At 43.1% G+C, this 125,785-nt stretch overlaps 4 protein-coding genes across 6 annotated transcripts; all 4 read right to left on the reverse strand.

The window, feature by feature from the left end:
• Positions 1–19,185: 19,185 nt before the first annotated feature.
• Positions 19,186–47,499, reverse strand: KNG1 (kininogen 1). Of its 3 annotated transcripts, none has more exons than XM_042903345.1 (11): positions 47,092–47,499; positions 42,227–42,337; positions 41,146–41,230; positions 37,064–37,236; positions 36,074–36,181; positions 29,134–29,218; positions 28,096–28,268; positions 23,203–23,310; positions 22,999–23,085; positions 21,501–21,578; positions 19,186–19,423 (listed from the first exon to the last, which is right to left on the reverse strand). In XM_042903345.1, the coding sequence occupies exons 1-11, from the start codon at positions 47,281–47,283 to the stop codon at positions 19,343–19,345; spliced, it is 1,281 nt and encodes a 426-aa protein (XP_042759279.1). In that variant the 5' UTR covers positions 47,284–47,499; the 3' UTR covers positions 19,186–19,342. The 3 variants fall into 3 exon arrangements, with proteins under 3 accessions (XP_042759279.1, XP_042759280.1, XP_042759281.1); XM_042903347.1 differs by lacking the exon at positions 19,186–19,423 and adding an exon at positions 19,430–21,250 and having other exon boundaries at positions 21,311–21,578; XM_042903346.1 differs by lacking the exon at positions 21,501–21,578.
• A 2,723-nt stretch (positions 47,500–50,222) lies between these two features.
• HRG (histidine rich glycoprotein) lies at positions 50,223–60,268 on the reverse strand. The gene is made up of 7 exons (XM_042902971.1): positions 60,077–60,268; positions 58,049–58,165; positions 57,113–57,200; positions 56,305–56,471; positions 55,093–55,176; positions 52,984–53,085; positions 50,223–51,174 (listed from the first exon to the last, which is right to left on the reverse strand). Exons 1-7 carry the CDS (start codon positions 60,266–60,268, stop codon positions 50,251–50,253), a joined length of 1,674 nt encoding a protein of 557 aa, XP_042758905.1. The 3' UTR covers positions 50,223–50,250.
• A 3,376-nt stretch (positions 60,269–63,644) lies between these two features.
• Positions 63,645–75,103, reverse strand: FETUB (fetuin B). Its single transcript, XM_042955814.1, has 7 exons — positions 74,864–75,103; positions 74,414–74,527; positions 72,539–72,626; positions 70,209–70,372; positions 69,357–69,458; positions 65,269–65,352; positions 63,645–64,123 (listed from the first exon to the last, which is right to left on the reverse strand). The coding sequence occupies exons 1-7, from the start codon at positions 75,086–75,088 to the stop codon at positions 63,743–63,745; spliced, it is 1,158 nt and encodes a 385-aa protein (XP_042811748.1). The 5' UTR covers positions 75,089–75,103; the 3' UTR covers positions 63,645–63,742.
• A 28,531-nt stretch (positions 75,104–103,634) lies between these two features.
• AHSG (alpha 2-HS glycoprotein) lies at positions 103,635–110,830 on the reverse strand. Its single transcript, XM_042955637.1, has 7 exons — positions 110,508–110,830; positions 108,176–108,286; positions 107,719–107,803; positions 107,184–107,347; positions 106,232–106,333; positions 105,016–105,099; positions 103,635–104,360 (listed from the first exon to the last, which is right to left on the reverse strand). Exons 1-7 carry the CDS (start codon positions 110,718–110,720, stop codon positions 104,034–104,036), a joined length of 1,086 nt encoding a protein of 361 aa, XP_042811571.1. The 5' UTR covers positions 110,721–110,830; the 3' UTR covers positions 103,635–104,033.
• Between the last annotated feature and the right edge of the window lie 14,955 nt (positions 110,831–125,785).

Below are 125,785 nucleotides of genomic sequence, written 5' to 3' on the forward strand. Positions count from 1 at the left end.
ATTTTTTTTAATTTTTTTAAATAAATAAAAAATAAAAATTATCTTTTGATTTTGGGCTAATTTTTAGGTCAGCAGAGAAGTCTCAGAGCTAGCACACAGAGTTCCTGTGCCTGTACCCCTTGCCTGGATTCCCCCATTGTTAAAATCTCCGGAGTCGAGCTCCTCAGAGAGGTTTGGAGTTTGAATTTCTTTCAACAATGAAGTCCCCCACACCCCAAATTGAGCCTTGAACATAAGAACCCGTCAAATGCAGTGACATCACAAGACTCTTGGCAGAATCAACCGAGAATGGATCTGCCAGGACTCTTTTTCACCCCGGGGCACAATGGGTTCTCTGGGGAAAAAGCAATCTCTGCTACAGATGAGCTCATAATCAAAACATGGACACACATGAAAACAATGTACCACACCCGAGAGTGTACTTAAAACAAGCAATTCAGTGGTCATGAACTTCAGATAATGGAAAGGCTATTTGAAAGAAAATGTGAAATAAGAACATGTAAAATGATTAATACATAGATGACTTGAGTCCCTAAGAAGAGAAGGAGACACTAGACAAGGGAGAACAATTCAGAAGGTGGGTGGAGAACAGGGCTCCTCTTTGCTCTTTGTCTCCCCTTCTCGCCCCCTCCCTTCCTTCCTTCTTTTAACCACCACAAATGCAGGAGGAGAGCCAAAAATCCTTTTCTAGCTTAACAAACAAACAAAAATCACAAGTATTTACATCTTTCAGAAAAAAAAAGAGACAATAATTTAAATATTACAACCAGACTAGTAAGTTGCTAAGAATAACAACCAGGAAGAAATCCAACTTTAGAGGATATAAGTAGCTTATACTAGGGGCCCCTGGGTGGCTCAGTCGGTTGAGTGACCAGTTCTTGATATCGGCTCAGGTAGTGATCTCGAAGTCCTGGGATCAAGCCCCGCATTGAGCTCTGCATGGAGCCTGCTTGGGATTCTCTCTCTCCCAATCTCTCTGCCCTTCCCCCCTCAGAATACAAAAAAATAAATAAACATTAAAAAGAGTAACTTACACAAGCCATGGCAATAGTCTCTGAACTATCATTTTCCAACTCATTATACAGTTTTTCAGCCCTAATTCCCTGAGTCTGCCAGTACATTTATACAGGTCCCAGCTCTCAGGGGAGTATTTAATTTGGCAGCTTACTTTTGCTTACAAGATTCTATCCTTCATGCTTTTAGTGTTATAAAACACCCCGGAGGGTCCTCTGATGCGAAGGGATTGCAAGTCTCACTTTCACTGGGACATCTTCATCCCTCGTGTCACATTGAGTTTTGTGTTTCTACCAGTGAGTTCCTCTTCACGAAATCCCCCGGCTGTATACCTGGAGTCTGGAGATGGGCAGATTCATCAACATTCTCCCATCAGTAACTTCTTTTTTTTTTTAATTTTTTTTTAACGTTTATTTATTTTAGAGAGAGAGAGAGAGAGATAGCATGAACAGGGAGGGTCAGAGAAAGAGGGAGACACAGAATCTGAAACAGGCTGCAGGCTCTGAGCTGTCAGCACAGAGCCTGACGCGGGGCTCGAACCCACGGACCGCGAGATCATGACCTGAGCCGAAGTCGGAGTCTTAACCGACTGAGCCACCCAGGTGCCCCAGCCCATCAGTAACTTCTAATCACACCCAATTTTTCTCCTAGTGACACCACTTTTCCTTTCTTAGCTGCACTTTCATCTGTGTTGGACAATTCTTTCTTTTCATCATCCATTTTTGTAAAACGTCATGTGGGTTTATCACTGGGAGACGCAGTGGCAACTCTGGTGTCTCCCAGTTGGATGGGGGGCCACCAAATGGGGGGCAATCCAATCCGGTGGAAGAAGGCAGCACGGGCAGTGAAAGAATTCACCCAAGACAGAACAAGGGAGATACAAGTTTCCTGAATACACCGCAAGGAAGCTGGGGGCCGGGAAGGGAGGAGGGGGCAGGGACAGCAAAGCACAGACTGCCGTGAGGTTGGGGGGAGCTGTGGTTAAGTGCGGAAGGTGAGGAAGTATGGAAACCAATGGAATCTTCCTTTTTTGGTACCTGCATCTGGGTGTAAGTAACCAATTGGTCAGCTAGGGCTTGTGGCTATTTTGAGGCGGGTCGCCTGATGGGCCTGTTTGTATTCAGCCCGGGGGTTGGGGGTCACTGTGCATCCTTCGACCTTACTCAGGTTTCCATTGTTCAAGTTGGTGCCTACAAGCAGCCTCTACAGCAACCACACACCTTGGCAGACTGCGTGAACTGAGTAACAGATGTGCTGTGTCGAACCATCAGCGGAGTCAACAGGAATCTATGAAATTGGCCACTAATCACGATGCACGTCTGTTATTTCCCTGGTGTTTGCAGAACCATGAAATTTGTACTATGTAATTACTCACAGGTAATATACCATGGTAACTGCAATTTGCACCGTATTGTTGAGGGACTGGTCTTAATTTAACTCAACTGCTGCTGCTGAAATTTGTGCCAAGTAATGATTGCCAGTACTCATTTCGTGTCCAGAATAGGATTGAATCGGTTTCTGGCAGAAGAGGTTATCGATACAGAAGTTCTAAGTTAATTACTTTGGAATTAGTTCACTCAGGTCAAAAGGTGGCTAAGGTCAAAGCCTGGTGCCTGGGGAAGTGTGTCAGTACTTAAGAGAAACCAAGTACACGGACGCTTGGCTGGCTCAGTCCGTTAGAGCAATGGGACTCTTGATCTCAGGGTCATGAGTTTGAACCCCACATTGGGCATGGAGATTACTTAAAAAATTAAAATAAAATAAAATTTGACTTAAAAGAGAGAGAGAGAGAGTATATACAATCTAATTTCTTAGAAAAAAAAGTTTGAACAAAGACCTTTCTATGAACGAACAGACAGGTTAAATGTCCCAGTGGGAATTTCTGTTTTAGTTTCTTCTTTCCCTCCCTCTTCTCCCTTTAGTCATCAAAACAATTCTTTTCATCAGAGTCTTTTAAAGTTTAACTGTCAGAATCACTCAGGGCTTTCTAAAACACAGATTGCTGGAAATCAGCATTCCTAACAAGTTCCCAGGTGGTGCCAACCTTCTGGTCTCGGGACTACACTTTGAGAATCACTGCTTTTGATGGTAGACTCAGGAATGGAACTGAAATTTTTTCAGTTAACTGGATAATTAACAGAATTGTTGACTAGTGAAATGTGATCAAGCAATGAAACAGAGAAGCAGCTCCCTCCGGCCATAATTTAAGCACTCCCTTAAGGCGAATCCACAATTCTGTAGCATCCTGCTTTTTCTCATTACAAACACAAATGTGCTTTCTAGTACATACATGTGAAAATTTAAACATCTTCAGAATACAGTCTAGCTATTTTGAACGTTTGCAAAAATATCTGTGACAAAAAGACCTGAGGACAAAAAAAAAAAAAAAAAACCCAAAACAAAAAAAAAAAACCCTAAAACAAAAACAAAAACAAATTTTTGCTGTGAACGGAAAGAAACAATATGTTCATGCTCCTACTAATGGCTTGCTTTTTGAATCAAGCAGGTTTTGAAACATCATTTAAAAGCTCACAGGAAATCAGAATAAAGTTAGTGTGGTCAGTAGTCTTATAACTATGTATTATATTGTGTTATAGTGTATGATGTCTACTATTTTATTATACTATACAGTGTTAATTTCCTAGTTTTGATAACTGCACTATGTAAGATGCTAACATTAGGGGAAACTGGGTGAAAGGTGGTATACGAGAGCTATCTTGTTATTTTTGCAACTCTTCTGTCAGTCTAAACTCATGTCACAATTTTAGAAGTTTGGAAAAGCTCATGGGAAGAAGGGCACTGTGATAGCTGGATATTCACACATTTAAAGAAGTATGTATCTATAAAAAACCACCTGAGTTTCCTCATTTATTGCTACAGAATAGCTCAATTCTTTCTACTTGGCACAATCTCAGGATCCATTCTGAGACAGTGTAGATGGACTTTATTGGGACACCAACTGAACTTTGGTGGAGTTGTAGAAATGCACACTGCTGAGCTTTTTTGAAATTGGTAATGTTTCACTATTATCTTCCTCTTCTAAAAATTTTGATTTTTATTTTGTGAATAGGTAACATATTTATGCGATTTACAGTTTATTTTTTATTTTTTTTTTAATGTTGATTCTCATGAGAGCGTGAGCAGGGGAGTGGCAGAGAGAGAAGGGGACAGAGCTTCTGAAGCCGGCTCTGTGTTGACAGCACAGCAAGGCTGATGTGGGGCCGGAACTCAGGAACCGTGAGACCATGACCTGAGCCTCACGCTCAACCCGCTGAGCCACCCAGGTGCCCCAAGATTTACAGTGTCTAAGATATACAAGTATATACAGTGAAGAGTCAGTCACCCTCTCACTCTTGTCTCACTGCCACCTAATTATTCTCTTCAAATCCAACCAATTATGTTAATTCCTTCTGTATCCTCTAGATATATTTGTTAACACACACGCAAGGAAATGCATATCTATTTTATGGAACATGAGAGATACTTTACTTTTTTGCATCTCTCTCTCTCTCTTTTATTACTTAATATATTTGGAGATACTATTTCCATATGCGTACATAATCTTGATCCTTCCTTCCGTCTGCATTCTACTGTATGGTCACACAGTTCATTTCACTGATCCCCTTCCACGGACACGTACACATTTCGCACCTGTTGCTGTTACACACAACGCTGCCCGAACAGCCCCGCACCATCATCATTTGCGCATGTGCAGATCTGTCCTTGAGAAGCCGGACTCAAGGGGCAGGTGTGTGAAATTGTCATTTAGAAGAGGGTTACTTTATTACATGCACTTTTGGAAGTAATAATACACCTTGTACAAAATGTCCAAAGAAAGGGTGAGTGGTTACAAAGTAGTCTTTCTCATACTCCATTCCCTTCCAGCTGCCCTCCCCCGAGGTAACCATTGCGACTTACCTCTTTGCTATGGGGCGATATTTCTGGCCATTTTAATCTTTTTTTTTTTTTTTTTTTTTTTTTTTTTTTATACAAGATCCTTGGCCAGTGGGACATCCTGTAAGTGCCCAGAGCTTCTGAGTTTGGGGTCAAATTGTAGAACTGGATGATATATAAAAAAATAGCCCTAAGGGGCTGCTCACTTGATAAAATAATAAAAAAGGTAACTGAAATTTTTGAATGGATATTTTATAACAGCCACTCGGAGGTTAACAGTAGACATATAACCCTTTTAGCACAAGGGACTTGTGCTGTTTTCACACTCATGTATGGTCATGAAGTACTGAAAAACATCGCAGGGATCAGGATAAATACTGGCACACTTGTGAGAAGTGAGAGTATACACCCAGAGGTGTGACAACTTTTGCTACCGTGTGGGGACACCGTTCAGGCAAAGAAGTTTTACCTGCTTCATGTTGACAGCAGATGACATACCCAGAGACCAATTCTTTTTCCAAACTGGAAGTCCTCTCTCCTCTTTTGTAAATAATTTTTAAAAATTCATTAACCTTGATATAGCTCTGATATGTACACATGCATACACTTAGATAGTCATATCAATGTAAATGACAATACTTAAAGCTTTAAAACTCTAGGTTTTAAATTTTTTTTTTTAACGTTTATTCATTTTTGAGACAGAGAGAGAGCATGAATGGGGGAGGGTCAGAGAGAGAGGGAGACACAGAATCCGAAACAGGCTCCAGGCTCCGAGCTGTCAGCACAGAGCCCGACGCGGGGGGACCGCGAGATCATGACCTGAGCCGAAGTTGGACGCCCAACAGACTCAGCCACCCAGGCGCCCCTAAAACTCTAGGTTTTAAAACAACTTTATCAAATACATAATTTGATGTTTATTTTGTCTTAATTGGGGATTCTGAAGGAAAAAATATTTATGCATAAATAAGAATACATCTATAAAAAACATGTTAGGTGTTATGTAGGAACTATACATTTTATATTTTATTTCTCTCTGTTCAGAGACAGGCCTCCCTGGGTTTCTCATAATTCTGCACATCTTAAGAGCGGAGGCAATGGCTAACTTAGGTCTGGAATATCTTTCAAGGATGTTTGTACAACGAACAGCCCTGGGAGTAGAGATTGTGTCTCCTTCCTGAGCAAAGGGCAATTTTATTTACTGGCCATTATAATAAAGATAATGTCTCCTTCCAGCACAAAGGTCAGGCGGGCTTACTGCTTATTATAAAATATTTGTCTTCTTAAAATTTGGGGGTCCTCTCCTGCTATGCAATCCACCGTGCGTGCAATGCGGCGATCAGCTGACCCCTTTTGTGTCACCCTGTTAACTGCAGGGGTGGCTTTGTGTAATATCGTCTCTGATCCAGGTGTCCTATACCTTCTGTCAGGATCATGGAACTATGGAGGCTAACGTGTTAGCTTGAAACTGGAGTGAAATGTGAGATTACTCCGTTCTTGGCGCTCTGAACTCTAACATTTTTTAAAGTCTCCAGGTGAAATGTTGAGTATTAGCTAAGTATCTCAATAGTGTAGTAGTTCAAGGTTCTAAAGACAATTGTGGATTAGAAAAAAATATTAAGTTGGCAGGAAAGTTCGCTATAATACTGTTTTTACACTTTTATCACAGAGATGTCATATCTTCTAAGTTTACACATGAAGGGTAAATAGAGGAACTCTGTAGTTCTCATAAATTGAAGTGCTGTCTGAGGTCTATGAGACTGGTTTCTGATTATACCTGTTATTCAAATAAACACGGAGAAACCCAGTTGCGTGCCCATGTTTATCTTTATACACTTTAAAATATTAGTGTAAGCATTATTTTATAAGCTGAGTGTTTGGAATCTTGAAACTTGCATTTAATTTGCCATTTTGTAAAATGCTAAACTTTTCGCATGAAATTACATGTTACGTTTTTTAATTTTTCTTTCTCAAATGGCAAAACCAGGAGAAAATATATAGCTATCACTCACATCCAGAATATATAAAAAGACAGGGGCACCTGGGTGGCTTAGTCAGTTAAGCATCTGACTCTCGGTTTCTGCTCAGGTCATGATTTTGCAGTTGGTGAGATCAAGCCCTGTGTCAGGCGCAGAGTCTGCTTGGGATCCTCCTTCTCGCTCTCTACCCCCCGCCCCTGCTCTCTTTCTCAAAATAAATGAATATTTTAAAACATGATTTATCCAAGTAGTTGAGTAGTATTACATAAACTTGGCTTATATTTACTTTTTATTCTTATACTTCATTTATTTAAAAAAAATTTTAACGTTTATTTTGAGAGACAGAGAGAGACAGATCATGAGCAGGGGAGGGGCAGAGAAAGGGAGACACAGAATCTGCAGCAGGCTCCAGGTTCTGAGCTGTCAGTACAGAGCCCAACGGGGGGCTCGAACCCACAAACCGTGAGATCATGACCTGAGCTGAAGTTGGACGCTTTACCGACTGAGCCACCCAGGCACCCCTATTCTTATATTTTAAAAGTAAAATGAAAACCCTATAAATCTTAGTCAAAAGGATTTCTTAGGGTCTTTTCAATTGGAAGCTGTGTCTATGATTAATATTTTACAAATGAAATGGGTCTCCTGAAAAGACAAATGAATTTGTCTTTTTCATTCCCTTTTCATAACTACCAATTGTTGGCTCAATGTAAATTTGCCTATCTCTATTTTTTATTTTATAATTGAAAGGGACACCAGGTCATTCAATGAAAGCTAAGTTTTCCTTTTTCTCATTTAAAAATGTTTTTGATTTTCATATTAGAAAACACTTGATATACTGTTTAAACTTTTATTAATACTTTAGTTATCTTAATACCATAATTTATGTTTTTTACCTTTATTTTAATCAGATATAATATTAATTCTCATCTAAACCTAAACTTATCCACTTGGAAGTCACCTTCTCCCAGAAAAAAAAAAAAATCCCTTTTAACTTGCTGTCTTCTGAAGACTAACTTTAACTTACTCGATGCATTTCTACAAGCCACACAGTGTAATTTTACTGCCGGGCACTGACAGAGTCACAGAAAAGCATTTATTTGCCTTCCCTCCCAGCCAGGAGAATTTTGTTCCTTCAGATTTAATGGGTCACTTTTCTTGAGAAACTTTAGGATCCTTTCTGCTAGATTCGTGTAAAGTCTTAGCAGTTTTTTGAGACCAATTGCAGGCACCCCGTTGAATAAGAGATATTTTACTGGAAATTATTTTCTAATTTCCTCCATGGTTGAGTTATCTTAGATAATTCTAAGGCTTCTGCCAATGGAGCCTCTTGTTCTCTGGTGTTTGTGGCATATCCACACCAGCCCTCCAGGAACGGATACCTTTTCCTGCCACAGGCTTCAGAAAGGCCTTGATGGCGCCTTGGCGGCTCAGCCAGTTAAGCTTCCGACTTTGGCTCAGGTCATGATCTCCGAGTTGGTGGGTTCGAGCCCCATGTTGGGCGCTGTGCTGACCGCTCAGAGCTCAGAGCTTGGAGCCTGCTTCGGATTATGTGTGTGTGTCTCTCTCTGCCCCTCTCCCACTTGCGCTCTCTCTCAAAAATAAATAAACATAAAAAAAAAAAAAAAAAAAAAAGGCTAGAGTCCCTTCCTGAGTCCCACATCCTCCTGGGTACATATGGACTTTCACATGGGGGAAGATCATAGCCAGATAACAAAAGGCATTAGGAAACTCTCAGGCAAGTGGAAATTGTACAGCAACCCGGTAAGAACAAGGAAAAAGGGGATAGAAATGTACTCACTGAGAAAGCCGCCTCCCAGCGGCCCGGGGTTTCCTAGAAGGACCTTCAGCCACGTGTTTGTCCTCTGGGGGGCAGCAGTTCCCTGTAAAGCAAGAAACATAACCTTGGAAAAAAGAGCTTGGGCCGTAGCTCTTCTTCACTCCGCTTCTCATTTCACTAGTGAGGGAAAACCTGCTTCCTGCCGAGGTTGGAATCTCACAAAGAATCCTCACTCACCAGAAAAAGCTGAATCACCTTTTAAGTGATCACCTTTTAAGCTGAATCACCTCTCAAGGGTTCAAAAAGTGAAGACTGTTGGTTCTCCTTCTGAGTCAAGGGACTAACAGAAGGGTCTCCACCCATTTTACGGGTCCATCTTTTTTACCATTATCCGCAGGTCAGTATGGTAACAGCAACAACAAATACCATACTTACTGGATGTTCTAACCCACTGCAAGTTTTGGGCAGTGTATTGCCATTAAAAGGTATTTATGTATTTCGGGTGCCTGGCTGGCTGGTGTGTGTAGGGGGGGAAACATGTGACTCTTGATTTCTGGGTTGGGAGTTTGAGCCCCATGTGGGTGTAGAGATTTCTTAAAAATAAAAACATCTTTAAAAGATGTGGAGGTGGGGGGCGCCTGGGTGGCCCAGTCAATTAAGTGTCTGACCTCCACTCAGGTCACGATCTCCCAATTCATGAGTTCAAGCCCCATGTCAGTCTCTGTGCTGACAGCTCAGAGCCTGAAGCCTGATTCGGATTCTGTGTCTTCCTCTCTCTGTGCCCCTCCCTGACTTGTACTCTTTCTCTTAAAAATAAACATTAAAAGGGGAGCCTGGGTGGCTCAGTTGGTTAAGCGTCTGACTTCGGCTCAGGTCATGATCTCACCATCCGTGAGTTTAAGCCCCTCATCGGGCCCTGTGCTGACAGCTCGGAGCCTGGAGCCCGCTTCGGATTCTGTGTCTCCCTCTTTCTCTGCCCCTCCCCTGTTCATGCTCCGTCTCTCTCTGTCTCAAAAATAAGTAAACACTAAAAAACAATTAAAAAAAATAAAAGAAAATAAACATTAAAAAATTTTTTAAATAAAAAATAAAAATGAAAGATATTCATATCTTTAGTATAATTAGGAAAGAATTTATGGGAATCAAATCTAATGACATAAAGAATGGTCATGATATATGTTGAGTAAAAAATAGAGATTATATACTACATTTACAGCATGATTCTGTTTTTGGAATACCCACACCTACAGACATTTGGAGACATTTCTAGAGAGTTATAACCGAAATTTCTACAGCAGTTTCATCTGGCTGGTGAGATTACAATAGTTTGTGTTTTCTGCTTTACATTATTCTGTATTTTCTTTTTTCTTTTTTTTTAAGTTTATTTATTTATTTTTGAGAGAGAGAGAGAGAGAGAGAGAGAGAGAGAGAGAATCCCAAGCAGGCTCTGCGCTGTCAATGCAGAGCCGGACACAAGGCTCAAATCCACCAACAGTGAGATTATCACCTGAGCTGAAATCAAGAGTCAGACACTTAACCGACTGAGCCACCCAGGCGCCCCTTTCATTCTGTATTTTCTAAATTTCCCACGTGAAACATTAAAGTACGATATACCACAAGATACATAAAAAGAAAGAAAACACATACCTGAGAGAGACGTTAATCGGGGATTTCAACCTTTAAATGAATATTTAAATATGAATGGCCTCAATCTTAGTCCTACGTTTTCCTGTCATACGTCCTGGCTTTTACTTATTAATATTGATGTGGCACATATTTGGAGCATCAAGTTGTTTGGGCGTGGATATGGTTTCAGAACTGAGTAGTAGTAGCCGTTCAAACTAGAGAGACTAAATACAGGACAGAGGCATCTGCTAAATATTCTTTTAGGGCAACTCTGAGCAAATTATCACTCATATCTTTCTCCTTCTCCTCTTGGTCCATCAGGTTCTAGATGGCTTCATCACATAACTCTTTTTTTTTTTTAAATATTTTTATTATTTTTGAGACAGAGAGAGACAGGGCATGAGCAGGGGAGGGGCAGAGAGAGAGGGGCACACAGAATCCGAAGCAGGCTCCAGGCTCTGAGCTGTCAGCACAGAGCCCGACGCGGGGCTCGAACTCACGAACCGTGAGATCATGACCTGGGCCGAAGTCGGACACTCAACCAACTAGCCACCCAGGCGCCCCCATCACATAACTCTAGACCCTTAGGGAGAATGGGCCACAGCTGTCATCTTGTCCCACCCTCCTGCCTGGCTAGAAATGCTTCTGGATACCTCTGACTTCCGGCCTCTACTTCAGCACCTCCAAAGATGTGGAGCTCAGTGCTCCTGCCTGAAATGCCCTTCCCCCTTTGTCTGCCTCAGAACTTCTACTCATCATCCAATATTCAAACCAGGTGCACTGTTTCTGTGAGGCTCATGTGACACGGTCATTGGTGGTTACGAGCGTGGACTCCGGGGTCAGAGAAACCTGGGTTCCGTCCTGCCTCCCCTCCTGACACTTGATCTGTGACCTTGGCCAGCGTCATCTCATCTCTTTGAGACTTGGTTTACTTACCTGCAAAATAGGATTCACTGATGTGATCCTGTGTATGCGATCTTCAGATGTTAGCCCGTAGCAGGCAGGTAATAAATGGTAACTACTCCCATATGGCACATCAGTGGTTTCAACCCTGACCTACAGGTTAAAATCACCTGCAGAGCTCTTTTTTTTTTTAATATTTATTTATTTTGAGAGAGAGAGCATGAATAGGGGAGAGGCAGAGAGAGAAAGGGAGAAAGAGGATCTCAAGCAGTCTCCATGCTCTCAGTGCAGAGCCCGATGCAGGGCTCGACCTCATGAGCCGTGAGATCATGACCTGAGCTGAAATCAAGAGTCAACCGACTGAGCCACCCAGGAGCCCCACGTGCAGAGCTCTTAAAACTTGACTTAACAGGTCTGAGAGGATGCTTGTAGCGAGGTATTTTTAAAAGTTGTCCAAGTGATTCTAATGTGTAGCCAGGCTGAGAACAGCAGCTCTGAAAGTGTGGTCCCTGGACTCTTCCGGAACCTGTTAGAAACTCGGCTCCAGGTCCCCGTCACAGAGCTGTGGGGTGAGAAACTCTGAAAATGGGCCCTAGCGATCTGGGTTTTAACAAGCTTCCCAGGAGATTCAGTTGCATGCTTACATTTGTGAACCACTGCGTTAGATTGTGAGCTAAAGGCATGAGCTGTGTTTGTCTTGCTCAGTGCCGTATTCACGGGCTTAATGCTGCGCCATATGCAAATTGAGTTCCGTTTAGTTCAAGTCAAATCAAGAGATGTTTCCTTTTTTTTTTGAAATTTTTTAAAAAGTTTATTTGTTTTGAAAGAGAGACAGCGTGAGCAAGGAGGTGCAGAGAGAGAGAGAGAGAGAGGGAGAGAGAGAGAGAGAGGGAGAGAGAGAGAGAGAGAGGGAGAGAGAGAGAGAGAGAGAGAGAGAATCCCAAGCAGGCTCCACACTGCCAGAACTCAAACCCATGAAACCATGAGATCATGACCTGAGCCAAAACCGAGAGTTGGACGCTTAACCGACTGAGCCACCCAGGCGCCCCAAGAAATGTTTCTGGGACCCTAATTTTCTGTTAAGGCACGATGCCTTGATCCTGGGAATATGATGCTGTACAAGTTGGGACCTTGCCCTACGGCTTGCTTACGGTCTCGGACTTGACTCTTTCTTCTGGATCTCACTCTCCTGAAAACACACCTCTACCTACCATTGTAATTTTTATGCTGATTGATATATATTCCTATATGTCTGTGTCCCCCCCCACTAACCTGATCCCCTTAGGGCAGGAACAGCCTGTACGCATTGTCTTAGGACATGCTCAAAAGCATTCACATTGCTGGGCCTGGGTCTGCATTCGGAAGCAATGGAATGTGTTCCCCCAATGCACGATGATAGAAGATAAAAGGTGGGTTTGTCTGTCAAGGGTTGATCAGGGAAACAGAACCACCATGAGTATTATGGTACAAGGGTTTTATCTCAGGGATTAGACCTTACACCCTAGCGGGAGAGACTAGGGAAATGAAGACCCAGGGAAAAGAAGCTGGAGGATGAGAGAAAAGTCACTGATCAGGCTTCCTCAGGCTCTGCGCTGTTGGACAAATCAGAGCTCTTAGGGAAAATCTGGACGAGCGCCTCCAGCCGCAGAGGGCCTGTGAAGGGGAGTCCGTGAAGAAATCTGGAGAAGGCCGTTGCTCTGCTGGCCTGATATGGCTGAAGGTCAACCTGTTCAGTGGTGGGAAGAGAGTTACAGGCAAAGCAGGAGGAGGGGAGGGGCAGGGAGGAGGAGGATGGCTGGAGCCCTGCAGCGCCCCTGTGTCCTCACTCATGCATCTTGCCCCATGGCGTCAGACAGACAGCTGTGGTTCACTCCACCTTCATCACACGCCCATTGCTCTTTTGAGCAATTCTAACCTAGAACCATATAAGGAAGGGGTTTCTCGGCAGCATAATTCCTGCGTAGCCGAGTTGACACGGTACTAAACCACCCAGCTCGTCAATAGTCCCTCCCTAAAAAGCTGGCACTTGCATTTTTCCCCAAGGGCTGCTATTTCATCCATTCCCCCCCCCCCCCCCCCAAACATTCAACTTTACTAATAATATTGTTCACCTCCATGTCCCCACTACCCTAGCTACCAAATATCAGTTAATAGTTGTCGTCTGTTTAGAGTAATAACAATTTTTAAAAACTGTTCATATAGGTGCCTTTCAGACAAAGATGGCCCATGCTAAATGCCTGGCAAGTTCCTTAAGGAAAAACCATGTGATGGGCATAAAGCTGAACACAGTCCGAGGTTGAGGAGTCTTATAAATGTAAGAATGAAAGCAAGAAGGTATGACTCATTCTGGAAGGAGAGCAAAGCCATAAATACTAGAATAAAAATTCCTCGTTGTCTATGCTGGGAAGTTTTGCCAGTTAACCGTATGCTTCCATTTAGTGAGAATCCTAAGTGTCAGAGACTTGAAGTCAAAACACAAAGGCAGTTATCGATTGATACTTTTTGTATGGCCACTTGGTCTCTAATATTTCTGCAACAAACAAACAAAAACCCTCAGCTAGATCCCTCCCTGAACCACCCCCCCCCCACCCCTGAAACATTATCTTGGGCAAGTTACACTCAGTTTCAGTGACCACACTGCTTCTACACTTGACTGCCACACCTTCTCCATATCTCCCATTAGGCATTACACGTATGCCCAGCTACTTACTAATAGTTCCGCCTGGTGTTTATAGGCATATCACAGATATAGGACCCAAGCCCTTAATCTACGGCGTGGGCTGCTTTTCCTTCAGGGCTTCCAAACTTTTCCTTTGTGTCATTCAAGTCTATGCTTAAGTCTCTTTTCTCTAGAAAACCCCATCCTACTCACCCCGTCAAACCTTCTCCCAACTGTACGTTCTCTAACTCTGCTACATTTCCCTTATTTGCCATCTCTCCTGCTAGAAAGTAAGGCTCATGAGGACATGCACTGCTATTGTTCTAGGACCTAGAGCAAAGCAACATAGCAGGCATTTGACGTTTTTGAACAATAAAATCAATCAATCAATCAATCAAACACTAACAAATAGTTATTTGAAATAAAGACACAAAATCTTAACAGATAGTCCCAGATGCTCTGAAGGGAAAAATAGTGGGGGGTGTTGTGTTTAAAGACAAAATGAGCATGGGGGCTGGTGAATAGGACTGTCAGAGAAAAGTCTCTCTGAAATTATAACTAAGACTTAAAGCATGGGAAGGCAGCTGCCTTGCTTAGAGCGGGGGAAACTCATGAAATCAAAAGGGACTAGGAAGTATAAAGGATCTAACATGTGAAAGAGTGTGTTCAATTCTGAGAATTGTTGGAAGACCTTTGTCACTAGAGCACTGTGAATGAAGAAGGGAGTGGCTTGAGATATGAGAGGTGGTTACAGGGGTTCTTGGAGACAACGATAATGGGGTTTTAGTATTATTTTTCGTAAACTGAAACTGGCGTAAAGTTTTAAGTGTGGGAGCGGCAGGATCTTGTTTTTTTTTTTAGTTTAGTTTTATTTTTTGATTAAATTTTTATTTCTTTAATATTTTTACTTTTTAAATTTTTTTTAGCTTTTTAAAAAACTATTTATTTTTGAGACAGAGAGAGACAGAGCAGGAGCAGGGAAGGGACTGAGAGAGAGGGAGACACAGAATCCGAAGCAGGCTCCAGGTTCTGAGCTGTCAGCACAGAGCCCGACACGGGGCTCGAACCCACGAAACCATGAGATCATGACCTGAGCCGAAGTCGGACGCTTAACCGACTGAGCCACCCAGGCGCCCCAATTTATTTTATTAAATTTTTAAATTTTAATTCCAGGATAGTTAGGATACAGTGTTATATTAGTTTCAGGTGATTCAACAATTCTACACCTTAGTGTTCATCATAAGTGTACCTATTTCATCGATTTTTTTTTGAAGTTTATTTATTTATTTTGAAAGAGAGAGAGAGTGCACACGCTTGAGCGGGGGGGTGGGGGGGGCGGGGGGCGTGCAGAGAGGGAGACAGAATCCCAAGCAGGCTCCACACGGTCAGCGCTGAAATCATGGATTTCACAAACCATGAAATCACGACCTGAGCCGAAATCAAGAGTCAGACGCTCAACCGACTGAGCCACCCAGGCGTCCCTTATCTATTTTTTAATAGCCATGATAAAATAGTGTGATTTCCACACACTCAATATGATACCATCCTCACATGCCAGATAAAAGACAGGAAAGCTGTTGTATCAAAGGGCTTTTGCTAGATTTGGGCTTCCGGTTCACTAGTAGAAATAGAAGCTAAGATTGCTTTCAGAGAATAATTTCTTTATTTCTTTTTGCTAGAAGGAGTCCTGTGATTACAGTCTCCACAAGCTTCATCCAGGAGTAGCTAATGATACTCCCCTGTGTATATGGCAGGGGCCACAGATATCAGAGTAAATGAGGTAATCTGAGGTGGGACTTAGTAGTGTTCTACATTCCACTTGTGTATTGATTTCATATCCTTTTTATTTTTTATTAAAAAAATTTTTTAACATTTACTCATCTTTGAGAGACAGAGACAGAGCATGAGTGGGGAAGGGGCAGAGAAAGGGAGACACAGAATCCCAAGCAGGCTCCAGGCTCCGAGCTGTCAGCACAGAGCCCGACGCGGGGCTTGAACTCACGAACAGTGAGATCATGACCTGAGCGGAAGTCAGACGCTCAACTGACTGAGCCACCCAGGCACCCCTTGATTTCATATCTTTATTCAGCGATTGAAATATCTTAAATTATGTGCCTTTTGGGTCAGTCCATTTCTTTGTGAGTTACTGGAAACCACAGACCAGTTCCCCATTTCCTTACTTCCCTCAGTGACATTACCATCCCCTTAGGCATGCTAGACTGGAAAACTTTTTGTCATTTTTAGTTATTCTTGTCCTTCATTCTTCATACTTAGTAAGTAATTTGTCAGTTTTTGAGATGCCACTTATACCCATCTTGAACTGTCTGTTCTTATTGTGACAATCCTAGTGTATATAATACTTACAGTCATCTATCAGTCCATCCATCCATCCATCCATCCCTTGTAGGTTTCATAACCCTCCTGTTTTCAAAAAGATTTAAAAGACTTAATAAAGTAGAACAATGTAAAACTGGATAATTAAGATTAAAAAGAGAACAGAGAGGGCCTAAATCAATTGTCCTTACCATTGGATGCATTACAATCAATGGAAAACTTATGAAAAATGGTGATACTCAGGAGATTTGGGCTTATATTGTCTAGAGCTCCCCAGGTGATTCTAACATGAAGCCAAGGTTCAGAACCTGGGGAATCTGACATGAAAGACTAGATATTACCAGGCACCTGATATGAGTCGATTACAACTTTGGCATCCTGGCTATGGCTCCAAAAGTAGAAAGGGATGTATGCTGTGTTCAACACCCCTCATTGTCTGACAAAACATTTTCCCCCATAGGGAAGCTCTAAAAATAATATATTGTGTATGCCCTAGTAATGCAATAATAGTTACCCTTTATTTTTATAGTAATCTCTGTACCCAACGTGGGTTTCAAACTCACAACCCTGAGATCAAGAGCAGCAGGCTCTGCCGACTGAGCCAGCCAGGTGCCCCTGAGAGCTGCCCATTATTGAGTGCTTGCCAAGTGCTGAGCATTATGCCAATTAAAGGAATGAGCTGCTTTAAGTCTCACCACACATCTATGATGTGCGGGTATTATTAACATCATATTTCAGATAAGGAAACTGGGGTCTTGAGAAATTGAATACATTGCAGCTTTTGGACTTAGGCCATCTAACTGCGTGACTCTGATCCTTAACCGCTTTGCATACTGTCTCCCATGTGAATACACTGGGCAATCCCTCCAGTTAAACTTTTGCAAAAGACAGAATGGTGCTCAAATGGAGATTCTTGGAAAATGAAGGCTGAAGGAAAATAACCTAACAGAAGGTGCTGACATACTATTTTGCTTTTGGAGGGACTTACTCCAGGGAAAGATACCGGGACTTTTCAAAGGGTGGGTTGGTATCATGTCTACTGGATCCTCTCACGTTTCCTCGCAGGGGCCTTGGGGAGGTCGGGCCTTCCCCACGAGGCGAGGGCACAGAGCAGCAGCACAGGGGCTGGAGCATGTGTGCAGGACATCCCGGGATGAGACCAGCCAGCCTTAAGTCTTTTGGAACGAGGCTGAGAAGCAGGAAATGGGCGATGGCGTAAAAAGCCAACAAGGGCATCCTGCCTGAGCTGCTAGGCCTAGACAACGTGCGGAAAGTGGACTGGGCAAGAGGAAGTTCCCACGCCAAAGAGCATGTGGTTCCAGAGCCGAAGTCAAAAACGTGGGTGTGCCTTTGGCTCAGGAGTGGGAGGAAGGCGCAGAAATTTCAAAAAGCATAAAAGGTCGGTGCTGGGTCACAGGAAACTCATGAATATTTTATCTTTAAAAACGTCCAAAGTGGACCTACTTGATGTTGCTGAGTAAAGTGAGAACTGTAGGCGTTACGTGACAGCCCCGAGTGGTCATTCTTGCATTACGGCATGGCGGACTAGAGATGGCTGGGGGACTGCCTTGAGTCCAGCTGGTCTCGCTCTCATCTGTGCACTCCAGAATCTTCCCAATAATGGGTCTTAAACACTCTTCGGCCCATGTCAGCTCAAGAGATGTAAAAGGCACTCCATGGCTGACCTCGCTGAAACTCCCACCCGGGCTTCATTTTCTCTGTCCACGTTGGCCTCTCCACCTCCGCACGGCTTCCTATCACATTAGTCAAGCTCCTGCCTTGCTCCCCAAGTTATCGTGGCTTGGATTAAATGTCTGTTCTACGTGCATTAGTCTTGACTGCCCAATGTGATTGTACGCTCTCTGAGGGAAAGGATTTGTCTTTTAAAACTTCTCTTCTTGGGACCTCATGATAAACATGTGGAAAACGGCCAAGGCCTGCCACCTGACTCCAAACAGCACCTGCCACAGTGAAGTAGTTAAAAAGGGGTTTGGAACTGAGATAGTGATCATCCTGGAATCAGCAGTTATCTTCGTGTGGTTTTTTATAATGACAATGTTGATAATAAGGCCTCCTGATAACATGGTGTAGCACGGTTCAAAAGCTCCGAGTTTGAATGCCAGTTCCATCACATATTGACTGTGTGACCCTGGGCAGGGCACTGAGAGCTACAGTTTCCTCCTTGTGAAAGAAAGGTGATCATGGGGACCTCAGAGTGGTCATGAGGATTAAGTCACACACCAAAAGGAAATGGTCTAGCACAGTAAATGGCTATAACAGGCATTCGATCCATTCAGTACGGAAAATTTAAAATCTCTATTGCTTTTTAAAAAGATGTTTATTTTGAGAGAGAGAGAGCATGCGCACATGAGTGGGGGAGGGGCAGGAAAGGGAGGGGAGAGAGAGGGAATCCCAAGCAGGCTCCTCAACGTCAATACAGAGCCCGATGCAGGTCTCGATCCCACAAACCATGAGATCGTGACCCGAGCCAAAATCAAGAGTCAGACGCGTAACCGACTGAGCCACCCAGGTGCCCCTTTATCACTTTTTATTCTACTGGCTTCCTATTTTCTCCTTTCCTCAGACCAAAATGATAATTTTACCTTTCTTCAAAAGGTGTTTGAAATTAGGTATTTTCTGATAAGAAGTTGGTAGCATATTAACAAAAGATTTTTCTTTCTTTTTTGATAATTATCTGGATCATAAAAACCAATAATAAAATGAAATTACCTTTAGGTTTAGGCTGGGAATCAGGAGGAGGAGGAAGGGAAGGCTGAGAGAGAGCCCTCAGATTGCTGGTAGAAACCTGACCCGCTAACCCTGTATTGAGCACCCATCAGGAGGTCTTGGTTAGCAAAGCCTCACTTAAAGGATTCCTGCCCTGGTTAGCAAGGACGCTCTAGAGTTGGGCTATGAGTTTCCATGGCAGAGCCGTAGCACTGGCTCTCCCACCCACTGGGTTTTGCTGAGGATGGTGTGGCCAAAAGAAGACCACCAGGAACGAGAGCATCAAGACTGAACTTTATTTCACCCAGCAACAGAACAGTAAAATGGCATTCTTCTCTGTAAATTGTATCCCATCTTCTTGTCCTTCCACGCAGGGCTGGTGATAGGGGTTGTTGGGGCTACTGGGCCAGGCGTGAAGGTTCTGCCCACTGGTCAAGAGACCTCACTCCCAGCTGCTGGCTCGGCCCCTGCCTCCCGAGGTCGGCCCATGTATTCGCAGGGCCTTAGGTGCCTCTGTAAGTATAGTAAAACTCTGTTAATCTGCTATCATTCGGTAAAAGAAAGGTGAAGCCACCAGTTGACAAGACGAAACTTTTTCCTGACATCATCGGTTCTTTATTTAAAAGTACAGATGATATTTGAAATGAAATAAGAACTTGGAGGTTCAAATGCATCCAATGAATCGAAGTAGCAGGGACACATTCATCCGCAGTAAGCGCAGCCATTTAAACCCCTATCTTGTCTCCCTAGGCAAAAGCATAGCAAGGCTTAGAAAATAAATGCCTCCTCGTGGTATAAGGCACTTGGAGACAATCACATTGATCATACTGTTCTCCTCTGCAAAAATCAGTACCTTCAATGTCACAGCAAAAAGATGATCTGATCATAAAGGGAGGCCAGACAGGAATTTCCTCATAAAATTTCTGAATGAAATTTGCATCACATCTTATGATATTCCCTTGTCAATGATTAAAAAAAGGTTTTCCTTGGCAAGCCTGCCTCTATATTCCTTCTTCTGCTTTCCATCCTTATCATTAAACTCAGAGCTGCTAAAAACTAAGGATTACTTGATGTGGTCTGGACAACAAATAAACAGGCAGAAAACTCCTATTTGAAAGCCTTGTTGCAAAGGCTCCTTAATGACTAAACGGAGATTATGGGCTTACAGGAAACACTGTCACCCAGAAAGAGACTTATCAGGACAGCTTTTTCATGTGGGAGTAGTGTAACTAGCCCTTTTGGAAACAGAAAATCAGTTCATCTACTTCCACCCTATCCTCTCTTTGGCCACGCTGGCTTTCTTTCTTGTCCCTCTTTATAACCTCTGGAGGTTTTATTATTTTTATTTTTTTCCCATTAAGAAATTCAGCATTCAGTCTCTTGACTTCCCTTATTTGCACTTGTGCTCAGGGATCAGATGCCACACTTTATTCAGAATGTCACAAATCTTTGTACGAAAATCGATGGCATGCATTTTAAGGTACACACTCGTCATCAGAAAAGCAAATTGCCACAGGCCATAAGGCACATCAGTTTGTCCATTTTCTGTGCTAGTTAAGAAAACTTCTGAGGAAGTCCCAGAGAGGATTTAGGGTTCTGCACACAGTTTTATGTCATCCAGAGATTGGCGGTGTCCCCACTGGGAGTCTCACCCCTTCTTTCTAGGCTGTTCTGAAGCTTCATGGCTCTCAGTGCATTGTATCAAGATATTTAGACAGTGGAGGGAAGGAATGCTGACATGCTAAAGAAAGACTCATGGCTGCATAAATTAATACAAAGCATCAGAGAGATCAAAATCATGAAATTCTTTGATTTCCACAGTTGGATTCATTCCATTAACTGGCTTCCAGGGGCGTCCGGGACATTTGGGGGAGGTTTTTTCTGGAAAGTCAGGTATCAGGTTAAATGAAAGGCTATTTTTTTCTATCTGGATGTCAGGGATCCAATCATCATCAATCTCTGTGGGAGTTGGTGGTGTGTTAGACATCACAGCTGCAATGAGATCTGAGTCCTGAAAGTCAGGCAAGGTAACTGCTATACCTGGCTGGGCTAGGGGAGGGAGGGGTGTTGGCCCTTCTGTCTTCTCTTGTGTCTGTGCAGAAGAGGTAGTACTATCTTCAGAAGAACTTGCCAAATGCTCTATTCTCCAACCATTGTCCTTTTCATTGTCTTTTCTTTTATTTTTATATTTTCCATGGCCATGACCATGCTCATGGGTATGTCCATGGGCTAGGCCACGTCCCCTTTGATGTCCATGGCCAAGGCCATGTCTCCCTTGGTGTTCAAGATCATAGTCAAGTTCCTGTTGATGTCCATGACCAAGGCCATGTTGCTGTTGATGTCCATGGGCAAAGCCATGTTGCTTTTGATGTCCATGGGCAAAGCCATGTTGTTTTTGATGTCCATGGCCAAGGCCACGTCCCCTATTGTGCCTATGGCCTTGGTCATGCTCATGTTTATGGCCATGGCCAAAGCCATGTTTTATTTGCTTTCCATGACCCCAGCCATGCCCACGAGTGGGTCCTTGTTCTTTTCCTGAATCCTGCTCTTCATCTTGTACAGATGCCATGGAAGTGTGGGGTGGACTTACAGTTGTTCCTTCTTTTGTTTTCTCCACTTGTACTGATCGGAAAGGTGAAAAACCTGGAGGCCTTTTCATCAATGTGGTCTAAACAGGAAATATTAAGATGAATGCATTACTGTGAAAACCATACTATCAATGAAGACAGAAGGGACTGAATCTCGGCAACGCTATCTTGGTTTACAATGGGGCAAGTCTACCAGACTTTAAACACTATATTAATATTGAAAAGAGGATGAAATGAGTATTTTTTCCTCTTTTGATTGATTTTATAATTTGTGGGTATTGTTCTTAATAATCTAAGCTGGAGAGTTTTTTCTTCATCTGGAAAAGTTGGTGGTTGAACTACATGATCTCTAGCGTACCTTCTAAGTCTATGATTATATACGCCACAACACATTATTTATTCATCGATACTGTTTCTTTTAGCACAATTACTGTCTTTATCCTAAAAGGTCCTATGTGGGCTTTTATGAGCTGAATATCTAGGGAGTGTATATCCACAATGACTTTGTTGGACTGAAACACATTAGGACATGTTCACAAGCTTGAAATGCAGTCTTTGTATAATGTTTGTGTTAGGCTATATACGTACATACACATGGCAAAAACCTAAGTCAGAAAAAGAGTGAGAAGAGGCCGAATGCATTGAAGATACGGACTTGTGGGTTATTTCTACCTACAATTTCACTACCTGTGAGAATGTGATGGTTGGAAGCAATGTCTGGCGGTGCAAAGAGCATGGTTTTGGGCGTCACACCAGTCAGACCCTACTAGTTATCAGCATGACAGTGAATAGGGTGGGTTCTTATTTGATCTAGATTTGAATCCAAGCATCGCTGGCTTCACTTCTCCCATCTGTAAATAGGATAATAATAGCACTTGCCTCATAGAGGTGTCAGGAGGAAAATATGTGTGAGTCTGGGACAGAGATGCACTTCATACTGTTATTATTCACCTTAGGACCTCAGCATCTTTGTAATATTTAGTATCATAACATTGACAATGGGGAAAGTCTCACTTACCTCCCAGGGATCTTTTACAAATTAAAAAAACGATGCAAACCAGTGCTTCCCAAACTTGAACATGGGTATGAATCCTATAGCGATCATGTTAAATGCAGATTTTGAGTCAGTAGATGTGGAGTGGGGCTGAGATCTGCATTTCTCCAGAGCTCCTTAGACATTAGCAGTGGGCACTGGAGAGCTGTGCCTCGTCTCAGGCTCTCCTCGAAGGTACACAGCTTGTGTCAACTCTCCCAGCAGGGTGTGCACTTTGCCAAGAGAGTACGCACTGACAATGGGATGCTGACAATGCGTGACAAGTAGTTAAGAGGGCTGCTGCTCTCATTTCTAGCCATAAAGAGATCAGCACAGAAATGTGAGAGTTCTCCCCAATTTAAGAAGATAGTTTCCCAATTCACTTAAATAATGGTTTATTTCCAACCCCCAAATAGGACTTCAGAATGAGCAACATTGACCCAAGCTGACTGTAATGAGAATCATACCTCTCCCCGTGATTGACAGTGGACAGTAGGGTAAATTTTCTTCTCCCAAGGTATCACATAAACTTCAGCTTTACAGTCTAGAATTTTCTATCCATGAAAACAGAAGTCAAAAGAGAGAACAGTGTTATTCATGAGATGCTTAAACAAGTATAACACATCAAAAAGGTTTCCAAGGAACAAGTATACAGTTGTGTTACTACTCACTCCAAATTTATTGGTATTGCAACTTTCTGTCAACTCTTCATTACTTTCCTTGGAGCACGTGGTTTCCCTGGCTGTGAACTCAATAGAAAATTTCTTTCCAGCCACCACCTGGAAGATTAGCACAAAGGAGGAGCCTGATTAATATTGTTTAATAAATCATATGTTTTTACCCTAAGGACTTTTAGGGAAGAATATTGCCATTTGAATTATATACTGACCAAATGAGAGTTGCACAGAAAAGTACAAATGTTTGACAACAAAACTTTCAATCTGTATGCATGTGAAAAATATTTGGCTAATGGCTAGTCTCATTTCCTTTTCTAATGGGGGGTGGAATCAAACTGTAATTTCTATTTTTATATTTTTCTGAGCTTTATTGTTCAACCGCTGCAAAATTCATGAATGACTCAAGGGTGCAAGTTGTAATGGAATCTAAGAAAAGTAGGAAGAAAAACTTAAACATTTTCTTTGAAAATACTGAGAAATACTGAGTTAGTACCAGCATAGAAATTATGGAATTAGAAAAATTATTTGCATTTTTGAGCTTCCTTCTCTTTCTTTTTGATATTAAGAATTTGGTTTTTTTTTTTTTTTGTTTATTTATTTATGTTGAGAGAGAGGCAGTGAAAGGGAGAGAGAGAGAATCCCAAGCAGGCTCCACGCTGTCAGTGTTGAGCCCAATGCAGGGCTTGAACCCACGAACCATGAGAACATGACCTGACCCAAAACCAAGAGACAGATGTTCAACCGCCTGAGGCCACCCAGGCACCCCCAAGAATTTGTTTTAATCTCTATCAACAGCATTAGTCATTACACAATGCTGTCTTCCATTAAGCAATTTATGGCCCCAATTTTTTTTCAGTCTAGGAGAAGCACAATTTATTTACAAAATAAAATCATGTTTTTAAACCACTCTGACTTTAACCAAGTCCCAAGTGTGGCTTTTTAAGTCATTTTAAAATGTCATATCCTATACTTATTCTATCCTTGAAAAATACACGGTATAAAAATGTTTTTATTAGGTATTGAAAAGTTGGTGTGGTTTCTAGACCAAGGTATTTGGTATTTAATTCTAGTATTTAAGTGTGTGTGTGTGTGTGTGTGTGTGTGAGAGAGAGAGAGAGAGAGAGAGAGAGAGAGAGAGAGAAAGAGATTATGTAGCCATTAAGAGAATACATCATGCATATCTGTTGACCTGGAGGGATGACCCTTAGTGAAAAAAATGAAGTTATGGAGTGATAGTAGAATCCAATTTTTATAAAAGCAAATGTCAACAGCTTCCCTGTCTCCTTACACTTTGTAAAAACATGGGGAAAGCATGATGGGAGGCAGGTGAGGAAAGCAGAATTGTAGGAAGAACTAAAGCTCCTCCTCCCTCTTTCCTGCCATGGTCTTGTTGGGTAAGCATGGTTAAAATCTTAAGACGAATATAATATTTAACTTCTAAAACTCCCAAGTGTATGTGTAAGTGGTGAAGAAGGTTCTAAGAGAGTGTTAGAGTCTATGCTTTGGTGGTTATTAATTTTCTTGCTCATTTCAGAGTATACTTTGATCCAATTTTTTAGCCTTAGGGTTGATCAATGTGATGTTGCCTTAGAAAGCTGACAACATATAATGCAAACCACAGTTGTAGACCCAACTTTAATCAGGGTCCAGAGGGGAGGACCTTCTGTTTGAGGGCCTCAAGGTCACATCCATATTGCCATCATCATCAAGTATCATTCTTATCAGAAGTCTTCCTGCTTAAATCCATCCTGCCCAAGTTTTGCTCTTAAAGTGGAGAACGCTATATAGCAATATAAGTTCCATATGCATTTTAAAAATTAAATTAACAAGCTAGAAAGATATAAGTAAATATTCATCAGATCTCAGGATGAGGAAGGTCTTTCCTAGGTGAAAAGCAGAGGAAGGAAACCTAAAGGAAGGAAAAAACTGTCTAAATTTGACTATACAGAAATGAAAACTGATTCTCAAAAATCACAGTAAGCAAAGTAGCAAGGCAAACTGGGAAAAATATGATGTAGGATCAATATAAAGCCCAGCGCCAAAACCAATGTGCAAAGGACGTGAATAGATATTTCAGAAAAGAAGTTAAAATGGTCATTTGTCCTGGAAAAAAAAACATTTACTTCATTAGTAACCAAGGATATGCACCTTAAAAAAGCAATGCAACATCGTTTTTAATCTCCCATGTTGGCAAAGATGAAAACCAGCGATGATGCCTGGTGTTGGCCAGGTGTGGGGAACATGCAGCCTCAATTACTGCTGGTAGGAGTAGAACTCAAGACCATTAATCAGTGTCTAAATATCCAGTTGACGCGAATGTAAATTGGCAAAATTGCCAATGTTTTTGTAATTTGGCAATTTGATTCGTCTTAGACATATACATATCCCTTGACATTTCTAGGACTTTGTCAAAGGAGAAGTTCCTTAATGTGCACACACAGATCCTTGACGTATATTCGTTTGAGCAGAGGCAGGGAGGAACACTGATGGCAGCGGCAGCAGGGGTGAGGCAAAACAAACAGCATGTGACAGAAACCACAGCCATTCACATGTGAAAAATAGAGGATTTAAGAAGTTCTCAGTTTCTGAAATATGACACCAGCTTGAAATGGACATGCATTCAAACAGGACTAAACATGCAAAGCCAAGGCAAGACTAAAACCATAAAATAAATCTCTAGCAACTTGGCAGGTTGGTCATTTGGAGGTTGGCTCTTAGCAACGTCATCTTAATGATAAACTGGGTTTTAGTAAATTGGCTGCTTCCATCAAGGCTGTGCCTCGAAGATCTACGAGCAAATTCTTCTCTTTCAAGGCAAACAGCAACAAAGATTAATTTCTTACAACTAAGTTTGAAATTTTCACAACATTCCCAATTGATCTGGCAAAAGAAGGGATGTGGGATCCCTTCAATTCACAGCATTACCTGGTGGTGTTCCCTGGCATCCTTGCATACATCTAGCGCATACACGCTAGAACGTTGATGTGCTAATTTACAGAGAGAATTGTAACAACTAAGACGGCTATATATTCGTGCTTGGGAATTAGTGGTTCTCTCCCTGACAGCAGACCTCTGGCATGTAATAAAGGGCAGAGGACGGTGCTACTACGACAACATTACGAATAAGGGACATTCACAGGGAAGCGGAGATGTAAATTGCAAAGGAAAGGTGACAAACAGGAGTAGCACAGATTGATATCTTCCCCAAGTGAATTTGGTGTGGGTCACGTGCCAGTGAGACCAGGGAGAGGGTAATGACATGGGGGCGGGGGGCGGGGGGGCAGGAATAAGTGCCTGAGTAGGAGACAGATCAAAGGGTCAGGTTTGATTCACTTTAATACCATTCATTTAGGGGTTTTCTTCCAGTTATAAAAAAAAAACTAAAACAGGAAATTAGAAGGATGGAAATAAATAGCCCATTGGGCTGTCACCTAAAAACCACCACTGTGAATAGTGTGAGGCACCTGTTTCTTTTCAGCATTGTTTTCTGTACTTTAAAAAAATTTTTTTTTAATGTTTATTTTTGAGAGAGAGAGAGAGAGAGAGACAGAGTATGAGCAGGGGAGGAGCAGAGAGAGAGGGAGACACAGAATCCGAAGCAGGCTCCAGGCTCCAAGCTGTCAGCCCAGAGCCTGATGCGGGGCTCAAACTCACAGACCGTGAGATCATGACCTGAGCCGAAGTCGGACGCATTATCAACTGAGCCACCCAGGCGCCCCTGTTTTCTGTACTTTTTCAAAGATGAATGTGTGTTCAGTTTTATGGCTTCTTGTTTTCCACTGCATATTTTAACACGGGTCATTGCCGACACGCCAAGAGCGCCTCAGAAAGATACTTTAAGCTGCTGCTTATTTGCTCCATTTGAAGGGCATGCCAGACATATTTCATCACCTCTGTATTATTGATCATTTTGACAGTTTACCTTTTCTTTTTGGCTTTTATTGTTAAAGCTGCAGCAAATATCACTGTACATAAAGACGACTTCTAGTTTCTATTTCTAGAAATTCAATTATTAAGTCAAAAGTATGAGCTCGTTTTTAGTGATATTTCTTTCACCAGATTATAAAGATCATGTTGGCTTGCTGTAACAGTTTGGTTTTATTTTGATGACTTTTCTTTAGCTGGTATTTACAGAAGCCAGTTTTGAGGTCTACCATAGGACTCTGTTCATGAATACATTGGTCATAGGTTGCTGGAGTGGAAGGAATTTGGGATCTATTAATCCAGGCACTCAATTTTCAGATGGGGCCACAAGGGCTGAGTGAGTCTGAGTGGCTGGCTGTGGGGTTGCTGAGGACATTGGTGGTGCTGTGGTAAAGCTGGGTCTCTTAACCCCTGGACCAGGACACTCCTTTGCCTTTATTGACAGGGCATGGAAAGAGAGATGAATCCCCAGAGGGTACATTTGTAGGAGGGAAGGGTCCCCCAGGTAGGGGAGAAACGACTTGGAGGTGAGAGGGTGAAGACAGCCTGGGCAGTGACAGATGATGGGGCTGAGCCCAAGGCACAAAGTGATGCCACAGAGAGAGATGAGTCCAAAAAGGCAAAGAATGACTCTTGCTTTTCCTAGCACTGAATTTTGTTAATTATAGAATAGTTGCTAGTATTTAGAGAGCGATTGAGAGTTTGAAAAGTGACTGACATATATGTTCTTATTTGATCTTCACCCCTATCGTTTACAGAGAGAAAATGGAGAAAATGTTCTAAGTGACTCTTCCAAGATCACTCACAAAGAATGCAGCGAGGTTGGGACTTGAAATTCAAATCTCCCAAATCCTGTTCACCGTGACACTGGTTCTCAATGCAGAGCCAAGGACAGTGGTAAAATTAGTAAGCCATTCACACATCGGCTATAAGATCACTATTTTTGTAGCATAATTTACAGACCTGTACTGTTGCACTTTTCACGTGGTCAATCTTGAAATAGAACGTTCCATTATTCTCTGCATTAAGCTTTGCAGTGGAATGATTCAGAGCCACCTCCAGCTCTGGGCTGTTGACAGGTATCTCTTTGGCACAGCCAGGGCAAATACTGGGAGGCGGTTCTATAAAATCCTCTCCTGAAAAAAATCAGCTTTTAAGTAAGCGTGTCACTGAAGGAGAAGTGTATCCTACTACCTCCCCTGCACATGACCTGCAGGGTCATTTACAGAGGATCACATGACAGCCCAAGGCCCAGGAGTGAGTGGGTGGAGGTTGTCTGTCTGACCTTCACCTTACTGCCTCTCCTCTTTTCCTCTTCTCAGAGCCAAGTGTGTTTAGGGGAAACATTCAATCAGGAGACACTAGTGGCTCAATTGATATGCTGTACTTTTCCTAAGTTTTTGCATTTGTCATGGAAACTGCAAAAAGCAATGCTTAACTTAAAGGAAAGATTCTCTATGGGAAAAATGTAAGTCCTATTTTTCCGGGGAGCAGGCAGCTTCAGTCATGCTTCTCATCAGGAAATGTATACAACTATCTTCCGAGGATGAGAAAAACTGACGCTTGACATAAGAAATAAGGACTTGGCCATAATCTTGCAGTATTTCCCTTTCCCTCCATTATAACATGTAGGGGAAAAAATCTTTAATTGAAAGGCTTATTTTTACTCTGAGTGGTCAAAAATGAGATGCAGCTTTCCCCATTTACAGCACCTGATTTTAGGGACATCTTGTACAAGGAAACTGGCTGGTGTTGTACCCAGAGGCCAGCAATTTCCCCTTTTGCCACCACATTCCCTCCCGGCTACTTCCAGAGCAGTCTCCCCTATGCCTACCGCCATACTGCTGGGCAGAGATGGGCTAAGTTGTTCTCAGTAAACCTGCTGGTCATATAGACTTTGTGGCAAATGACAGACACCAAAGCACGAGTTCTGTGAAAAGACCTAGCTAGTTGTCCGGGACCAACATGCAGCATAGAGCACAAGCACGCATCAGCTCCTACCTGGATAGAGTTCACACTTCTGCGACAAAGAAGCAATTCTTAGCTGCGGATCCACGTGTGCGTGATCTGTACATTCACCGATATCCTGGTTTTTAAAAAGGACATAGGTACATAAAGTTAACACATGTTTAAGAAGCTTTAAATAAACAACTAGTATACTAAAAATAGTATATTGACTTTACAAATCATCACATAGAGAACCAAAAGAAAACACAGTCTGATCGCAAAGGGAGAATAAAAAACAATTAGTTAACAGCATCAACAATGAACAGTAGACACAAACCCACAGAAACATGATGGGTTTCTGAGATGATAAGAATACCTAGTATAGAAATAATAACCATATAAATGAATGGATAAAATTTTCTTTTAGAAAGGCAAAGGTTTTTAGATTAAGTTAAAAACAAAATTAATGTATTGCATCTTCAAGTATAATTTCTGATCATAAAAAAAGAAAGGTTAAATATAATGAATGAGCAAAGCTATAGGAGGCAAGTATGACAAAAAAAGGAGCTAAAATATAATTAATATTGGAAAAAGTAAAATTCAAGGTAACAAAAAACCTCACAAACGTAGTAAAAAAGATTATTTTATTTTTGTAAAAGATACAGTCTGGAAGCATGGGATCAAGACACATAAAGCAGAAAATGTATAGGAATAGAAATGGATAAAAATCATTGTGGTGGGAAAATTTAATGTACAAGTATAAACCTAAGACAGGCCAAATGGAATAAATAAATAAATAAGGTCACAGAAGACTTGAGTAACATAATAAAGATTTATTTAAATCATAATTTCACACAATACACATGATTTAAAGTGACACTTTCATAAGTATGATGCAAAATTTTTAATTGCTTCCATTCTAGGTCACAAAAACGGCTCAATAAATTTAGCAAATCAAAAACAATACAGGCCATGTTCTTTGGCCTCAGCACCAAAAAGAAAAAAAAAAAAAAAAACTCCCTGAAAATTAATGACGTAAATTGAAACAAATAAACAACTTGGAAATATAAACACATTTGCCTAAATAGGCAGGGTTCCTTGGATAAGGAAAAAAGTGAGAGACGAAAGAAGAAAAATGAGAATTCCACATCATATTGCCAGAGCACCATTTAGAATTACCTTGTGGCTTTATATGCTTTTGTAATTTAAAAAGGGAGATGAGAAACAAACAAAACAACTCCAAATGTAGGTGTTTCTCTCAAAAAATTCAAAAAGGAAACAATAATAAATAGGCTCAAGGAAAATAAGAAGGAGAAAACAAGATAAAGCCAGATTGTAAACTTTTCAAAACTGATAAGTTAGGAAACAGAAAGCACTAGCATTAAAAAATAAATCCAGGGCACCTAAGTGGCTCAGTCAGTTAAACATCCCTCTTGATTTTGGCTCAGGTCATGACCTCATGATTTGTGAGACTGAGCCCGCACAGGGCTCCCTGCTGATAACTAGGAAGCTGCTTAGGATTCTCTCTCTCCCTCTCTCTCTCTCTCTGTCACTCCCTGCTCACTTGCTTGCTCTCTTTCCCTCTGTCTCTCAAAATAAATAAATAAACATTAAAAAAAAAATCCAAAAGATCACTCTTGAGGTAAGGAAAAAAATCAAATGTATATGAAAGACAACATAGCAAAGTATACAGAGGAGTATAAAAATAGAAGAGAATATTATAAACAAGTATATGATCATTTAAATGCCAAAGAAATACTTTCCTCAAAAACTATAAATAACCAATATTGACTTAAAAACAAGAAGAAAACTTGAATAGACCAATGACTGGAGAAGAAGGAGAGAATGCTATTCCTAGTCTAAACTTCCATTCTACTTTCCACCTCCAAATAACAGAGATGTTTTATGGATGAATAATTTCAAAAATTAAGGTATATATATTCCCATGTTATATAAACTGTCTCTGAATACAGAAAATAGTGGCAGAGGTGCTTGCCTGGCTCAGTTGGTGGAGCAGATGACTTTTGATCTCAGGGTCATGGGTTCAAGCCCCACAATGGGCATAGAGATTACTAGAATAACATAAATAAACTTAAAAAAAAAAAAGAAAAGAAAACAGTGGCAAACTATTTTCATTATGTAAAACTGTAATCAAGATATTAAAACCTAAAAAAATAGAACACACATACAAACACACACCCAGAAACTGTTAAGCCACTTTCATTTGTAGATATAGATGTAGAATTTCTAAACTAGAAATAGGATCCAGAAGCATATTTAAATAATAATTAACACTAAACACATAGTGAGTTCAGTTTAAGAATCTAAAGATCGCTGTTAGGAAAGCTGTCAAAACAACATAACAGATTAAATTAGAAAAATTTAATATCATATTTTAACATCTATTCTAAAGCTAAATTCAATACCAATTCCTTATTTAAAACCAAACCAAAACAGAACAAAACTCTTTAAAGAACAGGAATGTAAGGATGCTTCCTTAACATGACAATGAATGTCTGCCTGGAACCCACAGCAAAATAATGACAAAATTCTAGAGGCTTTCCAAATAAAATCAGGCCTAAAACATGACAATGTGTAATCACCATTGTTTCAAAAATTATCTCTGGCTATTTGGGTCAATTCATTGAGATATAGAACAAAAAAATAAGCATCAGAAAGAAGAAAATAAAGGTATTTTTTGCATAAGATATTATTGTATGCCTGGATGAAAAGAATCAATGAGAAGCTGTTAGAGCTAATAAGAATTCAGTGAAGTTGCTGGATATAAGAAAAATAAATAAAAATTGATACAGTTGTATATATAATAACTTATTTAAAAGAGAAAAAATACAAACATAAGGATTTAATTCCTAATAGCAATAACCAACAACAAAAAACAAAATGAATCTAGGATTATCATTAGTGAGAAATATTCTAGATATATATACAGACAAAAAAAAATCACTAAAAATTGTCCATGTCCCCTACAAAAAAGACAAGAGGGAAATATACTAAGATATCTTTGGATATTTGGGAATGTGTGATTCAGTGTTATTTTTTTCTATGTTTCTGCATTTTCTTAAAGTTTTTTATATATGTATATTTCCAATAAAGGAACATATATATAATGTCATATTTTTTAAAGATACAGCGAACACCACATTTACGATATCTTTTTTTTTTAATTTTTTTTTTAACGTTTATTTATTTTTGAGACAGAGAGAGACAGAGCGTGAACGGGGGAGGGTCAGAGAGAGGGAGACACAGAATCCGAAACAGGCTCCAGGCTCCGAGCTGTCAGCACAGAGCCGGACGCGGGGCTTGAACACATGGACCGCGAGATCATGACCTGAGCTGAAGTCGGCCGCTTAACCGACTGAGCCACCCAGGCGCCCCCACATTTACGATATCTTAATTTTGGATGGGGTGAGGAAGCTGGAAGTAGCCCAAAGGTTCTCAATTCTATCGGCATATTTAGTTTACATGAGAAGATTTTAGATCATTCTGATTCCAGGGACACACCCAGGCCAATTACATCAGAACGTCTGGGGGAATGGCCTGGGAATAGGCATTTTTTAAAGCTAGCTGAGTGATTCTAATATGCAGCATAGCCTGAGAACTACTTATGAAACCTCTTATGTGGTGCTTTTCAAGCCTTAGTATGCAAACAAATCACCTGAGGATCTTGTTAATATGCAGATTCTGATTTAGAAGGCATGGGGGTGGTTGAGATTCTACTTTTCTAACAGCTTCCCTGGTGATGCTGATGCTGCTGGTCATTGTAACACACTTTGAACAGCAAGACCTTAAACTATACCAATGTGGGCAGAACACTTCATTTCTATTTCATGCCCTTGAGCTATACTAACACCTCTGTGAGACAGGTGTTTTTCTTCACTCTTTTAAAATTTTTATTTTAATGTTTGTTTTTGAGAGGGAAAGAGAGTGCAATGAGGGAGGGGCAGAGACAGAGAGAGAGAGTGAGAGAAAGAGAGAGTGACAGAATCTGAATCAGGCTCCAGGCTCGAGCTGTCAGCACAGAACCTGACTTGGGGCTTGAACCCACAAACTGTGAGATTATGACCTGAGCCGAAGTTGGATGCTTAACCAACTGTGTTCTTCACGCTTTTATAAATGAGGAAGTGGAGGCCCAGAGAGGCTGAACCAAAAATCTGATTGGCTTTGTGGCTCCAACTGGCCTTAGAGTGTCTCTCTGTGTTGCAAATAGAAAACTAAATTGAGGCCTTACAAATAGATTAAAGCTAGAAAGGATGTAGGCTTATGTAACCTCAAGCCGTTAACTAAATGTAACAGCAGGAGGTGTTAATGGATGCTTGAACGTCAGACTTGAATCAAACTGGCAAAGTTAAATAGTAGTGAGAACATATCTTTTTAGAAGATTACTCTCTTTTTACTGGTTTTTTTTTTATTATGGTAAAATAGATACAGTGTAAAATTTGCTATTTTAACCATTTAAAAATGTACAATTCAGGGGCACCTGGGTGGCTCAGTCAGTTGAGTGTCCAACTTCGGCCTAGGTCATGATCCTGCGTTTTGTGCGTTCGAGCCTCGCGTCGGGCTCTGTGCTGACAGCTCAGAGCCTGGAGCCTGCTTCGGATTCTGTGTCTCCCACTCTCTCTGCCCCTCCCCTACTCACGCTCCATGTCTCTCTGTCTCTCAATAATAAATCAACGTTAAAAAAAATTTTTTTAAATGTACAATTCAGTGGCATTAATTGCATTCAGTCGTGTGCTGCCATCACCACTGTTTCCAAAAACTTTCATCACCTCAATAAACAATTATTAAACAATAAATCCCCATTCTCCCTCCTCCAGCCTCTGATAAACTCTAATCTACTTTTTATCTCTATGAATGTGCTTATGCTAGGTATTTCATATAAGTGGAATCATACATTTGTCCTTTTGTGTCTAGCTTATTTCACTTAGCATGATTTCAAGGTTCATCCACCTTGTAGCATGTATCAGATCTTCTTTCCTTTCTATGGCTAAACATTTTCCATTGTCTTATCCATAGATGACATTTTGTTTACCCATTCATCTGTTGACGGACCTTTGGGTTATTTCCACCTTTTGGCTATTGGGAATAATGCTACAATGAATATTGACATCCAACTAACTGTTTGAGTCCCCGTTTTCAATTCTTTTGGGGTATACGCCTAGGCGTGCAGCTGCTGGGTCATATGGTAACTCTATGTTTTTCTTTTCGAGGGACTGCTAAACTGTTTTCCACAGTGGCTGCATCATTTTGCATTCCCAGCAGGAATATGCGAAAGTTCTAATTTCTCCACAGCTGCCTCATTACTTGCTATTTTCCAATGATTAAAAATTATAACCATCCTCTGGATCTGAAGTGGCATCTCACTGTGGTTTGTATTCACATTCTTCTGATGGTGCTTATTGGCCATTTATAGTTTTTTTTTTAGAGAAATATCTTAAAAATTTTTTTTTAATGTTTATTTATATTTGAGAGAGACAGAGACAGAATGCGAGTGGGTTAGGGGCAGAGAGAGAGGAAGACACAGAATCCGAAGCAGGCTCCAGTCTCCAAACTGTCAGCACAGAGCCCGACGTGGGGCTCAAACCCACGAACTATGAAATCGTGACCTGAGCCGAAGTCAGACACTCAATCGACTGAGCCACCCAGGCGCCCCGAGTAATATCTTTTTAATCCCTTTGCCTGTTTTTAAATTGGGTTGTCTTTTTGTTGTTACATTGTAGAGGTTTTTAATATAGTCTTCATCCTAACCCCTTATCAGATAAGTGATTTGCAAATTTTTTCTCCCACTCTGGGAATTTTCCAATTATGAAATTAGTATATGCTTCAACAGAAACATTGAGAAGGACTGAAGAGTTCCAAAAAGTATGAAGAATCAGAAAAAAACACCTATATTCCCACCTGAAGGTTAATGATATTTTATATTTTGGCATATTTGTTTCTCATCACTATTGATACTTATGTTTACATGTTTGAATGAATCTGTCTATATAGTTCTTTACCTTATTTTTTTTACTTAACATATTATAGCCATTTCACTAAGTCACTAAAAACTTGAAACAGAATCTTAATGTCCACACATATTCCACTATATGGATATACTACTATAATTTACTTAACCATTCCCTACTGCTGAAGATATGTTACTTCCAATGTTTTTCTATTAATAATAAGGCTGAAATTAACACCTTGCTGTCTGGATTCCTCATTTTCTTCCCATAGTTTAGAAGCCTAAAAGTCAAGTTACTGGATTTAAGTCATCCATTGCTTAAAGCAGTCTTTGGCTAAAATGCCAATATCCTTGGGGAGGTCTTCATGCCTTAGCTATCTCTTTTTTTTAATATATATATATTTTTAACGTTTATTTTTGAGACAGAGACAGAGCATGAACGGGGGAGGGGCAGAGAGAGAGGGAGACACAGAATCGGAAGCAGACTTAGCTATCTCAACATGTGCTAATGACGATTACCTTGAGATGCTCTCTTTCAACATAATTTTGGTTCAGACCAAAAGATATCATCTCAGAAAGGGTCTGTAAGGGATGGAGACTCGGGATGTGTTTGTTAGAGATCAGAGCAGGGGAGAAAGGGTGAGAAAACAAGCAGAGACAAGTTGAAAATGAGGGACTGTTCTGGGTAGAGCTTGGAGTCAGGACATTGAGCACATGGGGAAGAAAAGAAGATAGGAAAGTGAAGGCGTGAAAAGACAAACTTGATCATGGCATTATTTTGTCTCAGGCTCTTCCTACTCCCCACTTATATCTGTAAGGGCTATTGCTAGATGTGCAGATTCTCTGACTGGGTAGGTAAGGCAGCCTGACCAGTGCTGAGAGCTTCGGAATCCCCAAGGGAATGTGAACCGGTGAATGTCACCTAACATTTTAGTGACTAAGTCTTCCCACACAGCTGAGACTTTCCACGCTTGGAAATACTGGACACAAAATGCTAAGAACTTTATAATTAGATTTTTGCCTACTTACACCATTCAAAAGGGACTTGCAGTCTGGAGTTAAGAACAGAAAATGTTCCTTGGAGCAATTCGTCTGCACAATTGAGTAAGTAATTTCATAATTCCATCCAGCCACCACCTGAAACAGTTTTGGACTGAATATTTAAAAGGCACTTTAAACATCACTCACAGTGTTATGACGAGTGTAGGCTCTGCCTGGCTCAAAAATATGAACGATGATTATTACCAGGCAGAAGGCATTTCTGAATAAATATTGAGTGCTTTATGACTCTCACTCCCTCCCCACGTGCACGCACGCACATATGCACACGCACGCACCACACTCCTACACATCAAACAACCAAATGCAATCTACACGCGGAGGTACTGTATTTCCTTAAGTAAGACCTAGCAGTATTTCCTCAGCTAGGCGGCAGGAAGAAAGTCTTCCACTGAATTTGTGAAATATGCATAATGCTGTTCTAGATGGATGAAGAAAACTCTGGAACTTGGGTGACTTTGACCAGTAGGTCCTCAGGTTCCCAGACTGCCAGGCAATGAGATTTCTCCTGCTTTATCTGGGCCCCGTTGCACCCTGATAGCTGGCTATGGACATAACTGAGCAAAACACATGTCTTGCATGAAAGCAAATTGGAAGGTCGATTAAAAGCAGGGAATGTTACCGACCAAAGTGAGTCCTTCGTAATTAGAGGCTGAAATGCAAGGGAGCCAGTCGACCGTCACTAAAGGCTTAACGAATGGAGGCAACGAAAAGACCAGAGTTACAAGTATTTACTTTTTTTCCTGATGGTACGGAACCTATGATTTAGAGGGTACCCAGAAAGCTGGGCCATCTTTTTAGATACAATTTAATTTTTGGAGCCAAGTCTGCCTCATGGTAGTGACGTATTAATAAAGTTTTCTTAAGACCCTAAGGACAGAATGGCTTTTCCATTGCACTGTCTCTACAAAGAACATGTAATACTGACTACCGTGCGGAATGAAAAATTAAAGAACAAACCTGTCTGTGGGCCCTCTTGACTTCTCTAAGAGCAAAGAGGTGGGAATGACCGGTGTGGTTGTTAAAATGTTGAATGGCGTGTCTGAGAACGGGCTCCAGGTCAAGGCTCGCAGTCGATATGGGGTGCACACAGCCAAGGCAGTCATACTGGCTTGTCACCACAGGACCCTCGGCTTGACACAGAGCAGGCAAAAGGGCAGCATTAATGACTGAAACCTTCGTTCACATATGCTGCCCTAAATAAGATAACTTAGAAGGCCCTGGTAAACTTTCCAGTAAATCCTAGTATACATTAAAGAAAGAGAAGGCAAGGGGCGCCTGGGTGGCTTAGTTGGTGAAGCAACTGGTTTTCGATTTCAGCTCAGGTCACGATCTCACATTTCGTAGGACTGAGCCTTGCGCTGGGCTCTGTGCTGGCAGCACAGGCCCTGTTTGGTATTCTTTCTCTCTACCCTTTCCCTGCTCTCTCTTCCTCTCTCTCTCTCAAAATAAATAAATAAAGTTAAAAAGAAAAGTGAGGGGCGCCTGGGTGGCTCAGTCAGTTAAGCATCTGACTTTGGCTCGGGTCATGATCTTACAGTTCGTGGGTTCAAGACCCGGGTCGAGCTCTGTGCTGACAGCTCAGAGCCTAGAGCCTGCTTCAGATTCTGTGTCTCCGTCTCTCTCTGTTCCTCCCTCACTCATGCTCTGCCTCTCTCTGTCTCTCAAAAAAATAAATAAATAAATGTTAAAAAAAAAAGTGAGAATGCAAGACCGCTTTTTAGCCAGAGAGATAAACCTATATTATTTACTTAGGAACATCTTACATGCATACTATTGGGCACTTATTTTAAATTTATTTAAAAGTAATTTAAAAAAAAATTTTTTTTAACGTTTTTTATTTATTTTTGAGACAGAGAGACAAAGCATGAACGGGGGAGGGGCAGAGAGAGAGGGAGACACAGAATCGGAAGCAGGCTCCAGGCTCTGAGCCATCAGCCCAGAGCCCGACGCGGGGCTCGAACTCACGGACCGTGAGATCGTGACCTGAGCCGAAGTCGGATGCTTAACCGACTGAGCCACCCAGGTGCCCCTATTTAAAAGTAATTTTAAATCATAGAAGTAACATGAATTTAGTGGCGCCTGGATGGCTCAGTCATTTGAGCATCTGACTCTTAGTTAAGGGCTCAGATAATGATCTCAGTTTGTGGGTTTGAGCCCCACATCAGGCTTCTGCTTGTGCAGAGCCTGCTTGGGATTCGCCCTTGCTCTCTGCCCCTCCCCCTCTCCATCTCCATCTCCATCTCTCTCTCCCTCTCCCTCTCTCTCAAAAATAAATAAATAAACATTTTTTAAAAGGGTGACATGAGGGGCGCCTGGGTGGCTCAGTTGGTTAAGTGTCTGACTTCAGCTCAGGTCATGATCTCACGGTTTGTGAGTTCGAGCCCTGTGTCGGGTTCTGTGCTGACAGCTCGGAGCCTGGAGCCTGCTTCAGATTCTGTGTCTCCTTCTCTCTCTGCCCCTCCCCAACTTGTGCTCTGTCTCTCTATGTCTCTCAAAAAATACATAAATGTAAAAAAAAAATAATAAAATAAAAGAGTGACATGAATTTATACTCTTATAAAAAGTAAAACATTACAGATACATCTTATTTATTTATTTTTTTAGAATTAATTACAACTCCTTGAAGCCTGGCTCAGGGTATGTAATACATTTTGTATCAACTCAATGCAAAAAAGGTGTTTTGCACCTGTTGTCAAGTGCCAGGTGCGGAGCTAGGCACCGTGAGTACATTGATTCGTTAGTAATGGTCACTGCTGTGAAAGAGTTGGGCAAAGTTGAGTGAGAGAGTCAGAACTGCAGATGGGCCATGTCAATATAATTTGGCAACAACTTGGAAAGTCAGGAGCCCAGACTGAGCTCAAGTAAAACTTTCCTGAGGAGAACAGGCCCGAGCCAAGAGGGGCCAAGGTCAACCAGGTAGGGGCACCTGGGCGGCTCAATCGGTTAAGCGTCCAACTCTCGATTTCAGCTCAGGTCATGATCTTGTGGTTTGTTGGATTGAGCCCCCACATCAGCCTCCACACTGACAGTGCAGAGCCTCCTTGGGATTTTCTCTCCCTCTCTCTCTGCCTCTTCCCTGCTTGTGCACATTCTCTCTCTCAAAATAAATAAATAAACTAAAAAAAAAAAAAAAAAAAAAAAAAAAAAAGATCAACCAGGCAACATGAGCAATAAAGCCTGAGAAGGAAGGATAGCTCCCAAGAAAGCAAGTTGAGTCAGGGACAGCAGAGTGGGACATGGTGTATATACATTTTGCCAGGGCTTAAAGCAGGAGGGCGGGGGAGTGGGGGCCTATGGAGGTCAGAACAGTCAGTGGAGAGTCCTCTGCTACTGGGCCCAAGCCCCACCTTGGAGGCCAAGGATTACTAACCATATTCCCAGTCCCCTGGGCTCCCTCATGAGCCTGATGAAAAACCCAGCCCCTCGGCAGGAAAATGCGCGTACTCACAATGCTCTCCACGTAATTTCAGGGTATTCACAGACCCTCTAAATTTGGTTAAGCATGGTCTGCTGTGAGAATGGGGAACCACTGAGGGGATTGTAATAAACCAATGTAACATGTTAAAAAAGAAGTACTTTTGTATTAAATTACAAAGTAGTGTTCCTAACAGATAGCCCTAACCCATGGGTTAGTAGAAGCTCCCACTGTAGAAAGGGGAAGAGCCATGGGGCTGTCCTAGGCCCCTTCGCCCAGTGGGCTCTCCCTGCCCAAGCGAGTGCCATCAGAACAGAATCAGGAGGCCAGGTGGGCGGTGTTCTACAGCCCGTCCTCCATCGTTAGCAGGTGGACACAACCGTCCCTGCAACTGTTTCTTGGTCTCTCTGGAAGTGTGTGTGTCCCAATAAAGACTTCCCCGCTGAGTAGTCATGGCGACCCCCAGTTATGGTGACAGTGGTGGGCAAGTTAGAAAACTGGAATACAGGGGAAAGGGGAGAGAACTAGTGATGGAAGAAGAAAGAACAATGAACAAGAGGCAGAAGGAGATGGAGAAGAGAGGAGGCGGGTCGGCCTCCTCTGGGGCAGCTGTGACTGGGGGTGGGGAGGGGAGACTAATGGGGGGCTGGAGAGAGGTGGAGTCTCTTCTGTGTCCCAGTGATTTTCCACCCTGCCCCAACATTTCTAGAGAGAGGTTTTTAAAATTAAAAGAAAGATTGTGACTTTTGATTCTGAAACACATCTGGTTACAAAGGTTTCAGATGAGGGATGTGGACCAAGAAGTACATTCTGAATGTTTGGCTAAGCTTTGCCGCTCACTATATACAATTGCCGTGTACTGGATGATAAAGTTTGCTTACAAGAGAAAGTGTTTTTTTGTTTTTTTGTTTTTTGGGTTTTTTTTTTTGTTTTTTGAGAGAGTGAGAGGGAGAGAGAGAAAGAGCAGGGGAGGGCGAGAGACAGAGATAGAGAATTTTGAAACAGGTTCCCTGCTCAGTGCAGAGCCCAACAGGGGGCTCGATCTCACAACCCTGGGATCATGACCTGAGTCAAAATCAAGAATTGGCCGCTCAACTTACTGAGCCAACCAGATGCTCCGAGATAAAGTCCTTAAACTGCGTAATCAAAACCTACTCCAAACAAACAAGCAAAAAAAGATTTTAATTACTTGTATGTTCTTTTCTGCTTTTGGACTGGTTTTCTTTGAAAGCAACTTCTTGTAAGAACTGGATATGGAAGAGGAAAGCCAAGAAGGTGAAGAACTCAGAAAGATTCCTGGCCAAGTTTGACCTCAAAGCCCATGTTTTTCTCCCTCCCTCTTTGCCCATAACTGAAGGCAGCCCTTGTGCCTTCTCAGCCCTTCTCAGAGCCTTTGCGCACAGAGGATACAATGCTGCAGTCGGGAGGGGAGTCGGGATGTGCTGAGGGGATGACTGGCCTGATCCTGGCCCTGACCTTGGACTCTGCAGCTCCCTGGCCCCGCCCCACCCCCAAGGCTGCCACCATCCACCAGGAGGGGGCTTCTTCTAGGCTGTGCTCCTGGCACCACACTGACAGGGTTCATTTCCTCCCCGGCTAGCACCCCCCAGGTAGAGCCAGCTACCTGGAGTAATCTGGCAGGTCTGCGTAGCCACGGAGAATTTTGTATTCCCTCTCTTCCCGACGGTTGCGGAGCATTCTCCTGTGGCCTAAAAAGAAAAGAAAAAGAAAGAGAGAGAGAGAGACCATTTATCTTCATCTTTCAAATGGAGAAGTACACCTAGTACTATGGCTCAATATGACTTTCCCTTTGTTTTGAAACTTGCCCCCAAAAATTTTCTAACGAGTTTTGAGGCACCAGAAGGAGAGCTTTTGTAGCCTAACGATTATTTATTTATTTATTTTTACAAGCCACTGAAATCACGAGACGTTGGAGGAGAGGCAGGATAAAGGCAAGGTTTTGAAGTACGTTTCCTTTTCACCAAAATGTATGCAGTGCCTTAGAACCAGCCTAAGCTCTCCTCTTGATTTCCCTTTCAATTTCAGCGTTGAAATGATGTGCAGGACGCCAGTGTTGTGACATGAAGGGGTGAATCCTGGGACTGTGGAGAGAACGGCTTGCTTCTGGGCACTGTCCGTACTCCCCCGTCATTAAGGTCAAGCGATCAAGCCGTGCTGTGCCAGGCACTTCGGCATTTGGTGAAGATAGCCATGGCTATTAAAGAAGGTTCTTTGCATACTGTATCTCATTTCATGCTCCAACAACCTGATGCAGGCAATGCTAGCTGCCCTTTACGAGGCAGCACACCAGTTCTGAGCGGTCAGCTAGTTGGACGCAGAGGAGGATTTACACTCAGGCAGATGCAAGTAAAGCACCCGTGATCTCCCCTCACCAACCCTTGATCTTGGCCCAAATGTTGATCTGTTGTGTCTTTGGGGACTGGCCCGCTGTCCTAATTGGTCATTAGAGTGCCCTTCTCATGGAGGGCTTTCTCTTTGTTTAACTGCTGGTGTCTCCATGCTCTGATACAGAGAACGGGAACACAGACACCAAGCATCTGACTTTTGTACACATTGGAGGGTTTACATGCATTCCTTACAAAGAGGCCTAACAATACTAACATCTCTAGCTCTAACAAAAGAAAAATCTGACAGTCTTGGTGGAGAAAACTGGGGGCTCGGGAACCATCAACCAACCTACTTACAGCTTGTGCAGATTCTTTGTAGTCACAATCCTGCCATGTTTTGTCACTTTGAACAGAACAGTCTCCCTCCCTGATTTGGTACTTGAAGGAATAAAATGTCTCAGGGTCATCCTGAAAAAAAGCAACCAAAGACACATAGGGTTCATCCAAATGCTCCAACAAATACTTTGTGTGGGACCCAATGCAGATATGAATATTCGATCTTGATTTAACAAGAACAAAACATTTATTAAAAACACTGAAAGTTATAAATATTTACTTGGAAGAATGTTCATAATATATTTACAAATATGTATTTGTAAGTTACAAGATTATCCATAGTATTAGCCCATTTTTGTGGAAACCAATTTATAGGTATACATAGGACTTTTAGAAGTCTGGAAAGTTATAAAGCAAAGCTGTTAAAATGCTTGTCTTTCAGTGGTGCAGGTACAGCTGTCTCACTTTGTTTGTTTTTTTTTTTAACTTTTTTTAAACATTTATTTATTATTGAGAGACAGAGAGAGACAGAGCACAAGCATAAGAGGGACAGAGAGAGGAGTAGACACAGAATCTGAAGCAGACTCCAGGCTCTGAGCTGTCAGCACAGAGCCCAATGTGGGGCTCAAACTCACAAACCAGGAGATCATGACCTGAGTTGAAGTCGGATGCTTAACCAACTGAGCCACCCAGGTACCCCTGTCTCACTTTGTTTTCTAAACAAACGTTTATGAGTTGTCTTGTTAAAAAGTAAACATATATTTCTTTTACACCAAGAAAACAAGAGGCCTTTTTTTCATTTTCAAAAAAAATGTTAATGGTTATCTCTGAGTGGTGCGTTAATTTTTGGTAACTTTAGTATTTTTATTTGCTTTATTTTTTTTCTGGCATGTCATGAGATAATAGATAAACCCTTTATTTATTTATTTATTTATTTTTAATGTTTATTTATTTTTGAGACAGAGAGAGACAGAGCATGAATGGGGGAGGGTCAGAGAGAGAGGGAGACACAGAATCTGAAGCAGGCTCCAGGCTCCGAGCTGTCAGCACAGAGCCTGACGTGGGGCTTGAACTCACGGACCGTGAGAACATGACATGAGCCCAAGTGGGACGCTTAATCAACTGAGCCACCCAGGCACCACAATAGATAAAACCTTTAAAGTGAAGGTGCTTTAAAGACCTGTGAGGCCTGAAAACATAAAACTCCTAGAAGAAAACATAGGCAGTAATTCCTCTGACATTGCCCTTTCTCTGACATTCTCAGGCAAGGGCAACAAAAGCAGAAGTAAACTGCTGGGGATACACCAAACTAAGAAGCTTCTGCACAGTGAAGGAAGTCATCATCAAAATGGAAAGGCAACCTCCTGAATGGGAGAAGGTATTTGCAAACGACATATCCGATAAAGGGTTAGTATACAAAATATATAAAGAACTGATACAACCCAACACCACAAGAAAAAACAAAAAAGAAATAACCCAATTAAAAAATGAGCAGAGGACCTGAATAGACATTTTTCTGGAGACAATATAATGGATGGCCAAAGGACACATGAAAAGGTGCTCAACATCACTCATCATCAGGGAAATCCAAGTCAAAACCACAATGAGATATATTATTTTACACCAGTCAGAACAGATAGAATCAAAAAGATAAGAAATCATAAGTGTTGATGAGAATGTAGAGAAAAAGGAATCCCTTGCACTGTCAGTGGGAATGTCGATTGGTGCAACCACTCTAGACAACAGTATGGAGTTTCCTTAAAAAAGTAAAAATAGAAATACCATATGATCCAGCAATTCACTACCAGGTATTTAGCCAAAAAATCCCAAAACACTAATGTGAAAAGATATACACATCTATATGTTTCATACAGCATTATTTACAATAGCCAAGGTATGGAAACAACTCAAGCATCCATTGATAGATGACTGGATAAAGATTTGGCATATATATAATGGAATATTACTCAGCCATACAAAAGATTGAGATCATGGATGGAGCTAGAGGGTAATATGCTAAGTGAAATAAGTCAGATAGGGAAAGACAATATCATATGATTTCACTTAAATGTGGAATTTAAAAACTGAGACAAATAAACAAACATAAAGCAGAAACAGATCATAAATACAGAGAACAAACCAATGGCTACTATAGGGGAGGAGCTGAGGAGGTTGTGCAATACAGGTGAACGGGATGGAAGATACGGGCTTCCCGTTATGGAATGAATAAGTCACAGGGATGAAAGGCACAGCATAGGGAATACAGTCAATGATATTGTCATAGCATTGTATGGTGACAGATGGTAGTCATACATAATAATGTGTAACATGGACGGCATAATGTGTAGACTTATCACTATATTGTATACCTGAAACTAGTGTAATGTTGTGTCAACTATACTTCAATAAAAAAAGAAAAGAAAAGAAAAGAAAAGAAAAAAGAAAAAAAAGAAGAGAAAAGAAAAGAAAAAAGTGCAAAGGTGTTGAGTTAGATGAGAGCTTTCCAGATGTAAAGTCCTGACATCTCAGGCGGCAAGGGACCGGAGAGGTGATTTTGTCCAACCCTACACTTTGCAGGTGAGAGAAAGGAGGCCCTGAGTAGATGGGCATGGCCGAAGCAGTCCCCACACCTTGGAAAGGCAGAGCCAGCCCCAGATCCCAAGTCTCCTGACTCTCAGAGCCTGCTGGAGTCGTGTTAGGTGCATCTGGGATGACTAAGTCAAAGAGGATAGTCTCCAAAGTTCCTTCCAGATCTCAGATTTTGATAAAGAAGTAGGTGGGGGGCACCTGGGTGGCTCAGTTGGTTAAGTGACCGAGACTTAGGCTCAGGTCATGATCTTGTGGTTTGTGAGTTCGAGCCCCGCGTCGGGCTCTGTGCTGATAGCTCGGAGCCTGAAGCCTGCTTCAGATTCTGTGTCTCCCTCTCTCTCTGCGCCTCTCTAGCTTGCACTCTCTCTCTCTCTCAAAAATAAATAAACATTAAGCAAAAATTAAAAAAAAAAGATGTCGGCTGTGGTGGTATATAGATAGTGCTCACATGGCAAAGTAAAGCAGGATTCTATAGGCTGCTTATTTATTTATTTATTTATTTATGAGAGAGAAGGGGGGAAGGGCAGAGGGAGAGAGAAAGAATCTTAAGCAAGCTCCACACTCAGCACAGATCCCAATGCAGGGCTGAGTCACACCCTGGGATCATGACCTGAGCTGAAATCAAGAGTGGAAGTCTCAAGTGAATGAGCCACCCAGGCGTCCCTCTATGGACATTTTAGAACGAAAAAACCCACATTTGCTGTGGATGTCAGCCAATGAAGATCACACTAATCAACTGCTGCTTGAGAGTGCCAGGACCACATATCTACAGCATTACACTAGTTTGTGAACCAGAAGGGCTCAAATTTACTTTCAGGAAAAAAAAGAAATTCTGTCCACTGGGCTTTTTTCTTTATCCTGATCATGTCAAATGACTAGCTTTCCCCCCTCTGCCAAAGTAAACAGTTACATAACTATCACAGGCACAGAGTTTTATAGTGAAATTCATTTAGACAAATTATTGAAAGATCTGTATTTTTTTAAATCACAACACTGTCAAGATTCGTCTTCAACCTGAGTGCACCAATTTGTTATAAAAAATATTAGAAAACACCTAGAACATTGCTGTTACCCTTGACGCATTCAGCCATACAGACTTCACGGTAGATATTTGGTCTAATGCATGTTAATCTCATTTCTGCCTCCTCTTAGGTATAACTCCCCTTTCCTCTAGCTTTATTGAGGTATAGTTGACAAATAAAAATTACATATATTTCAAGTGTGCAATGTGATTTTATATATATATATATATATATATATATATATATATATATATATATACACACACACATACACACATATACACACATGTTGTAAAGTGCTACAAACAAGCTGATTAACATATACATCATCTGATGTAGTTCACCTTTTGTGTGTATATACGTATGGTGAGAACAGTTAAAATATAGTCTTCTAGCAAATTTCAAGTATGCAATACAGTATTATTAACTATAAGCACCATGATGTACATTAGATCCCCGGGACTTGTTCATCTTATAACCGAAAACTTCTACCCTCTGACCAGCATCCTCCATTGTGCTCACCTCGCAGCCTCTGGTAACCACCCTTCTGCTTTCTGCTTTGGTCAGTTAGATCTTTTTAGATTCCACGTATAATGAGATCATATGGTATTTGTTATACATCTCCCCTTAAGCACCCCCTCCCCACCTGAGATCTGGAGGTCTTTATTTAAATCTTTAAAAAAGTTGTTTTTTAATGTTTATTTTTTTTTTTTGAGAGAGAGAGAAACAGAGTGTGAGAGGCAGAGAGGCAGAGAGGGGAGACACAGAATCTGAAGCAGGCTTCAGGCTCTGAGCCGTCGGCACAGAACCCAATGCGGGGCTCGAACCCACAAATGGTGAGATCATGACCTGAGCTGAAGTTGGACACTTAACCGACTGAGCCACCCTGGTGTCCCTGGAGGTCTTTATATTTTAATCTAGAGCTAGTCATTTAGGAAGTTCTTTTGCTGCAATCTGACTGAGTTCCTGGATTCTCCTAGTCTGCATAGTTTCTTTCAAATGACTCCATTTACCTTTGTTTCCTTTCACCTGAGGATGCTGCTTCTCTGATCACCCAGGAACCCAAGCTTGGTGGCCCAGGATGAGTCATACCCTGCCCTGCACTCCCGGGCCAAAGAGTCGTAAGCTTCTACCTCTGCTTGTCAGTTCTTTGGCGATTGTTGGTGTGTGTGTGTGTGTGTGTGTGTGTGTGTGTGTGGTGTGGGGGAAGGGGGCTGGGCTCCAAGTGACAGCACAAATCTCAAATGATCTCAAGGTAAGGCACAGCTTACTCACCGTCCTGGTGACCTCGGTTACACGGTACAACACAAACTGGTTGCCACTTTGGTTTCTACTGTTATATTTCTTCAGAGCAGTGTCCACAGCCTTGAATAGGTCTTCATCATTGCAATCGATATCTTGTGAGGACTCCTCGGTTAAGCTTGGTAGCAGCCTAGAGCAAAGGAAAAGCACAGCAATTAATTTCATGATTTAGCAGTCTCCCTCCAGGAGCTGAGGGATGGTTTCACCAAGATCCGGGCGCCAACTTGAATGGTGATTTTAGCTATTCTCAACCCTTTATCTCCCCTGTGCTTTCCTCTCTCTGCCTCAGCACTCTGGGTCCTGGTGAACTCCTGCTTTCCTATACTATCTGCCCTATTTCCAAAGGACAAATGGCTCTGTTGGGTTGGTTATCCAAGCAGATTTCAGGCTAAAACATTGCAACACTGAGGTTATTGGCCCGCTTGTTTGCATTCAGGAAGCACGTGGGAGCACAGAACACATTTCCAGGTGATTGCACAATGTTGTATTCCAAAGCAGAACAGAAAGCAATGAAGGAGGAGGAGAAAACACCAACCACATCTGTTATTCCCTGCCCCAAATGACTTTCCCAAAGCTGTTTCTGAAGGTCACTACATAGGACAACAATGCAACAATGAGTACAATGCACAGATACCTTTCAATAGTTCCTTTGCAAGATTTCTAGCTGCCAAAAAGCATGTTGTTACCAATCACATGGCATGTCTGAGGAGCCCATGCACATGGGGATAAGTCTCATACCAGCACACTGGCAAAACTTAAAATAAAATATGTGTATCCTATCTGGTTTCTGGTCAGGTCTCCACTCAGTTGCATTGGTTTCGGAAAGAAGAATGCTCCCAAGGGTGGAGGAGACAGGAGAGAAGCACAAGAAGAGATGAATTGAGTGAAGTCCTGTGTCCCCTATCCTGGCTTGTTTTTTAAAAAATTTTTAATGTTTATTTTTGAGAGAGAGAGGGAGACAGAGTGCAAGCAGGGGAGGGGCAGAGAGAGAGGGAGACACAGGATCTGAAGCAGGCTCCAGGCTCTGAGCTCTTAGCACAGAACCCGACACGGGGCTCGAACTCAGGGACTGCGAGATCATGAACTGAGACAAAGTAGGACACACAAAGGACCGTGCCACCCAGACGCCCCACTATTTCTTTTTTTAAAGTTTATTTATTTTGAGAGAGAGCAAGTACATGGGCAGAAAAGGGGCAGAGAGAGGGAGGGAGAGAATCCCAAGTAGGCTCCACACTGGCAGAGCATAGCCCAACACACAGCTGGATAAGGGGACAACATGGGGCTCGATCCCACAAACTGTGAAATCATGACCTGAGCCAATATCAAGAGTTGGTCACTCAACTGACTGAGGCACCTAGGTGGCCACCTTGCTTCTTGTTTCTGATGTGGTGGATATGGATGTCTACTCATCAAGCCTAAGGAAACTTTCCGATCAACTCCAAATTCTGATTCCAACTACTCCTGGATTGTGCACCATTAGAAATGTCCTCACTTTCCCAGCCTCAGCATCTTTGTGGGCCCCTCCTTCTTCTCAACCTAAGAACTTACCCATGTTTCTTTCAGCCTTAGTTTGTTTTTTTACTATACACGTCCTGCCCCAACACACACACACCAATCTACCTTTTGCCATTACTACACAGCTGAAACTGCTTCAGTAAGTCAGGAAGAGAGCCCTTTAAAAAAATATGTTTATTTATTTTTTAAATGTTTATTTATTTATTTTAAGGGGGAGAGGGGCAAAGAGAGAGGGAGAGAGAGAATCCCAAGCAGGCTCCATGCTGTCAGCACAGAGCCAGATGCTGGCTGGATCTCACGAACCATGAGATCATGACCTGAGCTGAAATCAAGCGTTGGACGCTTAACCAACTGAGCCACCCAGGCGCCCCAAGCCTGAAGTCTTACTAGCCTGTATCTAAATGCTTGAGCCCTGAGTTGGGAAGAAAGGAAAAGAAAGAGGACTTGAGTGCGGAAAACAAGAGTCCTCTGGCACCAAAATGAATAAAGAGAAGTTATCCGAAATGAATAAAGAGAAGAGCCTCCCTAGCCCAGGAAGAAGATAGGAGAAAAACAGAGGGCCCTGGAATTCCTGAAGCAGAGAACACCTCTGTCCTGCTTTCTGAGCATGCAACCTGGAAGGCAGCAAGATTCCAGGGAGAGAACAGCCATACAGTATCTCTTGGCAGTCATGTTCATTAGCAGTCTTACAGAGACCCTTATATCCTCAGTTTGATACAGCAGTATGAGATAAACTAGACCCAGAGAGGGATGGGAACAGGCTTGGAGGAATTCCTCAGCAGGAGAGAACTGGTGAACCAATGATGAAGAATCAGACCTCCTTCTTGTGCCCACCACCCAAACACCTGGGCACTACATGAAATTCGAGAACTGTGGCACGACTTTGTGTGGAGAGTAGTGGGGTCAGGGGAGTCCAAGAAGGACTGAGGTTAAGTTTCCTATTAGCCTACTAGGATGGCAGACTGAAACGGAAATTAATTTGTTCTGAAAATAAGGTGATATTTTGGGGTGCCTGGGTGGCTTTGTTGGTTAAGTATCTGACTTCGGCTCAGGTCATGATCTCATGGTTTGTGAGTTCAAGCCCCGTGTCAGGCTCTCCACTGACAGCTCAGAGCCTGGAGCCTGTTTCAAATTCTGTATCTCCCTCTCTCTGCCCCCCTCCCCCACTGTGTTCTCTCTCTCTCTCTCTCTCTCTCTCTCTCTCTCTCTCTCCCCCCCATCCCTCTCAAAAGTAAATAAACATTTTTTAAAATTTCCTAATTAGCCTACTAGGATGGTGGCATGAAATGAAAATTACTTTGTTCTGAAAATAAAGTGATGTTTCTTGTGCACCTGAATTTATGGTAACGCCAGCTATAGCATAAGTACTCATAGAGGAAAGACTCTAGAATTAAAAGAATTAAGTCCAGGGAAGAAAGAGGATTGGAGATTTGTTACAAGGATTTGGGAGCCAGTGACTTATAGCACTGAGATCTTTCCTTTCCATTTGTCTCTCTCTTCTCATGCTATCTCCTCCCCTACCCACATTTTGCCCCACCCTGAGTATGAAAGTGAGATTAAAATAACTTGAATTTCACATTCATTGTTGGTCATATTTTTTTTATTTATGGTTCTAATTCAGAACATTAATTTTTCCCCGTCGAGGAAATCAGACTTTGGAAGCGTATATGCAAAAAACTTCAAGATGTGTGAAAACTCACTCTGGAATATCCCTGGGCATGATTCAGAGGCTGACTGAGGGAAGGGCTGAATCTTTGGGTTTAGAGCATTGCTGTGGTCTGGCAATGAGAAGCTAGGAAAATTGGCTTCCGGAAGAGGAAGAACTTCACCTTTCTTTAGTGGAGACAGTCGGTAAATATATCCAATTTGTCTCCAGTGGAAGGGAAAGTGTCTCTTACCTGGACTTCTTTTTTCTGAGTGCCTAGATGGTGGGCCATGATGGTGGTGATGGTGATCTTGGGGATCCTCACTATGCGGTGGTGGGTCACAAGGTCCATGGTCAAGGAAATCATGGCCATGGGGATGGTGTCCATGGGGATGGTGTCCATGGGGGTGATGTCTATGGGGGTGATGCCCATGAGGAGGAGGTCCATGAGGATGGTGTCCATGGGGGTGATGCCCATGAGGAGGGGGTCCATGGGGATGGTGTCCATGGGGGTGATGCCCATGAGGAGGGGGTCCATGAGGATGGTGTCCATGGGGGTGATGCCCATGAGGAGGGGGTCCATGGGGATGGTGCTTACTGGAACTATGATTATGAGGGTGTCCGTGGATCCTATTGGTGCCAAAATGGGGATGATGACATTTTAACTCTGGAACGGGCGAAACTTGGGGGGCTTCTGCCTGAAATGGTGGTCTGTCTGATTGATTTTTGTCTTCTAGAGGAGGAAGACATCCAAGTTCATGTGGCTTGTGGGGATGGTCGTGATCTCTAAATTCATCAGGCTTAAATGGAGGCTTGCCAGCAAGAGAATGCTCATGCCCCCCAGAGTGGAGGGGATGGCCGAAATGCTGTTGTATGCCACTGATGTTTCTACCATCCTATTAAAGGATACAGAAAAGTGAATATTATTACAGAACACAAAAGAAGTTAGATGCACAACTTGATTTAGGTCTAGGGCCTGCAGACTTTTGTTGTTTTTTTTTTTTTAACGTTTTTATTTATTTTTGAGACAGAGAGAGACAGAGCATGAACGGGGGAGGGTCACAGAGAGAGGGAGACACAGAATCTGAAACAGGCTCCAGGCTCTGAGCTGTCAGCACAGAGCCAGACGCGGGGCTCGAACTCACGGACTGTGAGATCATGACCTGAGCCGAAGTTGGACACTCAACCGACCGAGCCACCCAGGCACCCCTGCAGACTTTTGTATTCCACAAATCCACTTTTAAAAATAGGATAGCAAAACAGTATTCTCAAGCTTTTATCCCCCCAAGTTGACACTTGAAATACAAAGACTATCATCTACCGTCATCATTATTTCACAATAGTAATATTTTGATAACACAAGAGTCAGAAAGATAATCTCAGAGTAAAGAGTGGTTCTTCAGATGGAATAAATGCTGTATTAGGAAACAGTATTTATTATCCCCATTTTTCTCATTTCAGCATAAAATGGTGAAATTATATTCTAGATGGTATTCATCTGTAGATCAACATCTGGAAAACTAGTGCCTTATACTTAATATCCTCAACAGAGTTCTGAGGCTTTATGGTATAAGCATCTCTTAGTCTTAAAGGATGAGTACTTCACCTCTTCCCTCTCCTCCTTCTTCAGATTTTAATTTAAAAAAAATCTGTGGATGTGATGCCTGGATGGCTCAGTCAGTTAAGCATCTGACTTCAGCTCAGGTCATGATCTCACAGTTCATGAGGTCGAGCCCCACGTCAGGCTCTGTGCTGACAGCTCGGAGCCTGGAGCCTGCTTCAGATTCTGTGTCTCCCTCTCTCTTCCCCTCCCCTGCTCGTGCTCTTTCTCTCAAAGAATAAACATTAAAAAAAAATTGTTTTAAAGCTGTGGACCCATGTTCATGGTGACAAAACTGTCACGCCCCTCCCCCATTTTGTTTTTTGGTCTGGCATATGTATATTTGGATTATTTTCAGGTTTTTTGCTGATGTGAAAAGCACTGTAATGAATGCCTTGGTATAGAACAAAGCCTTCTGGGACAGATGTGAAATATTGCTTTGTGCCTCAGTTTATGTATCTTTATATAATATGTTTGAGGCTAATTCAGTCCCCTTAGGCTCTATGCTTAATAATAAAAGTTAGAAATTATTTTTATTTATTTATTTTTTTAAGTTTTTTTTTTTTTGACATTTATTTATTTTTGAGACAGAGAGAGACAGAGCATGAATGGGGGAGGGTCAGAGAGAAGGAGACACAGAATCTGAAACTGGCTCCAGGCTCCGAGCTGTCAGCACAGAGCCCGACGCGGGGCTCGAACTCACGGACCGCGAGATCATGACCTGAGCCGAAGTCAGCCGCTTAACCGACTGAGCCACCCAGGCGCCCCAAGAAATTATTAAGTCTCAGCACTGGTGCCTTAACCATAAGGGCCATTTTCATATTCATTAAAGGGTGACTGAATTGGTTATGATTTTTACTTTACGAATCTTACCTCTCCCCAGTTCTTGGAATTTTTTTATGCTTTTTGTGTCATACCAGCAATAGTACCCCTTCCCCAGGGACCTATTCTCTCTGTATTTCTTTTCAGCCACCTCTCACCTCTCTGCTTCTCTCTTTCTCTTTCTCCCCTCCACCCCCAGAGCTATAACAACAAAATACACTCTGTGTCTGAAAATATTTCTTAGTCTGGCCTGCTTCTGATAAGGACTCCTTAGGCAACCCACCTCCAAGTTGAAGACTTCACAGTTTATGGCAATGTCGTTTGGGGTTTCCAAGTCTGAGACTCCTACATCATAGGACAAATCTGCTCTGCAGAATCCAAAGGCCTATAAAGAAGAGAGAAGCCTGTTAGGGTGTGTATGTGTGTATTCGTGTGAGTGTCTATTTCTGTGCAGCTGGTATGAAGGTTCCCAGCTATAGTTGTAAACTTTCAGACATTTGGGAAAGAAAAAGAGCTTTAGAATAATCAGGGTACTATTATCAAATTTCTCCACTAATTATTTAATAATCTTTCCTAGAAGAAAGTGCAGGTTCCAAAGTGTCTCACTTCAAGTTGCTGTGGTTTTCTTCCCTGAGTGGTGACCAGTGCTGAGCTTTCCCACGGGGGTCAGTGAGGAAACCACATCATTGATGCCCTGCCTTAGGCCAACCCTTCTGCACCGAAGACCCAAATTGCCTGTGCCTAGAGAGAATTAAGAGTGGTGTAGAAGAGGGATTTGTGTACAACTTTATCCAGCCCCTTGAAGGAAAGTATTGGAAAGGAAGGAACCAGTATGAAAATGGCTTGTGGGACCCTGTCAAAGTAACCATCCGCTGGCCTTACTGGGAGTACAGAGGCTACCGCTGGCTTGCACCCCTATGCCCTAGAGTCTCCTAAACCCAGCTGTCAAAGGTAGACTAGGACAAGAAGAAATGCTTTTCTAGAAGAGACAGATAATCACTGAGGTCTGAGAATAGTTTTGCAGTCAGACAGACCTATGTTAATTCTGGCTTCACCATTTATTAGTTGTGTGAGTTTAGGCAAATTACTTAAAATTTCTAAAATCCAGTCTTTGTAAAATGGGCACAATACTATCTTCAGGATGTGGGAGGGCTTCATTAAATGAGATTATGCTGCAAAACACTTAACATTGAGACCCCCCTTTTCCAGCTGCCATGTTTCTGCATGGCATCACCCACAACAAGATTGTTAAGAATTTGTTAAGAAGGGAGTGGGAGAGGGAGGTGTCTTTTCTGGTGGCCACTAAGCAAGATTCTAGAACTGCTTCAGGCAGGAATGTTGAACAGCCAGAAAAGGAACTAATGAATGAATGCTTCCTTGCTTTTGACCCTAGAGAGCCTGTTGTTAAACCTCAGGATTATCCTGGCCTTGAAATCAGAAGGCCATTGTTAAAATTCTGTGTCCTAACATTTTCTAGCTAAGTGCCCTGAGGTTAAGTGGTTAACCTTCTAGGGGTGCCTGGGTGGCTCAGTCCATTGAGCGTCCGACTTCGGCTCAAGTCATGATCTCACGGTTCGTGAGTTCGAGCCCCACATCAGGCTCTGTGCTGACAGCTCGGAGCCTGGAGCCTGCTTTGGATTCTGTGTCTCCCTCTCTCTCTGCCCCTCCCCCACTCATACTCTGTCTGTCTCTCTCTCTCTGTCAAAAATAAATAAAAACTTTTAAAAAAATTTTAAAAAAAGTGGTTAAACTTCTAGGCTGTTCTGTCCCAGGGAAATGGAGGCAGGCATTTGCTTCTCCTCAGCAGGGTTGTTACAGGGATCCAATGAAGCAATAGTATGCATGTAAACTACACACAAATGCTGAGTATTATTAATAAGATATTTCAGCAGATACAGGAGTATCCATTTATAAGTGATCAGGAGAAAAAAGCCCACTGCATTGAGCCTTAGGAGAACTGGATTCTAATCTCAGCTTGGTTATGAACACTGGGAAAGACACTTTGCTGATCCTCAGTTACCTCCACATTTGTCACATGGGGCCACTGTGAGGAATAAATGAGATGAAGAGAACACAGGCACCCACTGATGTGTAGGCTCTTAATATAAGCCAGTTATTAGTTTTAGCTAAGTCTTTAATCCTAACGGGTTAGAAAAGACCTCAGTGTTAAGTTTAAGTGTGGTGTATATTGTAAAATCACAGTCTCATGATTCACTCAACTCCTCTGTGCCTCAGTTTCTCCATCTCTAAGTCAGAGATAAAAATAAGATCTACCTTATTGAGTGGTTGGGGGGTTAATAACGTATGTGTAAAGCACTTGGACAGGTTCCTGGCACATAGTAGGTGGTCTCTAAATGTTACCTAGTATTTCACAGACATGTATTATACTCACATTATAGTGCCTGGGAAAATGGTGGCTACTGGAGCAGTTCCTCACAGAGAAGTCCACGTAATAATTGGTTCTTTCCCCTCCTCTCTAGAACAAATTGGATCAAAGCAGTTTCAGGAACATAAAAATTAAAAAAGAAAAAAAAAGCAGTAGATACCTGCTCTCCAATATGCTATAAAGCACCGTGGGGATTCAAAATCACCAACATGTGCTATTTTTCTTATGACCACTGCCTTTAAAAAAATTTATCAGAAATAAAATATATTTTTATTAAAAAAAATTTTTTTAATGTTTATTTATTTTTGAGACAGAGAGAGACACAGCATGAGCAGGGAAGGGGCAGAGAGAGAGGGAGACACAGAATGTGAAGCAGGCTCCAGGCTCTGAGCTGTCAGCACAGAGCCCGACGCGGGGCTCGAACTCACAAACTGTGAGATCATGACCTGAGACGAAGTCGGACACTTAACCGACTGAGCCACCCAGGCGCCCTAATAAAATATATTTTTAAAGGGGTGCCTGGGTGGCTCAGTTGGTTGGGCGTCCAACTCTTGATTTCAGGCTCAGGTCATGATCTCATGAGATTGAGCGCCAAGCTGGGTGTGGAGCCTGCCCCTTCCCTGCTAAAGTGTGAGCAAGCATGGGTTTGCTTTCTCTCTCTCTCTCTCTCTCTCTCTCTCTCTCTCTCTCTCTTTCTCTTAGTCTCTCTCTCTCTCTCTCTCTCTCAAAAAATACTGTTTCATTGAAAAGGGCAAATAATATAGACACAATCAAGCATAGTGAAAAATCACCTTTCCTGTACCCGATCTCTTCTTCCCAAAGGTACCACTACCACCTGTTTGATGGGTTTCTCGTAGCCTTTTCCTAAATATGTCACCCATGTACCCATATATCTAATTAACATAAATGGGCTCAGAGTCTAAGTGTTGTCTCTAACTTGCTTTTCCCCTTAGAAACTCTTCCCGATGCATACGGATCCAAGACATTCCCTTTAGTAATTGTGCTATATTCCTTCCATTCCTTCCATTCCATTCAGTAGCTATTCATACTCCCCACAACTCCAAAAATTAAAAAAATCGCAGGAAAGCTGCAACAGGGACCTCAGTTTGAAAGTAGCGCGACACGTGAGGCCAGTGGAGAGGGCCAGGGCCCCTGGGTCTGCGCCTGCCAGGCCAGAGCTGGGCCCTCAGACGCCAGCTGACGTGAGGGGACACTCACCGCTCTGGCAACTCTCTCCACTCGGTCCACTCTGAAAAAGGCAAAATCTCCATTCTCTCTTTTGTACTTCTCAAAGGCTTTGTTGGCTTGGTCTCTATAAGACTGAGTGTCCTCAAAGAAGTCAAAGAGTACAGGGCTGTCTTTGGTATTGGCCAGTGCCGAAGAGACTGGAGAAAGAAGATGGCAACCTTCCATTACCAGAGGGTCGGAAATAGCAATGTCAATACTGGGACTTCATATGTATAAGCACGTTGGCAAGAAAAACAATAGCTTCCGTTTTACAGATGGGTACATTGAGGGTTGGAGAAGCAAAGTAATTTGCTCAAGATCAAATCAGCCCATCAACAGCAGGGCTGAACTTAAAACCAGATCCTTCTGATGCTTATGTCTCTGTTGTGACTCCATTCAGACACCTCTCCCATCACTCACAAAGTGTTCATATTTCACTAAACTCCTCCTGTCTCACCCAGGAGGGAGAGGCATCATTAACATAGTTTTTGCCCAGAGAGAGAAGATACAGATCACCCTTTCTTCAAGGTGACCTCTTAATGGGGTTGCTTGACTGTTGAATTTTTGTATATTGAATCATATTGAAAATCTTATATATTGAATTTCTTTAAAGGAAGGTATACCAATAACAGAAGAAAACCCTCTGCTTTTCCTTCCACAGAGAGCAAATAATAATTGATTTTCTGAGGGCGGGGGCCATTCCTGATATGTGCATCTTAGTATTATATGGTGAATACCACAGTATGATTGAATTCTACATTAATTTAGAATTAATTAGCATTTGAACATATGACCATACCAGAACTTGTGGTGCAGTTAAAATCATTCAGTCTAAGATCCTGAGATTCATTCAAATATGTAGCTATTACCTTACACTGTCCGATCACCTGTAAGAAAGAGGGAATTATGTCATCGCACACTGCCTTTGTCGGGTTGAATGTGAGGGGACAAAAAGTGATGTCACATACTCCTACTATCCACTGAGAATCCACCTTAGTTTTCTCTCACCAAGTCCTCTCTCAAAACCTGTATTTTCTTAGTCTGTTTCTGTGGGCTGGGTGCTATATACATCTAAAACCCTCACGAGAGCCAGGGAGAAACTGTTTAAACAGATCATGGCCATATCCCAAACATTTTCAAGGGAAAACAGTGCTAAAACTCCTTGGTAGGTAAACGTCTTATTTTCTAGAACTGAAATTTGATATACGTGCTTATTCGTCTTCTTGCTCTCTTCCTGTGGCGGAGAACCTGGCATCTGAGTACCCACGTGCAATATGGAGAACGAGACCCTGTTCCTCAAGGCAACTACACTTACTCCCCATGGCTATTCCTGCCAACGAGGCCAGTCTTCATAGGGCACAGTCACAGGTTCATATGTTCTCAGACACACGGACTCTCAGGGCCTGAACCCTTAAAGTCCAGGTACCCCAAACCCCTCCTGTTATTTTACAGCTGAGGAGGCAAAAGTCTAGACACTTGAGGTGATTTTCCCAAGGTCTCACAGCTGGGCCTGTTATCCCAAGGCACCACAATCCCCAGTGACTCAGCCTGAACTGGGAATCCCAGGAATGACTCCCAAGAGACTTTACTCAAGGTCAACATAGTCTTCACGAGTCAAGAGGCAGGATCTGCCCTTCCTTGTTCACTCTGTTAGCGCAGGCATGCTGCTGCCCTGAGTAAACAAAATAGACAGAAGTCTAGAATGATACAAGTTCAAAGTACCCTGTTTACTTACAATCTCAGATAAACGCTTAGAAAGAGCTGGGTCACAGTCATCCCAGTGTTTCCTGGATAGGACTGGGCAGTCTGATTCTTTCACATCTAAGACTAAATAATAGACAGCTGCAGATTCCTGAGGAATACCAGAAGAACAACATGTGAGTAGCATGTGGGAGCCTACTGCTTTTTCAATAAAAGCAATCTCTTTATTTCTTTTTATTTTTTAACATTTATTCATCTTTGAGAGACAGAGACAGAGCATGAGTGGGGAAGGGGCAGAGAGAGAGGGAGACACAGAATCCGAAGCAGGTTCCAGGCTCTGAGCTGTCAGCACAGAGCCCGACGCGGGGCTCGAACTCACGAACCGCGAGATCATGACCTGAGCTGAAGTCGGACGCTCAACCGACTGAGCCACCCAGGCGACCCGCAATCTCTTTATTTCTTAAAGAGAATTCCTGTTTCTCTCCAAATCATCACAGATGTCCTACCTTTGTGTCATTTGATCTACTTCTTTTGAATAAATAGCTTCAAAGAGTTACTTCCAAATGTTCTTTTTCACTGGTCATGATGTTGCTTCTGCCCACGAGCTTTAAAAAGCAACCACTGAGCAGCAGTGTGGGTTTGGGTGGAGGTGTTGAAGGTGCAGGCCCAGAATTATAAGTGATGACAGCCTCCGATCTGTATGTGCAGTTGTGTCCTCTTGCCCAGCTCTATTCCTGAACTTGGATTGTTTTGCCTTGATTTCAACCTGCCCAAAGCTTAAACACACTGTCTTCTCCTACAAGCTGTCTCTCTCTCTCAACTTCCCCTGCCTGTTGTCCGAGGCATCATTAATGACTTATTGCCGTAGTCTCTGGCTTAGAAATGTGAGGGTGACCTTGATTTCTTTCCTTTGCTTTTACTTTCCAGGAGCCAGGTGTTCAAAGGCCTTTCTTTGAAATGTCTCATGTCTTTTCTTCATTCTCCCTGCTCTGATTTCCATTGCCTGGGGCTGGTCCTCATTGCCTCTTTCCTGAGCACAAATGGCTTCCTAGTTCATGTCTCCTGTGTCCATCTCCCCAGGCACACCGCCCCCCCCTTCCTCACCCACCCACGCACCCTCCTGCTGTCACTCAGAGGCAGCACTGTGCCAATTTGTCCTGTGCCTGCATGTGTCACAGAGAGCCTGGAACGGGACTCATGGTCACTAAATTGCCAGTTGGACCCTAAATTCCTGAAACCCCTCTTGTTCTCTGCAACCTGTGGTGCCTCTCATACCAGCAACAAGTGGAAATTTCTCTGCTTCTGTGGGGCCCCATAGTCTGTCCTCCTAGATTTCAGTGGTTTCACCAAAGGGTAGGTTTTTTGGGGGTGGGGTGGGGTGGGGTGGGGAGAGAGCCCTTCTTCCGTTAATCTCTTTCAAGGCCTCAGATCCACTCCAAACAAGCATATAATCTTATTAAGTGAAAACAGTAGGCTCTCTTTGCTTCACGATAAGCCTACAGTCAGTCTTCCGACCTGCTAACTGCTCCAAAGCCCACAAAAAACTTCCAGAACACTCCATTCCCGCTGCATTCAATTATTCCCTGACACTCTCCTTCCTGATTCCCTGTCTACATCCTTCTCCCAATCAATTTTAAAAGCTCTCCTTCCATTAGGTTACTTCTGCGTCTATACCACTTGATTGCTAGAATGTGTCCCGTCTTAACGCAGTTTGCCTGTGTGTGTACGTGAGCTGATGATTATTTCCTTGAGGGTCCTGCCGACACCTTATTCTAATTCTTCTCTCCTGGTACTTACTGTTTGAGTTGGCTCAGCATACATGCTTATAAGTACTTACAGACTGATTCATAATTAAGGAGATATTAATAGCAAATGTTAGTTTGAAGGCACCCCCCCTCCCCCCCAAAAAAAACCCCAACAGTGTGGAGGAGCAGCAGAAACGAAACCAGAAACCCTACCCAGAGCCATTTCATTGTGCAAGGCAGTAAGCGTGGGGCCCGACACCACATTTGCCCCTGGGGCCTGGTCTCCCAACTCAGCTCTACCACAGGCAGTTCCTCACCACTTTGTCCAAATGCGCATCAGTGACCCGCAGCAACTGGAAAAGGTAGCCTTTCCACCGTCCTTTATTGATCAGGTCTAGCACTTTCCTGGCCAAGGGCTCAGTAGCGTCGCAGTCTGTGGGACGCAGAGCGCAGGAATTCTGCAGCGTGAAGAAGGGGATGAGAAGCAGGGCTGCGGTGAAGGCTCTCATCTTGTTAAAACGTGGAAACCATCCCTTGCTACAGTATGTCCCAGCAGAGAATTTTATACAGACTTTCTGAAGATACACACACATGCACACACAATTGATTAAACAAAGTGTTTATGTATTTCTGTTGTGTAACCGGGGAGAGTCACCTTGACCCCTGGTTAAAATACCTGCCAACAGGCTGTAAATGATTAGTGGGTCCTGGGGACAGAAAGTCGAGACACGCCACTGGTGGGCGGGTGGACTTGTGATCTGCACAAAATCTGGATTTTTCTAGTAGTAATGGAGGCAGAGTGTGTTTTGGTGCATAGGCACTGTTTACCTTGGTGTGTGGGTGGGATTGGAAGTAAAGCAGGTTTCCTTCCTCTGCCTGCCGATCGCCGCCAGAAATCTCCCCATCGCTCCCCTGTTCGGATTATGTCCCCAACGTCCTCAGTAGAATGCAGCTGCATTATTTAAGGGAGGTAACACGTTAAACTCCTAATACCATAAAAGGAACTGAATTCTGAATAAGATGGAAGGATTAAACAGCTGTTACTTTGGAGTCAGATCTGAAGTTCAAACCTGCCCTGTTACTCTTAGTGTGTGATGCTGGGTAAGCTATAAAATCTCTCTGATTCTTAATTTTCTCATTTACAAAATGGGGATTCATCCCTTTTGGCTGGATCGTGTGATACTTAAATAGAAAACACAGATAAAGGAACCACGACACGTCTTGGCACAGATTCAGGTACTGAATGCATGATGCTACGTAGTCTTGTTATTATTACCACTGGTGTGTCTGAGAAGAAGTTGGGGATGCCCCAACTTGTCATTCACGGTTCTCAGTGGCCCCCTAAGCGTGCTAAAGAGAACTGGTTCATGTGGAAGAGAATGGTCGTGAGGGTAGTAGTCAAGCAATTGGATGCCCATCTCTGAGAAGGGGTTGGGTGGGCTATACCTGGGAGGGACTCAGAATGGCCTTAAGCTGATATCACGCCCCCATCCCTCCAGAGAAACAATGTAGCTGTATGCACTCTTCTTACCAGCAGCTGACCAACATCAGAAAGGACCAGAGGGACTTAGCTGAGGTTCCCTCCTGAGACTAGTCCCTTAAACAGAAGCTCCCCACTCTCTGCTCCCTCTGCAGGGAATGTCCGTAAAGGCCATAGTAATAGTTCTCATACTTGAATCACCTGAGGGGCTTTTAAAAATCCTTGTGTTCAGGCCTCTCCCCGGAGCAATTAAATCAGGATCTCTTGGAACGGACCCAGGTACTGGTGCTTTGAAAACTTCCAGGTGATTCCAATGTGCATTCATGGTTGAGAACCACTGGGCTCTAAACAGATCCTGAATAGAGAGAAAGAGTTGAAAGAGAGAGAGAGGGAAGGGAGAGGGTATGTGAAAAGCAAGGCCTCACTTCCCAGAGTCCCAGGTTGGTTCAGCAAGATACTAAAAACCCGTTGTGAGTTACGCTTGACATTGAACTTTTAATGTTAGCGACCCTAGCTTTTGAATACCGAAACAGGACCTCTTCAATGAAATGCAGAATGACAGAAATAGTCTGGAATCTGGCCAACGTGTTACTAAGGGGCTCTAACCTGTGGTGGGGCTGGGGGAAGTCTATCGATGAACACAAAAACGTATGTTTCAATGAGCCGAGCTCCTTCATTAAGGCTTCTATTCTTGCTGTACTGGCCACCCCCAGTATGGAGTGCCCTCAGGGAGCTAAATGCTGGTGGAGGGAAAGGCAGGACGTGGAAAGGCCCCCACAATGAGGATAAGCTTTTCCTACAGTAGTTTTGCTGAGATTAAGGCATGCTCACGAAAGCAGCGGACATCCTTTCCCCCCACCTTCACTGAACCTTAAAGAGTTATCCAATGCTGGTGATACATTGTATTTCTTGCTAGACCCTGATTGAGACAGGGTCTAAGACTCCAAATGATGCCTCTATTTAATCGTTTTTCCTTCCTAAAGGATGCAGCTAAGAGTAACAGCATGTGAATATTGTCTACTGCTCTTAAACAAATGCTGTCAAGGCACAGAGGTGACTCTCCAAGAAACACCTGCCGGGATGGAAGACAACTGTTACTCTGCAAATTCTTTGTTGTGTTAGCTTTGCTAGAGCTTCCATAAAAAAGTACCGTAAACTGAGTGGTTTAAATGACAGAAATTGATCTTCTCACAATCCTGGAGCCTAGAAGTCCAAGGTCAAGGTTAGTCTCTTCTGAGGCCTAGCTCTCCTTGGTCACATTTTCTCTGTGTCCCCACATGGTTTTGCTTGTATGCTCATCTGTGTCCTGATCTCTTCCTACAAGGATACCTGTCATGTTGGACTGGGGCCTGCCCTAATGATTTCATTTTAACAAAGTTACCTTTTTAAAGATCTATATCCAAATATAATCACGTTCTGAGGTACTGGGGGTTAGGACTTCAGTATGTGAATGCTGGGGAAACAATTCAACCCATTAACGCCTGTCAAACTTCAAAAGATATGTGTGTATATGTATATGCAGGTGTTACATATATTTGTGTAAACGTATATACACACATAATATACATATATGTGTATATTTTATATACATATTTTTAAGTTTATTTATTTTGAGAGAGAGAGAATGAGCTGGGGAGGGGCAGACAGAGAGGGAGAGAGAGAATCCCAAGCAGGCTTGGTGCTGTCGGTGCAGAAACTGATGCAAGACTTGATCTCATCAACTGTGAGATCATGACCTGAGCTGAAGTCAAAAGTTGGACGCTTAACCGACTGAACCACCCAGGCACCCCTACCCTACATGTATTATTTCTTAAGTGAAAAAATTGAGAATGAATGTTGTTGGGCTCTTGATTTCCACTCTGAGCAAAACTATTAATGGAATCAGAAAGCTTCCCATCTTTGGAGCAGTGTTTGCTTCCCTCCAGGCTCAGCCATAGGCCACAGACTCTGTATTCCAACAGTGAAGGTAAGTGAGTCTATCAAGTTCTGGGTAGTGGAGACTTCAAACAGGTAAGAAAGAAACAAGATTCCACCCTCAGGCCGAAGGCTATGCAGACAATATCTGACCAATACTTGCTGCTGAAATAATTATGGAATAAAGGGAGAATGAAACTCTGATGAATCCCAGTTTCTTGATACCCTTCAATTTTTATCTCATTTTGATCAAAAGAATCAGTGTGCTCTTGCCCAGATGGAAGAGGGCATACCTAAGTATAGCAGGCCCTGTATCAGAGATTTAGGTAAAAGTCAGTAAGATTGCAGAAGGAGAGGCTGAAGACATGAGAGGCACAGTGGCATCTGAACATGATATGAGGCCTTGGATGGTTCAGAAGGGATGCAGCCCAGTGTACAAGTAGAGTGTAGCCTCATAATTTCCACTTCCAGATAACATTATGAAACCGAGAAGAGTCAAAAAGATATACTTTATGAGTCACTCTGTACATCTGACTTCTCCTACAGGGGACCATGCCTTCACCTGAGGCATGAGAACTCTATGTGGTTCTCAAGGTGGGAGAACAAGAGGGTTGGCCTGCTGGGCTGGTCCTGGGCACTCAGCAGAGCGTTGTTCCTTCTTGGGGAATGGCAGGACAACCACCTTCTTCTCCTCAGGGCCCAAGAAGAGGAAGGAAACATCCAGACTTTCTCCCAGGGGATCTGTGGTGAGCTCCAACTGCACAGGGAAGGCCTCAACAGGGCTGTTTTCCTGAGTATCCTCAGGCTTCTTCTCATCATCCAAGTCGGGGAGGTACTGGACAGATCCTTTAGGCACGGCTTTGGAGGGCGAGTTAGTAGGGGCTATGATTTTCTGCTGGGACTCTTCCACTGTGGGGAGGTCCGCAGGTCCCTGGTTAGCTGCAGGGTTTTCTCCTCCAGGGGCGGGAACCTGAAATAAGAACATTTTCAAATAAGGGAACATTCCCTGGAAAACCTCCTGCCATACCTGGTACGGAACTAAGCTGTTCTGGGACTTTCTGATGGAACGTTTCAAAGAGATACTGGCTAGGGGTACTGGGTGGCTCAGTTGGTTGAGTGTCAAACTCTTGATTTCGGCTCAGGTCATGATCCCAGGGTCATGGAATCAGCCCTGCATTGGGCTCAGTGCTGAGAGTGGAGCCTGCTTGAAATTCTCTTTCTCTGTCTCTGTCTCTCTCTCTCCCTTGGCCCCTCCCTCACCTACTCCCCACAGCTCTCTAAAATAAAATAAAAAATTAAGAAAAACAAAAACAAAGGGAGACCAGCTAGAGGGATGAACTTCAGGATTAAAAAGCAAAACCAGATAACAGAAGCTTGACTGCAAGCCTCACAAATTCAGAGCTGAACAGTGGTTCAGGGAGGTTAAATGGTCTCTTCCAAGTCCCTGGTGAGCCACCACTCTGCTCTCAGTAGTAAGTACAGCCCCAGCCATCCTATTGATTGCTTATTCATTGCCAGGCCATGTACAGGGCCGTTCCTCCAATTCCTCTTAGGGTTTCCCATAGGGATCTGAATGAGGTGGGTGTTGCAACCCCATTCTACACACAAGGCAACCAAGACTCAGACAGGTAAGAACTTGCCCAGGGTCACACAGCTCGCAGGTGGCAGAAAGGACAGGGACCAGGTGTCCTGTGTCAATCATCCTCTCAACTACAGCTGGCTGCCTTATAGTAAACACTCAATAAATACTTTTGGAAAGGGACTGGATATTTCCAGTGAAACAACTTCTACCTGCAGTTCAGGGTAAGGCTCTTCAGGACACTGGATTTCAGTGTCAGAAATCCACTGGATTTCAGTGTTCAGAAGCCTGAGCCATCTGAGCTGGGATGTTCCTGTTTCTGAAGGAGTCTTACTTATTGTATAGGACCTCTTTGTGACTAAAAAAAATAGTGTGATAGGTCTTTAGCCACCCTCAGGGTGTGGCCTTGGGGCAGCCTGAATACAGTGGTGATCACAGATTTTAGGAAATGAAAAGGAGAGGGTGGGGTAGGGGCCCATAGGATTTAGATGATCTGCTCTCTTCACAGGAAGACAAACAATTAGACTGAAAAATACCTGTGGTTCAAAGAAGTCACAAGTCACGGAGACAAACTTTTGTAATTCTCTTTCAGTCAGTGTACCTTTGCAAAGACCAACAGGCTAAAGACAGAGAAAACACAATGTCCTGTGAGTATTATGATTATCAATGACTATAAATGGAAATCCATTAGCTTTCTGATTGTGTAGACACACAGGCAATCAACAGTTTTATGTTCTTATCATGTTATGGGCAGACTCTGAGCCAGTTCTCACTAGATCATTTTTACCAAATAATCACCCAAACTAGGCTAAATCGCCTCCAGTGATGTGAAACTAAGGATTTCTTGAGGAACAAACCCAATTAGAAAATTCTTTGTATTGAGCAGAAATCTGTGTCTATAGAACATCTACCTCTTGGCCTTACTTCTACCCTTGAGTCATTTTGAAAACCTGTTTTCATCTCTCACGTAATGGTAGCCTTTTATGTATGTTCCACCCGAGTTTTCTCTTCTCACACAAACTTCCTCTTAGTTCCTTTGACTTTTTTAAAATTTAGAAATAAAATAATTTCATTTCCTTAATATAAATGTAATAATAGTTATTTAGAATATGGATAAACAAAAAGAAAATTAAAGGACCTGTGACTGCATGGAAGTTAACTGTTTCCTACAATGATTTGGTTTCTTCTGACCTTTTTTCCTTTGCATACATATTTTCTTCTAGATAAACAGGATTATGTTACATATTTTATTTTATAACTCTCTTTTGTCATTTAATAATATATTGTGAAAATCCTTTCATGGCACTGAATAGTCTTCTGTGATTTTCTTTATAATCGCTACCTAATATTCCTCTGCATTACTTAACAAATTCTTAGTTACTCCCTTTGGGTAAATTCCTAGAAGAGGAATTTTAGAGTCATACAGTGTACATATATTCGAGCACAAATAGAATATTTTAATAAAATGTTGCCTCGATTTCTAAAGAACTTTTAAGAATATTCACATGGAATTTACTAAAATGTGTCTAAATGGCTTGCCTGAATATTACTCTATCACTCATTTCCAGAATACGCAAAGAGAAGATTTGAAATTCCTTAAGATGGGAAAATTTATTAATGTAGGAAGTCCTTGGAGAATGGTACTTCAGCTTCTTCCTTCTCCAATTCATCACCAAACCATATAGGGGATGGGCTCTATGAGAACCTTCTGGAGAGACTGCAGTTACCTGTACCAAGCAGAGCCTGGTCACTCCCACTCTAAGATTTGCTGAGTTACTCTAATTCATAGTCATACCTGGTGCTCTAACTAGAGTGGACCACTAAGAGGGAGTTTGTGGGCATGCTTAACCTGTGAACCCTAGAGTTTGGGGACATATGGGCTATGAATATTGGTATCTGCTTCTCTCTCAGAGCATTCTGAAGGCAGGATCTTGGCTAAAGCAAGATCCTACTATGGTAGGGTAAGGAGACGGAGAGAAAAGAGAAGGATGTTCACACTGTTTGGAACAGTAAAAATGTGTGAGGGTTCCATGGGCTAAGCAAATGTCATAGGTAGGGCTCTTTTGAAAGTACCTACTCAAGGGACAATCTTCCAGAGAAGGGGCATTTAATAGTAAAAACCTGTGGGGGCTGAATCTGAGAAGGGGTGGTTCCAAGGGGTCAGCTAGAGAATACATCATCCTGCCAAGAAAGGACCTCTGTACAAACCCACACCTGTATCGCCTGAGAGAAGCAGGTCTGGAACTTGCTTTATGGAGATCAAGAGAAAACTACAACTTCAGCTATATAAAAAAGACTTTGTACTTTGTTCTCTTATTGTCTCTCATTCTTCTTGGAAGTTGGATGAGCCAGAATTAAACAAAAGATTATGAAAGGGGAAGAAAAGTTGAGAGAATAGACCTGACCCCTTTCTCACATCAGGTCCTAAGCTCTAAGTCAGGCTGAAGCTACAGAGAGAGAAAAAAAGCTTTGCATTGGGTAGAAGATAGAAGTTTTAGTTCAGAACTGATTGAACAGATTTTATTCATACCCCAGAGTGAATCTCAATTACCTAAGTGAAAGTGTTCTTATTACAGAAAATGAACAGAAAATTATGCGATCTGCCCCAGATGTTATTGACAAGTGAGAAAGACAGACCCTACAGAATAGGATGAAGATGTTTTCCCAATTATTCCTTGAGAAAATTCACCTGGCTGATTACACGAGGCTTTTGAGACATACACTTTAGATTCAAAGACACACATAGGTTGAAAGTTAAAAGATGGAAAAAAATAAAAATAATGCGAACAATAACCGAAAGAGAGCTGGGATGGCTATACAAATATCAGACAAAATTGATTTTAAGACAAAAATTGTTAGTAGAGACAAAGAAAAACACTTTATAATGCTAAAAAGTTCAATTTATTAGGAAGACACAACAACTATAAATATTTATGTACCTAACAACAAAGCCCCAAAGAACATAAGCAAAAACTGACAGAATTTGAGGGAGATAAAGACAAGTCAACAATAATGGCTGGAAACCTCACTTTCAATAATGGATAGAACAACTATGCAGACCATCAACGAGGAAATAGAAGACTTGAAAAACACTATAAACCAACCATTACAGAATGCTCCACCTAATAACAAGCACAAAGTATACACTCTCCTCAAGTGTGCAAGGAACATTTTCCAGGATATACCTTATGTTAAATTATAAAACAAACTTCGATAAGCTTAAAAGAATTGAAATCAAATCAAGTATATTCTCAAAATACAATGGAATAAAATTAGAAGTAGATAACAGAAAAAACTGAGGAGTTTTGCAAATATTAGACAACATAATCCTATATAACCAATTGGTCAAAGAAGAGATCACAAAGAAAATTAGAAAATAGTTTAAGATGAATGGAAACCAAAACAAAACATACGCAACTTAGATGCAGCTAAAACATTGTGTAGAAGAAAATTTGCAGATGTAAATGTTATTTTTAAAAAAGAAAAAAATGAGGGACACCTGGTTGGTTCAGTTATGCATCCGACTTCTGCTTAGGTCATGATCTCATGGTTTGTGGGTTCAAGCCCCATGTCGGACTCTGTGCCAACAGCTCAGGGTCTGGAACCCGCTTCCAATTCTATGTCTCCCTCTCTCTCTGCCCCTCCCCTGTTCGTGTTCGTTCTCTCTGTCTCTCTCTCTCTCTCTCACTCTCTCTCTCTCTCTCAAAAATGAATAAACATGAAAAAAAATTTTTTAAAGAAAAAAATTGATAGCAAATCATTTACATAACTTTCCATCTTAAGAAACTAGAAAAAAAAAAAGAACTAATCCCAAAGTAAGCAATAAGAAGGCCATAATAAAGAGCAGGAAGGAAATAAATGAACTAGATGATTAAAAAAAACCAAAAACTGAAACTGAAAGTTGATTCTTTGAAAAGATAAACGAAATTGACAAAACTTTAGCTAGACTGACCAAGAAAAAAAATGACTCAAATTACTAAAATTGGGATTAAATAGGGGATATTAAATCTAATATTTCAGAAATAAGAAGCGAATACTATGAACATCGTCCTGTATGCTGAGAAAGGAAGTAACATAGAGGAAATGTACAAATTCCTAGGAAGACACAGACTACCAAAACTTACTCAAGAAGAAACAGAAAATCTGAATAGACCTATAACAAGTAAAGAGACTGAGTTATTAATCAAACAAAAACAAGAAGTTCTCACAGAGAAAAGCTCAGGCCCAGATGGCTTCACTGGTGAATTCTAATGAATGTTTAAAGAAGAATGAACACCAATCCTTCACAAACTGTTCCAAAATAAAATCAAAGAGGAGGGAAAATTGCCCAACTCATTCTATGAAGCCAATATTAAACTCTTAGGAAATCAGGCAGAGACAATACAAGAAAACTATAAATTAATGTCTCTTATGATTATGATAATCCTGTAAGAAACACTGGTAAACTGAATTCAGCAACATATAAGAAGAATTAAACAGCATTATCAATTGTTCCTTGAGGGGAAGAAAAGCATCTTATGCATTGTAACACCTCATGCAATAATTTATGCTCAATAAGTACATATAGAGATGACTTGTGAATGCAAATCCTAAATCATTTCTGAAGATGTTCAGGAATACTTACCACAGAGTCAGGGGGCTGAAGTGCACAGCTGCTGGCCTCCTGTTTGGTACACGGTGACTCTTTGATTAAGTACTCCACAAAGAAGGCAAAGCCAAACACCCACTGGTATGAGACAAGAGTTGGGAAATAAAAATCAAATCTTACCACATGGAGAAATGGTTTGGGTTTGGCAGCATTTTATTTATGGGAACTGTACATCCTCAGCGTCATTGTCAACACAGGCCTCCTGTTGACCCTGTATCCCCATCAAGATCAAAGCAAGTACTGCGATTTTGTTCCTTAAAGAACATAACATACTTTCTTCCCTTCTTAAGGATTTGAAAGGGCTCTAAAAACCTTCCCTTAGGTGAGCTTATTTTTCCTCACTGGAGATTTGTTTTTAGTTTTTTGTCTATATAATTCATTCAACATGATCCAAATACAAATGAGCCGCCATTTTCCCTACTCTGTGGAGCTCATAATCCACTCCGGGCCTTAAGATGCAGCACAAACTGACTTGCTAAACGGTCCGTGGTCAATCAAATACGCGCACGTAGCAGTCAATCAAATATGCGCACGTAGCAGCCAATAGTGAGCCTACGTAGAATTGCCAAGGAGACTAGGAATCCATTTCCCTTCTAGCCTTAAGGCGAATGAGGTGACATGCAGTCCCACGACTCTGGTGGAAATCCCATGGCAGTTTCAGAAACTGACACATGATTGAATTGTGCATCAGGCCTACTGAGGTAGAGAATGAAGAAAAGGCTTTCCAGTGCGAACTAAAAGGAGTGCCTTGATATCCATGTCTCAGCTTAAGCATGGACAGCAAGTGTTATGAGACACATTGCTGGCATAACAGCTCTTCAACCTCACCTGGCCAGAAGCCCGCGTGACTTGGAAGAGAGAGTATTGCTTTGACGCGCTCTCTTTGTTGTATTTTGCAAGGGACTCGGCAGCAGTTTCCAGAACCTTGGGATTTGACAACTTAAAGGGGCTGGGGCAGTCAGGGCACGTCATGTGAATACTTCTTCGAGAAACTGTTGACGCCACAGAGAGAAGTTGAAAAATAAAATTTCTTAGTGAGTTTTAATCCCACAAATCGTACGACCGCAAGAGACAGAGATTGAAAAAAAAAAAAAAAAAAAAAAAAGATAATCGTTTTGACAAGGATGGACTAGAAAAGGCATTATCTGGAAAGAAAGCTGTCAACTGTGGGTTTTCTGCCATGAGTGTGTATTACTTTCATTATTCACAAAAATTAAAGCAAGATTTTTTTTCACCTCAAAGGTTTTTACCCTAGGAATTTTGTTCAAAAATACATAATATATGTGTTTATTTTGATGTAAAACCTTTTTCCCAGTTAGTTTAGTATCTTCCACCATCGTTGCCTCTGTCAGGCAGACTGAGTGTCTTAAAATGTTAGGATTTCATCACTGTCACGTCTAATCCACCTTTAAGTCCCCAACACCTAACACAAGGTCTATTGCATTGTAAGTGCTTATTACGAAATGCTTGTTGAATGAACGGATGAGTGAATGACATATGGAAGGTAGAAGCACACCTTCCCAGATGAGAAAATACAAGTGATGGGAAGTCTGGGTGGCTCAGTCAGTTAAGCGTCCGGCTTCAGCTCAGGTCATGGTCTCACAGTCTGTGAGTTCAAGCCCCATGTCGGGGTCTGTGCTAACAGCTCAGAGCCTGGGATCGGCTTTGGATTCTGTGTCTCCCTCTCTCTCTCTCTCTCTCTCTCTGCCCCTTCCCCACTCATGCTCTGTCTGTCTCTCTCAAAAATAAATAAGAACATTAAAAAATTTTTAAAAAATACAAATGAGCCACAAACAAATATTGGTCAAATCACTGTGGACTGGATAGAATAATCAGGCTAAAGGTGTAGCCAGAATTTCTGATTGGGAGGACCTGGAGGTGGCAAAACTCATATGAATGTCAGGTAAGAGAACTTTTCTGGGAGTTATTTTTGTAGAGCAAACGCATTGTTTTGATCAATTGCGTGTTCATTTGCATGCATCTGGGCATATTGTGAGGCAGTTCCTCAGTTTGTTGCTCCTGGCACCACCCCCATGTGTCACTTCCTGACCTCCCATACCTCTGGCACCTATGACTTCCATTTTCAGTTCCCATCTGCCTTGTTAGCTGTTCTCTTATTTACGTAAGACTCATCTTCACAACCAGGAAGCTTAAACCATGGCTAAGAAACTATTTGCTCTGTTGTCTTATCTCCCAAAGGAACCAGCAACATTGTTATCTCCTAGAGCTTGTTAGAAATGCAGACTTTCAGGCCATACCCCAGATCTATAGAATCTGAATCTGCATTTGAACAAGACCCACCCGGGGAGTCACAGGCGCATAGTGGTTTGACAAGTAGCCATATCCTATTTTCCCATACCTTGGATGCTTGCTTTCCAAAGAAGGATCCAGAATAAATGCATATGCGTATTTGAAATGTCATTAGTTTCAGCCCCATTCTCAGTTCATTTATTCAACAATACTATGGACTCCTTACACCTGATAGGAACCCAGGAGGGCTTTGGCAGGAAGGAAGAAGGATTACCTGTTCTATGTGATGTAAGATAGGAGACTCAAATCAAGGCAGTATGTTGTGTTCCAGGAGCGCTTAGGCTCAAGTTTTATAGGAATGAGAACAGGAGAGAAGCTTTCTTTTCTTGAATAGAGAACATGGTAGAATAAGTGGCATTGGCAGGGGTCCGCAAAGAATGGGTGTAAGTTCTAAGGGCAGAAGGTATCAGGCAAGGGCATCCTCCGCGGAGGAGGAGGGACAGGCAGATGTGGAGATTGGAGAGTGCAATGTGTGTTCAGAAAATAGTGAAGGATCCAGCTACAAGAAGTGCAGAGTGGTTGTGGTCAGGGAAATAATAGCAGAGAGAGCTAGAGAGGGAGCCTGGGGACCTGCATAGAGATTATGCCATTTACATCAGACTGAAAATTCAGGGTTTAATGCAGTCCTCACTAATAAGTGATTGCAGGTGATTTAAGAAGATTCATCGTGGGAAGAGGAGCAGTGCAAGTTGGACTTCACGGGAGAGGCAAATACTGGATAGAAGAATGTGGCCTTTGTATGAATAGGAAGTAAGGGTGGGAGAACCCTGCATACTCTAGGCATAGCCCTATTTCATGCTCTTTTTCCATATTTTATTAAAATGAACAAATTCAGAGGGCTCTCTTACCTGGGCGAAGAGTACAGTTGTAAGCAAGTACATAGAGAACTCTTCCTGGCCTGTTAACGTAAAATAATGCTTTGCATTGACCATAAACCTGGAACAGACAAACACATTTTATGACGTCGTAGAAAAAACTGACTTTTAAAAATATTTCCCAGAAGGGAAGGAAAAATAAGATCAAAACAGAGAGGAAGGCAAACAGTAAGAGACTCTTAAACACAGAGAACAAACTGAGGGTTGCTGGAGGCGGTGTGTGGGGAGGGTGGCTTAAATGGGTGACAGACATTAAGGAGGGCACTTTTTGGGATGACCACTGCGTGTGATATGTAAGAGATGAATCACTGGGTTCTACTCCTGAAGTCAAGACCACACTGTGTGTTAACTAAGTTGAAGATAAAAGTAAAATAAAATATATATAAATAAATAATAATAAAAACATAGCCCCCAAATTAGACTGGATGCTTTATTTTTCAATAATGAAAAACAAAGATCAATTTTGGCAGTTTTGAGTGTGAGAAATCACCAGCAAATCAACAAACAGTTTAACCTTCTTCTGAGACGCAGCTGGACTCCATCTCCCAGCCTCCTTCCAGATTAGGTGTGACTGTGTATAATTGAGTTGCAACCACAGGAAGGTGAGAAGTGGCTGTAACAATTTCCACATGGCCCATGAAGCTCTGCCATGCGTGGCCTGCCCACCATGCTCTCTTTCCATAGCCTTATCCAGATGACCATGGCAGTCACAGAAACCACAAGTTGAAGGTGGCAGAGTCTGGAGCCACAATGTGGAAGGAACTTGGGTGTCCTCTTCATCAGGAATTTCTATTTTGAACTTTACATGAGTGAGAAATAAACCACTATCACGTTGGAATCGGTATATACTTTTTAGGGTATGTATTATAAAAAGTTTTTTTAACGTTTATTCATTTTTTTGAGAGAGAGACAGAGCATGAGTGGGAGAGGGGCAGAGAGAGAGAGGGAGACACAGAATCAGAAGCAGGCTCCAGGCTCTGAGTGGTCAGCACAGAGCCCGAATGCAGGGCTCGAACCCACAAACTGCGAGATTGTAACCTGAGCTGAAGTCAGGTGTTTAACCGACTGAGCCACCCAGGTAACCCATTTTAGGGCATGTATTACAGCAGCTAGTGTCACCTTAACAAATATAATTCATAACAGGGTAAACACACACACTTTGCTCATCAAAATCAGATAGGTGCAATTTGACAAATTTGGTTAAATGATTAGAAAAGTACTTTACTTCCAAACACAGTCCTGCCCTCAAAATATAGTTTCATATCGGTTAATGGAAATAACCTCAGGATAATTGAGAATCAAAAGAAAGCTATGTTATTTTCAAGCCTCTTCAACAGTCACCTTTGAAAGGATGGATTCTGAGGCCCTTTAGGTTCTAGGAATCCAGGAAATCCTTCCATGGCACCTCTGGGAGCTCTCATACTGTAAACCCTCCCTCTCCCCAGCCCCATGTCTCATATCAGTGTTCACTGAAACAAAAGCAAAATAAAACCAACAAAGAAGCTCTCCCTCCATTGCTTCTACAGTCTTCCTTAGATCCACGTCCACAGCACTGTATCTCTGATCTTTTTTCTCATAATTTGAACACTAGCTCAGAGACTACAGGAGGGTCTTGGAGGTAGGAAACAATTTGATGGCAACATCAATTCTGGGGCTATGGCTCCCACTGGGACTCACAGAAACTGCTTCAATTAGATGCTCTTTGATCTACAGCGCGGGAATAATGACATGGGCATTGTGCCCAAGAGATTATAATGAAGAACATTAAAGAGTGGCACATAGCGAGCAATCTTCATTCAGCTCAGAGGACACCTAGATTCTCCAGAGCTCCTGGACACGAGCACTTACCGATTCATGAAGGGTCCTCACCCCACAGTCCTTCCATGCCTTCCTGCTGAGTACATGGCAGTCAGTCTCTAACACGTCCAGTGTGAAATAGAACAGAGATCCCAGGCTGTTAACCTGTTGGAGGGGGTTGAGAAATGCATTGTGTCCCACGTGAAGCAGAAACCCCTAAAGACTGGCCAAAGAGTCTCTGTTATGGTACAGCCAAAGTCTGTGATGTTTGTGAAGATTTTTGACAACCCGTGGGACAGTAGAGAAAGGTCAGAGTACGATAACTATTAGCACAATAACAATAGGGGTGTGGAGCATACCCTGGCAGAGGAGAGGGGAGCGTTTTTAGCAGGGCTTCCAATTCGGAAAGTACCTGGCAATATGTGTCCCTGGGTCCCCCCTCCCTGGTTGTTCTCCTCAGCTTGTGCAAGCACATGCCCTGGACAGGGGACTGTCACTTGCCTGTCTGTGTTCTCGGACGTCGCTCACTCGGTTGAGGCTCAGCACGTAGCCATCCTTTCGGTCCCTGTTGATGTCCTGCAGGGCAAAGCCTGCCAATTCCAGAATACCTGAATCATTGCAGCTGCGGGCAATGGGAGGCCAGAATCTGAGGGGCGGCAGGGGTGGAGATCTAGCCCCGCAGCATGCAGCCAGTGCACAGAGCACCACCGGTAAGAGCAGACCCATTCTGTGGGGAACAAGGCCCAGTATGGGTAGAGCTACAGGGACGGGGCTGTTTATAGTGCTCTCTTTGTAACCACACTTTGAACCGGTAATCAGATTTGAAACACAGTGTCCCATTTTATCTCCTTGAATTCTAAGTGTGGACTTCCCTGAGTCAGTACTTTGCCTGGGATTTACCAATGTTTCTAACCTTGGACTCCTGAGCAACCTCACAGTCATGGGTCATGTAAACAAACTTGTTTCCTAACCTTTTCCTAAGAAGCCATAATAAATACTTGGGTCAAGGCTTGTAGGACGTCATGAATGAATTCTGGTTTGTGTCCAGGGTCCACCTGAATCAGAATATGTGGACTGTCATCTTCCCCCTTCTCCCCTAGCACCTGCCCTCCAGCTGATGTTCTGGGCTACACTAATAGTTATCCCCGGTATGGAACCCGGGGTTTGATCTCAATGGTACTCAGTGAGTTCAGATTTCCTTCGTGACCTCCCATATTCACCATTCTTGTTAGATCACATCACCTACATGAAGCACCAGTGACATTCCTAAAGCAATTTGGGATGTGGCTAGAAAGTGTTCTATTTAAACTTATTTAAGTTTTCTAAAACAAATACTGCATTTAAGCAAAGAAAAAAAAAAGAAGTGAATGGTACATCAATAGTTCTTGCATCATATTTCAAGCCCACCTCTCTGGATATGGATCTGTATGGAAGCAAACTCGTTACACACTGTGGTTAAGAAGAGATAGGTAATCATTCAGAATAGAAGGAGAGATAAAGAATTTCCCAAACTAAAACTAAAGGAGTTCATGACCATTAAACCATCCCTGCAAGAAATATTAAAGGGGACTCTTTGAGTAAAAAGGAGAAACCAAAAATGACAGTATAAACATAGGAAACATGGAAGCAGTAAAAATGAACATTCCTGCAAAAAAAAAAAAAAAAAAACAGTCAAGAGACTCACACAAGAAAAAGGATATAAACTATAACAACATATGCCTAAGACGTGAGGAGGAGAGAAGGGGTTCAAACTTGAATGACCAGCAATTGAATATAGACTGCTATTTACAGAAGAGGTTATGTACAAAATAATGGTAACCGTATACCAAAAACCACTAATAAACATGCAAAGAATAAAGAGAATGAAATCCAAATATATTACTAGAGAAAATCAGCAAGACATGAGAAAAAGACAAGAAAGGATCAGAGAAACAACCACCGAACAAGTAATAAAATGGCAACAAATACATATCTATCAATAATAACTTTGAGCATAAATGGATTAAATGCTCCAATCAAAAGACATGGGGTGACAGAATGGATATAAAAAAAAACAAAACAAAACAGACCCATCTGTAAGCTGCCTACAAGAAACTTATTTTAGACCTAAAGACACCTGCAGATTCGAAGTGAGGGGATGGAGAAACATCTATCATGCAGATGGGTGTCAAAAGGAGGCCAGAGTGGCAATACTTACATCAGACAAAATAGACTTTAAAACAAAGACTTTAAAACAAAGAGACAAAGAAGGACACTATATAATAATAAAGGGGATAACCCAACAAGAAAATATAATAATTGTAAATATTTATGCATGTAACGTGGGAGCACCCAAATATATAAAACAGCTAACAACAAATAGAAAGTAACTAATCAATAACAATGCAATAATAGCAGAAGACTTTAATACCCCACTTACATCAATGGACAGATCATCTAAACAGAAGGAGACAATCAAGAAGGATTTTCTGACCACAACACTATAAAACTTCAATTCGACCACAAGAAAAAATCTGGAAAGACCACAAATACATGGAGGTTAAAGAACATGCTGCTAAACAATGAGTGGGTCAACCAGGAAATAAAAGAAGAAATAAAAAGTAGATGGAAACAAATGAAACAACAATGGTCCAAAACCTCTGTGATGCAGCAAAAGTGGTCCTAAAAGGGAAGCATACAGCAATACAGGCTTACATCAAGAAGCAAGAAAAATCTCAAATAAAAAACCTGAACTTACACCTAAACGATGTAGAAAAGGAACAGCAAATAAAGCCTAAAGACAGCAGAAGGAAGGGAATATATAATAAAGAATTAGGGCAGAAATAAATGATGTGGAAATGAAAAAAACAATAGAACAGTTCGGGGCGCCTGGGTGGCTCAGTCGGTTAAGTATCAGACTTCATCTCAGGTCCTAATCTCATGGTTTGTGAGTTTGAGCCCCACATCAGGCTCTCTACTGTCAATACAGAGCCCACTTCAGATCCTCTGTCCTCCTCCTCTCTCTCTCTCTCTTAAAAATAAACATTTAAAAATTTTTTTAAAATAAACATTTAAAAAAAAAAACCACAGAAAACAATAGAAGAGATCAATGAAACTGGGAGCTGGTTCTTTGAAAGAAATTAATAAAATTGATAAACCTCCAGCCAGGCTTATAAAAAAGAAAAGAGAAAGGACCCAAAGAAATAAAATCACAGATGAGAGTGAGAAGAAACAACCAACATCAGAGAAATGCAAACAATTATAAGAGAATTTTATGAAGAGTTGTATGCCAACAAATTTGACAACCTTGAAGAAATAGATAAGTTCCTAGAAACATATAATCTACAAAAAGTGAAATAGGAAGAAATAGAAAATTTGAACAGACTGATTAGTAGCAAAGAAATTGAATCAACAACCAAAACTCAGCAAACAGAAGTCTAGGACCAGACAACTTCACAGGCAAATTCTACCACATATTTAAGGAAGAGTTAAAATCCATTCCCAAACTATTCCAAAAAATAGAAAAGGAAGGAAATCTTCCAAATTCATTCTATGAGGCCAGTATTACCCTGATACCAAAAACCAGATAAAGACACTACAAAAAAAGAGAACTACAACCAATATCCCTGATGAACATAGATGCAAAAATCCTCAACAAAATGTTAGCAAACTAAATTCAACAATATATTTTTAAAAAATCATTCATCACAATCAAATGGGATTTTTTCCCCCCAAGTTGCAAAAGTGGTTCAGTATTCCCAAATGAATCAACATGATACATCACATTAATAAGGGAAAGGAGAAGAACCATATGATCATTTCAATAGATCCAGAAAAAGCATTTGACAAAGTACAACATCCATTCATGATAAAAAAAAAAAAAAAAAACAAAAAAAAAAACAAACAACCCTTAAGAAAGTAAGTTTCGAGGGAACATACTTCAACAAAACCCACAGCTAACATCATCCTCAATGGGGAAAACTAAGAACTCTTTCCCTAAGGTCAGGAACAAGACAAGGATGTCTACTCTCACCACTTTTATTCAACATAATACTGGAAGTCCCAGCCACAGCAATCAGACAACAAAAAGAAATAAAAGGAATCCAAATCAGTAAGGAAGAGGTAAAACTTTCACTATTTGCAGATGACATGATACTCTATGTAGAAAACCCCAAAAGACCAAAAAACTGCTAGAACTGTTAAATTCAGTACAGTTGCAGGATACAAAATCAATGTACAGAAATCTGCTGCATTTCTATACCAATAATGAAGCAGTAGAAAGAGAAATTAAGAAAACAATCTTATTTACAGTTGCACCAAAAATAATAAGATACCTAGGAATAAACCTAACCAAAGAGCTGAAAGACCTATACTCTGAAAACTATAAGCATTGATGAAAGAAACTGAAGAAGACGCAGAAAAATGGAAAGACATTTCATGCTCAGGGGGTTGGAAGAACAAATATTGTTAAAATGGCTATAGCACCCAAAGCAATCTACACATTTCATGCAATTCCAATGAAAATACCAAAAGCATTCTTCACAGAGCTATAACAAAGAATCCTAAAATTCATATGGAACCACAAAAGACCCTACATAGCCAAAACAACCTTGAAAAAGAAAAGCAAAGCTGGAGGCAACACAATTCTGGACTTCAAGTTATAGTACAAAACTGTAGTAATCGAAATAGTATGGTACTGGCATAAAATATACAGAGATCAATGGAACAGAATGGAAAACCCAGAAATAAACTCACAATTATATGGTCAATTAATCTTCAACAAAGCAGGAAAGAATAACCAATGGGGAAAGGACAGTCTCTTCAACAAATGGTGTTGGGAAAACTGGACAGCTACATGCAAAAGAATGAAACTGGGCCACTGTCTTATACAATACACAAAAATAAATTCAAAGTGGATTAAAGAACTAAATGTGAGACTTGAAACCATAAAAATCCTAGAAGAGAACACAGGCAGTAACCTCTTTGACATCGGCTGTAGCAGCTCCTTTTTAGATATGTCTCCTGAGGCAAGGGAAACAAAAGCAAAAACAAACTATTGAAACTTCATCAAAATAAAAAGCTTCTGCACAGCAAAGGAAACAATCAACAAAACTAAAAGGCAACTTACAGAATGGGGGAATATATTTGCAAATGACATATCCAATAAAGGCTTAGTATCCAAAATATACAAAGAACTTAAAAAAACTCAACACTCCCAAAACAAATAATCCAATTAAAAAATGGGCAGAAGACATGAATAGACATTTCTCCAAAGAAAATATACAGGTGGCCACAAGACACATGACAAGATGCTCAACATCACCCATCATCAGGGTAATGCAAATCAAAATCACCTCAAACCTGTCAGAATGGCTAAAATCAACAACACAAGAATCAACAGGTGTTGGCAAGGATGTGGAGAAAAACAAACCCTCATGCACTGTTGTTGGGAATGCAAACTGGTACAGCCACTGTGGAAAACAGTATGGAGGTTCCTCAAAAAGTTAATAATAGAACTACCTTGTGATTCAGCAATCACACTACTGGGTATTTACCCAAAGAATACGGGAACACTAATTCAAAGGAATACATGTACCCCTACCTATGTATATAGTAGCATTATTTACAATAGCCAAGATACAATAGCCCAAGTGTCCATCAACTGATGAATGTATAAAAAAGTTGTGGGGCACACACACACACACATACACACACACACACACACACACACACACAGATACATATATGTGAAATATTAGCCTTAAAAAAGCACGGAATCTTGCCATTTGCAACAACATGGATACAGCTAAAGCATATAATGCTAAGCAAAATAAGTCAGAGAAAGACAAATGCCATATGATTACACTCATATATGGAATTTAAGAAACAAACATGCAAAGAGAAAAAAATAGAGACAAACCGAGAAACAGACTGTTAATTACAGAGATGGTTACCAGACAGAATGGGGGAGGTGAAATAGGTGATGGGGATTAAGGACAGCACAGGTGACGTATGGGAGTGTTGAATTACTACATTGTACACCTGAAACTAATATTACACTGTATTTTAACTGGAATTAAAATAAAAACTTAAAAGAATTAAAAGAATAAACTTATGTGCACATGCATAAAACAATAAAGAAAACACAGCTAATGATTGGGAGGTGGGCTGGAAAGTCAGTAATACCCTGGTCAGCACTCTTGCTTTGTTTCTTTCAGCTTCTGCTTGGGGTTCAGGAAGTTACTACTGATCGAAACTGCAAAACATAAATATCATCTTAAACTTTCTGTTAAGAAAAACCCATACACATATCAGAGGTACTTTGTTGCAAGAGAAAAAAAAACAAGACTGGAGGGAGGCTTTCAGATTAGGATTTTACAGCGGGGAAGAGGCCAGTCTTTGGAGTCAGACAGACCTGGGCTTCAGTTCCACCTCTGCCTTTTGCACGGTGGAGGGCCCGGGACACGCAGACACTGCGTGCGCGTAGCATTTAGTTCCTTTCTCCGCGAAACAGCCCCACGCCCAGTGCACACGTGCGCACGCGCACACAACGTTGCACCCACTTGGAGAAAGAAGGGAACGTGTTTGGTGTCCCCAGGAGCACCCCCCCTCCCCCCCGCCCAGGTATATTTGTGTTTGGTCCCCATCGCGTGTGGGGACGAGTTTAGTGTCGGCGGAAAAGTTTGGTTGCAGCTTAAGAGTGAAAGGCAAGGCTGAGCATACCTTCGGCCTGGCTCTGCATCTCGGCTCTGGTTTAGGGCAATCGCCTAATCCAGTGCTTCTCCGCAGACACAACCCCACTCACACATGGCAGTTTAAATTTTCTAATGGCCATGTTTAAAAAGTAAAAAGAAACCGATAAAATTAATGTTAATATTTTGCTTCACCCAATGTGGTCCAGACGTTATCATTTGAATCTGAAATGAATACAACAGTGAGCAAGGAGATAAATTTCCCTCTTGGTTCCACACTGCAGCATACCTCATTTAAGGTGCCCAGTGGTCCGATGTGGCCACGTGATGAGGCCATACAGGCTCTTCCCTGTCAAAGGAAGGCGGCTGGATCATCCACCTCCTGAGGCTGTCCTCAGGACGGGACTGGGAAGGGACAGGGAAGTGTGAGCAAGGTGTCTGTCAAGCACTGGCACATAGGGCGCCAGGGGACAACGTCTGCTCGCAGTGCCATGAAGTTCCTTGTGTCCCCACCTTGTCTCATTCAGTGCGGATCCCACTCGACTCTGCTGGCCGCCTTTTCCAGATCCACCTGAACAGAGTCACCAGCAAGTAGGCTAGGGTAGGAGAAACAGGTGAGTCGGGTTAGAGGAAACAGGGCTGTTTTGCCTTGAGCCAGGAGGGGCCGGTACCAGGACTCCTCCTCATCCACCCGCCTCCCAACACAGGTGTGATTCAGGATTGTTGTTCTGGAGCAGGAAGCAGTCAGACAGGCAGGACATTATTTGCTGCAGAGCTGGGAGAGGCGTGGTGCATGGGATTGGGTCTCTGGGGAGTTAGACAGGTACCAAGTCTTGGCTTGAGAGGGCCTGGAATATCCTTCCAGCATATTCCGTATCCTGCCAACGCCCAGCATTATAAATAACAGATGACACTAATGAGTTCTCGGTATGTGCCCAGCCCTGTGCTAAACAGTGTGCATTCCTTCTGTCACTTAAAGTCCACGACCAACCCAGGGCGGTAGGTGCTACTATTATTCTCATTATTCAGACAAGGAAAACTGAGGAAGAGAGAGATGTAGTGGGTTGCCCAAAGCCTTGCGGTTAGGGTTTGCATCTAGCCAATATGGCTTCAGAAAGGAGAGCCCTCTTGAGTGGATACTAGGAAAGCAACAGGGGGAGAGACTAGCTCTGCTGGGGAAGTCAAGAAAGGCTTCCCGGAGGAGGTAACATTCTGTCTGGGGCGGGAAGAATGAAGAAAAGTACTCCTGATAGACAAGGCATGAAGGGAGCCCCAGGAAGTGGGAGCAGGAATCAGTAAAAATTTTAAAATGTGAGTTACATTGCCACGTAGTACTCCATTGTGTATATAAACCACAATAAGCCATACAGAGAAAGACAGATACCATATGGTTTCACACTTATGTGGATCCTGAGAAACTTAACAGAAACCCATGGGGGAGGGGAAGGGAAAAAAAAAAAAAGAGGTTAGAGTGGAAGACAGCCAAAGCATAAGAGACTCTTAAAAACTGAGAACAAACTGAGGGTTGATGGGGGGTGGGAGGGAGGGGAGGGTGGGTGATGGGTACTGAGGAGGGCACCTTTTGGGACGAGCACTGGGTGTTGTATGGAAACCAATTTGACAATAAACTTCCTATATTGAAAAAATAAATAAAAATAAAATGTGAGTTACATAGTTTGTCTTCCTTGTCTTTCCAGCCGTCTCCTCCATAGACTGAATGGTATTTGCCCCACCACCCCACCCAATAGCCTCGAGCTACCTTTTAGCAGTCCAGCTCCCAAAGAACCCTACATCGGGAGCATCTTCCTCTCCCTTACTTTTATCAATCATATTTAGGTAATGTTTGAAAAAAATTCAGAATGTTTGGGGTACGTTTCCCAGTATCAAAAATATTCTTAGGGCAAATCTGCCTTACAGTGTCATGAGTGAGATGTCTTCTAAGAACCCCTATGGTGTTGTAGCCAAGAGGACATCTGGGCCCAAACAAGCCTGGGTTGGAATCCCAGCTCTACCATTCATCAGATGTGTGGCCAAAGAGGGGTTCCTCCCCCTCTCTGAATCTCAACCTCCTCACTGATAAATTGAGGACACAGTTAATCCACAGGAGGGATGTAGAGGATCAGGTGGGTTCCAACACACAAATAAAGTGCCTGGCATACAGTTTTCCTTCAACACCTCACAAAGAGATTTTTTTTTAAGTTTATTTATTTATGTATTTAGAGAGACCGGGGTGGGCAGAGAGAGAGGAAGAGAGAGAGAGTCCCAAGCAGGCTCTGTACTGACACTGCAGAGCCCAACTTGGCGTTCCATCTCATGAAGTGTGAGATCATGATCTGAGCTGAAATTAAGAGTCAGATGCTTAACCAACTGAGCCACCCAGGCGCTCCTCACCAAGGAGATTCTAAAAGGTAAGAAGGCACCCTCAGGAAACACAGGTAGGATCTCCAAACCCGCATCTCCTACTCACGGTTGTGAATGAGGTTGGAGGGAGCAGTGCTGGTTTATGAAGAGATGTCAAGCACATGTCAACAGAGCAGATCACACATTCAGGCTTTCCTAAGGATCCAGAGTCACTGAGATCTAGGGGCTGACCCACACTGACCCTACGCACAAGCAGCTTATGTAAAAATCAGAAGCCCACTGGTTAATTTACACTGGAGAGGGATGCCTTTCCAGCATCTCCCCAGCAGGCTGGACCAACACTGACAAGTTTCTCCCCTCTGATCACCCTTTTGTATCCTGTGAACAGACTTCATTGTCACTTCAGAATGCTAGGCAACCATACACTTGGCTGAGCCGCAGCCTTCATTAGCTGGCTTCCACTGCCAAGCACACACCCTGGTTCCAGAATTAGAGCTGGGGGCAGAAGGCTCATCTTTAATTAGGCACAGTTTCTCTCTGAGGAGCTGCCCAGCACCTTGCTCGGACCTGGGACTTCCCAAATTACCTCACCAACACCTTTACAAGCCAGCTTGGAGGGTGCGGCCACTCTGCAGATGGCTTCCTTTACCCAGAAGTGCTGGTTCTCATGGGTCTCACTCCCCATGGATGGCTTGATTGCAGACTCCACCCTGACCAGGACCACTCACACTCTCACCAAAGAAGGGAAGGGGCATTGATACTGCTGAGTGCTTGGTTCATGCCAGCACTGTTGAGGGGCAGGTCTTACACTCCATCCTCAGACTCTGTTGGAAGATCTTTCTATCCCTATCTGATGACTGTATCACCCCAAATCATGTGCCCTTTCCGATATCCCATGTGTGGTAACAACTGCCAGATTAACAGAACCAGAACTTGACCACAGGACACATTCTCATGGAGGGGTGGCCGCTCTGGCACATTTTCTTTCAGTGGAAGCTCAGCTATGATTCAGTTGTTTGTTTTCTGGATTTGGCTTGAATGGTTGAGGTTAAGGAGATTCTGATGAAGAAATAAAAGGATATGGGTTTGAGGGTGGAGAAAATGAGCAAAGGTGATCGAAGAGTATGAACTTCCAGTTATAAGATGAATAAATTCTGAGGATCTAATGTATAGCATGGTGACTCTAGTCAACGATACCGTATTATGTGCTTAAAGTTAAGAGAGTAGATCTTTTTTTTTTTTTATTTTTTTAACGTTTTATTTATTTTTGAGACAGGGAGAGACAGAGCATGAACAGGGGAGGGTCAGAGAGAGGGAGACACAGAATCTGAAACAGGCTCCAGGCTCTGAGCTGTCAGCACAGAGCCCGACACAGGGCTCGAACTCACGGACCGAGAGATCATGACCTGAGCCGAAGTTGGCCGCTTAACTGTCTGAGCCACCCAGGCGCCCCAAGAGAGTAGATCTTGAATGTTCTCACCAACCCAATGCCGCCCACCAAAAGGAAAAAACAAAAAAACCCACAGGTAAGTATGTGAGGCAATGGATGTGCTAACTAACCTTATTGTGGTGATCATTTCTAAATATACGCAAATACCAAGTCATCAGATTGTATACCTTACGTTACTATAAGGTTATATGTCAATTATATCTCGATGAAGTTGGAAAGAAAGGGGATATAGGGTGGCTAAAGTTGAGTGGAACAAGAAGGAGGGGTGTTCCAGGGTGTTCACCAAATCCTACTGAAGAGAGACATATCTGGTAATAATTAAAAGAGAATTTTAAATATAATGAGGCAAAAAATAAATTACTCAAAATTGCCAGTACCGTTTTCTAAATATTCCTTTTTGTAGAGTTTGACTTTTTGAATCATGCTAATGTTTTAATTATTCCAAACAATAAAATTAATTCAATAAAGCTGGGGGCAGAAAACGAAAATCGAAAAACAAGTACAAATTGAAACACATGCGCCTGTGTTTCAAATGAATACCAGACACAGTGAAAGGGGAAAAGTGGAGAAATCCAAGTAACTTTTGAACACAATTCTTTAATTACATATCATTAGTGTAAAGAAAAAAGAAACACAGACAAATCTTGAACTTTACTTAGTAGGTTTGGTTTTTCTTAAGGGAATGGATGTAGCAGTTCCTGAAACTATTTTGTGTGTTTCAGTATTGAGCAAATGTTTTGCTGTTTGGCAACAAGGGTTCTCCCCCAGGAGGAGAGTAAGAATAGGGAAAGACAAGGAACATTCTGAGTTTGGATCCGTGATAGAGGGAGCAGTACAAATTTTTAATTTTTTAATTAAATTAAAAAATAATTAAAAAATTATTTTTAAAAAATAATTTTATTAATTTTTTTTAATGTTTACTTATTTTTGAGAGAGAGAAAGAGACAGAGCACAAGTGGGGAGGGGCAGAGAGAGAGGGAGACACAGAATCGGAAGCAGGCTCCAGGCTCAAGTCAGCACAGAGCTTGACGTGGGGCTTGTACTCACAAACTGCAAGATCATGACCTGAGCGGAAGTTGGACGCTTAACTGACTGAGCCACCCAGGAGGCCCGAGATTCATAATTTTATGTAGACTGCATGAGTGCAAGCTGGACCCGATGAAATGACTATTCTTTGCAACTTCATCCACTGGGAAGTCCTGGAAGCGAGAGCACTCAGCCCATGCAGTGCTCGGGTCTTGCTTTCTAAGTAGTATTCCCCACTAGGAGCAAGCAAAGCTCCTCAAAGTAATGGTTGATCCCAGGGAAAGTGGAAAAGTAAGGAAGCCCTCAAGAATGACAGACTGCCTCTGAAAAGAAGGCATTTGCAAGAAATCTGGCACTACCTGAGAGGTACAACAAATGATGAGGGTAGTGAATTACAATCTACAGAATGAAATAGAGATCCCATACTAGTACTAACTAAAGAAGGAAAAAGGTGCAACTTTTGTTTACAATAAAATGCCAATGACTAAAAATAGATGAAACCATGGGGTCGGAAAATCAACATGGTAACCATTGTTGCAATAATGAACTGAGGGGAGAACCATCAGTGTATATTAAACTATCAAGTGAAAATTTTTACATGGAATAGATTATCCATACAATCTTAAAGTATCTCCCTACAGACTACTTATTAATTAATAAGCTACTTATTAATTATAAGGGGAAATTATAACTATACAGCAGGGAAACGTGGAAGACATCACCTTAACCGAGGGATCAGAATTGACATCCCCAATAGTGGGACCAGTAGATACCACATGTTTTCTGATGTGATACACTGAGGACACAACATCCCTTCTCTGGTATTCCTGGGGGAAGGGGAAAGCATAAACTAAATCTATTGTGAGCAAAGATTAGGTAAACCCAAACCTGGAGGGCATTCTACAGAACAACTAGCTTGTACTCTTCCAAAATGACAATTCGGGAAACACAAAGAAAGCCTTAAGATCTGTTCTAGACTAAAGGAGATTAAAAAGAATTTATAGCTGGTGTGCCTGGCTGGCTCAGTTAGTGGAACATGCAACTCTTGATCTAGGGGTTGTGAGTTTGAGCCCCACGTTGGGTATAGAGATTATTTAATAAAATATAATAAAAATAATTTTAAAAAGTTAGAACTAAATGCAATGTGTGCTTCCAATGTGACCTTGGACTGAATCTCGGCATAAGGAGGAAAGATTGCTCTAAAGAATTCCACTGACATAGCAATTTTTTGCATATGGAATGTAAGTTATATAATCGTTTGTATCTGTTAAGTTTTCTGAATTTGAGAACTATGCTGTGATTATGTGAGAAAATGTGCTTGTTCTTAGAAAACAGACCTGAAGTTTTTAGATTGTGTTGAGGCGGGGTGGGGGGCAGAGAGAGAGAAACATCAAAAAAAAAAATCAAAATAATGAAATACCAACAGTTGGTAAATCTGGACAAAGGGCATATGGTACTTTGTAATTCTTCTGCAATTTTGAAGGCAAGAAATACAATAAAAATTAAAATTTGCTAACTACACAAATACCAAGTAATGACTAGGAAGCAGGAAATTACTGTCCTTAGCATAAATGCCCAGAGGCTGTGGACTGAAGGTGTGTGTCCCTTCACAATCCATATACTGAGGCCCTAATCCCCAACTTGAGCAGCAACAGGATTGTTTGGAGGTAGGGACTGTGGAGGTGATTGGGTTTGGATGACATCATGGGGTGTAGCCTTCAAGATGGGATTGGTGCCCTTCGAAGAGGTTTAAGAGACCAGAGTTCTCTCACTCTCTCAGTCATGGGAGGATGCAACCAGGAGGGGAGTGTCTACAAACCAGGGAGAGTCCTCCTCAAGAATCTAACTGCGCTGGAACCCTGATCTTGGGCGTCTGGCATGCAGAACTGTGAGAAGTGAGCTCCTGCTGTTTAAGCCACTCAGTCTCTGGTATTTGTGAGAGCAGCGTAGCTGACTAAGCACTAAGCAACAGGAAACCCGAGCGCTCTCCCAATGAGACGACTGAAGTCTTGTACCTTGAGACAACATTCCCAACAACAGCATTACACGTGGATTCCCAAGGTGCCCAGGTCACACTCCCACCAGCACTGCACGCTTGCTTATGTGCATTTTTCTACCAAGTCACTTGCCACACAAGGGATCCCTGCGCCAGTTCTGGAGCCTTGGGTCAAGAAGCCTGATGCTGCTTGTGCTGACCAGCCTTGGGCCCTGAGCCTTCCTCCTTACCATTGCTTCTTATAATCTCTGCCTCATGCTCTTTAGATCCTGATACTACCGAGGAGGAAAGGTTTCAACAGTTTAAACCTAGGACTGAGTCACTGATTCCCTTAGTTTGTTCATTCATTCAACGTGCAGGCTGTGTGAAGGGCCTTAGCCAGCAGCCGATGGAGACAAGGGCGAAGGAGGGCCAGAAATGGCTGCAGAGGTGTGATCTGGGGAGAACATGAGGAAGGACTGCCAAAGACAAGATGTACCAGAAGGAAGAATAGCTTCGATGGAAAGATGGGAAAGTGATGAGGAGCTGAATTTTGGAATAAATGTTGGGTTAAATATGCTGGCAGGATATCCAGGTGACATTTGCCAGATGGCAACTGCTCAGAGTTTGCCAACTGAGCAAGAGCACTGAAAGATAGCCTCTTGGAGTTGGTAGTAGAAGCCCCAAGGGTCGATAAGGCCACCAGGCCTGAGTTTAGGGCAGGAGTCAAGGACAGAATGTTCACACTACCTCTGTTGGGATTTTACAGACTGGATGTCAGAGTCCTACTTCATTTCTATAATTTTCTATGGAAAAAGACTCATTCTTTTGTAAGAAGGACTCATTCTTTACACGATGCCATCCCATCGTATATATAAGTTGACAGTGTTTACTTTCCCAGGGCCAGTGAGGCCAAGAGAACCCAGGCTTTCTCATGCCATAATTAATCTGTGCCATGGCAGTATACAGGGCACAAAATTAAAACAATGAAGGTGGCATTGGCTTTATTCATTTGGTTATGTTACAAATGAGTTTATCTCAATGCCTCCCGCGTGAATCACCTTACGGAAACTACCCACACGGGGATTCAGGCCTGTGGGAGGGGTCCAGTGAACTGGGGATTTTCCAGTGTGGTTCAAACAGCTTTAGAAGATGGTCATTTGTGCTTCATTCATCAAACTCCTCCTGAGGAGTTTAGTCCAGGTACTAAATAGCAGGGGAGAGGGAGATGTGAATAAGACAGAGGCGCAATCCCTAAAGCACACATAGCCTATAGGAGAACAGACATTTGTAAGGAGAAAATACAGTACCTCGTGTGTGTGTGTGTGTGTGTGTGTGTGTGTGTGGCCAGTAAGCCTCTGGTCACAACATTTTCATCAACTGATCAATAATATATAACCTTGTTTTCGCAGATTTCTGTTTAAAGACGTCTTATTTCATATACACTCAGTTCACTAACATTGCACTCATGGACACGATGACTCCTGCCTGCATGACGCTTACCTAACACATGCATTTCCGGCCTTCTTGTTCTTAGGAACACTACAGAGCACACCGGCACTATGCTCGGGGGCCGTGTCAAGCAGCAGAATCAACAAAAAGCACAACATTGTGAAAAACGGGGCACTAAATAGACGGTGAAAAGTACACTGAGTTACAGCACGAGAGCAGCACCAAGGAGCAGTCACCTTGTCTGACATCAGCTAGGACCTCCAGCTGCCTCAGGAGACCCAGCTTGTTCATCACTGTGCACACGCCGAGGGGTGACCCTGAAAATAGGATGGGTATGGATTTGGGGGTACAAATGAGGATTAGCAAGTAGGTGGACTCGCAAATCCAGAATCTGCACCTAATGAAGACTGACTCCCTCCGTCTGTCTCTGTGTGTCTGTCTGTCTCTCACACATGATGACACAATGCTATGGGAGCACAGAGGAGGACAGGCAGCCAGCTATCTCAGCACCACATTGGAGGCAGGGAGGAGGGTTCTGTCTTCCAGGATGGAACACCTCAATTATGCCCCTTGCTGGTAATTACCATGAACTTGCTCAACTGAGCAGTTCCTGTTGGTGCTGTGAGAGTAAGGGTGGGTGGGAGAGAGGGGGCAGAGAAGACAGCAGGGAAGAGGGATGAGAATACAGGGGTGGGTTAGCAGAGAAGGTGGGAAGACTGAAAACTTCTACCCTGAATCTGGAGGGAACAGGTCCACTTTTTTTTTTTTCTTTTTTACATTTCCCACCCCTTCTCCACTGCACCACTTGGTTAAGTTTTCTTCTCTTTCAAAATGCAGCTGAGAAATCTTGGGGGATTCTGAGCAGTGCCAGTGGCAGTACTGATGAGCTCTCAGGATCCAGGTCCTCAAAGCATATAGAGAATATAGAGAATGTTAGAGATCCCTGGGAGGAGACAATAGTCTGCAGAACTCAGAGTTTATTTCTGGGAAATAAGTAAATAATTAATTAGCCTTGAGGTATGTCCCTTTCAAGGCTCTGTCTTGCATGCCCTCAACCAGCCTAAGGATGTGTAGCTGAGCTGGGCAGAGACCTCGGTGGGACCATCAGAGGAAAAAGATGTGTTAGCCCTTTGCCACTCTGGCAGCAAAAGCATTAATTTGTCCTTCACTACTTTTCTTGAAAACTTCGAAGCTATCACAATCACAGATTCTTAAAAAGAACAAGGAAAGGGTGAGGAGAGGAAGAAAGCGTATGAAGTTCTATGCAGGAAGCTGCTCAAAAGCTTAAGAAATTGTCCCTGTAACTTTTTTTAAAGAACCAGTTTCCTCCTCTTGAAGATAAGAATAGGAAAATCTCTCTGTGATGTTTGGTGAAACTGGGGTCTTTAAGACACACTGGAAATGTTTGTTCCTGTCTCCCTTCCTATAAGAAGATGACCTTCCTACATGTTGTGTGATAATTATATATATATATATATATATATATATCTCACAGAATTGAAGTGTTCTCAGATATTGAGCAGGCTACCCACCATTCTCTTTCAATGGCGTACCACAATCCTGAGAAATTAGATGACTTTCCCAAGATCATGTATCCAGCCAAGAATTGAATCCCAAACCCTCCAAGCCAGTGCTTTCCTCAGTGAGTGGGTGGTGTTTGTTGTTCTCCTTCATCATGAATCTGGTTGAGTAAATACTCAGATAGAATATTAATCCATTAACTACAGGGAAAAACCAATATACACCCCCACAGCTTCAATCCAGCTTCTGTTAATACAAGGTCCCCTGGCCTCTGATGGGCTTTTATCAAAGGACAATGACCTCTGGAGCAATTTCATTTTCAGCCTTCAGTGTGGTCACTGGCTTCAGGGATGGGTGCTCCCAAGTGGGGCCTCTGCTGTGCAGTATGGTAGAAAGGCCCAGGGCTTATAGTTGGGTAGGTCTGTTGGATGGAATCTGTCACTAGCTGCATGATAGCTGCATGATTTGGGGCACAGGTACAATCTATTTTCTCCCATACTCAGTTCTCTCTTCACTAAAAATGGGGACAACATGTATATTTTCCAAGACTAAATGAGATCATGCATGTGGATGCATGCTCTGCCAATTTAAAGTCTTAATACTTGGTTCTTCTCTTCCTTCTTCTCCTTCTCTTCCTTCTCCTTCTTCTCCTTCTTCTCTTTCCTCTCCTTCTTTGCATCTTTCTCCTTTGTCTCCACCTCCTCCTCCTCCTTCTCCTCTTCCTTCTCCTCTTCCTTTTTTTTTTTTTTTTTTGGCTCAAATGCATTTATGCCTTTTAATGGAGTTGAGTCAAGGGCTTAGAGAACTCACAAGTTATTTAAACCCTTTTCTCATCAAAAGAATATGAACAAAGCAATTCATGTGCACTATAGAGGAATTCAAAAGAGCGAAAAGTTAAAAAGATGACAATATCCTACTGCATGCTAATAGTTGATGGATATCTTTCTAGATTTTCTTCTATATACATAGAATACACATTTTATAGACAGATAACATAATACTGAGTTACTATATTGTAGCTTGCTTTTGAAGTCCAGTAATAGATCATGAACATTTTAACGTACAAATAAGTCCATTTGCACAACTTAATTTTTAACATTGGCAGTTGATTCTATTATTCAAACCAATTCTCTTTGATGGATATGCAGATTGTTTCCAATTTGCTGCTGTTATATACATGCTACAATTAACATTCTTGTGAGTAAATCTTTGTTCACACCCTTAATTATTTTCTTAGTACAAATGCCTAGAAATGGAATTACTGGATTAAGGCATTTCCTAATTTAAAAGGGCTTTAAGAACTTGGTTCTCATAAAGATCATTCAAGGTAGCAGTGATCCAGCTTCTTCAGGATACCCGTGTCACCGTCAGAGGCAAAAGAATAACTTGGATGTCCATCCATCCTAATGGGGTTCATGCTTGTGGGTTCCATCCTGCTTTCCATCCCCCCATTTGACAATTGATCTTCTATTCTTGAACACCTGCCCTGTGGACTTCAGGCTCCAGGAGCAGATATGAACACAGTCTTACATGGACTGTTTATTCAGCCCCCACAAGAAGGGGGGACATAATTGCACAAACCAATTCCCTGTAATACCTCCCACTGTCTCTGCTCCTCTGGCTGAACCCTGACCGATACAATCATGAACAAAAAGAGATCTATTGGAGATGACAATGCTGTAGAGACAGAAGTGACAGTGCACACAGAGGAGAAGGGAAGGGTCTAAGCTATATTAAAGATGTAGGAAATCAAGACTTGGCAACCCAACAAATATGGCAGTGAGGAGGAGGAAAGGGGGTCAGGAATGAGCCCAGAGGTTTCAGGTGAGGTGACTGTGTGGAGGGATTTTGCATGGGGGGGGGGGTTGGGGAGGGAGGACTGGAGACCTGCGTTTGGGACTGCTAAATTGGGAAGGCTTGACAAGTCTCTAAGTAGAGAGATTTGTAATAGGTGTTGGATACATGCCTGCAGCTTGTGGGGGATGAACAGTACCATCATCAGAACCCCATAGAAGGTAAAACCATGGGAGTGGGTGAGTTCACTCTGGGAAGGCAGATAAGGTAATAAGGTAAGAATTGGGTTGGAATTCTGGAAATACTAATATTTAGGGAAGGAGCAGAGGAAGATGAACTGAAAACAAAACAAAACAAACAAAAAAATAACACAGAAGTCTGAGACTGAGAAGCCACAGAGGAGAAAGCTGGATTCCATCAATAAGGGAGGATTAAATTCAGAAAAGAAAGGGGGGTCAGAGGATCAGATGCCATTAAGAGCTTAAACCAAATAAAGGGCTAAATATGTGTCCACTGGATTCAGCACCCAGGAGGTCCCTCGCACCCATTGTTGATGGCAGTTTCAGTGGGGTGATGGGGGTGAAAGCCACCTTTCAGTAAAATAATAGACGGGAGTTCAAGAAGTTGAGACAGGACCATTGTCTTTAAAGGCTTGGCTGTACATAGAAAAAAAGAAGCAACATATGAGAAAGAGGAATACAGGATTGAGAACGAGCTTTTTAAAAAGTGGGAAAGATTTGAGTATGTTTGTGATGGTGCAGGCCCATTAGAGAGGAGAGGTTAGAAAGAGAGCAGAAGTGGGAAACCTTGGAATAAGGCCACTCAGTCACTTGACCCTGTGGATGAACTCGCCAGGCAGAGCATACAAGATAGGAAGAGTTGAGAGAAAAGTCCCGGGGTGCTAACACTTTGGAGATGGCTCAAGGAGATGGAGACAGAAGACAAACTCTAAATGGGAGGCAGATGACAACCTCACACACAGATTAAACAGTGAAAGAAGGAAAAACAAACCAGGGCATCCATGGTTTTGGCAAATACGGAGGTTGTTGGCAACTTCTTTTCCAGAGTAATTTCATCCTATTGGTTCACACCAATAGTATAGTCAAAGTATAGTGGATTGAGACTTGATAAGAATATAATAAATTATCTTTTATTTACTAAGGCAGATATAAGTTAGCACTTTGTGGGAGAAACAGCAATCATGGTGAGTGATGGCAAAAGTTCAGTAAGTGGGCGCTCTCGTGTCTTGGGGGTGCAGATGGGTAAAATTTATTTGGAAAACAACTCGGCAATAAATGTCAGTAACCTTAAAATAATCATATTTTGGAGTATTCTACTTCTAAAACTCTACCCTTAGAAAGTATTCATAAATATTGGAAGATTTTATGCATACTAATGTTTATTGTCAGGCCGCTTATAACTGTGAAAGGGTGGAAACCACCTAAGTGTTCAAGGAGAGAGAAGGATTAAGTAAACTATGGTAAATCCATTTGCTGAACTACTGATTTAGTTATTACAAATTACATATGTGAACCCTATAACACAGAAAAACGTGGTAACAAAGAAAAATGTTTATGTTACAATGTTAAATTACAAAGACTGGCTAGACCACTGCAACTACAGGGTAATCACATGGTGTTTATAGAGCACCTCTGCGTGGGGTGGATAGCATGAACATAGTACAGAAAAATGTTAACAGTATCTGTATCTGAGATACAGGACTATATACAGGAGACATTATTTTTACTCTTTCAGTTTCCCAGTATTTTCCAAATTTTCTTTAGTGAACGTGTAACATTTTAAATTTTTTTTTTTGAGAGAAAGAGAGACAGAGTATGAGTGGGAGAGGGGCAGAGAGAGAGGGAGACACAGGATCTGAAGCAGGCTCCAGGCTCTGAGCTGTCAGCACAGAGCCCAATGCGGGGCTCGAACTCACACTGCAAGATCATGACCTGAGCCGAAGCCAGATGCTTAACCGACTGAGCCACCCAGGTACCCCTACATTAAAAAAAAAAAAAATGTAAGTAAGCATTTGTTAAAAGGAGGTTTGGTGGTAAAAGGGAAGGGGAGGGATAGGGAAGTGGCTTGAGAGAAAGGAGTAGGTTTTTAGGATGGGGATTATCTGAGAGTATTTGTGGTCAGTGGAAAGGGTGAGGCTGATGTTGGGAGAGAAAAGATGCCAGGAAGGACAGTAATCAGGGATGGGGACCTGGGGATTGGGTGGGCAGAGGAGTTTGAGAGAGGGGAAAGACATTTACTTTGAGCAAGAGAGGAGGTAAGAACAGGCAACTCTGGAGATGTACCAGAGGGAAATGGAGGGAACTTTCACTTGGGAACATTTATTTTATCTGGAAACTGGGAGTCTCAGTCTGTTGAGGGTCAAGATGTGGGAGGGAAGTGATGTCACTTACCATGTCTCATCTCAACAAAGATTTTATTTGAGCCTTTCTAAGAACAAGGCAATGTTCTATGCAGGCTCAAGAATAAGAGGGTGAGTTAAAATGAACCAGACAATCTGAGACATGCAAACGAATGGCCACAAAATAGAATAGAAAGGGCTCTGTGCCATAAAACAGGTCCAGAAAAGGGCGGGGTTTTACAGCTGGGGCTTAGGGAAGGCTTTTTGAAGAAGAGGGTATTTGAGATGGGTCTTGGAATAGCACTTACACATATGGTTTGGGGGCGTTGGGGAGAAGACAGGGAGTAGCGTGAGGTGCACATGAACAAGAAATCCCAGGGCGTGTTCAGACGAGATCTAGTAGCTGAATTTGGTTAGAGCATAGTCTGTACAGGAGACAGGATATTAGAAGGGGTGGGAGCCGATTTTCTAAGGACTTGAATGCTAAGGTAAAGAATCTAGACTTTATTCCATGTAGTAGGGATTTTTAATTTTTAAATCATGCACCCTATTAGTAACAAACGGTTTGAATATGCATCCCCAATATGCATATGACTATTTAGTACATATGTTTACATCAATAATTAATATGTTAAATATTAGCAAAGCTTAATTTCTTTCTTTGTAAGTAAAAATAAAAATAGATTTCTTTTTGGGGCGCCTGGGTGGCTCAGTGGGTTAAGTGTCTGACTCTTGGTTTCGGCGCAGGTCATGATCTCATGGTGCATGAGATTGAGCCCCGAGTCGGCTCTACACTGACAGCGTGGAGCCTGCTTGGGTTTCTCTCTCTCCCTCCCTCTCTCTGCCCCTCCCCCACTCTCTCTCTCTCTCTCAAAATAAATAAATAAAGTTAAAAAAACCCTCAACAATCAAATAAGCAACATGATTTAAAAATGGATAAAAGACCTGAACCTCAACAAAGAAGAGATACAGATGTCAAGTAAGCACATAAAAAGGTGCTTCACATCATATGTCATCAGGGAAAAGCAAATTAAACCAACAATGAGACACTACTACACCCCTCTGGGAATGGCCCAAATCCAAACTATTGACAACTCCAAATGCTGGTGAGAGTGGAGAGCAAAAGGAGTGTTCATTCATTCCTGGTGGGAATGCAAAATGGCAGTCACTTTGGAAGACAGTTTGGCAGTTTCTTACAAAACTCAACATCCTCTTACCATACAAATAATCCAGTAGTTGTGTTCCTTGGTATTTACCCAAATGAAATGAAAACTTATGTCCACACAAAAACCTGCACATGGATCTTTATAGCAGCTTTCTTCACAATTTCCAGAACTTGGAAGCAACCAAGATGTCCTTCCATTGGTGAATGGACAAATAAACTGTGATATATCAAGAAACGGAATATTACTCAGTACCAAAAGAAACTGAGGCACCAAGCCTAAAAAAAACATGGAGGAAGTGTACCTGCATATTATGAAGTGAAGAAAGGCCATGTGAAAAGGCTACATACTGTATGATTCCAATAATATGACATTTTAGAGAAAGCGAAACTGTAGAGATAGTAAAAAGATCAGTGGTTGCCAGGGGATGGAGTAGGGAGAGGGATGAAGAGTCAGAGCACAGATGAACTTTTAGGACTTCTCTGTATGATACCATAATGGTAGACACTTGTCATTATACATATGTCCAAACCTACAGAATGTAGGACACCAAGAGTGAACCCTACTATGAACTGTGGACGGGGGTGATAACAATGTGCCGATGTAGGTTCATTGATGATAGCAAACATAACACTCTAGTCAGGGGTGCTGATAATGGGGGAGGATGTGCCTGCGCAGGACAGAGGTATGTGAAAAATTTCTGTACTTCCTGCTCCGTCTTGCTGTGACCCTAAAACTGCTCCAAAACATAAAGGCTATTTTTATTTATTTATTTATTTATTTATTTATTAAAAAAAATTTTTTTTAACATTTGTTCATTTTTGAGAGACAGACAGAGACAGAGCACAAGCAGGGGTGGGGCAGAGAGAGAGGGAGACACAGAATCCGAAGCAGGTTCCAGGCTCTGAGCTGTCAGCATAAAGCCCGACATGGGGCTTGAACCCATGAACCATGAGCTCGTGACTGGAGCCGAAGTCAGACGCTTAACTGAGTAAGCCACCCCGGTACCCAAAGGCTATTTTTTAAAAGGAAAACTCATTGTCACATGATCAGATGTATGCAGCCAACAAATATAGTAAAATATTAAAAACTGGAGAAATGGATTTCTGGTGCTTTCCCCCACAAGCCAGTGATTTATCTTGTGCATTCCCTGGGGTTCGACCCCCTACTTAGGAGACCTGTGATCGTATGAATCCTCCCTTTGTAGGATAGTACCATGATCTGGGCCTTGTGCATCTGGCAGCCCAGTAGGAGGCAGCTGGAAGGAGAAGAGCTGGAGAGATCAGTTAGGAGGAAGTCATTCTTTTTTTATTTACTCATTGCACTCTTCCTCCAGGCAATGCACCAAGAGGAGGTGAAAAACATAAAAAGGAATACAATGGAGGATGCGCTAGAGATGAGAAAAACATTACTGCCCAGTCCAGTTACATCTGGGCTCTTCTAAGTGGGGACCAACGCAACGTCAACGGCAATGTCATCTTGAATGACTTTGGGTAAGGTGACACTGGGGGAAGGGGGGGGATGATGAGACCTAGTTAGGAAAAGGCCTCGCATCCTGCAGAGGTTACTGTTGTTTCCTGTATTGAGGGCCCGGGAATGAATTAACACCATTGGCTGCCCTTGAATCACCAAACTACAATCCACACAGGCTTCTGCCTACTCATTCCCTACATAAATCCCTGCAGGCCGCACGTGCTTCCAGCAAAACCCCTTTTGCTCTGTCCTCTCTCACCAGCGTCCTTCCTCTTCTTCGTGCTCTCTTTGTCCTCGCCTGCAAACTGATATACCACCAAGCATCCCTCTTTTGCCCAAATCTTTCTTTCCACTGTGCCTTCTGAAACCCCTTTCCCTAGTTAATAAACCTGCCCATCTTATTAACCTAGTCATTTCCTGGGCTCAAGTCAAGCTTGGCTTTCCCCCAGGATACAACTTCTCCCTAAGAACTTTTGACCAGATGCTGACACCTAGTAACACTGGCTCCCTCCCCATTTGCCAGTGCTATTTCCAAGAAGTTTAGGCCTCTATGCTTGCATAAAACCTGTTTCTTTGAGGGTCATGACACATGGTTGTATCAGTCTCCCCTTCCGGTTATTGCCCTCTTCTGACCTTCTGGTCACTCCCTCTCAGCTGTAAAGTGTTTCGCTCCAGGCTTACACATCTGCCCTCCACCCTCCCTCTGCTGTTGTTCAGACAAATGCATCATCCCTATGGCAACACTCTAGCTTCTTTCTTACTTGACCACTCTTACTCCAGAGACCAGTATCCAACTCCACACGGAACCACCTTGCTCTATGACCACCATTTTCCTCCCAACTCCATTTCTCCTTATTTCCACTGTTCTAGGACACTTTGACAAACTACTACCTGAAGGCCAGATGCAGCTCACTGTTAACTGTGTAAATAAAGCTTTACTGGGACACAGTCCTACCCATGTGTTTATGTATCATCCATGGCTACTTCTTGCTACAACAGCAGAGTCAAGGAGGTGAGGGAGACACCATATGGGCTCATGAAGCCTAAAACATTTACTATCTGACCATAGAAGAAGTTTGTTAATAACCCCCATTCTAAGCAAACAAAATAAAAATCTTTTTCCATAAAACTAATACATGAGCATTATAGAAAGTTTAGGAAATACAGAAAATTATTAATACAATAAAGACAAACAACTCCTCATTATTTCACAACTCAGATATAAATCACTATCAATATTTTAGTATTTTCCTTTCTGTGCAGTGTAGTTTTCATGCCTGGGTGTGTGTGTGTGTATGAATATGCTTATACAAAGTTAGGACCTTGTCATTTGAAAATAAATTCTGAATATTTTCCTATATGAATTGCTACGTTTCTGTAACGTGATTTTAAATTTCTGTGTAGCAGTCCACGGAATGGATGTAACGAAATTTGGTCAGTCATCACTCCCCAAAATTTATGTTGTTTACAATTTTTGCTCTTTCAAATAATGCTGTGATAAACGCTGCAAACACTCTTAACTCTGGAAGGCCATGAAAGGAGGGTCAGGGTCACCACCTACTGAACGGACATTTCATGTTTTCTCTGTGTCTCTAGTGATAAGAATGCTAGTTACATCAGCATGTATTTCACATTTTCCTAGTGGTGTTGGGGGTTTGGGGACCTGGGTCGGGGGGTAGGGAAAGGGCTAGAGGCTGGAAGGGCAGTATATGCTGGTACCAGCAATATTTTATGCAAACAATTAACTGAGGAACAATGGAAAAATGCTATATTATATAGGCTACATATTCTTGCATTGAGTCTTAGAGACTAAAACAATAGAATTTACCCTGTGATGAATAAAATTTTAAATGTTGTGTGACCGGGTATTACGAACCAAAAAGGGAAAGATTCAGGGATGGGAGTCAGTTTGGAAGATAAATAGGCCAGTTGAGGTTTGCACATACAAAATAGTTATATTTTATGATAGTCATGCTGTATGATCTTGAGCCATGCAAATAAAAAAATTTTTTTTAATGTTTATTTTTGAGAGAGAGAGACAGAGCATGAGCAGGGGAGGGGCAGAAAGAGAGGGAGACACAGAATCCGAAGGAGGCTCCAGGCTCTGAGCTGTCAGCACAGAGCCTGATGCGGGGCTCAAACCCACGAACTGCAAGATCATGACCTGAGCTGAAGTTGGATGCGTAACCCAGGCACCCCAAGTCATGCAAATTTTAAAGAGTGGGATATTAGCAATAAAGCCTCACGTTATACACAAAATTGGAAACAACTTGAATTCCTCAAATTTTAAAAATTAGCCAAAGATTGAGTATTTTCAAAGTAAGTACCGGTAAACCTTGTTTATGACATTGCTCTATGACTACCCCATGGAAGAGATACCTAGCACCCTTTGTCAATATCATGGGACGCACCCTTTTTTTCATGAGCAGCAAAATTTTGATGGGAGATTTTGATGACTGCTAGTCAATTATTCTAATGTTTGCCATTATTATGGCTCTCAATCTTCCTATCATCCTAATCCTCGCCAAATATTGTCAATTAGTGGTAGTGGCACAGTACTGAAAAGTATACCTGAAATTCAATAACCTTGGAACATGAGTTAGATGTGATTAAAAAGCCACCAAGAAGGCAAGGAAGGGAGACACATGTAGTGCTATTAATTTAGAAGTGAGCACTCTGCAACATATTAAAGATGATATATAAAGAGAGAATATAGAAAGCATCATTAATGCAAGAAATGTGCTATCAGGGCAGGAGACTTAACAGCTCCATAACTCATCCTCTCTAAATTATGTTTATTTTTGCGAAGAAATTTTTTCTGGAATATGCACGTTTTCAGTAACGCTGAATCTTCAGGTATGCATCCGTTAGATAAAATAAATCACGTAGGAAATTGTTCCTGATAAATTCAAGTGAGGAAATCCTGGAGACATTTGGAAGTGCAGTGTTGGAATTCAAAAAAGAGACCTATACTGGAGCTGTAAAGTGAGATGTTACCTATGCAAGACTGAGAGTTTAAAATCATGAGACTTGCCAAGGGGAGAGTACACATTTAAGAGAAGGTCAAGAACATAATCTTCGGAAGCCACCAAATTCAGAGGACAGGCAAGAGGAAGCAGAGAGGGAGGACACTTACTGAGAACCTAGAACATGTCAAGAAGGCTCTAAGCATATACTTCCAGCATCTCATTGAATCCTGTCACCCTGCCAGGCTGCTGTATACACCTGGTTGTAGATCGAGGACAATGATGGGTGAAAGGTAAGGCAGCTTGGCCCAGGTCACTCAGGTCTGTCAGATTCACTGCTTCCTTGAGAGCCATGAGATTGAGGCATTATTAGCCTGACACAGAAAAATCAAGGGCACAATTTCAAGACAGAGAGGAAAGCATAGAGAGGAGGTAACTCACATGAAATGAACCAGTTCCCTCTGCCTCAGTGAATGGCACCACCATCTACCCAGTTTGCAAAGCCACAGATCCAGGAGTTATCTTTCACACACCCCCTTTCTTACCCCCATATCAAATCCATGAGGCGCTCCAAGGATTTCTACCTGAAAATTATATCCTAGTTTCACCTCTCCTGTCCACCACCTTACATTGAGGTACACACTTATTTCTGCCCTAGAAAGCTCCAGTCCTTCCCTATCCTGTGGCTGCTCTGGCCCAGCTACAATCTATTTTCCCCTACAGCATCTAACAACATGATTCATTATTGGGGCTGACCTGTCCATTTCAGAATGTGTAGCATCTTTGGCCTCTGTCCGGTACAACCCCAGGTGAATGCGTCCATTGACTTCCAAATGTCCCTCTGGGGGAAAGGTGACACCCCTCAGCTCCACCTCACCCAGCTCCAGGTTGAGGGCCACAGAGCCTGGGGGGTCTTTTAACATAAATCAGATTATGTCACTGCCCTACTTCAAACCTTAAGTGGTTTCCCATTGCACTGACAACAACACTCCGACTCCTTCTGGGGACTTCAAAGCTGTTCATGATCTGGCCCCATCCACTTCTTCACCCTCATCTTCTAAAGCCCTCTTCCTCTTCTTAACTGCTTCAGTCCAGCCTCCTTTCTCATCCAGGGCCACATAGACCTATTTCCTGCCTCTAGGCCTTTGTGCCTACTATTCCCCCGACGAGTTCCTCCTTTAGCCCTCTCTCTTTCTTCAGGCTTAGGCACTGATGCTGTTGTAGGTGTGAGGCTGACAGGAGCCATCCCAGCTATGACTGAAAGCGTCATGGAGGCGGGGGAGAGATGGTATCTTTTGAACCACTGGACCCGGCTGTGCCTTAGGTAGGACTCATCCATCTGAATTCCTAGCACCCAGCGCAGTAACATTCCCCTTTCACTTATGCTGGGTTGGGTATCAACCACCTGCCCTGGAAAACACTAGTTCTCCATGTGCTCCCTCATAGCAGTACCTGTGTAGCAAGGGCGGAAAGCGCATGAGTCTCTTTTGGTACTGAGTGAAAGGTGCCTTTTCAGGATCCTCTTGCAAGCTCCCTTAAGGAAGGACCAGACTCCTTGGCAGACTTGTTCAAACCCTCCTGTTCCCAGCTCTCTACTAAATCTCTCTCTTGGCACCCTGCCCCATCATCTCTGTCTTTCTTCTTCCCTGTCTTCCCATAGTGTGCCCTAAATATGCTTAAAAATCCTCATTCCTGAAAAGGAAATCTTCCCTCGACCCAGTTATATTTTTGGATTACATCCTATCTCTCCCACTCTTCACCATCAAACTGCTTGAAAGAGGAGAATGCACGTGCCCCTCTATTTCCTGATCATATCCCACCAGCCAACCCTCTGCAGGCAGGCTTTAACACTCATCCTCCTAATGAAACCACATCTGCCAGGGGTCACCATGACCTCCAAATCATCAACTAACCTGTGGATTTTTCTCAGTCCTCATTCTTGTTGCTCTTTCTGCGGCATTCAGCCCAGTTGACCATACCTTCCTCATCTTCCCAGGCTTCTGAAATACATAGTGGTTTTCCTGCCTTCCTGGCCATTCCTTCTGGTTACTGGAATATTGGCAAAACCTCTAGGCAAGAGTAATATGGTATCAGCCCTTGATCCAGTCTCCTGGTTCAAGGGAAGCAACTCAACCGTTTGTTTTTTTGTCCTTAGCACCTTTTATTGAAGTATAATCTCCCCTTTAAAATTATGTCTGGATGGGCCTATTATTTAGGTGGTGCAGAACCACCTAATGGTGGTAGACAAAATGTTGAAATTGTCTAGACATCATTCTATTATATGCACTGTTAATTCCTTTATGCAATCTGAGCACTTGGATAGTATCTACAAACATTCACTGGATTTACCTGTCCAGGTATCCCTCCTGTATTCATACTATAAACCAGAGCTTTAACTTGAAGTCTTAGAATGGATTGGCTCGAAAGACCAGTCCTCTATCACAGAATGAAGTGGATACAGTACCATCAACAGTTATTTTAAACATAAATGAAGAGATAGGGGAGCCTGGGTGGCTCAGTTGGTTAACTGTCTGACTCTTGATTTCGGGTCAGGTCATGATTTCAGTCATGAGTTTCAGCCTCATGTCAAGCTCTGTGCTCAGCATGGAGCCTGCTTAAGATTCTCTCTCTCCCTTTCCTTCTTCCATTCCCCTGCTTGTGTGTGCTTTCTCCTTTTCTCTCTCTCTCAAAAAAAAAAATAATAATGAAGAGATATGTTTAAAGTGAGGCTCCTGTGTTAATTGCAGATCACCCCTTACCTGGATATTGGGGAAAACCAATAGTTGGTTTGTACAAAGTTCAGGCCCTGGGTCCTCCTTTAGCAACATTTTCTGACTCTTATGAAATGAAAAGAATGATTTTCTCATAAGGAAATGAGCATGTTCTATGACCTGTGAGCAGATCCTGGTCTCATCATTTTTCTTGTGCATAGTAATATGGCTGATTTTTGTTCCATTTTATTTCTGTTTTCATTTTGATTTTGCTTAGGGACATTCATGATTGTTTGTTTTGAAGACAGACCACACATGTGAGCCTGGAGGGAATAGGCAATAATCATGACCACATTTCAGCTTAGAACCTTCTCTAATAAGGAAGGTCCTTCAGTCACTTTTATTTATAAGCTAATATTAGGCTGACAAGAGCACCTCTCAAAGTCACAGTTTCAATCATTTTTGTGAGGTCAAAGAAGGCAGAGAACACAATGGTAGTGGCCAAGCATCAAAACAATGATGATCAAGTTGCCAGCCTTATACCTTCCATGACACAGAACTGCCACCACCCCCTCCCCCCGCCCCTGATTCCATCCTCTGAAAAATGAAGAGGAGTTGGGATTGAAGACTTGATATTCATCTAGACCAGTGTAGCACCTGCTTTGATAGCAAACGAGGCCCCACCCATACCCAGACTTGGACAATAATGGTGGCTATGTTCCTGGGCCAAATCTTTTCATCTCTGACATCTAGATCTTGAAGTGTCTGATTCTCCCTGGGCAAGGACGGACCACTGGACCAGCAGTGACAGGAACGCTAGGCTGCGCCACGTTGGGTACTTTGCCCACGTGGAATGCTTCTCCTGAGGCTGACTCCACTGAGGCCACACCCATGAAGGAATGGCGCAAGTCGTAGTGGGTCCGGTGTCCCGGCAGGGGTGCCTGGGGGGCTGCCACCACCACAGGTCCCACCACCAGGGCAGCTGCAGGCGGGTCAGCCGGAGAAGGTGTAGGTACAGCTAAGTCTGCCACGGGGGACGCTTCAGTGCCATCTGGTTGGGGTTGCGGAAGCACAGGCTGGAGAGAGGACCATTTCTATATGTTAGCTACCTTTCTCCTCCCAAGCAAGGCCCCCCACGCTTCTGGATGGAATCCCACCCAATTCTCTCAAAGTAATAATTTTCATTTGCAAGGAATCTGGCAAAAAAAAAAAAAAAAAAAAAAAACTACCTAGGGGCAAAGGATTGTCATCAGGGCCACAAGGGAGGGGTAACTGGCCTCTGGTAGCCAGCCCCTTTCTCACCAATTATCTTGGGATCAGTGGACTCACACATCCACCCCACAAGCAAAAGCATCCTGCCTTACAGCTTTTCCCAGCGGTGTCCCCCTCCTTATCATCTACACCTGCAGCCACTGGGAGCTTCCAGGCATATCTGGCCACCTGTTCTGTCCGGCTCAGAATACCACCCCCACCCCCTGCAAATAGAAAGGCTCACTTGTCAACCGCTCCCTAGGATGGGCTCTACCCTGCAGCCACTAGCTCCTGGGAGGGGGAGGCGTGGCTAAAACACGCTTTCATTTGTTGATGATTACATATACCCCACAGCTACTTATACTGTGGGGCTCAGAAGGGCAGGGCAGCAAATGCCCTGTAATTACTAACACACTGCGTAACTGTTAAGGCATCACTGTATTCTGAAGATGAGGGCAGGTATATCCATGATGCCCTTACCTGTGTCTGGAACACGGTGCAGGTCACTGCAACATCTTCCCCACCCACCTTCTCAGTGAGTGTTGCCTTACAGAAGCCATATTGCTGCCCACAGAAAGAGAGAAGCTATTGGAACTGGCTTAAAAAGCGGATTTTCTCCCCCCAAGTTTCACTGACACTCCAAGTCAGAGGGGAAACAACTAAATGCTTAATCTTTTAACATTTTTTCCCCTGAAGTACTCTAGTTTCTGTCTCTAGAAGATAGGCAGTACGTAACTCTAAGCAGAAGGTTGGAAATACAGGTATGCTCTGAGATTGTAAGAGATCACCCGTAATCCCAGAAGGAGTGGTGACCCAGGAGAACTTCTGTTAACATATATGTATTCTCTACCTATTTTTAGATATATTGAAAAATCACTTAAAAATTAGGATCATTGTGAAGCGCCTGAACGGCTCGGTCGGTTAAGCATCTGACTCTTGATTTCCGCCCAGGGCATGATCTCACAGTTCGTGGGATTGAGCCCTGCGTCAGGCCCTGCACAGTCAACGCTTGGGATTCTCTCTCCGTCTCTCTCTCTCTGTCCTTCCTCCACTCTCTCTCTCTCTTTCTCTCTCAAAATAAATAAATAAACTTTAAAAAATTGGGATCATTGTGACTACGTCATTTTGTCTCCCGTTTTTCACTCACTATAATAACACTTTCTTCTATCATTCATTATTCTTTCAAAACGTATTTTTTTAAGATCTGTATAATTTTCTATTTACATGTTGTTCCATGATCCCCTCCTGTTGGACATTTGAGACTTTTGGGGGTCATTTTGAATCCGTGATGAATCATCTTTTTAGGTCTATTCCTGGCGAACATCTCTGGTGATCTCTTTAGGATAAATTCCTAGAGGTGGACATTACCGCACTGTGGACTTGAAAGGTTTCATATCAGAGGTGTATCTAGAAAATCTACAACACACTCCTGGCAGCTGGGCATGACCCGGCCTCATTAGGAAACAGCCTCTGCCTTTCTCCTACCTCCAGGGACCTCCAGTGGGTGAGATGACTTGGTGACAGCTGGTGAGGGGGAAGGCCATGTTACAGAGGAGGGCCTGGCATGACCCAGGCCCCCAGGGAGCGGGTATTCTTCACTGTGACCTCTTTCTCCCCAGCCCCCCAACACCAATTGCTCCCAGGATCCTCTGTGCTACAACCAGTTCGGCCATCCCCGGGCCCCCGGCCTGCTCACCTTTTCTGCCAGCAGGTTGCACTTAGCTGGATCCGTGACCTCTGCAGCAACACAGTCAGTGGCAGCCACCGCAAACTCCACGTACGTGGAAGGCGGAAGAGGCTGATGGGAACAAATGAAAACGCATGTGAGGCCACGTGACTCAACCAGAAAAGGCAGGGAAGGAGAGGCCGGAGGGAAGCAGCCAGGGCTGTGTGGTTGCACACTCCCGGGAACAACATTCGCGTGGACCCCACCGCCTGGCCGGGAAACATGGCCCCGGTGGCTTACCCAGGGCGGTTACCGTGGGACGCTCACACTGCTAAAATAACGCTATTTGGTGTAGTCTGGGGTGGGGGTGTTGGGAGAACCACAGATTCCGGTTAATTAGCCTCCCCACCTATACCTGTCATGTATTGCCAAGGATGCTGCGGCTGGCAGCCGGGAGGCCACATTTCTCAAATACCAGAATTCTGTGGCGCTCCGGTGTGCTGAACGGTCCACTGTGCGGTTCGGTGTGTTTCCGTGATCCAAAAGGCATTGTGGGATCCTGCCACTACATGCCCACCTTTCTAAGTCTTAGCTAGGAGAGGGCCGTGGCTGATGGGTGGCCAGGCGTGATAAAGACGTGGCGCCCTGGGAATTTAGAGCAAGCGCTTCTGGATAATGTTGAAACTCCCACTCGCTGCACAGCGAGCCCTGGTGTTAGCTAGTATTGAGGAAGCCAGGGCAGACAGCGGCTGTCAGAGTGACTCAGCAGGGGTGACGTACCGAGGGTTCTTTGGGTCCTCGGGACACCCGGTGTCCTCATATCGCTCATACTCCTAAGGATACTTTCTCTCCTTTTTCTCACCACCCACCTTGCCTTCCTGTCACTGCCTCTGCACCTGCTCCGTCCCTCCCCGCTGTTTCACCACCTACATTCCCCAAGTGCCACCAAACCGCCCCGTCTGTCCGAGGGCCTCAGTCTTACCACAAGTTGAGCCCGGGAGACTTCCACAAGCTGAAAATAGGAGCCATTGCTCTGAGTGTTGAACGCGGTCAGGGCAACCTCTACTGCGTGCACTACCTTGGTGTCGTTCAGCGGGGCCAGCAGGGGGCACTGTGGGCACACCTTGAGCACGTCCTCCGCAGAGTCTACGCCCAGAGAGAAATCGAATCTGGGTTGTAATTCTCCAAAGCGTTCACCCCAGCTCTGCTTATTTTGCAAGGCCTAGGACATGCTCCAAATGGCTTCAGGTGTTTTCTCTGCTTCTTACTAAACCTTCAGGTGGCTCCTGTCATGCTGACATTTCGGCAGGAGCCCCTCTCGCCAAGGGGCAATTTCCACCTCCAGTGACAACAGCTCCTTAAAAAAACAGTTTTACAATTCCAGATCCCAGGAGATTTGGCCCCTTCTTTTCCTCACCAACAAGGAAGCTCAAACTAGTTACACTGAAAACAACGCAGGTCCTTTCCTCACTCCACAAGGTAAAAATAAGAACAATCATCATCATCATCATCTCTACCTGGACTGGAATCACATTTTGCAAACAACACGGTAAACTGGCCATCCTGTTTCAGCACCTGGAAATCACAGTCCCCTTCCACAGCCTGGAGAAATAAACCCACAGTGAAGCCTCAGAAGGAGGGCTGGCCTTTCATTTTCCACTGGGATCCCGGGGCTGGGGTGTGGGGCGCTCCCTCAGACGTGGTTGTCAAAGATGAGCCTCATGAAATCGCCTTGACCGGGTGACCCTGACATACGGTGTTCACTGGTGTGGGGGAAGGGCTACAACAAGAGGGCTGAACTGTTGTAAAAATCAGCCCCAGGGAAGGCAGCATCCAATGGTAATTTTAGCGACTGCACGCTGGCTAGCCATGAAGGCAGGCTGGGGAGCTGGGCAACACGGGGCCTGCACTTTGCAGAACCACCAGGGACCTGGCTGGGGCACCACCTGCAGTCACTCTAAACGGGGCACTCACATGCTCCATCAGTTGTCTCACGGTGCAGTTTTCCACGGGGGTGGGGTCCCGTATGTAGCACGTGGTTTCCAGCAAGTCTAATTCGAGCTCAAACACCTCCCCCATTGGCCGCTGCGGAGACACAGAATGAAGCAGTGAGCGGCCTGATCCCGTTGCGCGGGCGAGAGCGTGAGCACCCAGCGGGCTGGAAGTAACGCCTATTGTAGAGGCGAGGGACAGGTCATTGCTACTGTTAGTCTGCACCTCCACCGAGCTCTGACCTGGCCTGTGGGCAGGACAGGGACCAGGGCTTCTCAGGTCTACTTCTGTCGGCTGCGCGAGCTCAGACGGTGTTTGCAAGGAAGAAGGGACCATGGCCTTGGACGGGTTGATGGAACCACAGTCATCACCCTGAGCTCTACTTGGAAGCTAACGTGAGCACTGATAGTTCGCTTTGAAAATTTCACGCTTCGATCGGCGCTTTGAAAAAAAACAGCTTTCGTTTTTTCTCAATCAAGTGGCAAAGTAAGGTGGTGTAGGATAATATCTTACCTTAATGGTCTCTCCTGTATCTGCTCCATCCCTCCCTCTGCTTCTTTCTGCTTTCCCTCTCATCATCTAATTTCCCTCCTTCTCCATTTTCTTTTCCTTCCTAAAGGAAAAATTGTCCTTGGCGGTTTGTCATTGGGCTTGCCTAGTTGCTGCCCTCTACTGTCCCCTGCTGGAGACGAAGGGGAAGCGCGAGCCTCCCTCTGAGACTGCGGAAGCTGTGAGTTGGTGGTACCGTCTAGAAGAAATAGCAAGGAAGGCAGATAGGGGAGCCCTGAAACTCCTTGTGGTTATTCTTGCCAGTTCATCTGTTTCTGTATCCTTTCTGCAAAGGCTGGAAAATCCAGAATATACAAGTATGTTTGTTTTTTTTCTTTTAGCCCAGCTCTGATTGCCTCTCATTTAGTTCTGCCTGACTCGCTACTACCTGAAACCTAGGGATCTCTTTGCCAAGGAGAAGCTGTGTTTTATGATGTGCAGATGTGCCCAAATTAAACGTCCTGAAGACACTCGCAGCTGCAGGAATAGAAGCAGGTACTCCTGGGTTTCTCTAGGAAAGCACCTGTCAAGCTCTGCCTTTAGTGAAGATTGCAACCTCCGTTCCTTACTTTTCGCTCAAATGCTTATGTTATGTGTTATTTCCCCTGACCTCATGGGTGTTTCCTCTGAACCACCACTGGGCGTCAGTACAGTTGCAGCCCTCCTAAAATCCATCCTGATGTCAAATATTTGTCCCACCGTGAGATCAGAGGTTAGTCCCGACATCCAGATACTTACTTTATTCCCTCCTTTGGGTTGTAAATATCTTGTAGGCGCTATGTCTTTCTCATTTTATGTTAGGCTGAACCATTAAAATGCCAATATTTGACTGGTTTTAATATACAAAAGTAGAAATTTCTTATGGTTCAGCTTGATATCTCTCATGGCACGTGACACTGGTTCTTGCCCGTGAAAGGCTTGTATTCAATTGTTTGCTGCAAGAATCATCCTTCATCAGATATAAAATCTAATTCAAAATAGGCAGTAGACATATACCTTTTCCCCATTGCCCCAAATCTCTCGACTGTTCCACAAGCCATATTTTCCAGCTTAATCTTTATTGTCACTGGCTTTAGACTGCATCGATTACTTGTCTAGCTTGTAAAGAGGTAAACGCCATTCGTGCCAAGATTTCTTTCTGAGAGGTGGGCACCTCTCTTTGGGAGGTAACTCATGTAGAGGAAGGAACATGGGTTCAGAATCAAATCCCAGCCCAATGTTTACAAGTTATATGATCCTGAACAACAACAAAATGCCCTACTGTCAGAGGCTCGGGTTTCTCTCATGTAAGACAAGGACAATACCTACCACACAGGACTGGGGGCTGGGAGGGAGTAAGGAGATCGTGTATGGGAAGGGGCCTGGCGCACAGTAGATGGCTGTCAAATGCTAGTTTCATTCATTCTCAGTCTTCATCCAGAGAAACCGAAGCAAAGAAAGAGAAGTGATTTCCAATCAGCCAGAATCCTGCATCTTGTGCATCGAGTTTTCTGACAAGCCGCACTTTCTACCTGTGCTGTTCAAAATATTCCTCGAAGCCCTTCTTGTCCCACACACCTCCTCACCCCCATCCAGCACCCTCTGAGACCCATGACCACAGCTCAGAATGTCTCGCTCCCCCACTTGCCCCCTCCCCCACTCCTGAGAAGAAATCAGAGAGTTTGACCCTCTGCAGTTTCATTGTGTTGGGAGATGTGATCTTTGAGACGCCCAGCTGAGCTCCACACATGGGTTCTTTCGGCTCAGACACAGAAGGCTCACTTACCCGAGGCCACACCTTCACTTTGTCAATCTGGTTCAAGGTGTGCTTGTAGCCCTGAAGAACGTGGTTATTTATGTAGTCCACGGCCACCAGGGCTGCTTGCTCTGTTTCTGGGTCATCACAGTCCAGTTCCCTATAAACCAGACCTGGTATATGCGGGGCAGCATGGCAGCCCCAGAGCTGAGCAAGGCAAAGGAGCAGGGCGAGGGACTTCATGGCTGCTCCAGAGGGACCCTAGCAGGTGGGCAGATGGCTGGAAGCCTCAGGACCAACCCAGGGGCTCTGCTCTGAAAAGTAGACCAATGGAGGGCCAAAGGCTTTATTTATCTGTCAGAACCTGCCGGGGGAATTGCATAAGGACGTGGGATGATTTCTGTTCTGGTTCCAAGTAAACCCTTGCAAACATCAGCCCCGGAAAAGCAAACAGGTTAGGACATCTCTGGTCCCCAAGAAATCTGCCAAAGTCAATGCTGCTGGGGGCAGGTGGAAGGGGGTGGGGAGATGCTCCGGAGTCAGCTTGGAACACAGAGGGGAGGAGGTGTGCACCAAGGCAAGGTGAGGAGGGGCCGGCACAGCCAGCCCTGGAGTACTGTGGGTTCAGCAGAGGAAGTGCCCTCTACTGAGATCTGAGCACAGCATGGGGCCCGTGAGGGGAAAGTAGGGCCCGGCAGCAAAGTGATAAAGTCGTCTAATATGAAAGAGACTTATCTCCTCCTGGAGGGAGAACGAGGCCCACAGATGTAGCAAAGATACAGGTGATCTAGAGTGAGCAGGGAGAGCTTTGGGAGATGCTGAGACCTTGGGTAAGGTCCTTGAAGAAAAGAAGGGAGGAAGGGAAAGATTTCTGCCTGAAGTGTGGAACAGGGGTGAGAGGAGGGTTCCCTGCAGCAGGGCGGGGTGGGCTGCCCTTTCAGAACGCACGGCCTGGGCCCTGGGTAGCTGGATGCCATTGGCGCCTCGGCCAGTTCACAAGTGCGAGGAGGGGAGCCCTGGTCTAACAGAAACTTCCTTGGCCAAGCTCTGGGCTTGAGTCCCACGCTGCAGGCTGAGCTGCTTTGGGGGCAGCTAAGAATACAAACACTTCCATGATGCCCTTCGCAGCCTTAGCCGAATTAAGGTCCTGATGGCCAGAGCCCAGGGCCACAGTGTGTGTTCCAGGCCCTGCTCGTAAGTGGCCCTTGCCAATCCCAGTGGAGGGTGGGCACGGCAGTGAGAGGCTTGGAAAATATCGCAGAGAGACCTGGCTGGGTTTAGCCTGGAGCAAAGAAGCCCTAACATGAAGACCTACCTGTTCTTCACATATTTAGAGGTCACCATTATGTGGTAGACAGATTTACCCAGTTGTCTGAGTAGTGTTTCAGAGGACAACACTTCATTTTCTTGGGGGGGGGAAAAAAAGAAGGAGACCTTCTACAAGGAAGCTTATCCATATCAATTTTCTGGGAGCTTGGAGGTAAGTAAGGGGGATATATGACATGGCCAAAAAGGCAACCGTAAGGACTTTTGGCACACTCCCTCCCAAGTGCTCACACCATCCTGTAGAATCTTCATGACAAACGCTCAGAAGCTTTGGTCGGGACTCCACGTTCTCTCCGAGAATGGCATCCTGGCTCTTAGAGACACAACACAAGCTCTGGTCATCTGGCAAGTTGATCCTCAGGACCAAGGGTGACCTTTCATCCACCTTCTGCCCTATTTCCTTCAGGGCTTTGACTCATGAGCACCTCTGTGTGGGCGCAGTGCTTTTCTTTTTTTAAATAATCTTTCAAGTTACAAAATGTGGCCATCACTAAAAACTGGGAAGTCAGAAAAATATATGCAGTGAGTACGTAGTTCATATGTCAGAAGCTCGAGTGTATAAAATCTAAATGTATCCCCCCCCCCCACACACACACACACTGGAATTTCTGAGTCTGAGCCCCCTTTTGTGAAATTTAACCCGGTCAGTTATAGGTGGCCTTATTTCTCGGCTGCTTAGTTGCAGCCCAGTCCCATTTAGGTTTGCCCCTTATGCTGCTTCTGGCCCCCTGGGGTTAGAAGGAAGCCTGAGTGGGGAGGGGGAGACTTAGGCAATACCCTTTAGTTAAGGGCAGAGAGGGGTGTCCGCCTTTGCCTGTGCTGTAAGGGTCTGCGCTGGCCTCTTCGGCCAGGTGACCCATCTCATCTGGTCCTCAGGCACAGCCAGCTGGCCTGTCCACCCACGAGCTAGCTAATGTCCTGCTGGCCTCATCTCGTCCTTAGCAAGATGTCCCTCCTGCATCCTGTGATCAGGCGTCCCTTTGTCTCAGCCCTGGGACCCTTCCTAAACCAGAGGCCTTTTTTCAGCTAAGTACTACCCCCTTCTTTAAGCTTTGGAAAATTTGGCTATTGAGGCCACCCAGGGTGTAGCGGGCTTCCCGAGGCTGCCTTTAAGCCCATCCATCTAGATACTTCAGTCATGTCCCCACCACTGCTCTGGTGCCATCCTGCTAGGCAGGACTCCTTCCGTGATGTGATGTCTCCCTGTGCTACCCATGCACCCCTTCCCTGCCTCCCACCCCTGAAGTGAGGTTCAGGGTCTCTGATTTGGGATTTCCACACTGTTCGGGGGTGGTTCAGCTCTCATCCCAACCTGAGGGTGGGGAGGAGGGAGAAAAAAGAATGTTCAGTTTGATCATTTTTTCTTGCATTTGGAGCACTTCTTTTGGTATCTTGGTTCTTAGATCTTCCATGGGTGACAATTTCTAAAGCACTAGGGATGGGTTTGGTTCACTGATGGTAGAAAAAGAAAGCATGTAATAAAGAGCAATTAATATCTCACCTAGCACCCTATCAATCCTATCAAAACTCATCCATAATCTCATCATCCAGAGATACATAGCTCAATGTTTCTTTTTCTTTCTTTCTTTTTTAACAGTGGCAATGTTTTGGGGCATTTCCATCTTGTCTCTTTTTTTCTATGCCAAGAATTATATGTAATTATTTTATATATAATAATATAATATAGATCATAGTGCATATGAAACTTTATCTTAATTTTTTCATTTAACATTACAATTTGAATATATTCCCACGTCATTAAACACACTTAGAAAACATAATGAGTGCCTGTGATTCCATCGTGTGTATCACAGTGTAACCATTCGCTTATTGTTGGGTATTTTTTTACTTTGTTCTCAGTTGATTACTATCACAGAGAAAGCTGCAATGAACTTTTTTATTTAGGAATCTTTGGCTTTCTAGTTCTTTTTGCAGGATGGATTCTTAACCAGTGAAATCACTGGTTTAAATAATTTGGACAATTTTAAAGCTCTCAGTTTTTCTGCCCAAATTGCCTATTAGAAAGACCATGCCGATTTATATCTCCACCATTTGACTGGTAGGTCAGGTCGGGTGTTGTCTCATTTCCTCGGCTACTGTTTCCATGCTGACTTTTACAGGAACTCAGCAATGGGAAAAATCATCAGAACCCTTTTTAAACGTATTTTATGAGTATCTTTGGTTTTATCGCAACTACTCCATATGTCTAATACTTACACACTGAAATACTTTAAATTTTTTTTTAACGTTTATTTATTTTTGAGACAGAGGGAGACAGAGTGCGAGTGGGGGAGGGGCAGAGAGCGAGGGAGACACAGAATCTGAAACAGGCTCCAGGCCCCTAGCTGTCAGCACAGAGCTTGATGCGGGGCTCGAACCCACGAACCGTGAGATCATGACCTGAGCCAAAGTCGGATGCTCAACCAACTGAGCCCCCCAGGCGCCCCAATGCTTACAAACTGAAATACTTTAGAGTCAAGCCGAATAAAATGGTCCCTGATTTTTTTTTTCAATTTCCTTAGATAGAAGTGTTGCCATTTACCTACTGACAATGAAAATGAAAATGAAAATAGATGATATCTTGGTATGTTTTCTAAGAAATTTGTAGCCAAGGGTGTCAAAGGGAGGGCTACAGGTATCCACTGTGTCTCATGGCACAAATTTCAAACTTGGGAAGGTTTTCACATGCCAGGTGCATGCACTTATAAGTGATCTTGGGTTCGTTTCATCCACCTGGCTCCAACTTTTTTGCATGCCAATTGGGGATGGGCATTTACCCCACTTTCTGGTCATTCGTCTCATTGTTTTAACTACTTATCTGTGCATTTATCTATAAGGCCCACATCACTGTACTAAGACAATACTCTTTCCATTTAAGCCATGTCTGAGTGTGCTGAGGTTATCAGAGGTTTGCGAAAGCTGGTTGAGGAGAACGGGCCCGAGAGCCTAAGGGCCAGTAGAGGGTCAACAGCCTGCCAGACATGGCAGCAGGGCGCTGGGCAGAGCTTGCTGGATGGAGCCCCCGTGTGGCTGATGGCAGGGTTCTCAAGATGGCAGCTGAAAATGGCACCAGGTCCTCTGCAGTTGTTAGTAAGGCTCCCCACCAGGGCAGTGATGCATTTGAACCAATCCAAGGCAGATATTGCATTCATAGTTACCAATCAAGATCCAAGACAAGAAGAAGGATCATGGGGTCAGAGTTGCCGGGGTTTGCCTGTGTCGGGGCCCTGCCAGCAGACACAGGCCTCAGAGGGGAAGGATAGAACTAGAAGGGGGTGTAATACCAAGTCACGCTTTGAGAACTGAGGTGAGAGCTAGCAACCCGTTCTCTCACGCAACAGAACACGACAAGTGTACGTCAGCAGCAGGCAGAGGGACAATTGGTTTTCGCAGGGAGGAAGTGGCAGGGGTTGGTGCTTTAATTGCTGCGCTGGATTTCTGGCTCTGCCCTTTTTTGGTACTTAAAGGGCCTCGGCCCAGAGAAGGCCGAGTATTAATTTCTGGTAAGCCTGGTGTTTCGTCATTCATATGGGCATGGAACAAACGTTTATCGAACACCCAATATCTGTGATGTCAGGTGCCTGGATGTAGAGTGATGAGAAGACACCATCTGCCGTAAAGGAGCTCACCTTGACTCACGTGGCCCAGCAACGTCTCATCAGCTAAGAACTCTAGATTATTATACAAAATCATCATAATGTTTGTCTTATGACGACAGATTGGAATTTATTTCTCCAATCCAAAACATCGGTCAATGGAATACAAACTACCCTTGTCCAAGGACCAATCGGGTTTTCTGTGAAGGTAACTTAGCACCAGTTGCCCTGGAAATAATTTGGAAAAAGCCCTTTGTACTCAGTGCCAACACACTAAAATTGGGAGATGTGGGGCTGAACTCAGCGTGGCAAAAATTAAGTCACAGCGACCAGCGGTGATTAATTACTCCCTTTCTTTGGGTGGGGAAAGAGTTCCACAAGCTTCACCCATAACCATGACCTGGATCTGCAGATATAAACCCCAAAAAGAAACTGCATTTGAAGGGATCGATGGGGGAAGAGTAATCCTGGACTAGGGCGGGGCAAGGGCCAGGGTGAAGGTGTAAAATTTAAGGAGTCGCTCATCCTCAGGGTTGCATCTCCTTCAGTGTTGTACCCTAGGCCTCTCCTGTGTCACACTTTAGTCCCAGCCCTGGAGAAGAGTCCTTATCTAAACCCAGGACAGAAATCTTTCTACTCTTTCAAGGAAAGTTCTTTAATCGTTCTGGCTGGTGATGCTATGTGTGAAATCTGCCTCAAGAACACAGTAATCCTTGGGGTTAGCTTTTCATGATCACAAAAGAAACTATCTTTTGTTTGAGGGAAAACTTCCTACCGTTCTTACCATTCCCTGTGGCCTTGACACCCACGCAAACGTCCAGTCTCGCAAAAGCTAGAACCACCATAGGGTTAAAGAAAGAATGGGGAGATCAGGCTTTCTGAGGCTGGAATAGCTCCTCCTCAGGAAAATGTCACCACCAGAGCTCGTGTTAGCGACTCCTTATTCTGTGGAAATCACTGTGTTTTCTTCATAACTCCACAGGAGCTTTATTATTCTCATCTTTCCTCCTTTACAGGCTCAGAGAGGTTCTGCAACTTGACCACATCACACAGCGATGGAGCCTAGATTTAGCCCAATCATTTTTTTCTCTATTAACCCCAAACCAAAAGACCAGAGGGCCCAAAGAAAGCTGAGAAGGTTGACTGCTGTGCATTGCCTTTAAGTGAGCAAATCATTATTCTTAATAATAGAAAACATGGCTGTGTGCTATAGTTGAAGAAAGGTGAAAAAATATAAAAATGTATTGAGCTTGGTTAACAATTAAAAGAATAAATAAATTAATTTATTCACATAATTTCAGTCAGTGGAAAATACCTGGAAATCAATTTTGCAGAGGAGACTTTGACCTATTGACTTTAGCGATGACTCAGTGGGTGTTGAAATTATCTTGACTTCAGGTTTAGAAGGTAAATAAAAGGTAAGTCATTACATTATTTCTGGTTAAATGTTTTCCAGGAGCATGAGAGTCAATGTAGAAAATCACATCCATCTGTCCTGCTGGTCTCTGTCATCAACTTTTGATGTCTTCAAAACAAGGTGAGTGGCACTTTCAGACAAGAAGGAAGATTGTCCTCAGATGGTCACATTGGGTCTGGCTGTACAGCACTATGTTGGTTATTATAAACACACAAGAAAAGTGTAAGCTGTGGTTCCTGCCCTCAGCTGACGTTAAATCCACAGGAACACAATGCCCCGAATTGGAAAGGGTCTCATGGGACAACAGTGTCTATGTTATTTTTAATCTTGTGTCCCTAGGACCTGCCTCCTGCCCAGTGCAGATTGGGCCCCTATGCACGATTGCTGTCTGCGAGGCATTAGGGCAACTTCCCACTCAGCTCAGAGGCCCCCCTCCAGTGTGTGTGGTGTTTACTTGAAGACATTTACATACAGGAATCTCTCCACCATGCTGGCAGTCCATTCTATTGCTAAATCACTCTTTCCTTCACATCGAGTCAAGACCTGCCTACCTTGTAACCTCACAAATGGGCCCAGATTCTCCCCCTCAAGATCTACATAGCCTAAGTCAATTCTCTGGTCTATATGTTGGCGTGTAGGTATTTAGGGATATCCATGTTGTATCATGCTACCCTTCTCTGACCTCTGTTATCTCTTTCTTCAGGTACTTCTCAGGTGTCTTAGTTTTGAGACCACCTCATCATCTTATTGAATAGGCAAGTCTGGCACCAGTGGTTAGAAATAGGATGAATCATCTTGTCACTGGGGGTCACAGCGATCTGAGTGGAGGCAAACTTGTACATGCACAGGTGAAGGGCAATTCAGGAATTAGTAGATAGTGACATAGGCCACTTGCCACTCATAGGACAGGAGGATTTCTCCTGGTTTCCAAAGACTTACCTGGACTCTCAAAAGGAGTTACAATGAGACTAAAAAACAGAGAGAACATTCTTCTCCATAGATTAGACTTCTTAAAAGTGTAGAGGGAACATGTATGAGGCTAGTTAGTGGAAGACCAGTAAGAGGGGACCAAGTCTCCATTCGTCTTGAATCTAACAAGGCTCTCAGCTGGTTGCATGTCTTCACTACTTGTTACGTGATCTCTAGAAAACATGTAGGGATGTGGAACGTCATTGCTTCTGGCGTTCTTGTTAGAACATTAGAAGGCGACAGCTTGAAATAGAGAGGGTGCCAATCACAGGGCCAGGGCAGGTAATGTGGGCAATTTTCTCTTTCCATGCTGGGATTGTGCAACAGGCAGCCACATCATTCAGCACATTAAGCAACAATTGAGCCTCCAGGACTCAGATTCTAATGGAGACTGAGGCAGCGTGAGGATGCATATTAGCAGGAAGGTAAGGGTAAGTAAGATGGAGAGGGACGGGATGGGTAGGGAGGAAGGAATGGGAGCAGCTTAGCATGAGTAGGAGCCCCACACTCGGAGTCAGAACTGACCCCTAGTGCCACTATTTATTAGCTATGTGACCTAACTAGAGATTTCCTCTTGCTATGCCTTAGTTTCTTCATCTGTGAAATATGGGCAATAAAACCTGGCTAGTAGATATGTGCTAAGGATTTAGTGAGAACATTTGCAAATTCTCCACCTCGGGTGGTACACGGTGAACTATCAATAAATGGGGGCTCTTTTTAAAATTTAAAAAAAATTGTATAATTTTTTTGTTTTGGAGAGAGAGAGAGTGCACTTGAGCAGGGGAGAGAGGCAGAGAGAGAGAGAGAGAGAGAGAGAGAGAGATTGAGAATCTTAAGCAGGCTCCACGCTCAGCACAGAGCCAGATGCAGGGCTTGATCCCACGACCCTGGAATCATAAGCTGAGCTGAAATCAAGAGTCAGACCTCAACTGACTAAGCTGCCCAGGTGCCCCATCATATAGAAATTCTTAATTAAGAAGTATGGCTATTGAAATAAAAATAAAAATACTTAAATAAGGAGCGTCTGGGTGGTTCAGTTGGTTGAGCATCCAACTCTTGATTTCAGCTCAGGTTATGATCCTACGGTTTGTGGGTTCAAGCCCTGCATCAGGCTCTGCACTGTCAGTGCTTGGGATTCTTTCTCTCCCTCTCTTTCTGCTCTCCCCACCCCCGCTCACACTCTCTTTCTCTCAAAATAAAGAAACATTAAAAAAAAATACTTAAGTAAGTAAAATAATAGATCAAATATAGACCAGGAAAAAATTCAATCTGGAATCCCCTTAAGTGCCTCCTCTCTGTCTTTTAAATGCAAATTCTGTGTAGGGATTTGCATAGCAGGCAGATGTTGGAAGCTGAATTCTCACCAGGGTCCACATCTTGTCCTCTGCCCACTACCCCACGTGGCCATGGGCCCCCCATTTCATTCCATAGTGGTGGGTTGCCCCACCCAGAAGCCTAGAGTGGTCCAGCAGGTGTTGGCACTTAGAAAATTACCTATAGTCATACCCTGGCGACACGGATGAAGGACAACATGCAAGGAAAAATGTAATTTTCTTTTGAACATCTCACAGTCTCTTCCTTGAGCTTACTGTCCTAAAATTTGCATTTGAAACTTTATTTCTGTTGACACATGGATCATGAATGACAATGCCAATATACATTCTGTTGTATTGCAACTTGATTTGCATAAGTACTAAAGTTCGCTGCTTGGTCAACATGCTTTAATTTTTCATATGTGTATGTATGTATGATTGTGATTTTTCTTTTCCAATACAAATGTCGCGTGGTTTCTAAAAGTTGGGAAAAAAATAAAAGTTGGATCTTCCCCTCTTAAGTTAAATGGGACAGAGCTACATAGCTGGCTAGGAGGTTTTGTGTGGTCCCAGAGCCTCGACCTCCTCCTAGGCTGTGTTGCTGTGTGTCTGAAGACTGCTGGACAGACACCAAGACACCATCTGCAAGAGGGGGTGGGGGGCCTTCGGGGGCAGAACCCACCTCCCTGGAATAGAGCCAGGCCTGGAAGGCCTGCCTGGTACTAAAGCCTCCCCCGTGGTCAAAGGGAACAATAAAATATTGTCTGTTACTTAGATTTGTCTCCTGCCTTGCCCTGCTTTGAACTCATTATCTAAGCCCTATTATGAGAAAGAACTGAAGACAGGCTGTCCCCAGAAGACCTCAGGAAGTTCAAGCATTTCTGTTTTGATGCCTGTTGACAGCCTGTAACACAGAAGAGCAAAGAGATCTTCCTCCACTGTCTGCACAGAAGTCACTGTGGCCCTAGGTGCCCCACAACCATGGCTGAGGCGGGAGAGGGCAGTGTCCAGCAGTTAGGGGTGCCAGGACGAGGGCCAGCAGTGCCTGGGGGCAGGCGGTACTGCTCTCATTGAACCTATGTCATTTGATCATTGTTTTTTTTTTTTTAATCTTTTAATGTTTATTTATTTGGAGAGAGAGAGAGAAAGAGAGAGAGAGAGAGAGGGAGAGAGAGAGAATCCCAAGGAGTCCTCTCTGTCAGCTCAGAGCCCGATGCACGGCTTGAACTCACAAACTGTGAGATTGTGACCTGAGCTGAAATCAAGAGTTGGATGTTTAACCAACCGAGTCACCCACGCGCCCTGGTTCGATCACTGTTAGAAAACAATGTCCACTCACTGTAAATCACTAATAGAGGGTATATTTGGAGACAAGAACAGAGAACGTGACGTTCAACGAAAGCAATTTGGGAGCATCGCATTTAAGAAGGAATAGGAAACGGTTACCCCAGAAAGTACAAACCAACAGAGACCACACGTAATTTGGGAGATTGGAGAGAGAGAGAGGGTGGCAGCATTATCTTTTTGTATAAAATCCAAAACTAACAGTTCAAGGTTGATTTACTTTCTGATGTAATAAAATGTAGGTCTAAAGTCAGCTTGTTATTCAATATGTCCTCTGTCCGTGAGCTCAAAGACAAGTCCAGGGAAAAGTTATTGACCAGATACCCTAAGGCACAGCAGGAGGGTGCAGGGTAGGGGGTCTAACGGCCCCTGAGTGACAGTGTAACCCACACATGCCTGCAGGCCTCAGTTCTACCTCCTCTCCAATGCTCTGGTGGTGTCACTAACGCCCCGGGGCCAGTTTCCCTGCTGGGGTGAGGAGAATAGCCATGATGCCAAGGGGGTAGTTTTTGTGCCATGAAAGGCAGTGGCAGGGTCTGGCTCTGTGCCACACACAGGAGAGGCGCACCATAACGTCTCCAAAGAAGGTGTGTGGATGGGGAGGGGAAAGGTGATGGAGGCCATGCTCCAAGAGTGGAGGAAATGGCTCCACGCTGGATCCAGCGCGTCATTATGTCATTAGGAAGGGTCTTCCCATGAACCGGGACCGTCTTCAACAAACGCTGGACCAGGGGTGGCCCAAGGTGCTTCCTTGCATGCCCATACCCTACTAGATTGGCAAGCCTCCCTGCAGCTCTGTATTGGCAAAGAGTCTGAGCTGAGGGGTCCGTGGAGGTGTTGTGGAGGGAACAAGTCTGCACCCCCACCCTGCACTGGCTGGGCTCCTTCTGCAGCGGCTGGCCCCTGGCCATCACTGGGTTCCCAGGGCCTCCAAAGTTCATGTATACAGTAGCCGCTTAATAAATGTGTAATCAATAATGTTTTCCTCTCCAGTTTCCCTTTGACTAAGTCTGCAATTAGCCCTCATTGTTTTTACACCAAATTACGTCCGTGAAGTCTTCCACAATCCAGCTCTTTCTCTCCCTCAACGTAATTTTGCCCACTCCCTCTCTACACCAGACACCAGTGGGCTTTTCCCAGGCTTCACAAGAGCACACAGGGCCCCTGCCTGGGGTTCAGGTGGGGCCAGGCCGGAGAGCTAAAAAGACCCTCGAACCAACTGGAAACCTGACAGCCATCAGTCCAAATTTTCGCAGGCAACCCCTTAGTCCTCAGGAGGTGCCACAGCGCCCTCCCGTGGAAATAAAGAAGCCTCGCGGGTGCTGGGCTTTCCCTCTGGAGGGTTTTTGTAATCTGCGTCTGCAAACTCGGGGTGTGACTGGGCCTCTGAGACCAGCTCGCTGGCCGTGGCTTGCTGTCAGTAGACGAAGTAGGCGGCAATTCTAAACACAATACCACTCACTATTCACAGAAACAGCTAACGCATTTTATTACCGTTAATATACGTCTTAAGAAGATGCCTGGCTCCAGACCACAAAACAAATAGCCCCACAACAAACAAACAAAAACCAGACAAACAGAAATAAAAAGAGAAGAAAGCAAACAAAAGGGGGAGAATTGCACCAACATACAACCAGAAAAAATAATATAAAAGAGATTTTTAGATGACTGTAAGCCCAGCATCATAGAAGTGGCCTATATTCGGGGCGCCTGGGTGGCTCAGTCGGTCAGGCATCCGACTTCAGCTCAGGTCACGATCTTACAGGTCGTGGGTTCGAGCCCCGCGTCGGGCTCTGTGCTGACAGCTCGGAGCCTGGAGCCTGCTTCGGATTCTGTGTCTCCCTCTCTCTCTGCCCCTCCCCTGCTCATGCTCTGTCTCTCTCTGTCTCAAAAATAAATAAAAATATTTAAAAAAAAAAAGTGGCCTATATTCTTAGCATAAACGGATAAAGTTATTTATTAAAAGAAATGGAAAACTGTGACATGAAAGACAGCGAAGTTCACAAAGTTTACAATTTAATCATATCATTGGTATATGCAATAATTCCTTTATCTTCAATGTCATAGCTCAGGTGAATATATAACTTTTACCAAAGAAAATAACTTTCTCCCTGTCTCCCTATATAATCATCCAAGGTGGAATGTTGTTTTCAAATGCATGACCATTTTGAACAGGCCTGGGAGTGGCATCCCAAGGTCTGCCCTTGCCCTTGCATACGATGTAATAGTTGCACCTTGGCCCTGCTCCTCTGGGCCTCTATGCACATTTCTCATGGATTCCTTCTTCAGGGAACATTCTCAGGATGCAGCCTGGCTCTAGCCCTCCCAGCCCCTTCAGCCCTCCTCTGCACTGGCCCGTGACATAAATGACATGGGCCGTAGGGGCTTCTGTGCAAGATGCCCCTTCAATGCTGGACCTTAGGGCGACCGACCATACTGGTTCACCTGAGACTAAGGGGTTTCTGGGGTTGCTTTGCTTTTCCCTTTCCCCCCTTTTCATATTTAGTACATGTCCTCCTGGCACATTCCGGTCTTTTCTGTGCCTGGAGCCAACTGAGAAAGTAGTGACAGTTTCCATTTGGTCTCTGCAAAAATCCTTCGGCAGTTGCCCTGTTTGGTTTTTTCCCAAAGTGAGTGTATGTGGGGGGGAGAGGGTTGTCACAAAGGCCAGAAATCCACACATGTGCAGGTCAATGAATGTTTCACCCTGTTAGACACTGGGGACAGACAACCTGTTAGCGTTCCAAAAATATGATATTTGGGGCACCTGGGTGGCTCAGTCAGTCAAGCATCTGACTCTGATTTCGGCCCAGGTCATGATCTCACGGTTCGTGAGCCCAAGCCCCATGTCGGACTCTGTGCTGGCAGCAGGGAGCCTACTTGGGATTCTTTCTCTCTCTCTCTCTCTCTGCCCCTTCCCTGCTTGTGCAGGGTTTCTCTTTCTCAAGATAAATAAATAAACTTAAAAAATATATATGTTTTACCAGAAATGCAAATTGCTTCAAAAACACTTCAATCACATATATTACAGAACAGCAATAAAAACTTTTAGTCAGCTTAGGCAGCTATGACAAATTACCATAGACTGACGCTTTAAACAACAAACATTTATTGCTCACAGTTCTAAAGGTTGGGAAGTTCAAGATCAAGGTGCTGGCAGATCCAGTGTCTGGTGAGGGCGTGCTTCCTGATTTGCAGATGGCTGTCTTCTCGTTGTGTCCTCTTGTGGTGGAGGGATCGTCTCTCTCTCGTGTCTTCTTATAAGGGCACTAATTCCATTCATGAGAGCTCCACCTTCATGACCTAATTATCTCCCAAGGGCCCCACCTCTGAATACCATCATACTAGGGATTAGGTCTAAAACTGATGGATTTTTGGGGGGAGGACACGTTCAGCTCATAGCAATAACTACTATTTAAAGAGCGCTTGCTACATAGCATGTACTTTGGTAAGTTTCAAATACATCATGTTGTTTAATGGTCGTAATATGAGGTAGGGGAGGAGACTGAAGCTCAAAGAGGTTAAGCTATTTGTCTGGAGTCACAGAGCTGAGCTGTTAATTGGCAGGGAATCCAAAGTCTCACTGTGCAGTCCACACTTGGACTCACACCTGCAGACTTGGGGTGAAGCACGATCGCACTTGAGCAAACTGCTTAGAACACTGCAGATTCACAGACTGCTTTCGGGGCAACTGTGGGGGCATATCAAAGTGTCTTCTTCCTGGACCTGAGTCTAAGTCATTAATTTAACTCTTTCCAGAACAAGAGTTAAATAAAAGATACCTGTGCACTCTAGGAATTGGCCAGAGTTTGGCCGGATAGTCTGATATTCCATGATCACTCTGGATTCAGATGCTGCACCAAAATCCCAGGGATGACATGCCCCTGGCTAATAGCCCATGGCTACTGTTAAGCCAGTTCCTCCTGAAAGTGAGCCACAGTGATAAGGTCTCTGCTTGAAACTTCAGACCCTAAAGTTTGTGCTTCAAAGGCCACCAGAGAAATGAAAAACTCAGTGTGGTATTTTGTGACAGTTTGGGTTTGCATCCCCTTTGATCAAGTTCTCTGCATGCTGGAGCTGACTGCTTGGGTTCAAATGCTGGCCCCACCACTTTTAAGCTGTGATATGTAACTCGGCTTCCTCACCTGGACACTGAAGGTCACAGTCTCTCTTTCATATTAATGAGCTCATCTGTATAAAGTACTTGAACAGAACCTGGCCCATAGCAAGCGCTCGATAAATATTTTTTACTAAGAAGACAGTTTTCAGTGTTCTTCACTTGGAAACTCTGTAATACATAGAATCTTCTGGTTTCAAGGCAGCACACATATGATTGCTACAATCTCCCAAGCCTAAGAACCCTCCCTGCAACGTTCCTGGATAGACACTTATCTACTTGGTAGGGAACCAGCTGTCTCAGGGACATTTTGGGACATTAACGTCTGGGAAAAATTTATACCATAGTGCTAAAAGCTCGGGCTTTGGAGCCTGGTTTTAAGATCTCCCCACATCTCTACCTCCACCATTCTGCTCCAACGGTTTGTAACAAGAAAATCTGTGAAACTTTGATACAAATCATTCCACATTACAGGGTGCTTCAGACAAAGTGAACTAAAGCTCAGAGTCAAATGATAAAAGAATATTCTTTTTTAACTTCTCAAATCATGGCTGTCTGGACCATGGATTAACAGGTGTGACAAGGCCCCACTAACATTATTTGTACCAAGAACACAATCTCTATGGGGTCTTTCTAGCCAAGACTACTAACTCTAGCTCTTACCATGTGACCGACTCTTGCAAAAATCTTAGAAAGAGGAGGATGAGCCAGTGCAGATAACGATCAGGAGTTCTCTTGGGCTAAGAAGTGTAAGGGAGCGGTGCCTGAGTGGCTCAGTTGGTTGAGTCCGACTCTTGATTTCAGCTCAGGTCACCATCCCACAGTTCTTGAGTTTGAGCCCTGCGTCGAGCTCTGCACTGACAATGCGGAGCCTGCTTGAGATTCTCTCTCCCCATCTCTCTCTGCCCCTCCTCTGCTTGCACTGTCTCAAAATAACATTTTTAAAAATAACTAATAACAAAATAATAAAATATAAATAAAAGTTATTTTTAAAAATGTAAAATGTTGATGTTTATTCCTAAAAAATGCTCAACTAGGACAGCCCAGTACATAATGAACATCAAATGTACAAAAAGTCCACTAAACTTTATATGTATTTATGTGGTTCCATTTGAATTCTAAGATCTCCAGCATTTCAAATAAGCCTCTTAACTTTGTCCTTTTCCTTCACAAGTGAACATGCAGTTGTGCTCAGGTCCAAATAGTACCTGTCAAAGTGTGCTGCT

The sequence above is a fragment of the Panthera leo genome, chromosome C2, assembly GCF_018350215.1.
Source record: "Panthera leo isolate Ple1 chromosome C2, P.leo_Ple1_pat1.1, whole genome shotgun sequence".
NCBI lineage: Eukaryota > Metazoa > Chordata > Mammalia > Carnivora > Felidae > Panthera > Panthera leo.

Coding starts and splice junctions, on each gene's coding strand:
- FETUB (XM_042955814.1), bottom strand. CDS start 75,088: ATGGGTCTGCTCTTACCGGTGGTGCTCTGTGCACTGGCTGCATGCTGC. Junction 69,459..70,208: donor TCACGCGGGCTTCTGGCCAG/GTGAGGTTGAAG, acceptor GTCTCATACCAG/TGGGTGTTTGGCTTTGCCTT. Junction 65,353..69,356: donor TTCAGCCCCCTGACTCTGTG/GTAAGTATTCCT, acceptor CTCTGTCTTTAG/CCTGTTGGTCTTTGCAAAGG.
- HRG (XM_042902971.1), bottom strand. CDS start 60,268: ATGAGAGCCTTCACCGCAGCCCTGCTTCTCATCCCCTTCTTCACGCTG. Junction 57,201..58,048: donor CTAAGCGTTTATCTGAGATT/GTAAGTAAACAG, acceptor TCTTTCTTACAG/GTGATCGGACAGTGTAAGGT. Junction 51,175..52,983: donor GTGAAGTCTTCAACTTGGAG/GTGGGTTGCCTA, acceptor ATCCTTTAATAG/GATGGTAGAAACATCAGTGG.
- AHSG (XM_042955637.1), bottom strand. CDS start 110,720: ATGAAGTCCCTCGCCCTGCTCCTTTGCCTTGCTCAGCTCTGGGGCTGC. Junction 107,348..107,718: donor AAAATGTGATTCCAGTCCAG/GTAGAGATGATG, acceptor CTCTGGGCGTAG/ACTCTGCGGAGGACGTGCTC. Junction 106,334..107,183: donor TCTCCCGGGCTCAACTTGTG/GTAAGACTGAGG, acceptor TGTTCCCATCAG/CCTCTTCCGCCTTCCACGTA.
- KNG1 (XM_042903347.1), bottom strand. CDS start 47,283: ATGAAATTAATTGCTGTGCTTTTCCTTTGCTCTAGGCTGCTACCAAGC. Junction 23,311..28,095: donor TGAAAAGTGCAACAGTACAG/GTCTGTAAATTA, acceptor CTAATCTTCCAG/GTGGTGGCTGGAAAGAAATT. Junction 21,579..22,998: donor ACTGTCAATCACGGGGAGAG/GTATGATTCTCA, acceptor TTTCCTGTTTAG/ACCACATTGATGAAAAGGCC.